Here is a 144,179-nt window from a genome sequence, read left to right on the forward strand (position 1 = left end):
TCAAATATGGTATCAAACCCTATGAATATAAATAAACACTTTTATTTATCACCATACTGATTACTCATTATTCATTGTTTCGGTTTTATCAACTTTATACTTGAATTAAAAACACTAGTTGTCCCATGCTCCAAGCATGTACACTATGTTTTTCTTAAACAATAGCTTTGTCATACACCAAGTATGCACTCTATGTTTGTCTATGATCCTTACTTTGTGAAATAAACCAATTGAACATAATTTCAATGATTCTAATTTCACACTCCCAAATCCTTATCGAAAAATGTGAGAATTTCAAATTCCTAACATTTATCGAAATCTGTTTAGATTTTAAACTTATATGCACTGACCCTCCTGTAATGAATATGTACAAAGTCACAAAGACTTGTCAACAGTCATTATAAGGTATTCCAATGGAGATCAACTCCATGGAAACTAAGTCTCATATTCAAAGTACATTGCTTTGGACATGCTTCTTGCATTAAGTTTTCTAATCTTACATAGATAACTTCCACCTATGGAGACAACTCCATATTCTCATTTTGACTATCACTTCTGAATAAGAGATGACTCTTTTCAGAATATGTCAATATGGTCCTTCCAAAATTAGCACTATACTTCCAACTGTCCCTGAGCAACCAATCTTTGGTAAACCTCACATTGTCCTCGACAATTGCTTAATCATTTTAGTCATATCCAATTCTAGACCTTTTCCCTTCTTAATACCTCTGGGCATTTGGAAAAATTTAGAAATGACAAATATTATAGCACATGCAATCGATCATGTACCCAAAGCAAATGGTACATGATTCACGATGTCTCACATAAAGACATGATTCTAGACCAGTCTTTTGCTACAATATTTTTATTTGCCATGTTTTCAAAATTTGACTATGAAGAGGGATGCTGTAATCATAATCGAATTTTGAGAACGCAATATATAGAATTTCCTTAAGTTGAACCAATCCAACATGAAATTCATATATATATATATATATATATATATATATATATATATATATATATATATATATATATATATATATATATATATATATATATATATATATTCTTGACTAAAGATGATTAAGGTCTCAATCTAAGCCTTTAGAACTGAAATGAAGTATATCCTCTCCCTTAATTATAGCAAAACAACTTTCAATCCCTGCAGCCTCACGAATTGAAACTTTTGTTTTCTATAATTAACATTGCTAACTTGCAACACTAACAAAAATTATCATGCTCCCACTAACATGATGATTATTAGCATAACACTTATGTTCCCACTAGCTTTGACATGTACTTAGAAATCAGCTGGACTTCTAGAAATCAATACTTTATTGACTTTCTTAGCAAAGTTCAGATTTCTGATACGAGATGCTTTGATAAAACTTTATCAAAATCATACACCTTTCCTTAGATAGCATGCATGTGTGTCTAAACAATTTCAGAACTATGAAAAGGGATGCCATAATCATAGTCTCAATTGTTTAGACCTTTTTCCATCTGCTTCAAATCTACTTGGTGGAAGTGTTTCCTCACCATCATTTTCATGAATTGAAGAGAAACCTTATGACCCTTAGATTTTATGGTGTATGTGTTCTTATCCATGTGAATCGTCAAAACCATAGTCACAAGACAAGGATAATGACAAATCCAAACTCATATGGACTGAACTTATGCAATCTTAACTTCTTGCCACCTGGAAATACAGGGCATGCTATTGCTTCCAAGTTGTTATGCAACCAATTGAGAACTTTCAGAACTCCTATGCAAAGCCAACTTTAACTGGAATGGGCACAGAATATGTCAACACGATAGGTTATAAACCTCAATTCGTGTGCTAGTGAAGAACCTCAGGTTTTATTCTTGATTAGTTCTTGAAATTCTTTTTAGGACCTTTAAGACTCCCACTATCCTCTTGACATATAAGACTATCTTGCCAAATATTCAAGAGATAGTGCGGATTCTTTATCAAGACAAACACTTCACACAATTGGCCTTAGTTGGTCTTTGTTTTATCCAAAACATCACAGCTTACCAATTTCAAATGTACAAGAGTAGGACACTTTTACTCTTACATTTGACAAGTGTTTTAAACATTTCTTTAAGATATGTCACTCAAGTTACAATCTTGGAGTATGACTCTAAGAATTGTTTTGGAACGAAGTATGACTCATCTTCCTGATCTAACCATTTCAACAATTCATGACTCCTCTTCTTAGTCATAAGAATGCACTAAGATGACCTTTAGAGGACTAATTGTGATATGATTTCTAAATCATTAAGATGATCACAAACATGATACTAAAGTACTCTCCCATCTTTTCAGATTTGAGAAACTTTTATCTTTCTGCCTAATTTGATTCTTCCCATTCGTTCTGCCATACATTGAGACTTTTCCAATGTTTCAGAATTATACTTAAACTTGTAAGTATAACCATATTTACTAAACTTTAGTAAATCAAATAGTCTTAACGAGCTTTGTGGTGGACATGACCAGTGCACAAGAATGTGTACTCGATCCCTTTAGTCCTTCACTTGACTCACACATCCATGTGAACAAGTAATTAGTCTTGATTTTCCAATGCTTGAAAGTTCTCATTCATCATACTATTCAACTTGCATGATTCCAAGTTTCGGTCCAATTGAAACTTGGGCGATGAGGAACTTTCCTGATTTGGTAAATTTAGACACTACCACAAATGAAAGAATCAAATCCATTTTCCAATATTGTTGTCAGTGGAATCATATAAGCAACAATTTTCCACAAATGCCATTGTAAGGATACTTCAAATAAATAAAATTAAACAATTTTCTTTTATTTTAAAACTTTACGGAAAAACTTATCCTTACAATCCACATGGAAAATTGTTGTTATCTATTCCTTAGCAATATATCAAAACTTCTTAAGCAACTGCTCAAAATTCTGATGCGATCGAAATCCACCTTCGCGATCAGAATCATCATATACTTCCTTTAAGATTTCTCTCTATTCTTTGATTCTTATAACATCAACATGTGACCCAGTCACATCATGTAATGAGGATCTCAGAATAGAACTTAACAGAGTTAGATAATGGGCTCTACCTGATGTAGAGTCAAACTTATTGACTTTAACATCCTTAGGTAAATTTGGCAGCTTTGAAATCAACGCCCCTTCCTTTGGCAAAATAAACATATGGACCCTTTGGTAATGGGACTATCTCAGACTTAGCCTTTCTCTTTACCATTTGGTCAACAAGGTTGACTATGGCCAATCCCTTTCCATTGGGAAGAGAATGCTTTTTCTGGATTTCCAGTGTCACCATTGTCACTGTCCATAAAGTTTTTTTTTTGGAAGTTGATGTTCTAATCAAATTTGCTTTACTATCGTTCCAAATCATTGTTGATTCAGAAGCACCAAGCAAATAGATATGATCATTAAGGTTCATGTCATAGTCTGTTTCTTAGTAGTCCCAAAGGAACTCACTATGTGACTTAGAAAGTGATTTAACATCCAACTTTCTCAAGACTTTGACACCCAACTCTCCCGGCTTGTCAATATGTGACTTCATCTCTAAGATGTGATCACACATAGACCTTGCTTGCCATTAGGGCTTGAGTGACCTTGAACTTGTAGGTTAGGGAGAATAATTGGAGGAGGTGGAGGAAGAGAAGTATGACTTCCATGAGCCAAACTCGGGAAGTCATATTCATTAGGAAAGCTTGGTTTGGGAAGATCATTGTTGTCTAAACCAGACATCAACAATGGGAGAAATTCACGTAAAGTTGATTTAAGTCCTTAATATAACACCCAATATGATATATTAAGGCTAGGACCCAACAAACTATTTTATAACTTGGAAGAGGGATGTCGTAATCCAAGCTATAAAATATTTGAAGGTAGGTGAATGACGATTCACCAATTTCCACCAAGATAAACGAAATGTATTATTAGGTTTTAATTGGTTTTGAAACTCCTAGATTCTTTTGAGATTCATTGAACTTTTCAGTGGCATGTTTCAATCTCGAGTGTGCCCTTCAGGTTTTGTGACTGGGATGCCGAGGATCACAAAACAAGGTGTGAAGTAACCATGCAAATATACTTGGTACCCTTAATATTTACCCCTCAATCGATGTGCCGGTTAACCACATACGCTCCAACGATACTATGATAAACATTAAGTTACCCTTTGCCTACCTTGTTAAGTCCAGGTTAGTGTGCCGGTTAACCACACACGCTCCACTAACAGCTTAAACAAAGTGCAAAGTGTAATTTCATGGATTAGCACCTTATTCACATTTTCCTAAGTAACTAAGATTGGGAATTTATAAGTGTTTAGTTACTTAGTATTTATCATTATACTTATAATGAAGGGAGAATTATAGTCCTTGTCCTACCTGTTCGGCTAACGACCCTCCACCAGTCAAGGAAGCGGTGGGTGAGAGTGGACACCCATTAAACTGCCATTTTATAGGCAGTAACCTTATACCCCCCTTATAGACCGGCTTCGTGAATGAGACCTACTAATGGTAAGACGACTTGCTCTTATACATATAATATATTAAACTTTTAATATTATAATAGTATAAGGGTGTATTTTAGACATTTAAAATACTTGGTGGTTTAATCTATTAATTAAACTATACTCTTAATTTAATTAAATTTAAACCATGTCACTATGGAATTATTAATTCTCTTTTAATTAAACACTTTAATTATCTATTAATAAAGTCCATAAGAGTTAATTGAATTATTCAATAAAAACATCATAATTCCAATTATTAAATTCAAAATTAAAACCATTTAATTAATTGTTTAAGTTATGAACCCAAGAGTTTTAGAATTCAATTCTTTTTTTTATCATAAAAAACTTTTTCCAAATTCCAGAACTTGAGGGCAAGTTTTGTAACTCTTGAAAACTTTTGGATTCCATAACTTATGGAGTTAAATACTTGTTTTATGATGAAACTTTTCATGTTCCATAACTTAAGAACAAGTTATGGAATTCTTTAAAACATTAAGACCAAGTTTTGTAACTCCATAAAAAACTTTGAATCAATTTTTTTTAAAAACCTTTTCATATCCATAACTTATGGAGGTTTCAAAAAACTCCTTAGATCAAACTTTTAAAACCAATAAAATAATCATATCATTTTATCATTTACTAAATTTGACCTAATTCAACTCATATAGAAAATGATTCAAATTTTACAAATATTTAGTTTTTCACAAAAACAAGTAATTATCTTAAAATTTGACAAACGTCATGTTTTTTTTTTCCTTTTTTTTCAACTTGAAAATAAAACATTTGCATCAATATAACAGAAAACAACCCATGGCTCTGATACCACTGTTGGGTTTTGAGCATTCTAACACTCCTATGGTGTACATGCAACCCTATAAACCTTGGATCTATGTTTTCTCTATTATACATGCAAATATTAACTATTCCAAGGTTTCATGCTAACTAGCATATTATGAAGCACCTATACTACAAAGTTCTAGTTAGATGACATACCTTTTGATGTAGCTTGATGTCTTCAAGCTTTAAGAGCTTAGCCCCAATAGTGTGGAAGCCTCAAATGGAATCACAAATCACCAAAACACCTTGGAAGAACTTGAGAGAATATGTATGCACACTAAAATCGGCCCACTCTTATTTTCACACATTTGTGCCAATTTTGTGAGCCAAGGACCCCTTTATATATTATGGAGGATTAGGGTTACATCCATGTAAACCCTAATACCCATGACCTTTCATTTACATAGGATCCATGGGTTAAAAGCTCCATGGACCATCCATGAAAGCTTAGCCCAACCTAAATGAACTTGGCCCATTCCATATATATAAGAGTCCATATTTAATTAGTTCTTTTTGATCACTTAATTAATTCTAAATTAATTCTTGATCAATACTAATTAAATAATATGATTCCATATTAATATATTAGAACTTATAATATATTAATATAAATCATAAATATACTATTCTCAAAAGACTATCCATATAAATTGTGCCGGTGAAGTGCAACCCAAATGGACCATGCCGGGTCGGGTCAAGTACATACCAAATATATTTATGGACTTAGACATTAATCCAACACATGTGGCCAACCTCGCCCCAATAGACTGGGGTGCGACATCTCCGCCCATAAAGAAGCTCGAAAGGCGGAGCACCGATGCTGGAGTGAAAATTGTTGTTGTAGGAGAACTCAGCAAGAGGTAGGTAGGAGTCCCATCTCCCACCAAAATCAATAATGCAAGCTTACAACATATCCTCAAGGGTCTGAATGGTCCGCTCAATCTGGCCGTCGGTCTGCAGATAGTAAGTTATGCTGAAATGCAGCCTCGTGCCCAGTTCCGCATGAAACTTCTGCCAGAATCGGGAGATGAACCGAACATCACGGTCTGAAACAATAGAGACTGGAACCCCATGGCGAGCAACGATCTCACGAATATACATATCGACCAACTTCTCGGCCGACGAGCTCTCCTCAATTACCAGAAAGTTGGCACTCTTGGTCAATCGGTCCATGATGACCCATATAACATCAAATCCCTTTGCCGTCTTCGACAACTTGGTGATGAAATCCATCGAAATCTGCTCCCATTTCCACATGGGAACCTCCAGAGGCTGCAGCTTTCCATGTGGCCTCTGATGCTCGGCCTTAACCATCCTGCAGGTCAAGCACCTCTCGACGTACCAGACGATCTCCCTCTTCATGCACGGCCACCAATAACTCAACCTCAGGTGCCGATACATCTTGGTGGCCCCCGGATGGATAGAAAAGTGTGACTTATGAGCCTCCTCCAGCACAATCTGCCTGACCCCACCAAACACATGAACCCATACCCGACCGCAACGGGTCAACAAACCACGACTATCCAGAACAAATCTAGTAATCTCACCGCTGATCCTCTCAATCTTCCAATTCTCCTCTCTAACACCCTCAGACTGAGCCTCCCTAATCAAACTCACAAGCGGAGAATCCACATATATCATCATACATGAAACCAAAACAAAAGATCCAGCCGACTTACGGCTCAGGGCAACCGCCACCACATTCGCTTTACTCGGATGGTAAAGGATCTCGCAGTCATAATCCTTGACTACTTCCAGCCACCTGCGTTGCCTCATGTTTAGGTTAGGCTGATCTATAATATGCCTTAAACTCTTATGGTCCATGCGGAGAGTACAACGGACCCCATAAACGTAATGTCTCCAAATCTTGAGGGCGAAATCCACCGCCCCCAACTCAAGATCATGTGTGGGATATATCATCTCATGCGACTTCAACTGCCGTGAAGCATAAGCTATCACTCGTCCTTTCTGCATGAGGACTGCTCCCAAGCTGGTGATGGATGAATCACAGAAAACCACAAAATCCTTAATTCCCTCCGGGAGGGTCAAAACTGGGGCCTCTCAAAGTCTCTGCTGAAGAGTCTCAAATGCGGACTGCTACTCAGGGCCCCATCGGAAATCCACCCCCTTCCTCGTCAGACGAGTGAGGGGTACTGCAATCTTGGAGAAATCCTGAATAAATCTATGATAGTGCCCTGCCAAACCCGTAAAACTCCTGATATCCGAGCGAAACTTTGGAACCTCCCACTGCATCACTGCCTCGATTTTAGCTGGATCGACCAAAATCTCGTCTTGGTTAACGAGGTGTCCAAGGAGCTGAACCTCTCGTAACTAAAACTCGCACTTTGAAAACTTAGCATAAAGCCGTTCTTGCCTCAAAACCCCCAAAAGCTCGCGGAGATGCTCCTTTTGCATAACCGATTCATCAAATCCATAAATATCGCAGGCACATTGGTGAGCCCGAATGGCATCACCACGAACTCGTAATGCCCATAACGAGTCTGGAAGACGGTCTTCTCCACGTCCTTCTCCCTCACCCTGACCTGATGGTACCTAGACCTCAGATCAATCTTGGAGAACCAAGATGCTCCCTGCAACTGATAAAAGAGATCATCAATCTGTGGAAGGGGATAACGGTTCTTCACCGTTGACTTGTTCAGCTACCTATAATCAATGCACATCCGGTATGAACCATCCTTCTTCCTGACAAATAGAATCGGCGATCCCCACGGAGAACTGCTCGGACGGATGAACTACTTACCTAGCAGTTCCTGCAGCTGAAATGACAGCTGCTGCATCTCAGGAGGTGCCAATCGGTACGACGCCTTGGCAATAGGGGCCGCACCTGGCACAAGGTCGATCCTGAACTCGACCTGCCTCTCAGGAGGCACACCGGGTAACTCCTCCTGGAATACATCAGTGAACTCCCTGACAACTGGAACATCAGCAACTGACACTTGATCCCCAACCTGCGTGTCCACCACATAAGCCAAGTAATATGCACACCCGTTCTGAATACACTGCCGAGTCGTGGCTGCCGAACAAAATCCTGAACCTTACCTGGTGCCCCCTGCATAAATAACTATTTCTCCCCCACTTGGGGTTCGAACTACCATGCGCTGACCCTTGCAGTCGATCATGGCATCGAAACGGGTCAGCCAATCCATACTCACAATCACGCAGACATCCCCCATGGGAATATGAATCAAATCGATCGGAAAGGATACCCCGAAGATCTCCAGCACGCAACCCTGATAAACCGAAGAAGAAGAAACCGCGTGTTCGTTGGTGATAGAAACTCACAACGGGCACTCCAACTCCCCTATGGGCAAAGAAAACTCCTTACTGAAATACCGATAAACAAAGGACCGACTTGCACCCGAGTCAAACAACACTAAAGCAGGCAGGGAGTTCACTAGAAATGTACCTACCAAAGGTAAAAACAAATAAGCATAAAACAAATATAATCAATAAGATAAGGGATAGAAACATACAAGTCACAACATTTGGTGCTGTCCTGGCCTCCTCGGCAGTGAGCTGGAAAGCACGACCTCGAGCGCTCGGGGGATCCGCCCTACCCTGACTCCTGTCAGTGATCCTCAAAGTAGCCGGTGCTAGAGCCTGCGCCAGTGCGGCAACTAACAACGGACACTGGGCCTTCATATGGCCCACCTGATCACAATGGTAACAAAGTCTGATGCCAGAAGTTGGAGTCTACTACCGACAATCCCCTGCAATGTGGCCCTGCTTGCCACATTTGTGGCAACCCAAAGAAGACTGAAAAACACCATCATGTCCCTTGACACACTTCCCATAAGTGTCACCCCTCTGACTCCCTGACCTGGAGTCAGCGGCCCAGCACCGCTTCGGCGTAGGCTGCGACTGCGTCGGGGCCGGTCTTGACTCCCGAATCTGCAACTCAATCTCAATCTCACGCCGCCTGGCGGCCTCCTACATCTCCAACAATGAACTGTAGTGTTGAGTAGAAACAAATTGTCTGATCTCTGTACTGAGCATGCTCAAGCAACGAGTCATTTGAGCCTGCTCAGATGCAACAAACTCAGGGAAAATATTGCTCTCTCCGTAAACATCTTGGTGATCTTTGTCACTGTCTCAGAACCCTGTCTCAAATCTAGATACCCCTGCGCTAACCTCTCACGCTCAACCAGCAGGACATACCGGGAGCAAAACATCTCATAAAACTGCTCCCATGACACAACAACTCTCTGCTTAACAGAATAAGAACTAGTAGCGAGCCTCCACCAATCCTTCGCTCCGAACCTCAGAAGGTTCAGAGCGCACCTGACCTTCTGATCAGCAGGGCATAAGCAAGTGAAGAAACAACCCTCCATATCATATAGCCACGCCATGGCTATAACCGGGTCCTAAACTCCGTCGTAATTCAGGGGCTTCATATTATCGAAGTCTCGATACTGAAAGACCCGCCCTATCCCAACACTTGCAGCCGCCACGGCTGCGGAGGCTGCGGCAGCAGCCGTCTCAGAGTTGGTTTCATAGAGATCATCAAATAACTCCATCACCATTGTCTTGATAGACCCGAACATCTCTGGGATCTGACCCCGGACAATAGAAACCACCTCCCCACGGATGATCTCCTGACGCGGTCCTCTGACAATGCTGGCCCACCCTGACTGCCAGCTCCCGATCCCGACCCGGATCCGATCTCAACTCTCCTAGTAGTCACCATACTAAAAATAAACCAGGAACATATCAAATAATCCACATATCATAACAGGGAACCAAATCCCATGAAGCCCTAGGGGTTGTGACTTCCTTGCTACGCGTACGGGTCCTGTGCTTTCAGTAGTACGGGCCCATACTACTTTCCACACCTAATCGTATTTGTCTCAAGGATCATCACAGCGCCCTAACAATACTCATAAGCATAGACGAAAAATTAATCCTCACTCCCTATAGGAAAAACTAAACATCTCACAACTGGCCGGCTGACCCCACACGACTCGCCCATGAAACTTCCACCAACCCTGTAGCACTCGTGCATGCTAGCCATACATAACACTGGACCCTATAGACATTTGAATATTTGAGCCTACCCTAAGCCCTTCATCAAACAAGAACAGGAAATAAGGTCAATTCAAACATTCTCAGGCTATAAGATCTTAGTTATATATAACCATGATGGATACACTAAGCAACTACAGTAATGACGTCAATTCCATAAATGAGAGGTCCTAGGCTATCAAACATCATATAATCAGGCAATTCTATCATGAAATTCCTGAAGATCCCTAGCCTATCACAAGCATGTTGTTCTAACATAACACAATATCAAACAATAGTATGGTATTTTGGGGTCTACTTACTGGCTCCGGCTGATCGTACACATTGCATCCTCCTCGAGTATTTTGAAAACCATTTGAAAATCATTTTTGAAAATCTTTTCCTTAGTTTGAGACTGGATTCACACGAGTGTTACTCCAATTCACTCAAACCAAGGCTCAGATACCAACTTGTAACATACGAAAATTATTGAAAAATTTAAACTTTTAAAACAAACGACAAACCAACATTGTTTATAAATTGTTTTCAAAATAAGTTCCATATCAGGGAAATCCTAAAATCGTAAAATAAAATACGACGAGGTGCACAATCATGCCTTCTCCTTCCTGCAATCTTCTGAAGTACCTGAAACATAATCCAAAACTGTAAGCCCAAAGCTTAGTGAGTTTCCCCCAAAATACCAATACATAAAAAATAGCACAAAATATAATAACAGCATAATATGGGCCCAATCAACCATCGGGTTGGAATACCCCAGGCCCCTCAACCATCTGGTTAGAATGCCGATATACTATGGGTCCAATCAACCATCGAGTTAGAATACCCCAAGCCCCCTCAACCATCAGGTAGGAATACCAACATATTATGGGTCCAATCACCCTCGGGATGGAATACCCTAGGACCTCAACCATTAGGTTGGATTGCCCCGGCATATTGCCTTATGCACAAAGCAGTGAAGCCTCATCCACCAATCAATCATGTCCACATAATACATATAACCATACTAATAACCAGCTAGCAAACAAATAAACAGATCTTACATATCACAAACATAGCATCATCCTAACTTCCAGAATACTGATCTACCAGATCACTATAGCATAACATGTACAACGGGATATCAATCCAAGGGCCAGCATTGGTGCCTTCGACCCGCAAGTACAGTGAGAAAAACTCACCTCACAAGTAGTGCTGAACTGATAAGATCCAACTCCCAAACTTAGCTCCGGACTCAAATGCCTACAATCACCATGTGACCATTTCTATCAAAACCCCGAATTACCAAAAAGTCCCTCAACAATCAAACTTAGTCAACCAAGGTCAAAGTCAAAGTCAACAGTCCATGTTGACCCAACTCGTCGAGTGCACATCTTGGACTTGTCGAGTTCTACAGAACTCAGAAAGTCGGGAAAACCCTAGCCAACTCACCAAGTTGTCTGGACAACTCGCCGAGTTTTCCTTAATTTAACACATACAGTTGATTCCTCGATTTCAGGGACTTTAAGGCTCAGATCTAAACACCAAATGTGTCTAAAAGGATAAAGTTTCTAACTTTATCCTTTGGGACTACTCCAAATTCTCAAAAACCCTTCCATAAGGCTTGAAAACTCAAGGGCTTAACCATTAAGCACAAAATCCTCGCAATCTAGAAGCCAACTTAATCCAGGAGAGATTCTAGCCTCAAAACATCCCAAAGGTGGGTGCTTTATATACATGCATGTCCAATGCATGTCTTGAACCAAAAAGGGGAAATATGACCTAAACTCCATGCATGGGATCAAAACTTGGAAAAGGACCAGATCTAACCCACTCCAAGGTCACCTTGACCTGGGGATTCATAAAGTTGCAAACATTATGAAGCCCATCCATTGCAACACCCAAGAATAAGGAGGAAAAAGGACCAAACTCAAGATCTATCTATATAGATAGATAAAAATTCGGATCTTGAATACTTACAATGGTCCAAAGAGTTCCAAACTACAAATATGAGTGTAGCTTGCTAGATCTTTGCCTCCTTCCTTCAATCTTCTTCTTCTTTACTCAAAAAAGGCACACAGTAACTCACACAATGAGGTGGAATGAAGATTAGGGTTTACAAGGCCGATATTAGGGTTTGGAGGCTGATAAAAGATCAACCTCAAGGACTTAAGGATGTTATATAGGGTGAAAACCCTAAAATTTAGGGTTTCTCATTCAGCCTCAAATTTGTCGAGTTTTCCTCTCCAACTCGTCGAGTTGGTCCAAAAAGATGTGCGGCCCAAAGTCGTTCAACACGTCGAGTTGAGGCCATCAACTCGACGAGTTCCAAGGGAATCTTGTCTTTTGAATAATAAATCTCATACCTGCGAATCAGGATGTTACACATGGGGAGCATAAAGGTTGTGCTCAAGACTACAAATTTGATACAGTAGGTACATGTGTAAGGGTCGAATTGTTTTAATTAGTCGAAATGTATTTTGAACTCTTCGAATGTTTTGTAATGTATTTTACTAGGGCGCTTTTATTCGAAGCTTAAGTGTCTATGCCTTAGTATATTTTTTGTACGCTTTCTGTTCCCTATAAATAGGGTTATTTACTAGAGTTAGACAAGAGTTTTTACAGACCTGTCTATTGTACTCTGTAACATTCGAAAGCGTAGTAGAGCTTAAACAAGATCATATTTATATCCGGTGTTCAATCTCACAATCTTACCTAAATTCATACTCTGGTTAATTCAATACTCGATTCTTTGATTAATCAATTGGTATCAGAGCAGGAATCACATCTGTGACCTGATTTTCATTCATTCAAAAAGTTTTTGAATCAAATTTTTGGTTCAAAAGTTTCCGCACTTTTTGATCGTGAAAAATTTGTCTAGATCTTAGTCTGTGATTTGATTCTGCATTTGAATTGTTGAATCGAGTGTTCTTCTAGCAATTTCGATTTGATTCAACTAGTTTGATTTCAAATTTCCAAATCTTCTTAAGAATTTTCAAAATCAACTTCCGTACAACAATGGCGAGTTTCAATCTCAATTCGATGACCTCGTTTTCTCATCTGTTAGGATCATCAACCAAAATTCCAATGTTAATCCCTGAATACTATGATCAGTGGGCTGATCGTATGCAAGATTATCTAAATGGTCTTGATGAAGAATTATCGTCATCTATCAATGGAAATGTCAATGTTCCAGTGAATGTTCAACCAATCTGATCTTCTTCCACAAGTTCAGATGTTGATAATCAAACTGATCGTCTGAAGAAACTGGAGAAGAGGTGTTTGAGGGAACTGCGAGGTGCTTTACCCCCAGTTGTGTACAATTACATTAGGAGTTGTACAACTGCAAAGGAGGTCTGGAACAATCTGAAAGATAAGTTTCAAGGAAGTGAGAAGACGAAAATCAATTCAGTCAAACAGTGTTTGGTTGAGCTGAAAGATTTCAGACAAAAAGAAGGTGAAACAATCAAAGTCTACTATGATCGACTGAACGAGTTAATCTATCGTCGTAATCGCTATGGAATTGCCAGGACTTCAATGGAATTCAATCTCATCTTTGTGATGGGTCTTCGAAAAGAATGGAGAAGCGTAAGTATGATGGTGAAGAATCAGCAAAGTTTTGATACATCAACTCTCAATGATTTGTACAATCAGTTGAAAACACACGAAACTGAGGTTAATGAAATTGCTGAAGAGACGAAGCTGAATTTGGGAGGTCCAATGGCACTTGTATCAAAGATATCTGAGAAAGAAGCAGAAAATGGTGATTCTGAGGAAGAAGAAGGATTCATCATGAATTCGGATGATGAGGCAATAGCTTTTTACTCGAATAATGGGGTTAAGAAGTTTTTCAAAAAGCCGTTCAATCCGAAAACTAAACTTGCTGAGGTAAAAGGAAGTGATGTGAGTAAAACTGCTGATGAGGAGAAAAAGAAAGTTGAGAAGAAAGATTCGAAAATGTCTGAAGGAAAGATTGAGAAAAAGCTGAAAGGTGATGCTGGAATAGATTGTCATTATTGCAACGGTGCGAATCATCTTGCGAATGACTGTATGCTTCGAACGAAGGATGAGAGGAAGAATAAAGTCAAGGATGAGGCGTATTATGCAGACAGACTTGAGGAGGTTCGTGTGAAAGCCAAGAATTTGTCATTGGTTGCAAAGGGTGAACATGAGGATGAAGATGGAACTTATCAAATCTGGTCATCCGGATTAGACGATGAAGAAATGCGAAATCCAACACATGGAGCGATGTATGCGAAAATAGAGTAGGATTCAGATGATGAGGAATTCGAAGTGAAAGGACGATGCTTCGTATCCAAAACGGCAGACAAATCTCCAATGACAACAAAGGTACGTAAAATTCTCGAAGCTTTTAATATTCCTACACATGTTTATGATTATGAACTAATATCTTTTGATGAGACGGTTACTTATTTTGATTCAATTGTTGTGTCTGCTAGCAATGAGGCCAACAAATTGTCCATGGAGTTATTAGAGACCAAAAAGAGATTAGACTTGAAAATAAGCAAAATTGAATGTTTGGAATTACAAATAACAAATATTATGTGTGATAGGGATACTTTATCAAATGAAGTCAAACTTTTGCTAGCACAAAGAAACATTTATTGTAATTTTGCAGAAAGACTTTATGGCAAATTAACTGATTTACATCATTCATGTGACATAAGTAAAGAGCAACATAGAAAATTACTTCCTTTTCTAGCATTCGAAAGAGCTAAGGTAGATAATATTTCGTATGATTGTGAGCAAATAATAGCTGATTTTGACAAAGTTCCTGATGATAGATATAAATATGGAATTGTCAAAATTGATGAATGTCTTGATGCAAATGAATTAGTTAACATCGTGAATGATACTTTAACTAAATCTGAACAAATTCAAATTTTGAAAAAGACTGAGAATTCAACATCTGATTCTCAATCTAATTTTGCTGATATTGAAGATAATTCTAACAATATTAGTGAAATAAGTGAACTTGAAGATGTTGATTGTTCTCAGTTGTCTGTTGTTAATGTTGCATCAACATCTAAAGGGAAAGAAAAGGTTAAGGATTTGATGGTTGAAAATAAAACTGATATACCCTCAACTTCGAAAGTTTATGATATAAACTTCGTGGATCTCAAAGACAGTCAAACTGATGATAGTGATGATGAAGATGAAGAGAAAATTTCGAAGGAAAAGAAATCTTCAAAGGAAGAAGAAACTCCTCGAATAGTGGTTGATCAAGTGTATGGTGATACACAAAAGTTCGAAAAAGTAATGAATGAAAAAGGTGAACACTATCTTGAAACGAATACAGTGGTTTATCCAAATTTCAAGTGTACAGATGATGTCATTTTTCCAAATCAAGTTTTCGTAAATACTGGAAATGTTGAGAAAATCAAACGAGAATTAAAGAAGTTAGTTGAAGAGGATAATTCAAAAACAACTGATGAAGGTTTTTTCGCAAATCAAAGCACAGTTGAAAACAACTTAACAAAGAATTCGTATGTGTTTCAACGTCAAAAACCACAAAGAAAATGGGTTGAAAAATCAAAAATTGAAAAAGAGAATTCAAAACAAGTTGAAAAGGAAAGTGAAAAAGCTGTCAAACTAAACTCCAAGGAATTTAAAGATCAAATTGACAAATTTTCGAAGGAAAACAACGTTTCAAAAAGACAAGCAAGAAAGAAAATATTTTGGCAAAATGTTGAGTCTCAAAAGGTGTATGAATCACATTCACCCAAAAATGTTTTCAAAGCTTAAAATTCCTCTTTTTCAACAAAACCTCAACATTCATCTCAATCAAATCATTCAAAGTCTGAAGTGAATAAACAACCAAGGTTTTCGAAAGTTTCAGAAACTAATATTTCAAGAAAATTTTCAAATAACTCAAATCCAAATCAAAAATTTCTTCAAAGTCAACATTTTAATTCAACAGTTGATACATCATATGCTCAATCTTTTATAACAAAACCAAAAGTTGATTTTGTTCCTCAAAAGCCAAATTTTCCAAATCACTCGAAGAAAGAAACTATGAAAATTTCACGAGAAAAAGGAATGACTTCAAGGAAAAACATTGATCATTGGCTTGAAGGCAAAGGAAAGATGTATCAGTCGAATACATTTTCAAAGGAGAAAATTCAAGAAGCTTATGAGAAGTATGTGAATACTTCATCAAACGGCAGTTCATCTTCTAAGGATTCGAACATTTCAGTCAAAGCTTGGAAACCAGTAATAAAAGCAAAGAATGTTCATTCACAAACTCAGAATTCGAAGGGTATTGTCAGTGAACAATCGAAACCATCAAAAACTTATGTTTCGGTTCCTTTAAATGAAGATGTAAACTTAATTGATAGTCTCAAAACCAAAGTTTGTGATTGGGTTAAAAGTTCTTCATTTCATTCGAAATTGAAATCTAATTTCCAAGGACCCAAAAAGCCTTGGGTACCTAAATTTTTCCATTGATTGTAGGTACTATGTGACGAGCAATATGATAATAAATGGTACATTGATAGTGGTTGCTCTCGTCATATGACTGGGAAGAAGGAGAATTTACGTGATTTTCGAAGTCTAAAAAATGTTGTAGTTGTGAAATTTGGGAACAATCAAAAATGTCAAGTCAAAGGATATGGGAAGATCACGAACGGACAATTTACAGTGAATCGTGTGGCGTATGTTGAAGGTCTTCAACATAACTTGATAAGTGTTTCCCAACTTTTTGTGGGCACTGGCAATCAAGTTCTTTTTAACGAAGAAGGAAGTGTTATTTCGAATGTCAACACAAAAGAAGTGTTACTGAAATCCAAAAGGAAAGGTGACATGTTCACTTTGGAAATCAATTCGATAGTAGGGAAACCTGCTATATGTCTTCTTTTGAAAGCAACATCAGACTTAAGTTGGCTTTGGCATTAAAGACTCTCTCAACTCAATTTTCGAAACATCAATAAACTAGTGGTACAAGATTTGGTAAGAGGTTTACCTGTACTTAAATTTGACAATGATTCTTTATGTGCAGCTTGTGAAGTTGGAAAACAACATAAACAAGGTCATCCAATTACGATTGATTCGAAAATTGTTGCACCTTTGGAGCTCTTACATATTGATTTGTTTGGTCCTTCAACCGTTTCAACTCTCAACAAGAAAAGGTACATTTTAGTTATTGTTGATGACTTTTCCAGATTTACGTGGGTTTATTTTCTCAGGCTTAAATCCGAAGTTGCACAAATCATGATTAACTTTATCAAAAAGATGGAAACAACATTAAAGAAGATTGTTCGAAAAATTAAGAGTGATCATGGAACGGAATTTAAGAACAAGGTTCTTGATTCATTTTTGGTGGACAAAGGAATTTCGCATAACTTTTCATCTCCATACACACCACAACAAAATGGTGTTGTTGAACGAAGAAATAGGTCTCTATGCGAAGCGGCAAGGACTATGTTGGTATATGCGAATCTTCCACAATACCTTTGGGCTGAAGTAGTATCCACCGCATGTTTCACTCAAAACAGATCTTTCATTCATCGTCGTTTTAACATTACTCCATATGAAATTCTCAACAATCGAAAACCTAACGTCAAATTTTTTCATGTTTTCGGATGCAGGTGCTTCATTATGAATCTCAAGGATAATCTTACGAAATTTCAAGCTAAAGCAGATGAAGGGATTTTCTTGGGATATTCGCATAATTTAGTCGCATATCGTGTGTTAAACAAAAGAACACGAAAAGTTGAAGAAACTTTTAATCTTACATTTGATGATTACTACATTAGACAAACTACAATGCAGTTTGAAAATCATCCTATTCTGAAAAACATTCAAGATGAATCTAAATCCTCACAAACATTAGATATTGATTATGATTTAATTTTTGGAATTTCAGATCATGTTGTTGATGCTGAAATAAATGCAAACGATAATCATTTCTCTGAACTAAACCTGAAAATGTTTCGATTGTCGGGTTAAAATGGATTTATAAAAATAAAACCGACAAAGATGGAAATATTGTTCGAAACAAAGCTAGACTTGTTGTTAAAGTTTATTCTCAACAAGAAGGAATCGACTATGAAGAAACTTTTGCCCCTGTCGCAAGACTCAAGGCCGTTCGTATATTTCTGGCTTATGCAGCTCACAAAGATTTTGATGTTTATCAAATGGACGTGAAGTGTGCATTTTTAAATGGAGAGCTTGAAGAAACTATTTATGTGGAACAACCCCCAGGTTTTACTAACGAAGAATTTCCAAATCATGTTTATATTTTAGATAAGGCAGTTTATGGTTTGAAACAAGCACCTCGAGCATGGTATGCAACTCTTACTTCATTTTTGAAACAATCTAAATTTAAACAACGATCTGTTGATCCCACATTGTTTCGAAAGAAAGTTGGGGATCATCTAATGCTTGTTCAAATTTATGTTGATGATATTATTTTTGGCTCAACTAACCCTGCTTTATCTAGAGAATTCGAAGATTTGATGAAAAGTAAGTTCGAAATGAGCATGATGGGAAAAATCAATAATTTTCTTGGTTTGAATATTCGTCAAAGCAGAGAAGGAATTTTTATTAATCAAGAAAAATATACAAAGAATCTGCTAGAGAAGTTTGGATTGACGAATAGCACAAAGTTACGAGTTCCAATGGCAACTGGAATAAAGTTGGCACCTTCGTTAGATAAACCTGCAGTTGACTTAACTCTTTATAGGAGCATGATTGGTTCATTACTTTATCTTACAGCAAGTAGACCTGATATCATGTTTTCTGTGTGTAATTGTGCAAGGTATCAGTCTAATCCACGAGAACCACATCTCACTGCTGTTAAGAATATATTTTGTTATCTTAAAGGAACAATTTCGTTAGGATTGTGGTATCCTTCGAAAACTGGGTTCTTTGTACAAGCATATTCGGATGCAGACTTGGGTGGGTGTAATCTTGATCGAAAAAGCACAAGTGGTGGATGTCAATTTCTAGATGGCAAATTGGTGAGCTGGCAATCGAAAAAGCAAACATGTGTATCCATTTCAACAGCTAAAGCAGAATATGTGGTTGCTGCTGCTTGCACTTCACAAATTATATGGATTCAAAGTCAATTGCATGATTATGCAATCAATATGAAAAAGATTCCATTATATTGTGATTCTCAAAGTGCAATAACAATTTGTCATAATCCTGTGCAGCATTCGAAGACTAAACATATTGCACTTCATTATCATTTCATCAAAGATCACGTGGAGGATGGAAATATTGAAGTACATTTCGTGAAAACAACTGATCAGTTAGCTGATATTTTCACGAAACCCTTAGATGAAAAATCTCTTGTGAAAATAATAGAAGGGCTTGGAATGATCGATGGAAATTCTGTTCCATGCGAAAAAGGAGAATGATGGTTGACAAGGAATGAATCAGAGGCGTTGAATAAAAGACAATACAAAGTCATTCAGCATTCAGAGGTTACTATTCATAGTCAATGCTTCAACCCCTTCGAATTCGTAAATTTATCACTAAATTTAAGGGTTGATTCAGAGGTTACTGTCCATAGTCAACACTTCGACCCTTTCGAATTCGTACATTTGTCACTTATCAGAAATGATAAAATTTCGTGTTTTTTGCAACAAGTACAGTATATTTTCATTTTCGAAAAATTAAAAATCCAAAAAAAATTTCTGTTATTTTGTCATTTCATTTTCGAAAATTCAAAAATCCAAAAAGATTTTCGTTTGTTTTGTCATTTAATTTTCGAAAATTCAAAAATCCAAAAAGATTTTCGTTTGTTTTGTCATTTAATTTTCGAAAATTCAAAAATCCAAAAAGATTTTCGTTTGTTTTGTTATTTAATTTTCGAAAATTCAAAAATCCAAAAAGATTTTCTTTTGTTTTGTCATTTAATTTTCGAAAATTCAAAAATCCAAAAAGATTTTCGTTTGTTTTGTCATTTAATTTTCGAAAATTCAAAAATCGAAAAAGATTTTCATTTGTTCTCTCTTTACTTTCGAAAACTCAAAACAACAAAAAAAATATTTTGATTCTTATTTCTTTTTAGTATTTTGTTGCAGATAATCATGAAGATACAGAGTGGATTATGCTTGCAGTTCTAGGGTCAGGTACATTTTTCGTATGAATCGATAAATTTTTCATCATTTGAACTAGTTAAGTTGTCCCTAGAAACATGCTGCTGCATGTTGTCCAAAAGCCTCCAATGACTCAATGTGTGTGTACGAAAGCCTTAATGAAATTGTTCATACGAAAATTTCTTCCCAAACAGGCTTATATTCACATTAGTCTCTGAGCTACCTGACTCTTATCAAAATGAGTTAAGAGTTTACTATTAGGTCCAAAAATAACAGAGGTACTTTTCGTGTCTTACATCAATCTTTTTCACCTATAAAGTTCTTACACGATCACACACGAAGACATATGTCCGAGAGGTCTCTGATCAAACCCATCGAGACTTAGACATATCAAAAATTTGTGTTTATGATCTGACATCATGAGACCGTGATGAAAGTGAAACCCAATTTTCACCATGCTTTTAAGGAATTGACGGGGAAAAATGTTCCAGATTTTCACGAAACATATGTTTCAGTACCAAAATTCGAAACTTCAAATCATATTTATTTCAAATGAGTGGTCTTGATCAAACATTCGAAAACCATGATGTTGTTACCCAACAAGATCCAGCACAAATTTTTTTTCTTGAAAATGATTTCTGTGTGAGTTTCATTCGAAAATCCATGTCACTTAAAATTTTCCAAATCACACTTGTCAATGACTACACTGGTTAAACAAGTAACTTCTGTTACAATTTCTCACCTTATGTTTAGGATGATATGTAACGAAATTTTTTTCCTACCCACGAAGCATTATAAAAGAAACCCTTCGATACTTATCAACAAGTATTCGATTGTAATTCACGGGAGCCCACACAAGCTATTGATCATTTCTCTTAATGATTAATGAAGTAATCTTTGCCCGGGATTTCATCTGCTTTTGTATCAATTGTTTGACATCACAATATCCCAAATTTTTCTTATCTTTGTTTCTCGTCTACATTCTTTGGAACACTGCACTCACGAAATCCTTGAGGTTCTGAGTAATACCAACTCAGGCTGATGATTTCAAACATCTGGTATATGACTTCGCTTTTCATCCCAAAAGTGAAAGAGCCTTGCTTCCATACGAAGGGCTCTGACGGTTACAATCATCATGGGGATAACAAGACAGGCTGTTTATAAATGACGTATTGTATTCTGTCTGTTTTTCAAGGCGATGTGACAGCTACTTTTTGACGCATGGCTACTTTTACGCAGTAATAGTCCGATTTTCAAGGTGCCACGTCGGATATCATTAAATACCTATCCCGCTTCAAATTCAAACTTCACAGTTACATATAAAAGGGCATTCAAGGGTTCATTATTAGTTTACGCGATCAAAAAGAACAATTCCCAAATTCTCTGATCTTCAAAATCTTCAAACCCTAACAATGGCGACTTCTGCTCATGTTGATTCTCATACCACTGAAGATGCCTCTTCATTACCAATAATGAAGATTCAAGCATCAAACTATCACTTGGAGGGTGATGTTTCTCAATACCCGGAAGAATTAAAGATGCTAATCGTTGCCTTGAAGAACTCTGTTTTATCTAAGGCAATGTTCTGTTCATTCTCTGTTCCAATGTCCTGGCTTTCTCAAGCAGGATCAACTACTGCTTACAACAAAGCTTCTGATACGATTACTTTTCATCTGGTGAACGACAAAAAGGTCAGGCTATCCAAGAAACTCTTTTGTCAAATTCATGACATTCCGAATTCACCTCCATATGTTGCTTTCACATTCCCTCAAATCGTTAACATGTTTAATGAGATGGGATATCAGCCTCCATTGTCCAAGATCAGTGATTTTAAGAAATCTGGTCTTCCATAACTATGGAATTTCTTATTTGGAATCTTTCTAAGATGTTTAACTGGGAGAACAGTTGGTCTTGATAAAGGAAGAATGGAAGTTTATGCAATGGTTGCTGGAATTTATTATGATCTTCAAGTGGATTATTCTACACAATTATGGAAGGAATTCCAAAAGGGTGTAGAACACACGAATGCTATTCATGGTATTTTGTGTGCAAGATACTGGAGCTTGATTTTGCAATACTTTTACAGCAAGGAAGGGATTTTGGTACCCAATGATGAAGAAAGAGCCGTTTTTCAATCGTATCATTATCCGAAGGATGTCACAGATAGTGCTGAAGTTTTTCCATCAGTTGCTCGTATTCCTGATGCAATGCCTAAACGAGTTGATCCTTCGAATTCTGTCTCGGTGGCATATTTGAAGACCATTGATTCTACAGTCGAAACTGGCATTTTATTGGGAAGAGATGATAAGAAATCCAAGAAGACGAAGAAGACATAAACAGATATAAAATCTTCGAAATCTCCAAAGAAGAAGCATGAAACAGTTGAAGTGTCTGTTGCTGAAACTCTAGTGACTGAGCCTATTATTGAATAAACACAAGAGAATGTAGTTATTCCTTCGAAGACTGGAATGTTTCGAAGAATAAAAATAAATTCAACCCATAGAAGCAAGTCTCCTATACATAAAGTGGTTCGAAAACCTCAAATCACTCATCAAGGTGTTTTAATTAGAGAAGTGCCAGTACCTGTTTCTCCGGTGTCCAAGAAACGAAGGGCTGAGGATATGGCAAAACATTTGTCCAAGAAGAAGAAGAAGAAGACTCGAAAACTTGTGATTTCTACTGAGTCAACAGAAGATGATGATGAAAGAATTCCAGAAACACCAGAGTTCACTCCTCACGAAGGAAGTTCAACTCCTGAGCAGACAGTTGTCATACCACCCGAAGATTCGGTTCCCAAATCAGTTTCTGAGGAGGTACGAACTTCAGGCATCCCTGCAAACGTATCTGATACGGATGCAAATGTCAATATGGGTGATGGAGATGCGAAGAATGAAGATCCAGGTCAATCTACTTATGTTTCCTTCGAAAGTCTTGTTTCTTTACCACCATTCGTTATTCCCACTACTTCAACCACTGATTCTCCTACATTCGAACACATTATCAATCAACCATTCACTTCTATTTTTTCTTCTCAATCCACTGACACACCCAAACCGACTTCAAATGTTCAAGAAACCATTTTTATGGAGACAGAAATTGATACAGAGGGGTTTGGAGGCACGTTTGAGGAATTGGAATTTCATGATGAAGAAGAGCAGTTTCCAGATCATATATTAATGACCATGAAGCAATTTAAAATTCTGAATCAGAAGTTGAATTCGATAATTCAATCTCAAGCTGATTTGGGGGGTGGCTCATCTATTTCAAGTTTGGAGGTTGATACTATGTTGAAGATGTTCGAAGCCAGAGTTGTGAGCAAAGTATCTGGAATGCTTACTGACTCTGAATCAAGAATTTTGGAGAAAGTTGATCATAATGATCAAAATAATGAACTTCGGATCAATTCTCAAAATTCAAAGTTTACAAGAAATGTGAAAGAGTTGAAGAATGTCACAAAGGAAAGGCATGTTCTTTTTGTTCAGGAAATGAAGAAAGTAAGGGAGGATGTTAATTTGCAAATTCGTGAACTTCGTGAAGACATGCAAAAAGAAGTTGCTTCTGTTCAACAAGATTATGCATCCTTGAATCAAAAGGTTGATATAATTTGTGACGCTGTCACCAAATTTGTCAAATTGTATGAAAGGTTGAGTCCTCAACTTACTCAACATTCAACATCCGAAAGTGCAAACTTTGAGGAAGTGATTACTTTGCTCAAGGAGCTAAAATAAATTTCTGACAGGCCAGTTTCTTCTTCCCTGATAACTCCTGAATTTTTATCACAAAAGTTTATCCAATTCGAAGCCATTCTCAACAAGCAACTTGCTCCTCTCTTTCGCATATCAAGTCTTCTTCCAACAACAAATGCCCCACCTGTTTTCACAAGGGTGCAAGGGGGAGAAAGAAAAACTGGAGAGTCGAAGACTAGTGGTGAAGATGCGAAAGTTGTAGGAAAAGTTTTTTCTTCGAAGATCCCAACAACAAAGCCAGTTATAGTTTCTGCTGGGATGGTTACTTCAACAGTCGTTACAACGCTACCTATTACAAGACCTATTTCGAAAGGAATTGTAATTGGTAAATCTACGGAGACTGGTGAAAGTGGTTCGAAATCAAAAGAGGCAATTGACAATCCAGCTTTGAAAGATAAAGGGAAATCGATTGTAGTGGAATTGTCAAAAGAAGAAAAGAAGGCTGCAGCAGAAGCTAAAATCGAAAAACTGAGGTTGATTCAAAGTATTATGGCTCAGCGTGCTAGTGATCCGAAGGGAATGGATAAAGGTGATCAATCCAAACACTACAATTACGAAACAATCGAAGCCAATGTAGCATATAATCACATGTATTCGTTTGAGAAGAAACCAAAACAAAGTTATTTGGTCACGAATACTGATGCAAGTCAGCTGGATTTTCCGATAAACGAAATGATGTTCATCATGCCTCAGTTCAAAGCTGAAGGAAATTTTAAAGGAAAGGATGAAGGTACACACATGAAAATTCGTTTTCATGCTGTTCTTGCAAAAGCCCCTGGGGAAGTGTGGTCATTGATTAAAATCAAGAAAGTGATCAGTATGAAAAAGGATGTGGTATTCGAAAACACAGTCCAAAATTTCAAGTATGTGGTTGCCAGGGCAAATGGAAATATTTGTGAGTTTACAGTTGTAGATTTTCCATTAATGAACTTGTATGATCTTATACAAGTTGCATTGCTTTTAAAAGACAAATCATTTTCATACCTTTAAAACACAGAACCTGATGAATTCAAGCTTGGGGTTGCTCACATCAAGATTTTCATCGAAAATTACTATGAGTGCTTGGCTCTTACAGATGTGGAGTTAGCTACGGCTAAAGGTATGGAAATTAAACTTCCGATGGCTCCTACGAAGACTCAGGCAAAATTGAAGAAGTATGCTGATGGTGAAATTTGCTTGAAGCGTTTTGGAATGGTATTCGCAGGAAAAGACAAGGCTGGAAAAGCTAAACGATTCTTATTCCAGGCATGCGAAGTGGAGAGATATTCAACATCTCAATATACGAACTTAATTGTTCGTATGAATCATTGCAAGAAGAACAATGAAGGAGATAAGAAAGAACTGAAAAAGATTATCTCCTGGTACACGTAGATTCGAAGAGTGATGCTGTATTCCATCCAACTTCTTACTAATTGAGTATTTCGACTACGATTACAAAGGGGGAGATTGTAAGGGTCGAATTGTTGTAATTATTCGAAATGTATTTTGAACTCTTCGAATGTTTTGTAATGTATTTTACTAGGGCGCTTTTATTCGAAGCTTAAGTGTCTATGCCTTAGTATATTTTTTGTACGCTTTCTGTTCCCTATAAATAGGATTATTTACTAGAGTTAGACAAGAGTTTTTACAGACCTGTCTATTGTACTCTGTAAATATTCGAAAGCGTAATAGAGCTGAAACAAGATCATATTTACATTCGGTGTTTAATCTCGCATTCTTACCTGAATTCATACTCTGGTCAATTCAATACTCGATTCTTTGATTCATCAACATGGGATCTTACAGACCGTGTAGAGCCGTTGGAAGAGTTATGTTAATCGATATTGTTTCGATCTTGAATTCCAGATTGGGGATTATGTGCTTCTGAAGGTGTAACCTGGGAAGCGTGTCATACGATTCTAGAAGCAGAGTAAGTTGGGCCCCCAGGTATATCGGTCCATTAGAATTATTTGCTCGTGTATGGAAGGTCGCCTATCAGTTGCAACTACCTGTGGAGTTTAGTCAAATCCAGAACACCATTCATACTTCTTAGCTATAGAAGTGTTTAGATGATGATTCAGTTGTAGTTCCTTTTGAATACATTAAGATTGATGAGAACCTAAATTAAGAGGAGCGACTGATTGCGATCCTTGACAAAAAGACGAAGAGCTTGCTCAACAACATGGTGGCCTTGTTTAAGGTGTAGTAGCGGCACCGGAAGGGTTTTGAATGGACTTAGGGAACCCGAGGAGGAGATGAGAGAGCATTACCCTAAGTTGTTTACAGCTATGAACTCGAGGAAGAAATCTAGTCTATGTGAGGGATAGTTATAACATCCATATTCCAGGTAGTATTGTTTTTAGTTCTCCTGTGTCTAAGATTTAGACTAGGATGTTTTTTCTCCATACGACGTGGTGTAGTGATTTTCTTGGCATGGTGGTGACACGTCACCATGGCACAGTGGTTATTTATAAATCCCACGCATCATCGCATTACACAAAAAACCATGATTTTTGGGATTTGGGCCTTATTTAAAGAATAGGGGGGATATATTTTTTACCACCATTAACCCCCATCACTCCAGAAGCACCCCATTGAAACCCTAATTCATTTTTCTCCATTTTTGAGCTTCATTTAGTGGTTTTTGACCTTTAAAGTAAGGAGGAAGGACTTATGGAGCAAAATATTAGCAAGAAAGAACCACCCCAACCTCTTTGAGCATCTCATAGACTTTTGTAAGTCTCCAGGTCTTTAGCTTCGTCGTTACTTCCTTGTAGATCTAGGTTTTGAAGCTAGTTCTTATTGCTAGGAAGATTTGAGTGATTGTTCTAAAATTCGAGTTATTAGAAAGCAAGCTTCTAGTTACAATGAAAGTGGGAGGCACGTGGAACTTAAAGCAACTCAAGAACCATAGCCTGGTGTAGCAGGAGTTGAAACTAGTTACAACAAGGAATTTTGGAACATGAATAATAGTTATTCATAAACACATAGTTGTCTCATTTATGAGTTCTACTTGATGGTTTCTAGTAAATCCATCAACTACCAAATTGTTATATCAGATCTTGAACTTGAATAATGACTTAGATTCATGAACACTCAGATGTAATCCATGTCTAATAATCATGTATGAGCTTGATTAATATTCATCTATATAGCAAGGGTAGAAGGAGTAAGTGATTCTTTTAAAAGAATACATTACATGTATATCTGTACACATTTAGCAAGACTTGTTTTAAAAGGATTTTCTCATACTGGTGTCATTAACTATGATCTATCCTTTTTACAAGTTGCTATGATTAGATCAACATGGATATTGTTTATCATAAATACATATTCTGATCATGAGATGTGACAAATATATTTCAAGAAACACTGGTTTCTTCATAGACACTTACTTGATGTCAATATAGCTTTTCATGGACGTTTTCCTAATCCTAGTTATCCTAACAAAATGTGTAGGCCTTTAGATCCAGTTGTTGATGTATAAAGTAAACATCTCAAGAGTGGAATCATCATTTTAATATAAAAATACAAGGTTTCTTTTATATCAAAATGAAGATAACATTTATGTTTACTATGAATTAATAGAACCAATAATGATATTTCTAATCTTGTATGAATGAGATATGCTTAATCATGAGAAATTACATTCTGACTATGCAAGGATCTTTCGCCTTGACTAAAACAGTGTTTCTAAGATGAAAGATTTAGGAAAAATAAGATATATTATGGGAATGTAAAATCTATAGAGATAGATAAAGATGAATGTTAAAAGTTATAAATATTTATGCATAAGTGACAATATCTTGAAAGAGATCATGATATAATATTTATTTGGAGGACTCATAGCATTGCCACATGGAAACATTTTGAGCCTGCCTTAAAATAACCTAGCATATAGGTTTGAGCTAGATAAAATGATTTGTATTCTATTTGCTTGGTAAATTAGTCCATCATTAATGGTGTATTATGCACAAGACCAAGCATATGTTCATGCTAAGAACATATCATAAGATACTAATTATATACATGGGTAAGTCAATGGATGGCTATAATGACATTCTAAGAGGACTTAATAAAAACTAAGAGATTGTATATGAGATAATCAGTTTAGAAGAAGTTTTTTTATGTAAAGAGACACACAAGATGTATACTTTAAAAACAGATAAATATAATTATGAATTATAATTGAATTATGAATTTATTATGGTATGAAGAGTAAGTTTTATATGAATGAGGCTCAAATATAATAAAATAGCACACTCTACTACATAATTAGAATACACTACTACTTCAGAAGTTGTAATCATTATGATTGGATGAATGAGTTCATTGAAAACTAAGTTAAGTACAACCTAGAAATATTTTATGACTTTAAGAGTATACTTAATCAAGCTAAGAGACTCTAAATCACATAAGAACATCAATCGTATTATCCCAAATATTTAACTATACATAGAATAAACTAAAAAATGGAGATGATAGTATTCGTATAATTCACAGTAATTAAATTCAGTCGGACTCATTAATAAAGTCTTTCCTTAATCTAAGTATGAATGGCCACACTTCATCTATAAGAGATTACTATTCTAGAAATGGGATTTGCTTTATATTTAGCATTTTTATATTGGAACATTAAAACAACAGTTGTTATACTATTTTAATATATCGGTATATGATCATCACATCAATCCTTTTTATGTTCTATTTTAACGTATTTAATCCGTGAACAATCTTATTATTTTAAAAGTTCATAGACGGTCATAATTATGGGAGAAATTATGATGTAAAACTAATATGAATTGGATTAGTTAGCTTTACCAGATGAAAGTATGCAAGTAGTCATAACGAAGATTCATAAGTACCTGTTAGAGAACTCGAAGTTAACGGGCCCACATCAGGATCACGTCATGGATCGTTTTCGTGAGTGATACTTGATAAAAGGTACTGTCTTTGTATCCTTAATACCTGAGATACGTAGTGGGACTTAAATGTATATAGTGTTATACTTTGATGTGGTTAAACGATACTCCTTAACTGGGTATTTAGAAAATCCATTTTTAGGTGTGGTGTGAACTATGCAAGAGTAGTAAGTATGCGAGTTGTTCCTCTTATGCATTGAGAACTATACATCTAACACACGTTACCCAAAGTTGAACAACAAATAAGATTGATTGTGATCCAAGTCTCGTGTTCAAAATGGTGTCTATAACAAATGGATAACTAAAACCTTATACATCAATTATATCTTTGATATTTTGGGAATTAGATGTTGACTAAAGGCATTCTTCGTAATGTGTTATTGGGGTAGTAAAATGTTGCTAGACAGTCACCACTATATATATATATATATATATATATATATATATATATATATATATATATATATATATATATATATATATATATATATATATATATATATATATCAATTTATGATGAGTCATGTGCAAGTGAGAGATTGAAAGATCTTTATGCCCAAGAGTCATTATAGAATGATATTACTAATGACATATGATCCTATAAGGACACACCTTATAGAAAGTTAATTACTACTAATTCATAATTTATTATACCAATTGAATTATTAATAAATATAATCAACACTTGTATTTACTTGGAAAAATATTATTTTATGAAAATAATATTTTACCAACATATTGGGAATTATTATTTTTAGGAAATAGTAACAAAAGAGAATAAAACTAGCTAATATTATATGTTAGAATTATTTTTATTGTGTACAAATGTTTTGGGCACTTAGAGTAACCTCTTAGTTACATACTAACTAGCTAGTTGGAGATTCAGTAAAAATCACACAAAGATCCCCTTTTTGTGTATGAAAACTATCATAATAACACATTATGTATTCATTTCTATTTAATAACATTTAAATCTAATATTAACATAACGAAACAATAAATAAAACATTAAAACATCACAATTCACAACTTAAAGAACCTAAATTCACATTATCTGAGAAAACTATCATAATAACACATTATGTATTCATTTCACAACATAACCACCGTATAACATAAGCTGTATAACATAAGCTGTAAACAACAATTTTATGCAAATAATAAAAAAAAATAGGAAAACAAACTTATATTCACAAGTTAATAGTAGTTAAAAATAAAACTAAAAAATTTAAACAAAAATTTAGAGATTAAAACATTAAATTCACGCCTTCAAATAAAATAAAAAACAATCAAAACAAAAAATCGACATATCTGGTGATGTTTTATTAAATATCGGGGAGAAATAGATAGAGGCTAGTTCGTATGGTTTCACCGGAGCGACGACGCAACAATGATGGTGGTAGTTGATGGTGGTTATAGATTTGGTCACTCAATCTCACTGTAATTCATACATGTAGAGATGTAAATAGTATATTTAAATGCAGAAATCATAAATTTGTCATCAGCAATCGTAGATCCATCACCATAGATCATAGGTCTAGACCAGAACACTTCAGATCTGAGATTCTCATTGACGACATCGAATCTCTAGCGTTTCACCAAGGAAAAATAGTGGATCTAAAGGAAAAAATCATAAATCTAGCACCGAAGATCATAGAATTTCATCATAACACTTTGCATTTGAGATTCTTGTTGATCACATTGAATGTCTAGCATTCTGCCTAGGGTAAATAATAGATCTAAAGCATAAAAGAATAGATTTGTCACCGGAGAACGTAGGTATGGAACAAAAGGAACGTAGGTATTGACTTCTTTAGATGTGTAGGGCTATGGAAGATGAGGCAGCAGAAGGAACGATGTTTAGGACATTAGCTAAAAAAGGCTAAGTCTCCGGAGAAAGTAACGAATATGGTAGATCGAGTTGTGGCCTTTGAATACTACTTTTTGTTTGATTTGTTTAAAAAGTGGTGTTATTTCATCGGTAATCGAAAGTTGTGACAGAAGAAGAGAGGTGGAGGTGGTAGGACTGTCGTCGTCTGTGGTGGAGCTGCCATAGGTAGTGGTATAGGTAATGAGAGAAGGTTTTTATTGTTAAACTAACTAGAGAGAATAACAATCACATTTGTAAATAGATATAAATACGAAATGTGTTCAAATTTTGTATTGTGTACAATCATGTCGCCCCTTTTTTAACCATTGACAGAAAAATACCTTTAACAAAACTTCATAAATGGTCCCTGTGCTTTCACAAAATCCTGAGTTTCGTCCTTAATTTTAAAAAACGTCACGAATGGTCCCTGTTGTTTCAAAACTTTTAACAAAAGGTCCTTATTGCTAACTCCGTCAAGTTTTTTCCGTTAAGTGAAGGTCATTTCTGTCATTTTACTATTACAAGGACCAGTTATGAGTTTTTGTTTTAAAAAAATAATAAATAATAAATAATTATTTTAATATTCAATAGGTCCTCTCTCTCCTCTCTCTCTCTCTCTCTCTTTGTCCCAAAAAAATCCAGGTCCTTTCTCAGTTTCTCTCTCTATACATACAAACATATAAATTTATCCATCTATGTACAGATCTCTTATGACTTACTGTTTAAAATCTGCAATTTTAGTGGTAATTTTGTAGCCTCCGATTCAAAATTTGTGGTTTTTAAGTCTTTTTATGATCTGGGTTTTCTTCCATTTTCTTTGTGATGAATTTGCAGATCTTTATCTAGGTTTCAGATCTGCAAAGAGAATTAGAACCATAAAATACACACACTGTTGATGCAGAAAAGAAGCAGTTGAAGCAGATTTAGAATAGGGCTTGTGAGTCGATTTAGCCAACACCGACACCATCATTTTATCTTATCGATTCTAATGGTTTCATTGAGTTCATCGAAGGATCGAGTTGAGACTTCCAAGACCTCAGGTGGTGCCACCTCCGGTGGTAAACCTCCATCATCAGAGAGAGCATACAGGTGTTCATCCCTAATAAAATCTATATCGAGTAGGGTTTCACCATCAATCGAACCAAAATCGATATGGGTAATCACCCAGTCCATGGTGTGGTTTTGTTCAGAAAAAAATCGGGTCTCCACCTTAGCGAGTTGTATCTCATTCGTATGATTGAAATTAGCATATTCTGCAGCGTTGACGTCAGTTTCTTGTTCGAAAGAGTCAAAAGGGTCGGGTTGAGATCCAAATTGTTTGTCTGTGGAAACCTTTATAGAAACCGGTTGTACATCCTGGAGTTGAGGGAAAGCGTGATTGAAGGAATATTGTGTAGTAGCAACGATTTATAGAGCTTCATGTTGTTATTGGTGGTGGGGGTGGGTCACCGGAGACGAGGATAGTGGGAGTTGAACCAGTTGTTCATGGATGCTCATATTGATGGTATAGATTGCAGATTTTTCCATCTTGTACTTCTTTATTGAGTAATGCATGCTTGTCGGTTGAGAGAGAGAGAGAGAGAGAGAGAGAGACAGAGACCGATTGTATATTAAAATAATTATTGTTTTTTTAAATAACAAAAACTCATAAATGGTCCCTGAAATAGTGAAATGATGGAAATGCCCTTCATTTAACGGACAAAACTTGAAGGACTTAGCAATAAGGACATTTTGTTCAAAGTTTTGAAACCACAGGGACAATCCATGAGGTTTTTTAAAATTAGGGAGGAAACTTCAAATTTTGTGAAACCATAGGAACCATTTATGAATTTTGTGAATACCTTTTATAAGGTTTTTTAAACATTTATTTGATAAATAACAAATATAACCTTAGTTTTAAGTTAAAAATAAGGGTTTCTAGAGTTATTCATCTTTTTTGGTACTTGTTTAATCTTATATATATATATATATATATATATATATATATATATATATATATATATATAAAGAGAGAGAGAGAGAGAAAGAGAGGAAAGTTCTTTTTAGAACATATATTTGTGTAAGAACCTATAAATCATAATATGAATAACATTTTTCAAAGCCAACACCACCATTGGCCTCTAAATGTTGCGTCTAAGCCAAATTGAGGAGGATAGAAAAACCACATTTTTCCCACTGAATTGAGGAGGTAAGAAAGATAACCTATGCCCCGGTAAATATCAAAAGAATCCATTTTTTGGGCCTAAACCATACCTATTCCCACTGATATATTCAGAAAATGTTAAACCAATTTAAAACCAAACAAAAGTTGATTACGTCGAATGTATAGCATTCCACCTACGGTAAATAGTAGTCAAGAGGCAAATATCGTATATCTAACTTCCTCCTATGGTAAATAGTAGATCTGAAGGCGAAAATCATAGATCTATCATAAAAGATCATAGATCCAAAACATAACAATTCAAATATGAGATCCTTATTGATGATGTAAAATGTCTAGGGTTTTTGGAATGCGATGCGGTAGAACAAATGATGCTATAGACCTTATCTAAAAAGGTGAAGTCAGCGGAAAGGTAACGAGGTCGCTTGATCAGGACAATGGTGTCCAAGTAACACCAGATCCTTGTGTCGATTTGTTTCAAAAAAGAGTTGGTATTTCATTAGTGAGCAAAGGTGGTAACAGAGGACAAGAGGTGAGGTGGGACTGTCATTGGTGGTGGTGGTGTTAATCACAAGTAGTAGAAAAAGATGAGAGAAGTTTTTTTTGTTAAACTAACTAGAGAGAATATTGATCAAAACTTAGATGTAATAAATATGAAAGGTGTTTAAAGTTTGGACTGTTCACAATCACGCCACCCCTTTTTTAACCATTCATAAAAAAAAGTGATTGGTTTTCTTTCTTACAAAAAAGAATATTTACACAACGAATTCATAATCATATTATCGGTAGGTGAAACCTAGAAGTCTATGGCTTTTTCTATAGTTATAACAACATACTTATGAAACAAAGTTTTAACCTATGTAAATTGAAAATTACAAGTTAGAATACATACCTTTTGCAAAAATTGAATATTGCAAAAAATCCTCCAGAATTCTTCCTTGAAAAGCAAGCACCAATAATGTGGATGTCTCTAACGGTTCACAACCAAAACCCTAGAATCCCTATGATCGAAATTTAAGAGAGAGGAGGGGGAGGAGGAGGAAACTGATATCTCTTTCTTGAGTATGTAGGGATTGATTTCTATAAGGGATATGGTACCTATTATAGCAGCTAGAAACCCTGATTTTAATAATAAAGTAATAGTATTTTATCCTAATTCAAATTTTTTTACTAATATGCTATTGGTGGCTTCCAGAATATATCTAGAACCTCTCAAAATTGTCCAAGCATAAGGAGGTTCGAGAATTTCCTCCCTTGCTTAATTACTGAAAAATTTCAATTCAACCCTTGCACCCTTATATAATTCTTATTAATCCGAAATTAATTTCCAATTAATTCTAATTATTTCTTAATTAATTATTAGTTATTTCTATTAATATATTAATCTTATAATATTAACAAATCATTTTATCTCTCTGTTAATCTCAATTCTAGTTATTTTTGGTTATGAGGGCAATCCAAAAAGGGTTTTTACTTTTACTCATTAAGATTATACGAATTTAGTTAAGACCTTAGACACATTAATCCAACAGTCACCCACTTGGATAAGTCGTCAACTACAATTGCAAGTATAGACTTTGAATAACTAGTAAAGATTTCTTTCCAAAGAATCTGCTAACCTCTGATTAAATCAAATGTTAGCCCTAAGATAAGTGATCAGTTATCCTTTGTTCTTCTTGATATTGTATGGACACGAGACATGGATACAAAGTAATCTCATGGTCCAAGATTTTGTTTATGGATTTTTGTTTTATGATGACATCATCATACTACAAACTGAACACATCCATTTACTCCAGGCTGGGCCTAGCACTATAATGTGAACATCAAATCATCAAGGGGCCCAAAGATATCGTTTTTCCTTAATAGAGAAAATGAATGAATAAACTTTGACTACATAATCATAACCTTTACTCATCATGCCATACAAGGAATAACATTTTATAACATCTAGTTATCGTCTTAGAATTACTCTTAATTGAATCCATGAAGTAATCTCTAAGCGTGGGTTTACTAATACTAAAAATCCCTATTTTAAGTAATCATGAATATTGCAACATTCTCTACGCTATGTCCAATCACTATGGACAATCCACAAATATTCAATGGAAGTCTTAAATCAATACTTACTCCTAAAAGTAAGACTGATTGCGGCATTTCTAATAACCAAATATTTAAGAAGTTAACATGCAAAGTGAAACACTAGAATAAACAATTGAAAATGGTAGTCAAAACTTATAAATAACACTCTATTATTTAATAGCCAAAAAAATCACATTTACTTTATTACATTGTTTCAAAACTATCAATTAACTCCTAAGACCTAACATAATCTCTTAATCCAATGCTCCTAGCATGTTCTAAGTGCTTGATCTTGCTTAACGCCTTGGTAAAAGGATCATCAGGATAATCTTCTGATGATACACAATTCACCACGAGCTTGCCCTCTTAATCTTGATGTAAGAATTAATGGTATTTTCTTTTGATGTGCCTTAATCTCCCATGATCCTTTGGTTTTTTTGCTAAAGAAACCACACCATCATTGTCATAGAAAATCTCCATGGGCTCTTGGATTGACGGATCAACTCCATGGTCTCTAATGAAATTCTTTAAACATCTTTCTTCCTTTTCGGCACCGCTCACTATGATATACTATGATTCACAAGTAGAATCATCCATCGTTTGCTGCTTGGAACTTTTCCAAGTTACTACTCGGCCATTCAATAGGAATACCCAACCTAATTGAGAATAAGTATTATCCCAGTCATTTTGAAAGTTGGTGTCAATATAACCACTTACTTTAAGTTCATATTTTCCATCGAAAACTAAGATCATATCTTCCATTTTCCGCAAATAATTAAGTATATTTTTCACTTCTGTCCAATAAGTCGTGCCAGAATTTTCTTAATACCAACTAAGAATGCTCAAAGCATAAGCCAGATCAGGGCAAGTACAAGTCATAGCATACATGATTAATCCTATAGCTGAAGCATTTAGGACTCGACTTATAGCATCTATTTCTTCATCACTACTAAAACATTGAGCCTTGCTCAACTTGACCATATGTTGTATGGGAAAATCTCCTTTCTTGGAATTCTCCATATTGAACCGTTTCAATATTTTATCCAAGTAAGTATTCTCGCTAAGCGCCGACAAAAATTTCTATATATTCCTATAATTTCTTATTCCAATACTATACATTGCCTCACCTAGATCCTTCACAGAGAAACATTTTCAAAGCCAAGACTTCACTTCTTTTGAAGTTGGAACATTGCTTCCTATAAGGAGTATGCCATCAATATACAAAACTATAAAGGTCACCACACTCCTACTAGCTTTGACATAGACAAAGGACTCATCTTCACTTCTAGAAAATCCAAACTCTTTGACCTTTTCATGGAAGAAAATATTCCAGTTATGAGATGCTTGTACACCTTATTAGGGTATTTGTCATGTTACAAACCTTCTGGTTGAGTCATGTAAACATCCTCAGTCAGCTTCATGTTAAGGATATCGGTTATAACATTCATTTTCCAAACTTCATAATATTGAAAGATACCAATGGGAAGCATTGTCCAAATAGACTTGATCTTGGCAGCTGGTGAAAAAGTCTCATCATAGTTAACCCCTTTGGTTTCAGTAAATCCCTTCGCAACCAATCTGCCCTTGGACGTCTGTACATTACCATCCATGTCAGTCTTCTTCTTGAAGATCTGTATACAACCCACTATCTTCCAACCAGGTGTATGATCAACAAAGGTCCATACTTGGTTATCGTATATAGATTAGATATTATTATCTATTTCCTCTTTCCATTTATTAGCCTCAGGTCATGTGATTGCTTCCTTGTAGTTAGTTGGCTCATCGAGATTTATCAGTGTGTTATCACTAATAAACGTGACCCCATCCCCAGTTATATTGAAACCATAAAACGTGGGTAGCATACTAACTCTACAGGATCCACGAAGTGGTAAAAAATTGCCAATAGGCTCAACATTCATTTAATCCTCGGGTTGAGTGTTAGTGTCATCTATGGTTTCCTCATTGTAGGAATCTATAATTTCTTAAAGATCAATCATACTCCCACTATCCTCTTTGGATATGACATCTCTCTTGCGAAAGAATTCTCTTCGAGCTATAAATACCATTTTATCAATGGGTTTATAGAGCCCGTATCTAAAGGACTATTATAGGTAACCAATGAAAATACACCTCTCGACTTTGGTTTCTAGTTTGTCTTGGTTCTCATGTCTAATGAGATTCTCACAACCCAAAACTTGATGTGTGCGAGTGAGGGAGGTTTCCACTCCAAAATTCATGAGGTTTTTTGGCAACCTTCTTAATAGGTACAATATTAAAGATATGAGTGACTGTCTCTAAGGCATACCCCCATAAAGATATAGGAAGTGAAGCTAAATACATAATGGAATAAACCATGTCAATCGATGTTTGATTTTGCTTCTCAGCTACAACATTAAGTTTTGGTATCCTAAGAGGGGTCAATTGTGAAAGTATTCAACATTCCTTAAGATAGTCGTTGAACTCGATACTAAGATATTCTCCACCTCTATCAGATCAAAGTATATTTACCTTCTTCCCCATTTGATTCTCTACCTCGTACTTAAACTCTTTGAACTTTTCAATGATTTCTTATTTATCCTTGATTAGATTAATATAACCAAATCTATTATAATCATCAGTAAATATCATGTAGTACCGATTAGCATCCCTTGTGCCAGACCAGAAATAGACCACATACATCAGTATGGATGAGGTCTAACAATCCTATACTTCTCTCACTAGTTCATGTGAAAGATGACTTAGTCATCTTGTTTACTAGACAAGATTCACAATCATCATCATCTAACTTTATGTCAAATGATTCCAACACTCCATCCTCTTGAAGTTGGGAGATGTGTTTCTTGTTTCTATGCCCAATACGACAATTCCATAAGTAAAAACTTTCCAAACCACTAGAAGAACCAATACAAAATACACTATTGCCAAGATTATTCACACATATAATAGTTTTGTACACGCAATTACAAGGATAAGCTTTGAAAACAAAAAAAAAACCATTTTTATAAACCAAAATTGCCCCATCATGATTTTCAAACATATAACAATAACCTTGACTAAATAAAGTGTGAAAAGAAATTATGTTTTTGAATATCGACAATTAACTAACTAATCATAACTCTACTAGTAACCTTCAGATTGAAGTCTCCAATCGTGGTAACAATTGACTTCCATCCGTTTCCTACGATTAGATCGATCTCTCCATGTTTAAGCGGCTATTCTTAATTTCCTGCAATACCAAACATATGTGAACATCCCATCCAGTATCAATAATCTATGAATTAGTAATAAGCTGAACTTTAATGTGACATCCCCTAATTTCTCGGCCAGAAAAGACCGATTTATTTTATGCTTTTTAAAATCAAATCAGAGTAATCCTTTTAAAAGATGTTGCGGAATTTTTTCCCAAAACCAAAAATGATAAAAATTTATCAAAACCATTCTTTAAGAAATATATATTTTTATTTCATATCAAAACCTCGGGATGTCATGTTCCGATACAGATCAAAAGCATAAACAAGACATTATAAGCCTTACAACAGTTATTTACAACTACTAGCCTATAATCCAAAAATCACTCATCATCATCATCTGACTATGCTCGGGGTCCACTACCTGTAATATAAAAAGATGAGTGGGTCAGGCTTGGAAGCCTGGTGAGCATATAGGGTTTTCAACCCATAATAAATAAGTTTATTATACTTAAACATCAATCAGTCAACCAAATTACCCCAACCCCATTATCTTATTTATTTCTTAAGGATTTACCCTAAGAATCAATTATCACTCATTCCTAAGGAATCATCCTAAGGAATAGGCACGAAGTCACATCATCGTCAGGGTTTATACAACAGGCACTAAATCCATAGCTGCCAGGGTTTATACAACAGGCACTAAGTCCATAGCTTCCAGGGTTTATACAACATGTGCTAAGTCCATAGCTCTTATTTATCGACAGTATTATTCACAGGAATCACCCTGGCATACATGTCAATGGGTTTTTAGAGTACGACTGATGAACATATAGTTCACACACCTACAGATTGCAAGTCTGCTAGTGTTCCACAGACCGTCTAGAATAGTCCATGGTTGTCATTCATACTCTGCTGAATGACGGGGGCCAACGTTTGGGTAAGGGCTTTTCTCATATTTCACCACTCACCCTCAACTCATGATCTCATTTCACCACTCACCCTCAACTCATGGTCCAATTTCACCACTGACCCTCAACTCATGATCTAATTTCACTGATCATCTCATTTATCCAACTTATCTTTCATCACACACCCACTATTTCATCTACCCATGTTTTACCCAACATTTTTGTAGACAAAAATACATATATAGTTTAAATTATTTAAAAACCTGTATAAATCATTCCTTCAACATCCATCTCAAATAAACAAACAATATATATTCACACAACACGTATTTTATATAAAATACTTCATATCTATGTGTAAGGTGAAAGTAACTACACACTCACCTGATTTAATGAAAATCGGGCAGCACTTCGTTTCCTAAAACGATCGTTTCTAATAAAACCGGGAGTTTTATTGAGAAACCGGGCTCTGCAAGGGTTGGGCTTCGAAACCGAACAGATAAATTTCTCGGGCTTCTCGGGCACTTCGGGACGTGTTTCGGGTGCTATAATCGATACCGGGGCTTCGGGGGATGTCGAGATAGTAAAAATATTGAAAAAGGGGTGAAAAGAGACAATTTTCCAAAATTACCCGGGAGGTCTCGCACCCTTCTATTTATAGGTGCGAGGCTCCTGATCGAACGGTTGGAAAGAAGTCACGCGGCAGCAGATGCGAAGAGGCAGCACGTGGGTTGCGCATGCGATGGTTTCGCTGGAGGCTCCTGATTGGACCGAAGTCTGGGTCCGAGGAGGGGGGGTTCGTGGCACCCTGCATGCTCGGATGGGTCATTAGAAGGCACGCGTCGGACACCCATTGGACCGCGGCTTCGGATGAGAGGGCAGGCGACACGTCTCGGATGACTCACCAGACCTCGGACACGTGGCACGTTTTGAGCGAGGGTGACGTGGCCGAAGTCCACCTTGCGAAATTTCTCGGTTTTGGCAATTTTTTTCTCGATTTTCGTGCCAAAACTTCTAAAATCCATAACTTTGGCATACGAGCTCCGGTTTTTACGTTCTTTATATGCACGCGTAGGTAAAATTACGCTCTACAACTTTCATTTAGACTTCGTCGGCTAATTTTGACTTTAATTTTTATATTATTATTTTTAACAGACCGGGACAGGAAATACGTTAAAAATTCATAACTTCTTCATCCGACGTCCGTTTTCGTCTGTCTTTTTACCGTTGTACTACTATTTACGAGACCTTAGATTCTCGTTTAGGTCGTGTCGGCTAAAAATCACTCGATCTAAAATTCGAGTTTTTAGCTGTTTGCTGCTAAGCTGAAACTTCGAAAAATCATAACTTCCTCATACGAAGTCAGATTTGGGCGTTCTTTTTATACATACTCTCGGTTTAACGAACACTACGACTTTCGTTTAGATCACTAAGGCTAAAAAGTAGTTTATCAAAAACTCACTTTTTACGACATTCGGCACCGTGCCGGTTTTGTCGCGAAACTTCAACAGGTCATAACTTCTTCGTTATAACTCGGATTTCGGCATTCTTTATATATTCGTAATCCTTGTCACGACCGCTACAACTTTCTTAATAGATATCGGCTTTATCTAATATTTATTTTCGACGCTCATTTTTACTCTTAATTAATTAAACCCTAATAATTAAGCATAAAACACATAATTTTCACATAATATTCACATAATTCCTCTTCGTTTCCTCAAAATGAGTTACAAAGGTTAACCTAGACTATTATGTCAACATTAATGCCTAGCCTAGAAACACGGGCATTACATTTAAAGACTACATGATTTAGATATAGTTGCTTTGACCATCTCGTCCTTCACGAATTTCAAGTATCTTAGGTGGCTTCATTTCCAGTCAAGTTTCTCATGACATTAATAACAATCAGATACATTTGAAACATAGTTTAGAGCAATCTCGAAGTCTGCCTTTCTCTTGAGTCCTTGATTTACAATTCAATCACCTGTTTTTTTCATTTTCTTTGAGAAGTGAAAGTACATTTTGCTCGAAGTCATTACCTTTTTTAATAGCTTTCGAATGAGATAGGGTTCCCTTTTGAATAATGTTGGCTTCAATATCTCCGAACATTTCAAAAAGCTCCACCAGGGTTACATCGAGGTTCTTCATGTGAAAGTTCGTAAAAACGGCTAGTAACAATCTGGAAACGAGTACTGAACCAAATCAATGGCTTGCTCCTTTGGAAACTGAACACCTATGTTACCTGTTCCTTCAATGTACGTATTCACTTTGTCGACAAATGCACACAATGAAGTTCCTTCTTTGTATTTACATGTAAGTAAAACTTTTGTAAGCTAAAATCTTTCTTGATTCATATGGATGGAAAGGAGTGAGGGTTACAAGTCTGGGAGATGTGATGGAAGATATTGGAAGGAAGGAGGATGGGAAGGAAAATCACCATTTCCGTACATCTATAATAAGATATAAAGATTTTATTTAGTTGATTCAATTCATAATATTTTAACCCAAATTAATATATAAGGCTAAGACCCATATTTTAATTTTGTAATAAGAAGAGAGATGACGTATTCAAATTCCAAATTTATTTTAGATAGGTAATGCACTTTACCAATTTCAATCACTATTAAATACCTAGATAAGTAGAGCTACATTGAACTATTCAATGACATGTTTAATCTTAGATTATGTTCTTCGATTTGCGACTGGGATACCAAGAATCACAAACAAGATGCGAATAACCATGCAAACGCACGTAAGACCCCGTTCTTATTTATGATCCCACATTAATGTGCTTGTTAACCACATATGCTCCATCAACAATCATAAACTCAATTTGTACCATCATTTCAACTTTGTAGTCCCAAATGTGTCTGTTAATGACGCAGGCTTGATGAATCAATGAATCGAGTATAAAATGAATCAGGGTTAAAATTGAAGTAAGAATGCGAGATTGAACAACGGATGTAAATATGATCTTGTTTCAGCTCTATTACTCTTTCGAATGTTTACAGAGTACAAATACAGGTCTGTAAAAACTCTTATCTAACTCTAGTAAATATCCCTATTTATAGGAATCAGAAAGCGTACAAAAAATATACTAAGGCATAGACACTTAAGCTTCGAATAAAAGCGCCTTAGTAAAATAGATTACAAAACATTCGAAGAGTGCAAAATATACTTCGACTAATTACAACATTTTTGACCCTTATAATCTCCCCCTTTGTAATCATAGTCGAACTTCTTAATTTGTAAGAAGCTAGATGGAATACAGCATCACTCTTCGAAGTTTGGTTTCCCAGGAAATTATCTTCTTTAGCTCTTTCTTATCTCCTTCATTGTTCTTCTTACAATGATTCATACGAACAATTAAGTTTGTATATTAAGACGTTGAATATCTCTCCACTTCGCATGCCTGGAATAAGAAACGTTTTGCTTTTCCAGCCTTGTCCTTTCCTGCGAAGACTAACCCAAAAGGCTTCAAGCAGATTTCACCATCAGCATACTTTTTCAATTCTGCTTGAGTCTTCGTATGTGCCATTGGAGCTTTTATTTCCATACCTTTAGCTGTAGCTAACTCCACATCAGTTAGAGCCAAGCACTCATAATAATTTTCAATGAAAATCTTGATGTGCGCAACCCCTAGCTTAAATTCTTCAGGTTCAGTGTTTTGAAGATATGAAAAAGATTTGTCTTTCAGAATCAATGCAACTTGTATAAGATCATACAAGTTCATTAATGGAAAATCTGCAACTGTGAAATCGCAAATACTTCCATTTGCCCTGGCCACCACGTACTTGATATTTTGGACTGTGTTTTCGAATACCACATCCTTCTTCATACTGATAACTTTCTTGATCTTCACCAAAGACCAAACTTCCTCAGGGGCTTTTGCAAGAACAGCATGAAATCTAATTTTCATGTGAGTACCATCATCCTTTTCTTTAAAATTTCCTTCTGCTTTAAATTGTGGCATGATGAACATCATCTCATTCACTGGAAAGTTAAGCTGACTTGTATCAGTATTCGTAACCATGTAACTCTGCTTTGGTTTCTTCTCAAACGAATACATATGATTATATGCAACCTTGGCTTCAATTGTTTCGTAATTGTAGTGTTTTGACGGATCACCTTTGTCCATACCCTTAGGATCACTCGCACGTTGAGTCATTATGATTTGAATCAACCTTATCCTTTCAATTTCAGCTTCTGCTTTAGCTTTCTTTTCTTCTTTCGACTTTTCCACAACTATCGTTTTCCCTTTATCTTTCAAAGCTGAATCATCTATTACCTCTTTTGTTTTCGAACCACTCCCACCAGTATCAGCAGATTTACCAATCACAATTCCTTTCGAAATTGGTCTTGTAATTGGCATAGTTGTTACAACTGTTGAAGTAACCGGCCCAGCAGATGCTACAATTGGCTTCGTTGATGGGATCTTCGAAGAAAATACCTTTCCCACAACCTTCGCATCTTCACCACCAGCCTTCGTATCTTCAACTTTTCTTTCTCCCCCTTGCACCCCTGTAAAAACAGGTGGGGCATCTGTTGTTGGTAGAAGGCTTGATATATGAGAAAGAGGGGTCAGTTGCTTGTGTAGAATGGCTTCGAAATGTGTGAACTTCTGATATAAGAATTCTGGAGTAATCAGAGAAGACGAAACTGGCTTGACAGATAGATCTTTTAACTCCTTCAGCAACGTAATCACTTCCACAAAGTTTTCACTTTCCATTGTAGAAAGTTGAGTAAGTTAAGGACTCATACTTTTGTACAATTTGACAAATTTCGTGACAACATCACAAATAATGTCAATCTTCTGACTCAAAGACGCATAATCCTGTTGGATACTAGCAATCTCTTTTTGCATGTCTTCGCGAAGTTCACGAATCTGCAAATTAACATCCTCCCTGACTTTCTTAACTTCCTGAACATAGAGAACATGTCTTTCCTTGGCAACTGTCTTCAATTATTTCAAGTCTCCTGCAAACTTCGAATTTTGAGAATTTATGCGTAGCTCATTGTTTTGATCAATATGATCAACCTTCTCCAAAATTCTCGACTCCGAGTCTCTAACCATCCCAGAGACTTTACTCACAACCTTGGCTTCGAACATTTGCAACATCGTATCAACTTCCAAACTTGAAACCGACGAACCACCCCCCCAGATCAGCTTGAGATTGAATTATGGAATTCAACTTCGTATTCAAAATTTTAAACTGTTCATCATAATCAAGATATGATCTGGAAAATATTCTTCTTCGTCATCAAACTTTAATTCATCAAACATGCCTCCAAAACCTTCATTGTTAGTGTCGGTTTCTATAAGAATGGTTTCTTGAACAGGCAAATTAAGTTTGGGTGTATCAGTAGATTGAGAAGAAAAAATGGAAGTAAAGGGTTGATTGATGATATTTTCGAATGTAGGTGAATCAGTGGTTGAAGTAATCGGAGTGATTGGTGGAGGTAAAGAAACAATATTTTCGAAGGCAATAGAAATAGGATGACCATGATCTTCTTTCTTCGAATCTCCTTCACCCATATTGACATTTGCATCCGTATTAGATACGTTTGCAGTGATGAAGTTCGTACCTCCTCAGAAACTGATTTGGTAACCGAATCTTCGGGTGGTATGACTATTGTCTGCTCAGGAGTTGAACTTTCTTTGTGAAGAGTTACTTCTGGTGTTTCAGGAATTTGTTCATCTTCATCTTCTGTAGATTCAGTGGAGAGCATAAGCTTTCGTGTCTTCTTCTTCTTCTTCTTCTGTGAAAGATGTTTGGCCATATCCTCAGCCCTTCGTTTCTTTGACAATGGAGAAACAGGTGCTGGTACTTGACGAATTAAGACACCTTGATGAGTAACCTGAGGTTTTCATACCACGTTAGGTGTTGGAGACTTGCGTATATGCTTAGACTTCATTTTGATTCTTCGAAAAATACCAGTCTTCGAAGGAATGACCACTTTCTCTTGAGTATCTTCAACAACAGGCTCAATCGATTTAGTCTCAGCAACAGACACTTCGTGTACCACAGGCTCTTCAACTGTAATTGGCTTCTTCTTTGAAGATTTCATAAATTTCAATTCCTGGACTTTCGTTTCAGAAGAACCAGGTTCATTCTTCTTCGAACGCTTGGATTTCTTCTCTTCTCTTGGCAATAATTTCCCAGTTTCTACAGTAGAATCAATGTTTTTCAAATAAGCCACCAAGACTGAATTCGTAGGATCAACTCGTTTTAGCATAGCATCAGGAATACGAGCCACAAAGGGAAAATATTCAACATTATCTGTGACATCCTTCGGACAGTGGTATGTCTGAAAAACAGCTTTTTCTTCATCATTGGGTACCAAAATCCCCTCTTTGTTGTAGAAATATTGAAGAATCAAGCTCCAGTACCTCGCACATAAAATACCATGAAGAGCATCCGTGTGTTCTACACTCTTTTGAAATTCCTTCCATAACTATGTAGAATAATCCACTTGAAGGTCATAGTATAACCCATCAACCATGGCATATACCTCCATTAGTCCTTTATCGAGACCAACAGTTCTACCAGTTAAACACCTCAAAAAAATACCAAATAGAAAATTCCAGATACTAGGAAGACCAGATTTCTTAAACTTACTGATCTTAGTTAGTTGTGGTTGATAACCCATCTCATTGAACATATGGACAATTTGAGGGAATGAGAAATCAACATACGGTGGTGAATTTGGAATTTCAAGAATTTGGCAAAAGAGTTTCTGGGACAATCTGTCCTTTTTGTCATTAACCAAATTAAAAGTAATGGCATCAAAAGCTTTGTTGTATGTAGCCGTTGATCATGCTTGAGAAAGCCATGACATCGGAACTGAAAACGAACTGAACATAGCCTTTAACAGAACAGAACTCTTTAAAGCAACAATTAACATCTTCAATTCTTCAGGGTATTGAGAAACATCGGCCTCTAATTGATAGTTAGTTCCTTGAATCTTCATAATCGGTAATGAAGTCACATCTTCAGTGGTTTGAGAAAGGTCAGCATCGACATGAACAGAAGTCACCATTGTTAGGGTTTGAAAGCTTTGAAGATCAGAGAGAATTGGGAATTTTTACTTTGAACGCGTAAACTGATAATAGACCTTTGAATCCCCTTTTATATGTAACCCTAGAATTTGAATTTGAAACGGGATATGCAATTAATGATATCCGACGTGGCACCTGAAAAGTCGCATCAGTCTGCCAAAAAATTTCCAGGTGTCAAAAAGTAACTGTCACATCTCCTTGAAACAAGGAAACGTATCCTCCCACAGTCTGTTCGTGTCTCATCAAGGAATAGTAACCGTCAGCATCCTTCGGATGGAGGAAAGGCTCTTTCACTTTTGGGATGAAAAACGAAGTCATATGCCAGATGTTTGAAATCATCAGCTTGAGTTGGTATTACTCAGAACCTCAAGGATTTCGTGAGTGCAGTGTTCCAAAGAATTTAGACAAGAAGCAATAATAAGAAAAATTTGGGATACTGTGATGTCAAAATGTCAATTTGACATGAAGACAGATAAAACCCCGGGCAAAGATTGCTTCGTTAATCACCAAGAGATATGATCAACAGCTTGTGTATGTTCCCGTGAAATACAATCGAATACTTGAAGAGAAGTATCGAAGGGCTTCTTTTATAAGGTTTCATGGGTAGCTATAAAAATTTCGTTACATATCATCCTAAACATAAGGTGATAAATTGTAACAGAAATTACTTGTTTGACCAGTGTAGTCAGTGACAAGTTTGCTTTGAAAAATTTTAAGTGACTTTTGGATTTCGAATGAAACTCACATGGAAAGCATATTCATGAAAAAAAAAATTTGTGATGGATCTTGTTGGGTAATAAACATCATGGGTTTCGAATGTTTGATCAAGACCACTCATACGAAATGAATATGATTTGGAGTTTCGAATTTGGGTACTGAAACAAAGGTTTCGTGAAAATATGGAACATAGTTCCTCGTCAATTCCTTAAAAGTTTAGAAAATTGGGTTTCACTTTCATCACGGTCTCATGATGTCAGATCATGAACACAGATTTTTGATATGTCTAAGTCTCAATTGGTGGAATCAGAGACCTCTCGGACATATGTCTTCGTGTGTGATCGTGTAAGAACTTTTTGGATGAAAAAGATAGATGAAAGACACGAAATGTACCTCTGTTATATTTGGACAAAACAGTAAACTCTTAACTCATTGTGAGAAGAGTCAGGTAGCTCAGGAGACTAATGTGAATACAAGCCTAATTGGGAAGAAATTTTCGTATGAAATATTTCATTAAGGCTTTCGTACACACACATTGAGTCAATAGAGGCTTTGGACAACATGATGCAGCATGCTTCTAGGGACAACTTAACTAGTTCAAAATATTCAAAAATTTAAAGATTCATATGATAGATTTACCTGACCCTAGAACTGGAAGCATTATCCATTGTGTAGCATCAAGAATATCTGCAACAAAGTACTAAAAAAGAAATAAAAAACAAAATATTTTTGTTGTTTTGATTTTTCGAAAATAAAGAACGAAATTAAGAGAAAATCTTTTTGATGTTTTTGATTTTTCGAAAATAAAGACAGAACCAACGAAAATAGTTTTGGAATTTTGAAATTTTCGTAAATAAAATGACAAAACAAAGGAAAATCTTTTTGGATTTTTAATTTTTCGAAAATTAAATGACAAAACAAACGAAAATCTTTTTGAAATTTTGAAATTTTCGTAAATAAAATGACAAAACAAAGGAAAATCTTTTTGGATTTTTAATTTTTCGAAAATTAAATGACAAAACAAACGAAAATCTTTTTGTATTTTTGATTTTTCGAAAATAAATGACAAACGAAATGAACTTGTTGCAAATACACGAAATTTTATCAACCCTTGAAAAGTGATAAATCTACGAATTCGAAGGGGTCGAAGCATTGACTATGAACAGTAACCTCTGAACGCTGAATGACTTTGCTTTGTCTTTTATTCAGTGCCTCTGAATCATTCCTAGTCAACCATCATTCTCCTTTTTCGCATGGAACGGAATTTCCATCGATCATTCCAAGTCCTTCTAAAATTTTTACAAAGGATTTTTCATCTAAAGGTTTCGTGAAAATATCAGCTAACTGATCAGTTGTTTTCACGAAATATACTTCAATATTTCCATCCTCCACGTGATCCTTGATGAAATGATAACGAAGAGCTATATGTTTAGTCTTCGAATGCTGCACAGGATTATGACAAATTCTTATTACACTTTGAGAATCACAATATAATGGAATCTTTTTCATATTAATTGCATAATCATGCAATTGACTTTGGATCCATATAATTTGTGATGTGCAAGCAGCAGCAGCCACAAATTCTGCTTCAGCCGTTGAAATTGATACACATGTTTGCTTTTTCGACTGCCAGCTCACCAATTTGCCATCGAGAAATTGACATCCGCCACTTGTGCTTTTTCTATCAAGATTACAACCACCCAAGTCTGCATCCGAATAAGCTTGTACAAAGAACCCAGTGTTTGAAGGATACCACAATCCTAACGAAATTGTTCCCTTAAGATAACGAAATATATTCTTCACAGCAGTGAGATGTGGTTCTCGTGGATTTGACTGATACCCAGCACAATTACACATAGAGAACATGATATCAGGTCTACTAGCTGTAAGATAAAGTAATGAACCAATCATGCTTCTGTAAAGAGTTAGGTCAACTGCAAGTTTATCTAACGAATGTGTCAACTTTATGCCAGTTGCCATAGGAACTCGTAACTTTGTGATATTCGTCAATCCAAACTTCTCTAGCAGATTCTTCGTATATTTTTCTTGATTAATAAAAATTCCTTCTCTGCTTTGACGAATATTCAGTCCAAGAAAATTATTTATTTTTCCCATCATGCTCATTTCGAACTTACTTTTCATTAGATCTTCGAATTCTCTAGACAAGGCATGGTCAGTTGAGCCAAAAATAATATCATCAACATAAATTTGAACAAGCATTAGATGATTCCCAACTTTCTTTCAAAATAATGTGGGGTCAACAGATCCTTGTTTAAATTTAGATTGCTTCAAAAATGAAGTAAGAGTTGCATACCATGCTCGTGGTGCTTGTTTTAATCCATAAACTGCCTTATCTAAAATATAAACATGATCAGGATGTTCTTCGTTAATAAAACCTGGGGGTTGTTCCACGTAAACTATTTCTTCAAGCTCTCCATTTAAAAATGCACACTTCACGTCCATTTGATAAACATCAAAGTCTTTGTGAGCTGCATAAGCCAGAAATATACGAACAGCCTCAAGTCTTGCGACGGGGGCAAAAGTTTCTTCATAGTCAATTCCTTCTTGTTGTGAATATCCTTTAACAACAAGTCTGGCTATGTTTCGAATAATATTTCCATCTTTGTCGGTTTTGTTTTTGAAAATCCATTTTAACTCGACAATCGAAACATTTTCAGGTTTAGGAATTAATCTCCAAACCTTGTTTCGTTCAAATTCAGACAATTCAGATTGCATCGCAACAAACCAATCTGAGTGTTCCATTGCAACCTTAACTGTCTTTGGTTCAATTTTAGAGATGAAAACATTAAACATGAAAATTTTTTGATAAGTATTCAATACTTCATTCTTTGCACGAATTTGAGCTCTTGTTAAAACACCCTCTTGCGGATTCCTAATTACTTGATCCTTCGGATGATCTCTTGTCCACTTTTCCATTGGCGGATAAGCTGGATCAAAGTCCAAATGTGCATCTTCATATAAATCATCATTCTCTGAACCTGCAATCGAACAAACATCATCAAAATCATTATTATTTTCATTGTTTTCTAAATGCTCCCCCTCAACATTATGCTCCCCCTCAACATCAACATTCAATCTCTAATTCTCCCCCTCGAAAGAATGCTCTCCCTCAACTAGAGTGTTCGAATCCAAGTGCTCCCCCTCTACTGGATTATTTTGCATACTTTCGCCTATTTCTTGAGAAGTTGATGTTGAATCATCAGTAAGTTTCGTTAATTCAGGGAGATGATTATCATTTATATTAATTTCAGCATCAACAGCATGATCTGAAATACCAAAAATTAAATCATAATCAATATCCAACGTTTGTGAAGGTTCAGATTCATCTTGTATTTCTTTTAGAATAGGATGATTTTCAAAATGTGTTTCAGTTTGTTTAATATAGTAATCATCAAATGTAAGATTAAAAGTTTCTTCCACTTTTCGTGTTCTTTTGTTCAACACACGATATGCGACTGAATTATGCAAATATCCCAAGAAAATCCTTTCATCTGCTTTAGCTTGAAATTTTGTAAGATTATCCTTGAGATTCATAATAAAGCACCTGCATCCGAAAACATGGAAAAATTTCACGTTAGGTTTTCAATTGTTGAGAATTCATATGGAGTGATATTAAAACGCCGATGGATGAAAGATCTGTTTTGAGTAAAACATGCGGTGGATACTGCTTCAGCCCAAAGGTATTGTGGAAGATTCGCATATGCCAGCATAGTCCTTGCTGCTTCGCATAGAGATCTACTTCTTCGTTCAACGACACCATTTTGTTGTGGTGTGTATGGAGACGAAAAATTATGCGAAATTCCTTTGTCCACCAAAAATGAATCAAGAACATTGTTCTTAAATTCAGTTCCGTGATCACTCTTAATTTTTCGAACAGTCTTCTTCAACGTTGATTCCATCTTTTTGATAAAGTCAATCATGATTTGTGCTACTTCAGATTTAATCCTGAGAAAATAAATCCACGTGAATCTTGAAAAATCATCAACAATTACTAAAATGTACTGTTTCTTGTTGAGTGTTGAAACTGTCGATGGACCACACAAATCAATATGTAAGAGCTCCAGTGGTTCGAAAATTTTCGAATCTATCGTAATCGGATGACCGTGTTTATGTTGCTTGCCAACTTCACACGCTGCAATAAAGAATCATTATCAAATTTAAGTATAGGTAAACCTCTTACCAGATCTTGTACAACAAGTTTGTTAATGTTTCGAAAGTTGAGATGTGAAAGTCTTCGATGCCAAAGCCAACTTATGTCTGATGAAGCTTTCGAAAGAAGACATACAGTAGGTTTGCCTATTATTGGATTGATGTCCAAAGTGAACATGTCACCTTTCCTTTTTGATTTTAGCAAAACTTCTTTTGTGTTGACATTCGAAATGATGCTTCCCTCTTCATTGAAAAGAACTTGATTTCCAGTGCCCACAACAAGTTGTGAAACACTTATCAAGTTATGTTGAAGACTTCAACATAAACAACACGATTCACTGTGAATTGTCCGTTCGTGATCTTCCCATATCCTTTGACTTGGAATTTTTTATTGTTACCAAATTTCACAACTCCAGCATTCTTTAGGCTTCGAAAATCTCGTAAATTCTCCTTTTTCCCAGTCATGTGACGAGAGCAACCACTATCAATATACCACTTGTTATCGTATTGCTCGTCACATAGTACCTGCAATCAATGAAAAATTTTAGGTACCCAAGATGTTTTGGGTCTTTGGAAATTAGATTTGAATCTTGAATGTAATGAAGAACTTTTAACCCAATCACAAAATTTCGTTTTGAGACTATCAATTAAGTTCACATCATCATTTAAAGGAACCGAAACATAAGATTTTGATGGTTTCGGATGTTCACTGACATTACCCTTCGTATTCTGAGTTTGTGATTGTACATTCTTTGCTTTCACTACTGGTTTCCATGCTTTGACTGATATGTTCGAATCCTTAGAAGATGAACTTCCGTTTGATGAAGTATTCACATACTTCTCATAGGCTTCGTGAATTTGCTCCTTTGAAAATGTACTCGACTGATACATTTTTCCTTTGCCTTCAAGCCAATGATCAATATTCTTCCTTGAAGTTATCCCTTTTTCATGTGAAATTTTCAAATTTTGTTTCTTCGTGTGATTAGGAAAATTTGGCTTTTGATGAATGAAATCAACTTTTGGTTTTGTTAGAAAAGATTGACCATAAGATGTATCAACAGTCAATTTAAAATGTTGACGTTGAGAGAATATTTGTGGTGGATTTGATTCATTTGAAAATTTCCTTGGAATAGTTGTTTTTGAAACTTTCGAAAACTTTGGTTGTTTATTCACTTCAGACCTTGAATGATTTGATTGAGATGAAGGTTGTTTATTTGTTGAAAAAGTTGAATTTTTAGCTTTGAAAACATTTTTGAGTGAATGAGATTCAGACATATATTTATTTGTTTGAGCGGTTTTTTTCTTTTTGTCTGAAAAAGTTGTTGAATCAGTTTTTGTCGTTTCTTCTGACATCTTTTGAGACTCAATAGTCTGCCAAAATATTTTCTTCCTAGCTTGTCTTTTTGAAATGTTATTTTCTTTCGAAAATTTGTCAATTTGATCTTTGAATTTCTTGGAGTTTAGTTTGACAACATTTTCATTGTCCACTACAACTGGTTTTGAAATCTCTTTTTCAATTTTTGATTTTTCAACCCATTTTCTTTGTGGTTTTTAACGTTGAAAAACGTACGAATTCTTTGTTAGGTTGTTTTCAATTGTGCTTTGATTTGCGAAGAAACCTTCATCAGTTGTTTTCAAATTATCTTCTTCAACTAGCTTCTTTAATTCTGGTTTGATATTCTCAACATTTCCAGTAGTTACGAATACTTGATTTGGAAAAATGACATCATCTGTACACTTGAAATTTGGATAAACCACAGTATTCATTTCAAGAAAGTGAGCACCTTGTTCATTCATCACTTTTTCGAACTTTTGTGTATCACCATGCACTTGATCAACCACAATTCGAGGAATTTCGTCTTCCTTTGAAGATTTCTTTTTCTTCGAAATTTTCTCTTCATTTTCATCATCGCTATCATCAGTTTGACTTTCTCTGATGTCCACGAAGTCCAAATCACAAACTTTCGAAGTTGAGGGTTTATCAGTTTCTATCTTAACCATCAAGTCCTTAACTTTTTCTTTCCCTTTAGATGTTGATGCAACATTAACAATAGACAACTGGGAACAATCAAAATCCTCAAGATCACTAATTTCACTAATATTGTCGGAATTATCTTCAATATCAGCAAAATTAGATAATCCTACAATTCGAAAAGGCAAGTAAATCGATCCTGAAACCCTACTCCAGCCAAAACCACGTCGTCGTAGGAGCCAGCCGTGCCACGTCCTGCGATTGACAATTTTTATTTGTTAAGGTATTAATTTCCAGTTTGATATATGCACAAATAACAGAAAACTCTAGGCTCTGATAACACTGATGGCTTTTCTAGGTTACAAACAACAATATTTAGTCAATGGATTCATAATCATATCATGGGTACAAGCAACCAAGAAGTATATGGATTTTCTCATGTTATAGCAACATACATATGAAACAAAGTTCTAACCTATGTAAATCGAAAATTACAAGTAAGAATACATATCATTTGCAAAAGCCTAGTAAAACAAACAATCCCCTTGAGTTATCTCTTGAAAAGTAAGCACTAATAATTTGGATGTCTCTAATGGTTCACACCCAAAACCGTACACACCCTCGGATCAAAACATGGGAGAGAGGAGGAGATGAAAACCAAATTCTCTTTCTTGGTTATGTAGGGATCAATTCTACTAGGGATATGATCCTTATTTATAGCTACTAGAAACCATGATTGGAATAATGAAATAATAGTATTTTATCCTAATTCAAATATGTTTCCTTATCAAATATTGGAGGCTTTCAAAATATATCTGGAACCTCTCAAATCTGTCCAATCATAGTGAGGTTCTAGAATTACCACATTTGCTCAACTATTTTACAATTGCAATTCAAGTCTTCCACCCTTCATTAATTATAAATAATATAGAATTAATTAGCGATTAATTCCAATTGATTCTTAATTCATTTTTAACTATTTCTAGTTAATATATTAATCTTATAAAATATTAAAAAAAAACTTTTTATCTTTCTCTTAATCTTCATATTATTGGTTACGAGGAAAACAAAAAAAGTCTTTACTTTTATTAATTAAGATTATACCAATTTAGTTAAGATCTTAAACACTATAATAAAAAATAAAAAAAAAACATTATACGGTTTTGTCAACTTTTTGTTTGAGAAATGACAAATATACCCTTAATTTTACATTAAAAATAATGGTTTTTAGAATTTTTAGTCTTTTTTCTTTATTTTATATATATATATATATATATATATATATATATATATATATATATATATATATATATATATATATATATATATATATATATAATAAAAAAAACATTATACGGTTTTGTCAACTTTTTGTTTGAGAAATGACAAATATACCCTTAATTTTACATTAAAAATAATGGTTTCTAGAATTTTTAGTCTTTTTTCTTTATTATATATATATATATATATATATATATATATATAGAGAGAGAGAGAGAGAGGCTTGTCAATGGAGCAAGTTTTGACCCTGATCCGATCCAAACCCTTAACAATTATACAGGTTTGGAGCACAGTTTTTGATCCGTTTACTCGTTAACGACCCATACCAGCTAACCCTTTTATTAAAAGGGTTCGGGTATAGACCATCACCGATCCGCTCCATTTATAACCCGTCCTATATAAATTTTAGAATCATACATTTATAGTTTATACTGCTTAAAGTTTACTTTAAATTCCAATCGAAAGTCCATAGAGAAAATGTCAAAAACTAGATTGTTTTTACATAGGACTCGAGGACTCAACTTCTAGACTTCCCGTATTCTCCCAAGAATTATGATGTCATTTCATTTATATTTCACCATGTAATCACCAATTTCATTTATAAATTAATAAATTCATTTATCAACCGGAAGAAAGTTTATAATTCATATTCTCTATCAATGCAACCGACGGTCAAAAACCAATCGGAAGTAACTACGATAATGATTTTAATTTCAATCGAAAGTCTATGAGTACATAATGTGTTTTCTAAATCAACATTTGTTTTATTTAATAAATGTGATTTTATGATTTAAGTAAAATGTGTTTGATTATTCAAAAAACCTACGGGTTACGGGGCGGGTTTGGATATCTGCTGATTCGGTGGATAAGGGTATGGGTTTGATTATTCAAAACCCTGCAGATTACAGAGCGGGTTTGGATCGGATTTTGGAATTTGTTAAAAGGGTTTGGATCAAGATCGATTCGCTCCAAACCCGCCCCATTGCCAGGTCTAGAGAGAGAGAGAGAGAGAGAGAGAGAGAGAGAGAGAGAGAGAAGGAAACATTCTTTTACTTTAGAACCAATATTTATATGAGAACTTAGAGAGATTAAGCCAATACTTTTTGAAGCAAACACCACCATTGTTTCCAAAATGTTGCGTCTAACTGTGTAAGCTGGATTGAGGACGTCCCAAACACCAAATATTCCCACTAAAGGGTAGCTAATAAAAATCACCTTTGATCCTTTAAATATCACAAAAATCCATTTTTCGTTCCAAAACCAACTCTATACCCACTAAAATTAAAATAAACAAAAGTGGATATTATCTCACTCACTAAAAAGAGATACTTTTGCCATCCTTTCACGAAAAAAAAAAAAAAACAACAACACCCTAATCAAAATGAAAACAAAATCAGAAGTCCCGTCTTTTGACTAAAAAACTACCCTACAAAATGAGTTCAAACCGAAAAAGTTAGAATGCCCATCATTTCATCTGCAACCAACCTAGAAAATCTCCTAAAAATAAGTTCAAACCAACCAAATCAATGATGCTCACTACGAGATGATTTTGTGGTTTATTGGAAACCTGATCTACATGACATCTACAAAACATAAATTAAAAGAAAACAAAAGTTGAATGAGAAGCAGAGTTGCAAGCGATAAAAGGAGGGGAACATCCATACTAACTTTTCAAAACATGGACAAAAACTATATATTTGTGTTAAAGTATATGGACCAAACTTGTAATTTACTCTTAATCCTATGATAAATAGCTACATATTATTTTTCCCCCAGACATATATGTCAGTTCCATAATTAATTTTCCTCCAAAATTTATTTGTTATTTCCCGCCAATGGAAATTCCGCCCCCAAATGAAATTTATATTTCCCCAAATATATATATATATATATATATATATATATATATATATATATTTGGGGAAATATAAATTTCATTTGGGGGCGGAATTTCCATTGGCGGGAAATAACAAATAAATTTTGGAGGAAAATTAATTATGGAACTGACATATATGTCTGGGGGAAAAATATATATATATATATATATATATATATATATATATATATATATATATAACTAGGTATAATTATAAACATAAAATACTGATAAATAAATGATAAAAAAACTATTTATGATTATAAAATAATAATTTTATTATTAAGTTGATATAAAACATTTTAAATATTTCATAAGCTAAAAGATATAGTAAAACTACATTATCTTAATCGTATTTATCTATGGTTTATTCGTGAAAATAGATAAACTAAAATTTTATTGTTATTACTTTTTAACTACTATTAATGTTAACTAGGAAATAAGCCCATGTTTCGCATAGACGTTGTTTTACCTTTTCACTAAAATGCAATGTTAAATCTTCATAGTTTTACAAAAATCTGATATAGCGACTAGTTATAAAGAAATGAAAGTATATTACCAAATTTGTCTATAGTTAAAAAATATGATAGTACATTGGTATAAAAAAAACATAAATGGTTACAGTAAAGAACACTTCCTATCTTCGTTACTTTATATTTAAGTGGTTTGATAAATCCTACAAATTCTTTATATCCTCCGTTACTAAGGACTTCAAATCATGTTTCATGCGAACTTTTTATGTCTTTTCTGGAGAATGAGTGTTTTTTTTATGAAATGTAAATCATTAATTTTAAGTTTCAGTGAACCGTTTCTAAATTTTGGTTATGAAGTTTATTATATTTTTTATGAGATTGTTTTTCTTGATTAAATAAGCATTTTAATAATAAAACGTAAAGGACAAACAAAAAAGATAATAACAACGTATTTATGATGAGGAACAATCACATACAACATAATTAACAAACACCCAATATACAACATATCTTTCTCCGGTCCAAGATAGATGCTTGGCATCAAAGGTTGTAATGAGCATTATATAAATGAATAAAGTAATTTTTTTCTTATACGTGTGTTGTTTTTCTTGGATTGTTAAGTTTACTACATTTAAGTTTACAAACTTGGATCCATACACCCTACTTTTGATTTGAAGTCCAAAGCTTGGGTACAACTTGCAAGATACATTTAAATTAATGAGAGCCAAAAGATATAAATACCTTCTGATTGGTTTTGTGATGTAACATTTCAGCAACTGAGGTTTCATATATCTGAAGCAATATATTTTGCAGCCTGAAAATATATAGTGATAGTTTTTAACACACGTTTCATACCAAGTTGTGCACAATATCAATACATAAAGAATCTAACTTTTATATTATTTTGATTATCAGATGCTATCAAGATTCAAGAAAAGGGAATACCTTCGATCCTTTGTACTGTGTAATCTGTGCATGTATTCTGGTATGTGGTAACAACCCCTTTGTCCTCTTATCCTCCTCTATGAAAGCATCAGCAATCAAACCTCGATTGTCAAGTGTCAGCATTATTTACCCAACCCTTGTGATAAAAAATTGGAAAATAATATGGATTAACAAATAAAATGACCTGATTCAATACTTGAAGCATAGAAATTTTATGAGACAGTTGTTTGTGTTTTATTCTTTTTTATTAATAATAATAATAATAATAATAATAATAATAATAAAAGGTAAGCTTAAGTCGTCGTTTATCAGTAAGACTGTAAACACATCAAAAAAACATTAGAACTTTGACAGAGACATACCATAGGTTCTCTAAAAGAACTTTGACGGATCCATAAAAGCCATACCTTTAAAAAAAAACATGTCCATTAGATTACCTTTTGTGTAGTCTGGTAACCAGATAAGAAATGAATCAATAGTATGTTCTTATTTATTTCGATGTAGTCCTTAACTCGTCCAAAAATCATATTTTGAAAGTTTCTGCAAGAATACATGTTCACAACAAACATAATCAGATAGCCTTGTAAATTAAAAATGAATTCATGAATCATCTTACAATTCAAAAAAGCATATATCACCAACTTATAAAATAAAATAATGAGGAATTACTACTTTGTCCTTCCCAGTCTCAATGCTGCATTTCTTTTGCGGTGTGAATAAACCTATAAGATACCAAAATAGAGCAATGAATAATAAGCAAAGTGTCGAAGATCAAAATAATAGAGCACTATATTCAAAGATTAAAGTACCAGACTCCCTGAGCCCCGGCATTCAATCGATCTCGCAGGAATTTTTTAATTTCAAACCTCTATTGTCAAGTGTCAACACCTCATTTGTTGAATTATTGTTGCTTCTTGGAGATGGACATGGTGCATTATGGTGAAGATGCCCTCTTAATTTCCTCCTCAAATTCGGATTTTTGAACTTTATTGGTGCATCAAGTTTACATGTATTTCCGGGGTAGTGGACTTGATAACTGACCATAAGCAAAAAAGAAAGAAGTCATGTGAAAGTAGGATGTCATTATTGGTGGATACTTAAACTATGTAAGCCATATTTGGTACAGCAACAAACTATTTGGAACCAGTTGTTACTTATTTATCCGATTGGTCCAAGATTAACCAAACAAAAGAAAGTTGTTTATAGTCTGAAATAGATGACATATTGACATTATTACCCTTTATTAAAAACAATGTTAACTATTTTCACAAAGATGGTCATTTTGTGGATATTACCAACAACCGAATTCTAGCTGTTGAGAGAAAGGACAAATTTGTAAATTCAGAGTTAATAATGTGAAATAGACGAAGAAAAATAACAATATTGACAAACCTGGGCATTGTTATGCATAACTCATGAAGCGACTAAATTAAAAGCTTTTAATAATGTTTGGTATGACGGAAATTGTCCCTGTGGTTCTATTTTGTCGCAAGAATCACCCCTTATTAATATAAACTTAATATTAAACCCTTAACTAATATTTCTTTCTTTTCAATTTTATAAAATTATGTATTGTGTGGGAGGCCGTGGGCCCACACAACTAATAACTCTAGAAACAGAAAGAAAAGAAAATATCAAATATGGGCAATAATGGTCAATTTACAGGCCCAAAGTTAAACATGATTAAACATACATTGTTATGTGGAAGGGTGGCGGTTGATCCTATCTCAACTTTACCTTACCCCCTCCCACCTTCCAGTACTCCTGTCTCCAAATTTTTATTTTTTTTATTTTTTTTTTAAGATTTAGCTTTGAGATTATATCTAGTAACCTATTATTCATTAGTGTGGTGTCCTACCTTTTAGAATATGAACGATTCCAATATAATAGAATAGAAACTAAATCATTTAATAAATTTGTATTTACTATTTACCTATGTTCTTCCAATGTCGGTTGTTATTGTTACTGTAATAGTTTACAGCTATAATAATAATAATAATAATAATAGTAATTACCACTATCGTCACCATTACTATTACTTTTGCAAATTTGGGCCTTATTTGAGGTCTCTGTTCCAAGAAAAATGACTATTTTTGGTCCCTAAGTATGGCTTACTTTTGCAATTTTAATCCCAAAATAATAGTCAGTTACTTGGAAGGACCAAATAATTAAATATGGACAAAAATTGTAAAAACCGACTAAACAATGGAACTAAAAATGTAATTTATTCTTATAAGTATAAGTATTATAATTATTACTATTGGTTCAAAATATTGCAAAATTAAAATAAAGTTTTTAAACTAAATTTGAGGATAAATAATTAAATAGCATTACCAAAACACCAGCAACCATATCTTATGGCTTTAGACGATATTCCCAATATTCTTCTACAATGCCCAGAGCCACGTGGCACATATCTACAGCAGTTGCACCTAATCTTCTTGTTCCCTAAAAAATCTCAATCCTTATCATAAATGATAAGAAAATGAAAATAGAAATATCAATAGTAGAATTAAATTTTTTACCCGGCTGATGTAGTAAATTCTTTGAATAAGTTCATATTGGCAGCACATGGACCATCATGTTCATATCCAAACTCAACCACCAGTAGAGATCGTTCAACCTTATCAGTGTCACCTAACATGAATTTTTTGCCCATTACAAAAGGCACCTCCACACCTAAAAATACATAAAAATATAAATAATCAATATATAGTTTATACCTAATTAATCGTAATCATAACAAAAATGCATACAATACATTCATCAAAATAATTACTTCATACCAGAAACCGCAGAAAATGTGTGTGTGTTCCAACACATGGGATCCCTAACAAACTCTACCTACCAACAAAAATGTAAAGAAGGTCGATAACAATTTTAAAAGATATTTCATACATTTGAGCCATTAAATTAAAGAAGTGAATATGATATTATATATACCACACCAGTAGTTGCAGGCTTTCCTTTGAAAAGCACTCTCACAGAGACTGCAAAGCTTGGATACCCATGACCAGAATCTATTGCCCCGTCTATATAGTTGAAAGAAATGAGTATATATTTCAGGTGAATGTGATTTTGATATAACTAAAAAGATTGTTGAATCACATACCCAAAGGGTCTACGCACCAAAGATAATTAGAAGATAAGTCTCCAATGACACCTCCTTCCTCCACTAGAATAAGATAAAATTCATATTTGAATAAGAAAAACATTTAAAATAACACCCGCTCTCCTCCACTCGTTGTCAACATTTGGCTTACAGGTTTGGATGGAAGTCGAGATAGATACAAAGAAAAAAGAAAGCGTACCTCTAAAATAACAGTTGCTAAGGCGGATGTAGGAAAATAAGCTTATCAACCCCTTTGTTGATCTAAAAAGAGTTAATTTCTTTGAGGACTTAAATCAAACAATTGGTGTGCAACCTGAATCCATATTTCAAATGAGCAAAAAACATAGGAAATTCAGAACTTTACAATCCATTTTTGAATGTTTACCTCATTGAAATTTAGGATTTGTGTATTAGATCATTGTGGTGATGGTGGTTGGCAGTTTTCTTCCCCAACGGTGACAGAAGTAATCGACTTCAAATTATGAGCTGATTTTGCTTGTCCCTACCCAATCGATTTTGTTGTAATGGAATACACAGTGGTAGAGTGTGTAAAGATCAGAATCAGAGACCATGAAGGGGATGCTTTTTATCGGAATCAAAACTGAAGAAGAACCTAGAATAGAAGCTTATCTGATTAGAGGGGTAGGGCATCAATCGATAACTTCATCAGTAATCACAAAGAATCGTTCATTGCTTGTCTCCTGATTAATCAAAGACCTTTGGATACAGAATAAATGAGGGAGGGTCGTTACAGGCCGTCGATGAAAGTTGAGAAGCCACAACCGCACGACGACGGCGTTAGCGATTTCTTCGTTTTCCTCTCCGATCTATTTTTGCCCCACCGATTACGAATGGAATGGTCAAATGGAGGAGTCATTCAACTGGAGATGGTAAGTAGAGAGAGATAAGCAATGACGATGGAGGCAAAGTAAGAAAGGGTATTACGGGGAAAAAAGGTGGGGGAAAATTTACCTGCTTGCCATAAACGAAGAACATACAAGAAGAAGAAAGAAGAAACAGAGTAAAGAGACGAAGTAAGGATCAGTGGGCCCGAAAGAAAACCCAAACAAAGCACGTGTACACAACGGCACAGGAACCAAAGCCAGTAGGTGTCACAGAAACCCAGTCACTAAGGAAAGGACCCAAAAGAAAAAAAAAAAAACCCAATAATACTGTGGCAAAAGTCAATAAAAGAAAATACCAGGTAACAAAAACAAAGAATGGATATTTTTTGTGACCAAATTGAAAGAATGAAAAACTTTAAGCTCCCCACAATTAAGTGTATATATAATTATAAATATATAAAAATATTAAAGACAAAATTTCAAAAATGGTCCCTGTGGTTTTCGAAAATATCAAGTTTAATCCCTAAGTTCAAAAAACCTCACAGATGGTCCCTGTGGTTTCAAAACTTTTAACATTTGGTCCTTCCGGCTCACTCCGTTAGCATTTCACCGTTAAGTAAGGGGCATTTTTGTCATTTCACTACCCAGGGACCATTTATGAGGTTTTGTATTACTTTTGTTTAAATAAATAAAATTTAATATGGAAGGGGTCCCACCCTCTCTCTCTCTCTCTCTCTCTCTCTCTCTCTCTCTCTTCTTCTTCTTCTTCTTCTTCCTCCTCCTCCTCCTCCAGAAAAAAAATCCCCCCCGCTTCCCTTTTACTGATCACGATTTTTTTAGACCTAATCTAACTCAAATCTTCATCTACGTTGCAACAACAACCATCGTAACTATTGGGGGTTTTCTTTGCTTATTTTTGAAAGAGTGAAAACCAGTTAATAACACTTCTACAGGATCGGAATGAAAAATTCCTTCTTCCCAACAAAACAAAAACCAGCTAGCAACAACGCTAGGTCGAGATTGAGAAAAACAGTGAGGTATTAATTCCATGGTGGCAGATCGTCGGAAAAGATGATTTGGGTTCAGTTGTTTCAAAATGAATAAATTCACATGATTGTAATGAGAATCATCTTCTTCCAAGATCAAATCTAGAAAAGATGGTCAATCCATAAAAGATGAACATTCATATGATATCTTATTACCATGGTGAACCAACGCAGGAAGCAAAAACAATAAAACTTGACAAATTACTCGGAATAAATTCAAAGGCGAACATGAATTCAAAGACAACAACACATCATAGTGTGCAAACGACCACTGAATCGATTTACTGGGTTCACCAGGGCCCAAGCTCGTCTTCATTGTTATCGAATCAAAAGCAAATACTAGAATCGTATGCACAACGATCAAACCCCAATGTGATGGACCCTGGTGAAAAGCGATACCATAGCCTTCGCTTTCAATCATCTTCTAATGGTCTTCGAATCCCAGGATTCTGTTGGGTTCGATGATCAACCATCTACTGTTTATGGTTATCAGATCAAGTCTTACATGAATCAAATGGAGTCATTAACCCCAAAATCACCATCATTTGGTTCTTTAGAAAAGTATAAATGGTCTGTATTCTTTAACGAAAGGCCTGCAAAACCAAACCCTGTGAGTGAACCAAACAAGGGAATGATATTGGAAGCTCTAAGACATCCTCAAACACGAGGAGGAAAATCAGAAAACGCATCAAAGGAAGCGTATGTAGAGAAAGAGAATTTGTTGAAGGTCGTTTTGAGACAGGCATCAGAGTTGCAGTTGTTTGCTTGCAGACAACAGGGAAGCAGGGGGATTTTTTCTGGAGGAAGAAGAAGAATGGGGAAGAAGAGAGAAAGGGGAGGAGACGAACTAAGAGAGAGAGAGAGAGGGTGGGACCCCTTGCATATTAAATTTTATTTATTTAAAAAAAAAGTAATACAAAACCTCATAAATGGTCCCTGGGTAGTGAAATGACAAAAATGCCCCTTACTTAACGGTGAAATGCTAACGGAGTGAGCCGGAAGGACCAAATGTTAAAAGTTTTGAAACCACAGGGACCATTTGTGAGGTTTTTTGAACTTAAGGATTAAACTTGATATTTTCGAAAACCACATGGACCATTTTTAAAGTTTTGTCAATTTTAAATTTTCTTTTGTGTCTACAATTACTGAAGCTAGTAATATAGGTTATGATGCATGTTGTACAAGCCATACAAGCTACTCAATTACTATTTAAATATAGATTTCTCTATTGTGCCTTGCGCCTCACTACCATCTTTCAATTGCTTTGAATATAAGTTACACAAATAGCCCTTACAGTTTTACTTTCTATTTATAAACCATCCAACTTACATTGAATTTGTTGAATATTGAGTATAAGTTTATAGAAATAGCCCATGAATTCCTTTCTTTTATTCATAATCTACACAAATTACAAAAACAGTCTCTTCGACTCTTAATAAAAAATAAAAAAATAAAAAATAAAAAAAACTATACTTATTTCTTTTAAATTTATGATGTTAAGCTCATTATCATACAACAAAATAATTTTAAAACTTGGATTTTTCGAGAAAAAAATTACTATTTATTGTTTTACGGACTAATTCTGAACCAGATCAAAATCCGACAAACCATTTTGTTTTATTTACAATTTTTAATAATATGATTTTCTTCTTTTTTTTTTTCCAAACATTCATATTTTTTTCCTAATTTTAAATTTTTTACTGTTTTTGTCCAACATTTAATAATTTTTTTTTCTAACTTAGTTTTTTTAATACTTTTACATCTTATATATGATTTGATATACTAGTTTAATCAATTGTCATTCCTAATGCGGAAAAAACACGCAAGAATCTACGGCAAAGCGCGAACACAAATACTAGTAAATATATATAATTAAGGGCTACAAAATTATAATAATAAATCCAACTCCTATTCTTTTTTCTACTTAACTCACTTTACCAATGATCAATTCACATTCACTTTATAACAAAACACATACACCGATACATACCTTGCAAACCAATGTGGCTCTACATGAGGTTTTAAATGGCGTACCTACATCATAATTTATGAAAAAACTCATATTTTTAAAACCCATAATTAACATCAATAAATAATGGAATTCTTATTTTTTTAGTTTTACTAACCTCGTTATAAATATTAATAATTGATAGTAAATTAGATCGAATGATCTCCTTGATAACAGAGGAGACTATAAATAGATACAATAAATACAACAAAGGAATGAAGAAATAGAAAAATACAGGAACAGCCCCTACACATATTAACTATGACAAGTTGCATAGCTGTTATCCCCCCTCAAGCTGAGGGGCGGAGGGCCGAGCCAAAGCTTGTCTCTGAAGAACTCAAACTGACGTCGAGGAAGGCTTTTAGTGAAAATATCAGCAACTTGAAGCTTTGATGGTATGAACTTGGTGTGAAGTTTCCCGGAAGCAACGAGTTCTCGGACAAAGTGGTAATCTAAATCAATGTGCTTCATTCGCTTGTGATCAATTGGATTTTGAGTGAGGAAGAGAGCACTTTGATTGTCACATAGGAGTGTAGGTCGAACCGCTGGAAGAGTGTGAAGCTCGTGAAGCAAATGAGTGATCCAGATGATCTCAGCAGCGGCATTGGCCATGGCACGATATTCAGATTCACAGCTGGATCGAGAAACGGTGGGTTGTTTCTTGGCACTCCAAGAAACAAGGTTGCCGCCCAAAAAAATCGAGTAGCCATAGGTTGAACGTCGTGTCTCAACACACCGAGCCCAATCCGCATCAGAATATCCAAGAAGGGAAGTGTTGGTGGGCTTAGAGAACGTCAAACCAAACGTGAGCGTGCCTTTAATGTAGCGGAGGATTCGTTTGACCTCTTGAAAGTGTTGATTGGTTGGAGCATGGAGGAATTGACTGACTTGATTGACCACATAGGAGATATCAGGTCGCATTATGGTGAGATATTGTAGTGCCCCTACAATAGAGCGGTACTGAGTCGGATCCGAATATGGGTCACCCGTCGAGGAGAGGGTAGCAGTTGGTGACAAGGGAGTAGGTGCCGGTTTGGCATCAAGCATCTTAGCGCGTTCAAGCACATCTTTGGCATATTTTGTTTGGCTTAGGAACAAACCATCATGTAGATGGGAGACCTCAAGACCAAGAAAGTAGTTAAGCTTTCCCAAGTCTTTGATAGCAAAGTGATTGTGAAGCTGAGTGATAAACTCTTTGAGCATCCCATCTTGATTTCCAGTTAAAATTAAATCATCGACATACACCAAAAGATACATGATGCACCCGCCACGTGTAAAGATAAATAGAGAAGTATCGGCCCTACTACAAGAAAACCCGTTAGAAACTAAAAAGGTGCTTAGTCGATGAAACCACGCACGTGGGGCCTGTTTAAGGCCGTAAAGTGCCTTATTCAACTTGCACACATAATTTGGGTGTTGAGGATCAACAAACCCAGGAGGTTGCTCCATGAATAAACACTCTGTGAGCTGCCCATGCAAGAATGTATTGTTAACATCCAGTTGATGTAAGGACCAGTTGTTAAGAACTGCAAGAGATAGAATGATCCGAATGGTGGAAGCTTTAACCACAGGGCTGAAAGTGTGGGAGTAGTCTAGCCCAGGAGTTTGACTGAACCCTTAAGCAACAAGGCGGGCTTTGTGTCGTTCAATGGTGCCGTCAGAATGGAACTTTGTGCGAAACAGCCATTTGGACCCCACCACCTGGCGATTTAAAGGACGTGGAACAAGGGTCCAAGTGGTATTTTTGTGAAGAGCATCAAGTTCACGTTTCATGGCGTCAACCCAGTGAGGTTGTTTAAGGGCAGATTTCACACTTTTTGGGTCACTAGTAGCGAGCAAAGCAGTGTGTAATGGTTGGCTTGTAAGAGTAAAGAAGTCGGCAAAGTGGCGAGGCTTGAAAATGCCCGCCTTGGCTCGAGTGGTCATAGGATGTGTGGGTAGTGGGGGTGGCGGAGATGATGGTAAGGGAATAGTGTTGGGTGGAGTCACAGGATGTTGAGAGGAAGGGGATGACGAGCTTGAGGAGGAGTCGATGATTGGGCTAGAGGCGTGGCTCGAAGTTGGGCTTGGGGGTGGGCTCGGATGGGGGTTTGAAGAGGTGTTATCGGAGCATAGTTTGCATGGGGAGGAGTTTTTGATAGTGGCAGGTTGTATGGGAGTGATCGGGGTGCTTGGTTTGGACAGAGAAGTATGTGGGTTGTCAAGGAAGGTGCAAATCTCAAGGGTGGTGAGTGAGCTGGGTTTAGTGTGATCCATAAAGGGGAAGACACTTTCATCAAATCTTGCGTGTCGGGAAGCATATATCCGAGATGTGATAGGATCAAGGCACCGATAGCCCTTGTACATAGGGCTATAGCCAATGAAAACACACGGTATACTCCGTGGAGCAAGTTTGTTTTCCGAGTAATCACGTAGATACGGGAAGACCTGACACCCAAATGCCCTAAATGTTGAGTAATTGGGTGGTGTGGAATGTACAATCTCAAATGGAGATTTTCCATCAAGAACTTTTGTGGGTAGTCGGTTAATTATGTAAACTGCAGATGAAAAGGCATCAATCCAATAAGTTGAAGGCAGGTGGGCATTAAACATCATTGCCAAACCCGTTTCAACAATGTGTCGGTGTTTTCGTTCGGCCCGTCCGTTTTGTTGCGGAGTATACGGGCACGAGGACCGATGTAAAGTGCCATTTGCTTCAAATATTGACTTGACTTGGTGATTAAAAAACTCAGTGCCACCGTCACTTTGAAATAGTTTGATTTTCCTTGAAAATTGGGTTTGTGCCATATTGAGGAAACCCACTAATACACGTGAGAAATCAGATTTTGCCTTTAAGGGGTACAACCAAGAGAAGCGAGAATGGTCATCAACAAATATGATATAATATCGATAGTTGTCGTTTGAAGCAATAGGGGAGGGTCCCCATAGATCACAATGAACAAGATCTAATAAATTTAAGGCACGAGTTTTATTTATATCAAATGGTAAACGTTGACTTTTAGCAAGTTGACACGGGGAACAGAAGCCCGGTTTAGGTAACAGTGCATTCACTACAAGATAACCAAGTTTTTGTAAAGAGGTAATAACGTCAAAATTTGCATGACCCAAACGGGAATGCCACACTTCAAACGATGCTTGGGGTCTTTAATGAGACACAAATGCTTGATGACTTGGGTGGAGGACATAGAGACCATTCTCACAGTTTCCTTTGGCTAGGACCTGTTTGGTGTGACGATCCTGAATAGAAAACGAAGGATAAGAAAGTAAGACATCCACCAAGTTATCTTTAGTGAGTTTACTGATAGACAAAAGGTTGTGAGTGAGATTCGGTACAACCAACATGTCTTTCAAACGAAGATTATTATTGAGTATTGAGTGCCCTTTATGAGTGACAGGGAGGGACTTGCCATTACCAAAGGTAACAAATTCGGTACCTATGGTAGTTGAAGCATCGGAGACTGAGTGAGTGGTGGAAGTCATGTGATCGGTTGCGCCGGAGTCAACGAACCAATCAGGAACCGGAGACGAAACATGGCATTGAGATAAGAAGGCAGTGGCTAGGTCATTATCCTTTACATCGATCCCAGCATCAAATTTCTTTAAATCGGGACAAGCATTGGCATAGTGACCATTGGTGCGACACAGTTGACAGTGGGGACTGCGTATGTCACCCCGATTGCCACGACCATCGCGAGACCCTCCATTGTTACCACCACGATAGGGTCCACGACCCCCATGATTTCCAGGAGCATTCGAAGCAGTCACAGGTGGTTCAAAATTGGCGCTGAATGCGACTGGGGGTGTAGCGGAGTGATGTAGTGCCCGGATGAATAACTCATGACTTTCAGCCCGAGCGAGCAAGTCTGCGAAGGGCGGAGCAGGCCTGATTGAGTGAACAGTAGTGGATAAGGTCTCAAATATGGGTCCGAGGCTGCACAAGAACCAGTGGAACTGATCATCTTCATCAACGGGAAACCCGATCGTAGCCAACTGATCACACAGGGCTTTGAAGGCGCGACCAAACTCAGCAACTGTCTTGGTTCCTTTCTGGATCAAGCGGAGCTGGTCACGAAGATTATGGACCCGTTCAATCGATAAGTTACCATAAGTTTTTTCAAGGGAAACCCAGATTTGTCTAGCGGAAGTCAGACCCACAATAACAGTGATGGCTTCTTCCGATAAAGAGGGGGTGAAGAATGATGATGCAGCGCTGATCGGCACTGACCCAAGACGTGAATTCAGGGTTCACAGCCACTTTTTCTGCAACAGTAATGGTGTTGGGTGGGCATGGGAGAGAGCCATCAACATGAGCGAATAAGTCTTGATAGGTTAATATAGGGTGCATCTGATGCTTCCACAACAGATAATTGGTGGAATTGAGTTTAACAGTTATCATGTGCATCAATGTGTTTATTGGGATTGATGCATCAGAGGAATTAGCCATGGAGGCGGAGGGAGGGAAGAACAGAAGAAGAAGAAAAGACGGAAGAGAGAAGGGCAAGGAGAGGAAACAGGAGACGATTAACGCTCTGATACCATGATAGTAAATTAGATCGAATGATCTCCTTGATAACAGGAGGAGACTATAAATAGATACAATAAATACAACAAAGGAATGAAGAAATAGAAAAATACAGGAACAGCCCCTACACATATTAACTATGACAAGTTGTATAGTTGTTAATAATGTATGAATCTAGCTTCATTATCATAACTTGTGTGGTGATTAGGCAATCGATAATGTCTTCAAATAGTTGCCCATTTGTGGATAGAAGAAGCGAAGGACAAAGGTATCGTGTTGTTGTTATACTCAGTCAAGTTTACAGAAAACACTTGGATAATGTGCAGAAGTTGAAGGTTCACATAAATTACCTTATTTTCCTTCGATGCTTCTTCAAACAACCATAAATCCTTAAATCAACAATATATGTCCAAATAATAAAGCTGATATTTTTATTATTTCTATTATTAAACAATGAATCTACAAAAAAAAATCAACTTAAGAAGGCCCATACCTTCCAAATTGAAGCATTATCTCTCTACCATCAACAATTTTTCTTGAAGCAAAGGCGTAAACATAAAAGAAAAGATAGGTTTTCTAATTCATGAAATGGATTCTTTATCGCATTGTTGACGTATTGGTTCTAAAAATTTACAATGAAGTTGGTTTTACCTTGCACAACATGATGAGAACAAAAGAATTTCCAATCAGTTTGTTGTCTTCCAAGGTGGTAGCATCTTTAACTTTAAGCATTTTGTCTTGATGGATAAGCATCTCCTTGAATTATTTATGTATTCTTCTTCATGTCAACAACCTACAAGGGTAAAACACTAAAGGACTGAATTAAATATATACTTAAAACGAAAATAAATGAAATAAGACAGCATTTTCCATAATGGTTTGCAAGCTACTGATTCGGAAAAGTTGGAAGTTATGACAACGAAAAGTACAAAATGAGTGTACTTTACCATTCAAAATATATATTACTTTTAAAAACGTATATTACTTAATAGAGAAAGTTGTAGGTAATAGCAATATAATTTAGTCTAGTTAATCGTTAGCAATATGAACAATGTACTTTATTTTTAGCGCATGATAGCAACCTACTTATGTTTCTTTACCTATAATGTACTTTGTTTTTTACCAACAGTATCAACAAACTTACATTCCATTACCGATATTGGCATTCTACTTTATTTGTGACATATTTATTTTATCAGTAAGGAGATGTAAGCACATTGCTATTATTGGTGAGAAAACATAAGTACACTGCTATTTTGGCCTGCCTATTACTATTATCAACAAAAAACAATTGATGTACATTGCTAGTATGGTGATGAAATGAATGTAGATTGTTATTTTCTGTAATAGTATAATATACATTGCTTATATTGGTAAAAACAGTAAAGTATGTTGCTATTTTTAGCAGTTTATTTGACTTTTTATTGTATAAAGACTAGTAAAAAGAAACACACATGTATATTTTCCTAGCTAAAGTACTACACCACTACTCTTCAACACCTTCAAAAGTAATTGTTATATCTTTTCCCTTTTCGGTTGCCCTTTCCATATGTGCAATGGCATCATATAAACATTTTGATATGTTAAACTAAAGCATGTTAAGGATTTAAAAAAACAGCAAATATAACGACGTAAATATCATGCATAGTCTTTCCAAGTTTAAGTACATACTTTTCTTGTCGATCTCTCCACAGTGCAACCAAACCTTCATATATCAATTAAACAAGAACTTCTAATTTCCTCAACTTAACATTATCATTATCTAGACAAAGCTTCTTTACTAAATCGTATATTTTCCACTTGTATGTTCAAAACAAATTGATTCACTCGTCAAAGCTCCAATGTCATAATCTTCAATGACATTCGCTCTCCTAATTGCCTTTACCAGTTGTCCAAATAATGATAATAATTTATTATAACATGATTCAAAGATTTTCATGATATATAAATAAGTATGTAACAAATAGCATACCTCCGTCCCTCTTAGACAACGTCTATTAAGTCAACTGTTAAATAAAATAGAAAGAAGTGACAAATAATGAATAGCATAGTCGTCCAATCATTATATGTATTGTAACTTATAAAAGTCGTTTTAGGTAATCATGAATTGAGGGTGGACAATTAAATGATCATTTAAACCAACCTTTGATTGTTCTTTTTGTATCTTTTTCCCTTAAATGACGCTCCACTTCCTCTCGTTCTATTTGGTCACACAATCTTTCTTCTTTAGACTACAAAAAAGATGGAATGAAAATAGATATCTTGATTTTTAACTTTAAAAACTACCACTAAAATCATTTTAAAATATTTCAAATACCATTGAAATTATTTTCACTCTTTTTTCTGAAGCATTTCTCATGTTTATCAACTTTTTTTGATTTAGGAGCAACATAAACTGAACCACCACAATCATTGTTATCATCATCATCATCATCATCATATGCCTACAATATCTTGTAAATACTTTGTTTACTGACTAACATTAAATCCTTGTTTTCTTGTTGCCAATAAAGCTATCTAATATGAATAACAATAAGAATCTCGGTAACAGTAGCAGACAATTTAAAATATATAAACATTAATATGTAACACCTATTTTCCAGATCGGACCAGTTAAAGATTTAAAGGATTATAAGGTCTAGTTTTTGGAGAAAAAAAAACCACATGCCATGACGTGGAGAGTTGATGACCACGACGTGGCATGGAGTTTAATGAAGACCGTATTTAGCTTGGTTGTCACAATGTGGCAAGAGGAGGGACACGACATGGTAGCTATTGCAGCCCAAACCCATGGATTTTCAGGTTTCCTCCATATTTAAGGACCTTAAATTTAGGTTTAGGTCACCCTTTTTAGCATCCACCCCTCATTTCTCGAAACCATATCCCCATTGAGTGTTCTTAAGGTGCTCTTGGTGTTCTTGCCAACTTGAACGTTGATTCCTCAATATTTTTCTTCTAGTTTGTTAGATCTATCTTATGGTCCATTTTATGCTTTTGGTACCTTTTTGGTAGTGTGCTTAGATTTGAGATGACTCCAACCACTTCTAAGTACTAAGGATTATCTTATAGATTTCTTCTTGTTTGAAAGTTAGTTGCTTGATCTTGTCCTTGGAGTCTGTGACAACACGAACCTTTTTCCGTTTCCATTAACCGATTTCTGTTAATAAAATTTGAGTTTTATTAAGTTTCCGTCAAACTTCTTGGTTTAGAAAATCATCTAATTTTATATAATTAAATTTATATACGAGTCGGAACCAACAATCGCGCGAAAAATCCGAATCTTCTTGAAAAATCAAACGGTTCTCGGCCTGACTGAGTTTACGGCCGTAAACCCGTGTACGGCCGTACACTCGTTTACAGCCAGCGTCGGGTGGACCCTACCACCGACCACGAAAACCCCTATAAATACGAAACCCTACCGCTCATTTACACTTTTCTGGCTGAACACTCACTCCTTCTCTCTCTAAACTCGTGACCGTACACCCCTAAAACACTCTTATCCTTCCGAAAAATCATCAAGAATCGCCATTGGGAGTCATTTCGGAGCATCTAGAACACGTTTTTCAGCGATTCCAGCATCCTTGTTCTTGAGTGTACGGCCGTACACCCTTCAAGTCTGCAAATCTTCATTGACCATACACTAGTTTACGGTCGTACACGCTTCAAACCTTCAAAGGCCGTAAACCCTTCAAGAGGCTGTTAACGGCCGTACACCTATTGACGGCCGTAAACTCCCTTCACGGCCGTAAACCCCCATTCACGGCCATACACACTTCCTAAGCAGTGAATTAGACTGAAAACCCACTTTCCTCGATTCAATCAAGTCCCGGTAACATTCCTTAACCGAAAGCAAGTGTTTTCCTAACACTTTATCTAACGTAATCGCTAATTTAGATACACATATGTATTTAAATATTATTAGTATTCTGTTAAGTGCCACACGCTACAACTCGAGGGTCTTCATTCCAGTTTGTTGAGTAGACGTTTGCACACAACTAACAATGAGTTCATACCCCTACGCTTTTATGATTTTTAATGTTTTCAGGGGGGGGGGGGGGGAATACAAGCCAAATACAAATGATTTTAACAAGTTTAAAACCTATGCAATTGATTTAGTCAAACGATTTCCACGTTTTATAAGATATTTAGATATTTTATCCCTTTTGTACTATGTTGAGCATAAGGGACACTTTTATCTTGGGAACCTAATTGCATAGTTTTCAGAACAATTTACAAGACAAGTACATAACAATTCAAGCAAACTATAATGGGTATAGTTTGGGGATCTCAATACACAACTTTTCCCGTTTCAGATTAATATATGGGTAAACATATAAACTATGAAAAAATTAGTTTATGACATTACTACAATAGTACAACATTTAATAATTATTTAAGTATAATTATTACCTTATACAGTATACAACGGATTCAAATACAAGAGAACACTACAGAAACTAGATTATACAAAGTTGTGAGACTCTACTTCAAAATTGTACCCTTAGGTGTACATAATTAAATCCTATCATAGTATAACCAGAGTCTCCTGGAGGGAGAGTGTGAGATTTGTGAATAGATCTATTCGGGACTGACAATCCCACACCTGAACTGCTAGCTACAGTTAGGCAGGCATGCTTGGGGTGACAAATGTCATTTAACCGACAGTTGAAGAACGTCGCAAAGGTCACTAGGTCATATCAAGCATGGTTATACGACTCACAATAGTATAAACTAAACATTTGTTTACGGGATTTTCATTCTTCATTAGTTTTATTTTAAGTAATGAAACTACTATACATATTGGTGGTAGCTAGGGTTTTCATACAGAACATATTATACATACTGGTGGTAGCCAGGGTTTTCATACATAACATACTGTACAAAGGTTTTTGTACAAGAACACACACATACTTCGATTGGTAGAAATCAGACATACAAATTAACATTTTTCCTATACTACAAACAAGATACTGTAACAAACATTCATAGTTGATTCTATAACTTCTTAGGTTAGGCACTAGGGCTATGTATGGAGAATATTCGATAGACTGTGGAATGTGTGGTTTCCGCCTCATTTCCTATTCCTTGTTTGGTTGTGGACTTAGGGCAGATCCACATAATTAACTGCCTGTTCGATATTGGTTTATACATGGCTAGCATGAACTGAGTAGTCATAGATAGAACTGATATTATCACACTTTTACTAAAGAAAATATTTGATTTTCTTGGAAATATGCGAACATTTTTACAGAGTCATCAACAGGTTTTCATTACAAAAACATCGCTTATGAACTCACCAGCTTTATGCTGATACTCTTTCAAAACTGTTTGTATTCTCAGGAAATCAATAGACAGGTACCTCCTAGAGTTTTGAGAAGACGGAGCGTATAGAGTCACATCTTTTTCTTTTGATTATGCTATTAATGTATAAAAACATGAATCAAACAGATGCAATACCTTTTCATTTATGTATTCAATGTAATGGTTGTGTTTACTATGATTACTATGCTGCAATTTTTGTGATACTACATATGACGTCACCCACCCCTGAACGTTTCCGCCGTTCCGGTTTGGGGGTGTGATAGATTGGTATCAGAGCTCTTGTTTATAGTGAACTAAGTATACCGAACCTTACATGGTATACAACTATAAACACTAAGGGGCCGAAGTGCTCTGAACTAAAAGTATACTTTTAAAATATAAGTATTTTATAAGAATTATACAAGTATACATAAGTATCAGAAACAATATCATGAGTAGAACAAAACAAAAGTATTTGGATGTTGGACACTGCGGTTAAACCTGTACAGTTATGTAATCATGTCCGGGATCAATATAGCTTGATCAACTATATTTATTTGAGACATGACCAACATGTGTCTAGGAGTGATCATGGTGTTGCAGCAAGCCTAAAACTTACCAAGCTACATACATCAAAATATCGATAAAACAGAGCATACAACTTAAAATACTGTAGGAGTATTTTAGCTAAAGTCGAATACAGTATAGAGATTTATTCCAAGTGTTGCTACTTATTTCTTCCTAGCGATAGTTTACTTGCATTGGTAACCATTCTCTGTTTATCGCTTAGTAGAACACTTTATCTATCAAGATGAGATATATCTTGTTTCATATCTCTTGATTTAAAAATCTGGAGGACTTACCATCCTCTTATTCCTGATTATTTTTAGAAAATGATGCCTCCCAGAAAGAGACCCAATAGGAAGAACAACGACCCTCCGCCGCCACCACCTTCTCAGTACGATCCTTCCATGTTCCAGGCAGCAGTTACAGCCGCCGTGACTGCATCAATGACACAAATAAACCCCGGTGGGGCTAGCGGATCCGGAGGTGGTCATCCCCAGAATCTCGGCGATCAAAGACATCAAAAGGAGTGTTCTTATAAGGATTTCATGAATGCGAAACCCAAATCCTTCGACGACAATGGAGGAGTCATTGCCTTAACCTGATGGTTCGAGAAGATCGAATATATCTTCGAGATTTGAGCCTATTCCGAGGCAAACAAGATGAAGTTTGCTGCCTGCACCTTCACCAATAGAGCACTGACCTGGTGGAATGGTCGAGTCAAATACCTAACCCTGCCGGTAGCGAATGCCATGGGTTGGGAAAGCTTAATAGAACTCATGCTTGCAGAATACTGCACAAGGGGCGAAATGCAGAAGTTAGAGCACGAGCTCTGGAACCTGAAGATGAAGGGTTCCGACATTTCCGCCTACACAGCTAGATTCTGCGATCTAGCTCTTCTATGTCCGGGAATGGTCACTCCGGAAAGCAAAAAGATTGAAAGATACATTTGGGGATTGACGCCCCCAACGCAAGGAAATGTTTTGGCTGCTAAGCCTTTTACTTTTAACAGCGCCAAGTGCCTGTCGCAGACCCTAATAGATCACAGGGTTGATCTGGATGAAGTGGTACCCGCTCCTGAACCACCAAAGACAAGTGGTGGGAAGAAAAAGTCCTGGAACAAACAAAAGGGACAGTCTTCGCAGCAGCCCTCCAAGAAACAACAAACAGTGGCAGTTCACGCTGCTACTACTCCTGCTGTTGTTACAACCACCCAAGCACCTGCCAGTAGGTATGCTGGTACCCTTCCGAGGTGTGACAAGTTCAACTTCCATCATGATGGGCAATGTCGGGAGTTGTTGTGCAACAGCTGTGGTAAGAAGGGGCATACAACTCGATTCTGAAAGGCACCAGTCCAACCAACCAATCAGGCTCCTGAAGCGGGCGCTGGTCAAGCCTGTTATGGCTGTGGGGAGGTTGGGCATTTCAATAGGAATTGCCCCAAGGCAACAACAGTTGGCAACACAGGGAGAGTGCTAGCGATGGGCCAAGAGGAGGCAGTTACTGATCCCACCGTTGTTACAGGTACGTTCCTCCTCGACAACTCTTATGCATGCATTCTTTTCGATTTTGGTGCGGAGAGAAATTTTGTTAGTCATGTATTTAAGCATCTACTCAAGTGTAAATCCCAACCTTTAACCGAAACATTTACCGTTGAGATGGCTAACAGAAAGAAAGAGAGCACTAACGACATATTCATAGTGTAACACCCTGATTTCCGAATACCTAGAAAGGAAAGAAAACCTCAAGATGAGGAACTGATTCGTCGAGTAGATGGGTGACTCGACGAGTAGGAGCGCGAATTTGGTCGCGGGATAAGTGACCTACTCGACGAGTCAGAAGATTGACTCGGCGAGTTGGCCAGGTTTTGGGAAAACCCTAAATGCGGGACTTGTACCCTATTCAAAGAACATTACAACCCTTCTTCAGCCCCCTTGATACTCTCTCAAGTTCAGAACGAAACCCTAGAGCCTCCCTCGAGTTTGTGAACCATTTTGTGAGTCTTGAAGCATTTTGAAGCTTGGAAGAACAAGAAGAAGGTTGAAAGGTCAAGGAGGAAGGAGTAGATCCAGAAGATTCACTCCATTTGCTGCTTATTTTGGTAATTAAGTTCTCACCTTGACTTCTAGTTTGATAGATCTCTCTATGTCCCTTTTTATGGAGTTTATGGTCCAAGAAGGATGTCTTGTGGGATTTGGACGTCCCCAAACAATATCCTTCCAGATTTAGAGATGTTCAGAGTAGTAGAGGAATAAAGGTGGAAGCTCTATGCCATTGTACCTCTCCATGCAAAGTTTAAGGAGTTGTTTTGGCCTTTTGAGCAAAAAGGGCCATGCATGGGTGCAAAGGTAGTGGCTTTGTGTGATATCACGACCCTAGGAGGCCGGATCTGGGTCTTGGATACCTTAAGCTTGTCTGAAATCGTCTGAATAGTGTTGGACATACAGAGACTCGGCGAGTCAGTTGTGGGACTCGGCGAGTCAGGCTAGTTCTTGCCCCAAAACCCTTCTGTTAAGGGTGTGAGTGAGCTTGGAAAGGGACTCAGTCGGCCCGAGTCCATAATGGTCATGAAGTTCATCATACTCGACGAGTTCATGGAAGAACTCGACGAGTCTAAGGCAATCTCCTTAGTTATGAAGATGGACTCGACGAGTTGATCATACAACTCGACGAGTCACAGACTAGACACATTCATATGTGGATGATGAACTCGACGAGTTATTGCTAGAGTCGACGAGTGGATTTGGGGTTGTATGGGGTTGGAGTAATATGGACTCGACGAGTTGGTGGACCAACTTGGCAAGTCAGGTCAACTGGATGTTGACTTTGACCATTGACTTTGACCAAGTCCGACCAGGGTTGACTTTTGGATTATTATGGTCTAAATGTTGTTTTGGGTGTTGATAGTTCGGGAAGCCGAAGGGTCAGAAGTTCAGAAGCGTCGGTTAGCAGTCAAAAGTGGTCAGCAAATCTTCTGCAGTGTGAGGTGAGTTTCCTCACTGTTTGTATGGGTCTACGACCACAATGCCTGCCCATTTAGTTTATGTATGGTAGGAAGACCCGGGGGTTAGCCCTAGGCATTATGCATGAAAGACCAGGAGGAGGCTCCTGGCACACAGTATGTTATTATGTATGGTAGGAAGACCCGGGGGTTAGCCCTAGGCATTATGCATGAAAGATCAGGAGGAGGCTCCTGGCACACAGTATGTTAATATGTTTGGTAGGAAGACCCAGGGGTTAGCCCTAGGCAACATGTATGAAAGACCAGGAGGTGGCTCCTGGCACACTGTATGCTGAGTAGCCTAGTGGAGTAGTATGTATAGTTGTCTTTGTGATGCTTGCATGGAAGACCAGGGGTAGCCCTTGGCACTTGTCTGTAAGACCTAGGGAGTGGCCCCAGGCTTGATAAGAAAGACCACGTGCGGCCCGTGGCAAAACATCAAGACTATGTTTGGCACATAACACCTTACTTGATTATGGATATGTTTGTTATGTATGGCTCATGGTTACGTATGGCATGTATGGATCAGTTGATATGTATGGTATGTGGTATCTGGGGAACTCACTAAGCTTCGTGCTTACGGTTTTCAACTATTTGTTTCAGGTGATAATGTTTTTCCAAGGAAGGAGCTCGGGGCGATTGCAACGCATCACACCATGTTTTCCGCACTAGATGATCTTTGGGATTTAAAACTCGGATAATTGTTTATTAAGAATGTTATTAATTGATTGAGCAAGATTTATTAAGCAGTTTTTGATTAATTGAAATGAAATTTTTGGCCTTGAATTTTGGGATGTTACAAGTTGGTATCAGAGCCTTGGTTTGAGGGATTCAGGCACACTCTCGGGTGTGCTGGACTCAAACTGAGGGCTTGATATGAAAATTTTCAAAAGGAACTTGAAAAGTATTTGAAAGAGAAAAAAACTTTGAAAAGAACAAGGTGTGTGATGCGTGCAATCGACCGAGCTCAAGTAAGTGGTTCCCAAAATACCAATACATGTTTGATATGTGACATGATATGATTATATGAACTGAATGCTAGAGTAGGGCTAAGGATCTAGGAGGATGCCTTTTATGCCTGATATATGATTCTGAGAACTGCATGCTAGGTTAGGGCTGAGGATCTAGGAGGATGCCTTGAATGCCTGTTGTGTGAGCTACATGCTAGGACTATCTAGTCAGCAGTAGGATAGTCTGATTATGTTATGCTTGATGTGGTTACTCAATGCACAAATGATGCTTGCTTTGTGCTATAGGGTTCCTGACTAACTTTGACTAACTAGTGAGCAGATATGTAGCAGTATTCACAAGCTAGTTAGGGAAAGGAAGTAGGGACTCTTAGTGCAGCTGATGGAGGAGAGTAGGTCGGAGGGTGCCCTAGGAAAGCCTAGGACGAGATTAGTGGAAAAGGGTATCGGCAAAGGGACTTGGTGAATTTGAAGCAATCCTTGAGGAAAGTACGGATAGATACGGAAGGTAGTATGGGCCCGTACTACTGGAAGCAGAGGATCCGTACTCGAGTCAAGGAGGGCCGAAATGGAACCAGGAAACTTGGATGGTGTGTGAGACCTCTCGGGAGTATGTATGATCCTAACGTTTATGTGTTTATTCTTAGTATGGTGACCACAGGACAAGGAGCAGGAGGATCAGGATCCGGGTCAGGATCAGGATCAGGATCAGGCTTGGGGGCAGGATCCGAGCAGGTTGATGACGGGCTATGCGAGTTCATCGCGCCTGAGATCACGAGAGGTATCCTTGAGTCGACCCCGGTCATTTTCGGGTCGATCAAGGAAGGGATTATTGAGTTGATGGAGGATCGCCTCAGAGCGTTCCGAAGTGATATGGCATCCAGCCAATCAGAATCGCACACATTGTCCTTCAAGGACTTCAGGGGGAGTGGCGCGCCAGACTTCCACGGGGTGAAGGACCTCATTGTTGCCAGGAGATGGATTGTAAGCATTGAGTCTGCACAGTTGACGAGCTTCTGTCCCGAGGGGTCGAAGGTTTGATTTGCTGTAGGATGCTTGAGGGACAGAGCTAGAGACTAGTGGGAGTCAGTTGGTGATTCCTTGGGAGCCTCAGTCATTGAGGCTATGACCTGGTCCGACTTTGTGACCAGGTTTAGGGCGGAGTTTGCGCCGGCTGTGGAGCTTCAGCAGCTGGCGAGGGAGTTCCTAGACATGAGACAGATGACGGAGTCGGTGGCGGAGATTACCGCCAAGTTTCGGGAGAGGGCCTTATTGGTACCTCAGTATGCAGGGGATGATGAGACGCAGAGGACCCGCTATCATGACATGTTGAGAGCTGATATTCGGGAGCATGTCAGCTTCTCGGCATGCTCGACCTTGGACTCTATGATTGCCAGGGCGCGGGAAAGGGAGATTGATTTGGAGCACATTGCGAAGAGGAGGTCAGATCAGATGTATACTTTGGAGGGTCCCGGGAAGAGACCCAAGACTTCAGATCAGTGATTAGTAGGTCGGCAGGGCCGAAGTCAGTGCAGCACGTGCGGGAAACTGCACGAGGGAGTTTGTCATTCCAGGGGTTCAGGCTGCTACAAGTGTGGCAGTGATGGTCACGTCAGCAGGGACTGCCCACAGGGGGCAAGCCCATTATGTTTTCACTGCAATCAGGTGAGCCACAAGAAGGCCGACTACCCGGCCATGAGGGGAGGAGCAGGGAGTGCGTCTGCCCCGACGACTTTGAGGATTGCGGATGGGCGAGAGGGTAGGGCCTTGTAGTGACGGATGAGGGAGATCTGGATTACAGCAGGGAATGTTGCAGGTATGTATCAAGGGCTATTTTCGATTTTATAAGTATTATGATTGTTCTTACCTCGATCTCAGGTGATAATATGTATGAGTTATCTCTCTGCTTGTATTCAGATTGTATTTTCGGAATTGTCATATGCCAATTGCATACCAGGAACTATTAGTAGCTAGTGTAAGGTTATCTCTCACTTCGGGTTCAAAGTGTCCAGTTTTATCTCGGTTACGGCCGAAAACGGTTCATGAGCGTTACGTGGAGGTCGGTGGGCAGGGTCCATGGAGTGGTCATCCACCATCATCAGGGTTCGGTGGTTCTAGTCTTGGTGTTTGGGGTAGCTTTTGGAAGCATCAAGGGAAGTGGTCTATCACTGAAGAGATTGCTCTGAGCATTAGTTATTCGGACCTTAGGGATGACAGTTGAGCTCATGGGATTATCAGTATCGGGGATGCAGGAAGTGTTCATCCAGTATTCGGTATTTGGAGTGGGCTAGTGACGGATCGCTAGCAATATTAAGGCGATGGTAGTTATCATGCCTTTTTGGGTAAGGGAGGAAGGAATGGAAATCCTCGGATTTTCGCGTGCCGTAAAGACTTAGCCGAAGCTAAGTGGGGGAGAAACAATCATGTTATGGGAGCAGAAGCGGTTTTGAAACTGGGATAAGTGTCGCTCTCCTGTCGGGGAGAAAGACGGCCCAGGCGGCTGTATGAATTGAGGATAGGGTGAATTGGAAGTTCGTAAAACTTGCCAATTGTGAGATTGCATTCTAGGGATGTCTAATAGCAGGTTTCATAAGAATCAGTTGGGAGTTTCAGTTAGGACATGAGTACAGCTTGGGGTACTAGATTGTGCTTATATGCTCGATTATGGGTATGTACGGATTAGTAATGAGCGAAAGACCATGGTCATCGGTCGAGTCAGTGTGGAAGGTGTTGTAAGAGTAGGGGCTAGTTGTAGCATCCACTAGCAGCCAGTCGGTGTGGAAGGTGTTGTCAGACTACCGGATAGCCGTAGCATTCACCAGTGGTCAGATAGTATGAGAAGTGTGGTAAGACTGCGGGGTGGCCCGTAGCAATGGTTAGCAGATAGCGTAGGAGTGTTGTAAGACTATGGGGTGACCCGTAGCGTTCACTAGTTAGCAGATAGAGTAAGGGAGTTGTAAGACTGCGGTGTGGCCCGTAGCAATCGTATATTAGTATAGTTAGGCTGCGGTGTGGCCCGTAGCATTAGTATTGTTAGACTGCGGTGTGGCCCGTAGCATTAGTATAGTAAGACTGCGGGGTGGCCCGTAGCAGTAGTCGGCAGATAGTGTAGAAGTAGGGTGAGACTGCGGGGTCGCCCATAGCATTAGTTGGCTAGTAGCGCAGAAGTGTTGTAAGACTATGGGGGTGGCCCGTAGCATTCACTAGTTGGCAAAACAAGTATAATAAGACTACGGGGTGGCCCATGGCATCCACTAGTGGTCAGTTAATATGGAAGCACAAGACTGCAGGGTGGCTGGTAGCATTCGTCGGTCCCTATTCGGTAGTACGAATGTATCAGATGCGTGATTCGCTGGCAGGGTTTTTCAAATACTTTAAGATAGGGCGGGGCAACTGCCCGGATGTGAGTGGGCCACAATATCTTTGGATTCGGAAGGCGGTAGGTCATTGGAGACCAGGAGTAATGTAAGACTGCGGGTAAGCTGTAGCATTCATTAGCAACTTAGTTCACGGAATGTAGGCGGGGGGGGGGGGGGGGGCGTATCTCCGAGTTAGCATGATAAGATCAGGAAAGTCTAGCTAGTTGAGAATAGAGGAGGAGTGGGTCTGCATAGCCCTGGATAGTGGAGACCTGTGGGAGAGGCCGCACCGAAGTATAGATGGGTGAGACCCGTGGGCGAGGCCCGTGTTCTTTTAGCAGCAGGTGAGACCTGGTAGAGACCTTAGGGTAAGGTAGGGGATCGGGGATCCTAGATCTTCTAGAGCCAGAGTGGCTGGGCTGGTAGAGCAATTCAGGTAGTCGCTGTATCTTCTTAAGTTGCTGAGAGCGACTGAAGGAATGTTCTTGCGTTCGGTAACTGGTGGGGGACCGGTATTTCGGGTAATAGTAGATCAGTTGGGACCAGGGCGGTCTAGGTTCATCCGGTAGGCGAATGGGAGTCAACAGGACTTCAGGCAGGAATGATGGTGAGGGATTTGTTTTAAGAAGCCGTGAGCTGATCGGGTGGTGCTGAGTTGCTCACCGCGAAATCAAATGATCTCAGAGTAAATGATTTGGCTCGGTGATGCTGTTATCGTCTGAGCCTTAATCGTAGCAGAGAGGGATCTGCTACCCGGAGGATTGTCTGAATTCTCACGCTGAGTGGAGTTTTCATTATTGGAGCATCGTTGTGGGATTGTTCCGGAACTGGTAGTGGCTGTGATTGCGGTTTTAGCAGAGGATTGGTCCTCGAAGGAGATTGGGAAGGTCTGTTGCTTGTGGAAAGTGCCTTGGAAAGTCCAGTGACAGTGCAGGGTAAGGGGGTGAACCGCTTGTGTATCAAGGTTAAGTGTAACAGGAGTATCGGTAAGGTTACCGGTTAGGTAAAAGTGTTGTCCTTGAAGGTAGCAATGATCGGGTTATTCTGAAGATGACATCTTCAAGGTTTCGATCGGATGGGTGGAGTGTGTAGCTAGTGGTAAAGTGGTAACCGGATGGTAAGGTAGTTGACCGTGGAGGACTTCGAGGACGAAGTCTAGTTTAAATGGGGGAGAGTTGTAACACCCTGATTTCCGAAGACCTAGAAAGGAAAGAAAACCTCAAGACGAGGAAGTGACTCGTCGAGTAGATGGGTGACTCGACGAGTAGGAGCGCGAATTTGGTCGCGGGATAAGTGACCTAATCGACGAGTCAGAAGACTGACTCGGCGAGTTGGCCAGGTTTTGGGAAAACCCTAAATGCGGGACTTGTACCCTATTTAAAGAACATTACAACCCTTCTTCAGCCCCCTTGATACTCTCTCAAGTTCAGAACGAAACCCTAGAGCCTCCTTCGAGTTTGTGAACCATTTTGTGAGTCTTGAAGCATTTTGAAGCTTGGAAGAACAAGAAGAAGGTTGGAAGGTCAAGGAGGAAGGAGTAGATCCAGAAGATTCACTCCATTTGCTGCTCATTTTGGTAATCAAGTTCTCACCTTGACTTCTAGTTTGATAGATCTCTCTATGTCCCTTTTTATGGAGTTTATGGTCCAAGAAGGATGTCTTGTGGGATTTGGACGTCCCCAAACAATATCCTTCCAGATTTAGAGATGTTCAGAGTAGTAGAGGCATAAAAGTGGAAGCTTTATGCGATTGTACCTCTCCATGCAAAGTTTAAGGAGTTGTTTTGGCCTTTTGAGCAAAAAGGGCCATGCATGGGTGCAAAGGTAGTGGCTGTGTGTGATATCACGACCCTAGGAGGCCGGATCTGGGTCTTGGATACCTTAAGCTTGTCTGAAATCGTCTGAATAGTGTTGGACATAGAGAGACTCGGCGAGTCAGTTGTGGGACTCAGCGAGTCAGGCCAGTTCTTGCCCCAAAACCCTTCTGTTAAGGGTGTGAGTGAGCTTGGAAAGGGACTCAGTCGGCCCGAGTCCATAATGGTCATGAAGTTCATCGTACTCGACGAGTTCATGGAAGAACTCGACGAGTCTAAGGCAATCTCCTTAGTTATGAAAATGGACTCGACGAGTTGATCATATAACTCGACGAGTCACAAACTAGACACATTCATATGTGGATGATGAACTCGACGAGTTATTGCTAGACTCGACGAGTGGATTCGGGGTTGTATGGGGTTGGAGTAATATGGACTCGACGAGTTGGTGGACCAACTCGGCGAGTCAGGTCAACTGGATGTTGACTTTGACCAAGTCTGACCAGGGTTGAATTTTGGATTTTTATGGTCTAAATGTTGTTTTAGGTATTGATAGTTCGGGAAGCCGAAGGTTCATCAGTTCAGAAGTGCCGGTTAGCAGTCAGAAGTGTTCAACGAATCTTCTGCAGTGTGAGGTGAGTCTCCTGGCACACAGTATGTTATTATGTACGGTAGGAAGACCCGGGGGTTAGCCCTAGGCATTATGCATGAAAGACCAGGAGGAGGCTGCTGGCACACAGTATGTTAATATGTTTGGTAGGAAGACCCGAGGGTTAGCCCTAGGCAACATGTATGAAAGACTAGGAGGTGGCTCCTGGCACACTGTATGCTAAGTAGCTTAATGGAGTAGTATGTATAGTTGTCTTTTTGATGCTTGCATGGAAGACCAGGGGGTGGCCCTTGGCACTTGTCTGTAAGACCCAGGGAGTGGCCCCAGGCTTGACAAGAAAGACCACGTGCGGCCCGTGGCAAAACAACAAGACTATGTTTGGCACATAGCACCTTACTTGATTATGGATATGTTTGTTATGTATGGCTCATGGTTACGTATGGCATGTATGGATCAGTTGATATGTATGGTATGTGGTATCTGGGGAACTCACTAAGCTTCGTGCTTACGGTTTTCAGCTATTTGTTTCAGGGGCTAATGTTTTTCCAACGAAGGAGTTCGGGGCGATCGCAGCGCATCACACCATGTTTTCCGCACTAGATGATCTTTGGGATTTAAAACTCTGATAATTGTTTATTAAGAATGTGATTAATTGATTAAGCAAGATTTATTAAGCGGTTTTTGATTAATTGAAATGAAATTTTTGGCCTTGAATTTTGGGATGTTACACATATAGGCTGTACCCTTACCCTAAATGACCATTCCTTCCCCATCGACCTTATGCCGGTTTCCATAAAAAGCTTCGATGTCATCATTGGTATGGATTGGTTGAGCCCCAATCGTGCCGATATCCTTTGTTATGAAAAATCAATTCGCCTCAACCTGCCCTCGGGTGAAGCTCTCATAGTTACGACGATAAACTCAGCTCGAACCTTCGTATCATTTCATGCATCAAGGCTCAGAAATATCTGTGAAAGGAATGTCATGCATTCATAGCTCATGTTGTTAACGAAAAGCAGGAAGTTAAATACCTCGAGAGCATCCCCGAAGTCTGCAACTTTCCTGATGTTTTTCCCGATTATCTTCCAGGAATTCCTCCCGAGCGCCAAGTCGAGTTCTGTATCGACTTAATCCCCGGAGCTATTCCTGTAGCTAAATCCCCATATCGTCTAGCACCGACACAAATGCAAGAGTTATCAAGCCAGCTTAATGAGCTGCTCAGCAAGGGATTCATCAGACCAAGTTCCTCACCCTGGGGAGCTCCGATCTTATTCGTGAAAAAGAAGGATGGATCCTTTCGGATGTGCATTGATTATCGAGAACTGAACAAGCTTACCATCAATAACCGTTATCCCTTACCCAGAATCGACGAACTCTTCGATCAACTTCAGGGAGCCAGTTACTTCTCGAAAATATACCTAAGATCAGGGTACCATCAATTCCGAGTTCATGAGAATTATGTCCCCAAGACAGCATTCCGAACTCGTTATGGACACTACGAGTTTGTAGTAATGCCCTTTGGTCTAACCAACGCACCCGCTGTATTCATGGATCTGATGAATCGGGTGTGCCGCCCTTTCCTAGACAAGTTTGTAATCATGTTCATCGATGATATACTTGTCTATTCCCGAAGCGAAGAAGATCATAGTCAGCACTTGAGGCTAGTACTGGAAACCTTAAGGGCGGAGAAGCTATATGCGAAATTCTCTAAGTGCGAATTCTGGATCCGAAAGTAACCTTCCTTGGTCACGTGGTTAGCAAGGAAGGCATACACGTGGACCCTTCCAATATCAAAGCGATTGAGAATTGGTCAGCACCGAAGACGCCCACAGAAATCCGTCAATTCTTGGGTCTCGCTGGCTACTATCGCAGATTTATCCAGAACTTCTCCAGAATTGCTAAGCCCTTAACCACCCTAACTCAGAAAGGTGTACCCTTTTGTTGGGGAGAAAAGCAAGACACTGCATTTCAAACATTGAAGCAGGCCCTATGCAGTGCACCTATCTTGTCCCTTCCCGAAGGGATGGAGGACTTCGTTGTCTACTGTGATGCATTCAATTAGGGCCTAGGCTGTGTGCTCATGCAGCGAGGAAAGATTATTGCCTATGCCTCGAGACAGCTGAAAACACACGAAGCCAATTACACAACTCACGATCTGGAGTTGGGAGCATTGGTCTTTGCGTTAAAGATATGGAGACATTATCTCTACGGAACCAAATGCACTGTCTTCACCGACCATAAGAGCCTACAACATATTTTCGATCAAAAAGAGTTGAATATGAGACAACGGCGATGGGTAGAGCTACTTAGTGATTACGAGTGCAAAATACATTACCATCCCGGCAAGACCAATGTGGTAGCGGATGCCCTCAGCCGAAAAGAGTATTCAGGTCGTACAGTGAAGGCACTGACAATGACCATCCGTTCACATCTATCCGCTCGAATCAAAAAGGCTCAGTTGGAAGCCTTAAAACCAGAAAATGTGTCGGATGAAGCCTTGAGGGGAATGGAAAAGAACTTAGAGGTCAAGGGAGACGGAGTTTACTACCCTTAAAAGAGGCTGTTCACGGCCGTACACCAGTTCACGGCCGTACACCAGTTCACGGCCGTAAACTCCCTTCACGGCCGTAAAACCCCATTCAAGGCTGTACACACTTCCTAAGCAGTGAATTAGACTGAAAACCCACTTTCCTCGATTCAATCAAGTCCCGGTAACATTCCTTAACCGAAAGCAAGTGTTTTCCTAACACTTTATCTAACGAAATCGCTAATTTAGATACATATATGTATTTAAATGTTATTACGATTCCGTTAAGTGCCACACACTACAACTCGAGGGTCTTCATTCTAGTTCGTTGAGTCGACGTTTGCACACAACTAACAGTGAGTTCATACCCCTACGCTTTTATGATTTTTAATGTTTTCAGGGCGGGGGGGGGGGCATACAAACCAAATACAAATGATTTTAACAAGTTTAAAACCTATGCAATTGATACAGTCAAACGATTTCCACATTTTATAAGATATTTAGATATTTTATCCCTTTTGTACTATGTTGAGCATAAGGGACACTTTTATCTCGGGAACCTAATTGCATAGTTTTCAGAACAATTTACAAAACAAGTACATAACAATTAAAGCAAACTATAATGAGTCTAGTTTGGGGAATTCAATACACAACTTTTACCGATTCAGATTCATACATGGGTAAACATATAAACTATGACAGATCTAGTTTATGATATACATTACTAAATTAGTACAACATTTAATAATTATTTAAGTATAATTATTACCTTATACAGTATACAACGGATTCAAATACAAGAGAACACTACAGAAACTAGATTATACAAAGTTGTGAGACTCTACTTCAAAACTGTACCCTTAGGTGTACATAATTAAATCCTATCATAGTATAACCAGAGTCTCCTGGAGGGAGAGCGTGAGATTTGTGAATAGATCTATTCGGGACTGACAATCCCACACCTGAATTGCTAGCTACAGTTAGGCAGGCATGCCTGGGGTGACAAATGTCATTTAACCGACACTTGAAGAACGTCGCAAAGGTCACTAGGTCATATCAAGCATGGTTATACGACTCACAATAGTATAAACTAAACATTTGTTTACATGATTTTCATTCTTCATTAGTTTTATTTTAGGTAAATGAAACTACTATACATACAGGTGGTAGTTAGAGTTTTCATACAGAACATATTATACATACTGGTGGTAGCCAAGATTTTCATACAGAACATACTATACAAAGGTTTTTTACAAGAATACACACATACTTCGATTGGTATAAATCAGACATACAAACTAACATTTTTCCTATACTACAAACAGGATACAGTAACAAACATTTAAAGTTAATTCTATAACTTCTTAGTTTAGGCACCAGGGCTACGTATGGAGAATATTCGATAGACTGTGGAATGTGTGGTTTCCGCCTCATTTCCTGTTCCTTGTTTGGTTGTGGACTTAGGGCAAATCCACATAATCAACTGCCTGTTCGATATTGGTTTATACATGGCTAGCATGAATTGAGTAGTCATAGATAGAACTGATATTATCACACTTTTACTAAAGAAAATATTGGATTTTCTTGGAAACATGCGAACATTTTTACAGAGTCATAAACAGGTTTTCATTGCAAAAACATCGCTTATGAACTCACCAGCTTTATGCTGATACTCTTTCAAAACTACTTGTATTCTCAGGAAATCAGTAGAGAGGTACCTCCTGGATTTTTGAGAAGACGGAGCGTATAGAGTCACGTCTTTTTCTTTTGATTATGCTAGTAATATATAAAAACATGAATCAAACAGATGTAATAGCTTTTCATTTATGTATTCAATGTAATGGTTGTGTTTACTATGATTACTATGATGCAATTGTTGTGATACTACATATGACGTCACCCACCCCCGAACGTTTCCGCCATTTTGGTTTGGGGGTGTGACAGAGTCATGCATGTATTGTGAAAGATTTTATGCCATTTTGGACTTGGGGTTATAGATCTTACTTTAGGGTGTGGTCCTAATGGATAAAGTTAGAAACTTTATACATTAAGCCATTGAAAAGGACTAGATCTAAAGTTCTGAGCTTTGTTTGAAAGGATTAAGTGCTTAATGGAGGTTTTCGCTTCTGAAAAGAATCCACGACGTGGTCAAGAGCTTGCTACGACGTGATGGTATCCTTCACGTCTATTGTTTTGTTTGGACATGCCCACGTCGTGGCGAAGAGATCTCCACATCGTGGTGGCTATTGTTTTGGTTGACCATTGGCCATTAAATATTGAGCAATTTGACTTATGGTCAAACTTGGAGGATTTAGGATTCATCTGTTTTAGTGATGAGTCGGTTCGTTGGATTAAGCAGTGCAAGGTGTGAGAGTGTTACTGTACTTCTTCAGTTCTTCAGTTCTGGTGAGTTTTTCACTATGAGACGTATCCCGTTGTGTATCCTTTCCATGGTAGGATAGAGGTACTGTTAGAGTACAAGTATGCTAGTTGGCTAGGATAACTCTGTGTAATGTACGAGCAGTTTAAGACATTCAGTGTCTTGGTGAGCTAGACTGGGAGTGTTTTGCATGTTGATCATAAGATACCGTTATGAGTTATGTTTAGTTAGGGTAACTGGGGTAGGTCAGTGTTGGGTTTTGAGCATTCTAACACTCCTATGGTGTACATGCAACCCTATAAACCTTGGATCTATGTTTTCTCTATTATACATGAAAATATTAACTATTCCAAGGTTTCATCCTAACTAGCATATTATGAAGCACCTATACTACAAAGTTCTAGTTAGATGACATACCTTTTGATGTAGCTTGATGTCTTCAAGCTTTAAGAGCTTAGCCCCAGTAGTGTGGAAGCCTCAAATGGAATCACAAATCACCAAAACACCTTGGAAGAACTTGAGAGAATATGTATGCACACTAAAATCGTCCCATTTTTATTTTCACACACTTGTGCCAATTTTGTGAGCCAAGGACCCCTTTATATATTATGGAGGATTAGGGTTACATCCATGTAAACCCTAATACCCATGACCTTTCATTTACATAGGATCCATGGGTTAAAAGCTCCATGGACCATCCATGAAAGCTTAGCCCAACCTAAATGAACTTGGCCCATTCCATATATATAAGAGTCCATATTTAATTAGTTCTTTTTGATCACTTAATTAATTCTAAATTAATTCTTGATCAATACTAATTAAATAATATGATTCCATATTAATATATTAGAACTTATAATATATTAATATAAATCATAAATATACTATTCTCAAAAGACTATCCATATAAATTGTGCCGGTGAAGTGCAACCCAACTGGACCATGCCGGGTCGGTTCAAGTACATACCAAATATAGTTATGGACTTAGACATTAATCCAACAGTCAGTTATTAGGGTTATGTATGATTGACCAACGAAGCACTTAATTGAGAAGTGGTCAACAGAAGGGTAATTAGGGAAGGTTAGTAACTAAGGGTATGGATATGTTAGTATCTGTTAAGTGTTTATGTATGAACGCTTAGATGGTAATGATATATTGGGTTCTATGTAGCTTAAGTTGGATAGCCTAAGAACTTTTGATTTAATGCCTGGTTGTGATGTTCTTGTTTGATTTTTTGCTCTCGAGTGGCACATCTGCTCAATTGTCTATCCGATGCTTGAGTACATATGACTTTATGTATTATATGGAAAACTAGGATGTGGCTCCTAGAGTTTATATGAAAGACCAGGGTCTGGCCCCTGGAAGTTGTATGAGACTAGGATCTAGCCCCCGAAAGTTGTATATAGAAGACCAGGATCTGGCTCCTGGTTGTTGTATGTAGGACCGAAAAGGAAAGACCATAATTTGGCCAATGACAATATGTAAGACTATGATTTGGCCCATAACTTTCACTCAGGGTGGGAGAAGACCCCTTATTTCATGTATGATTGTTACGTATGTTTATGAGTAAATGATATTTGGTTGTTTGGCACTAGAGGTGGGAATTTTTTTGGATGCATTGTATGTATGATGAAATATGTGGTATATTGGGGAACTCACTAAGCTTTATGCTTACAGTTATGGATTAAACATTTTACAAGTTGTTCGTGAGAAGAGCTCGGTAGGACTGTATACACGCATCGAAGATGTTCGTTTCCGCGCTTTTGTAATCTTAACTCTGATTTCAATCTATCTAATGTTACTCAATGATTTTTGAAGTAAAGGTTTAATTGGTAGTTATATTTTTAGAATTCAAAACTCTTTGTAATTATTGGGAAGTTACATAAGAATTATAAACCATCAATTACCCACTAAAAGAATTCCAAAATTAAAGCCTATGCATTCAATCTATGTTCTAAAAAAGACAAAAGCTAGAATCTCAATTGAAGGAAGATATATATTTAGCATGTTGAGTAGATAAGGTAAATTTTAGTTTTTAACTGATTACCATCATGTATGGTTTCCTTTGGTATTTCGTTTATCAAATTTATCATATACACTCAAATAGATACATAGGCATATACATATATGTTTGTTTTTCATGTAATCCATTAGATCATAAAAATGCAGTATGTGAGAATCATCAATAAACATGAATAGTTAAGTTCTTTATAGAAGCAACATGGAAGACGTGAAATGATTTGAGCCAATATTGGAGTGCAATATTAGGTTACTTGTTGAATAGAGCATGAAAGCGATTTAGGTATGGTAATTATTGATTCAAAATGGGTTTAGGAGACCTAGTCACTCTAACTTTTCGACGACAGTGCTCTTGGTGGTAGATTAATCCACTACTAGAAAAATACCCTTTAATGACGCGCAAACCATGACACGCGCTGTTTTACGATACGCAAAAGTGTGTGCCCTAAAAATAATGTCAGTTCTTCCAAAATGTGAAGGATTTAGGACACGCATTTTTGCATGCCCTAAAATTTGTGTCAAAAAAAAACGCGGAGGGCACCTATCTTAAAAGGCGTATCATGATCATGTTACTTTATATTTTTTTTAATGAAACGCGCATCTTCCTCAGCGGGAAAAGGAATTCCCAAAAAAATTAGAAAAGCTAAAAACCCCGCCATGGCGATTTAGGGTTTCCGTTTCCATCTCTTGTTCACTTCCATATCAACTTTCTCTTCCATCTACAATCTTTCTTTCCGGCGATGAAGGTTTCTCATGATTTTTTGTTGTACCTACAAGCCCTAGGTCCTGATGCGTGATGCGTGCGTATGTTGCACATAATGTGTTCTTTGGATTTTTTAAGCAATCGTGATGTCGAACAGATGTCCCCTCTCCCACCGATCAAGCTTCAGAATGATTGTTATCCCTCCACCTTCCCCTGCGAATACGCTCCCACCTCCCATAATGTCAAACTCCTAAAACGGCCTCCTTCTAATCCTACCGACAGTCCGACACCATTAAATTGGATCCCTAGATGCTGTTGTCATCAAAATAGCCAAATCAGAGATTCATCTCATCATCTTATTCTTATTCTTATTGCTTGAATCTTTTCATTGCTCACGTGATCAACGATCTTTCCTCTGTACCTAAAGCAAAACTGATACCAATCTTTCTCTAAGATTTATTCTCCTTCTTGTAGTTCTAATGCAAATCCACCATTTTGGATTCCAATACATATTGTGATCTCTGAACGACCTATGGAGTCAATCGTATTCAATGTCATAGCAGGTACTCTGTGTGAAATTCTTTTAGTATCTTTAAATTGTTCCTTGTGGTATATCTTTATTCTAAGTCATGAATTTTTTTTATTGAATAACTATGCTAGATTCTCCATGTGATTCAGTTCAATTTATTGAATGGTCACCTTCATGGGAGAATTACTATCTGGACTCAGCCTTCCCATGTAATCTTTGCCTGCTTTACTTCTAGTATCTTCTTTCACTATTTGTGTACATCTTACCTCCTGCTTACCTCATTCTTTTGGGAGTTGTTGTTTTTGTATGCAAGTAAGACTATTGGTTTAATGTTAGTTTTTCTTTACTGGAAAAAGTATTTGTAGAAGGTGACTCCTGGATTTGGGAATGGATTTCAAGCTACTCCAAAGACTAGCACCACCAAAGGGATCCTTCCTTCACTTACTCCACCTTCTTGGGATGGTTTTGCTTCATTGGCTTCTTATTTGTTTAGCTGGAAGGAATACTTTGATTCAGAAAGTAAACAAGGGAAGAAAGTTACAGAACAAGATTACAGTGACATGGTTTCCCTTCATTATTCTCCCGTTTCAAATTTTTCTGCATATGTGAGTCCTGAAGCTTCAACGCAATTAGCATCAACAACTACATGGGGTTCTGGAGTTACTGTAGTTTCCTTTGACCCTACCTGTGGTGGCTCTGTCATTGCTATTGTAATTGTTGAAGGTGCTTAACCTTTCAAGCTTCCAACCTTCTCCATTTGTGAAACATACATTTACTTGTTAACTGTTGACATTGTTTATGTAGGTCAATACATGTCTGCTTATGACCCAGATGAAGATCCTTCAATTACTGGATGGAGAGTTCAAAGATGGGAATGCTCTTTAGAGCCTGTTGTTCTGCATCCGATATTTGGGAATCCTACATCAACTTTTGGTGGACAACCTCCTATGCAGACAGTGTGGGACACAAAAGTGAACTGATTACTTTAGAAACAATCCAACACCTACACGAAGATCGACTTCTGAGGGTATAAACATGTCAGATTCTGACATAGAGAAGGCAAAAAGGGTTGTTTTTGATCCTTTTGATTTTCCAAGTGATGTTTTTGATCCTTGTAATCCAAAAAAACTTTAGGCCTAAAAAATTAGCTAGTGAAGGGCAGTTTTGTCATTTCAAGAACATGTGTTGATGTTGTGGCTGTTATGTTGTTACTCAGTTTCACTAAACAATGTGATTGCGGTTCTGGATGCGAATTTTCATTCTCTTCCTTTCACTCAGCACAGACAACAATATGGCCCTGTATGTTTGTTTAAGCTATTTCTCTAATTTATGGATGGTTCTTTTTCTTTTGGATTTAATTAAAAAATAAAAAAAATGTAGGGATTAGACAGGATAAAATGCAGGCTATTAGAAGGAACAAATGCTCAAGAGGTGAGAGCAATGGTGTTAAATATGCAAGCGCGATTATTACTTGATATGTTGAGGAAAGGAATAGAATCAGCTCTGATTAATCCTTCAGCTCTAGTTGACCATGAAGCAATGGTTGTTGACCCTGCACTTGTATTAACCATCCAGGTTGGAAGTTGTCACTGAATTGAATCATGATTTTATTGATGATATTGTTAGTTGTTTGGTTATTTTAAGGATTAAGTGACAAATATGTAGGCATATGTTGATGCTGTTCTTGATCTGGCATCACATTTCATCACACGATTGCGACGTTATGCCAACTTCTGTCGTACGCTAGCAAGTCATGATGTAACTGCAGGGACAAGTGGCCCTGCTACTGGCACTCCTGCCTCTGGAGCTTCACAGGGTTACTTTTTACTTTTTACTACACTTGTTATTTACTGTTAAATGCAAGAAACAACTGTTGGATTAGATGTCTAAGCCCATAACTATTATTGGTATGTACTTGACCCGAGAGTAGCATGGTCCATTTGGGTTGCATATCATATGGTTGTGCTTACAAGTATAAGTGTAATTCTCAAACATTGGAAAAGTTTCAATGTGTGGCAGGACGAATGAGAAGAATCAAATTAGGCAGAAAGATAAAAGTTTCTCCAATCTGAAAAGATGGGAGAGTACTTTAGTATCATGTTTTATGATTATCCTAATGATTATGAAAAACCATATCACAATTGATCCTCTAAGGACATCTTAGTGCATTTGTTTGACTAAGAAGAGGAATCATGAATTATTGAAATGGTTAAATCAAAAGATGAATCATACTTTGTTCCAAAATTGAGTCTTAGAGTAATACTCTAAGATTGTAACTCGAGTGACATAATCTTAAGAAAGGTTTAAAACACTTGTCAAATGTAGAGTAAAATGTTTTCTACTCTTGTACATTTGAAATTGGTAAGTTGTGATGTCTTGGATAAGACAAAGACCAACTAAGACCAATTGTGTGAAGTGTTTTTCTTGATAAGAATCAACACTAACTCTTGATTATTTGTTTTTTCAAGGAATGGTTCTTGACATGAGAAACATATATGTCAAGAGGTCAGTAGGAGTTTTAAAGATCTTGAAAATTTTCAAGAACTAATCAAGAATAAAACCTGTTGTTTATCACTAGCACGCGACTTGAGGTTTGTAACCTATCGTGTTTACATATTATTGTTTCTGTTCCCATTCCAGTTAAAATTGACTATGCATATGAGTTCTATGAGTTCTCAATTGTTTGCATAACAACCTGGAAGCAATGGTAGGCCCTTGTGCTGCTGGGTGGCAAGAAAACTAAGATTAAACAAGTTCAGTCCATATGAGTTTGGATTTGTTACTAACCTTGTCTTGTGATTATGGTTATGACAAATTCACATGGATAGGAACACATACACCATAAAAGCTAAGTGTCATAAGGTTTCTCTTCGATTCATGAAAATGATGGTGAGGAAACGCTTTCACTAAGTAGATTTTAAGTAGATAGCAATTGTGATATTTGCATTCTCAAAGTCGTTAGTGGAGCGTGTATGGTTAACCAACACAGTAACATGGACTAGTCAGAATGGCAAAAGGTCTAAACATTATGATTACGACATCCCTCTTTGTAATTGTTTAGACACACATGTGAGCTATCTAAGGAAAGGTGTATGATTTTGATAAATTCTTATCAAAGCATCTCGTATCAGAAATTTGAACTTTGGTAAGAAAGTCAATAAGTATTGATTTCTAGAAGTCCAGCTGATTTCTGGATACATGTCAAAGTTAGTGGGAGCATAAGTGTTATGCTAATAATTATCAGGTTAGTGGGAGCATGATTATTATGTTAGGTGTTGCAAGCTAGCAATGTTAATTATAGAAAACAAAAGTGTCAATTTGCAAAGTTGCAGGGTTTGGAAAGTTGTTTTGCTATAATTAAGGGAGAGGAAATTATACTTCATTCCAATTCTAAAAGCTTAGATTGTGAGTCTTTAATCAAATAGAAATAGAAATATTATAGCAAAAGACGTGTCTAGTATCATGTTTTTGTGTGAGACATCATGAATCGTGTCCCATATGCTTTGGATATAGGATCGATTACATCTGCTATAATATTCATCCGTTCTAAATTTTCAAAATGCCTAGGGCATTAAGAGGGAAAAGGACTAGAACTGGATATGACTAAAATCATTAAGCAATTGTCGAGGACAATCTGAGGTTTACCAAATATTGGTTGCTCATGGACAGTTGGAAGTATAGTGTTACGTTTTGGAAAGACCATATTGACATATTCTGAAAAGAGGCAACTCTTGTTCGGAAGTGATAGTCGAAAATGGGAATATGGAAATGTTTCCATAGGTGGAAGTTGATCTTCAAATCTGTGTAAGAAAACTTAATGCAAGAAGGATGTTCAAAGGAATGTACTTTGAATGTGAGACTTCGTTTCCATGGAATTGCTCTCCATTGGAATACTTTGTAATGTCTGTTGCCAAGTCTTTGTGAATTTTGTGCATAGTCATTACAAAAAGGATCATTGCATATAAGTTTAGAATCTAACATATTTCAGTAAATGGCAAAGAATCTTGTATTCTTACATTTATCATAAGGATTTGGAATTGTGAAATGAGTATCATTGAAATGTTTTTCAATTGATCTATTTCACAAAGTAAAGACCATAGACAAGCATAGTGTGCATGCTTGGAGCATGACATAACTGTTTTTTTAATTCAAGTATTAAGTTGATAAATCGAAACATTATACAATGAGTAATGAGTAATCAATATGACTCAAAAGTGTTTCGGGCATATAGGATTAGTATTGTTCTTGTGTTTCACTTTGCATGTTTTGACTTGCCGAATAACTAGGTTATTCAAACCGTCCACAGTCGATCATACTTTGGAAGTAGGTATTGAGGCAAGACTGTCATGAATGTGTCTGTAGTATGTCTAGATGTTTTAGACATAGCTGCAGTATTCATGAGTGCTCCTTGACTAAGATTCGAGTATTGGATTAAACCCACGCTCATTTGAATCACTTCATGGATTTTATCACGAGTGATCATGAGACGATAATATCTTATATTCTTCAAACTGAGAGATATGAGTTGCAGTCTACAAGTTGGTTACACATTGATAATGTGAAAACGCACCAGTAACTTGGTGTTATAAAACACATTGTTGTGTGTGATTTGATGAGTAAATAGATCAAGCATATGAGTAGAAGTTTATCCATTCCTTTTACCCTTGGTGGGATAAAAGCGATATCTGAGGGCCCCTCGATGATTTAGTGATGACAAACGTAAGTGCTCGGCCGAGCCTGAACTGATTTGATTTGTTCAATTAGTCGGTCGTCATAAATCAGAAATCGGAAAACAATAGATGGACAGAGAGAATGATTATAGTCCATGTCTCAGTCCATATGGTATCTAGAATGGAAGAATATATGATCCCTTATCTAATGGACACGTCATTGACTAGGTCAGAGTTCGACAGCGGCTTTTAAGAGCTACGATTGCTAGTCGAGGTTTTGGTGTCGTACTTGCAATAATAGTTTTAGACTTATCCAAGTGGTAGACTGTTGGATTAGATGTCTAAGCCCATAACTATTATTGGTATGTACTTGACCCGAGAGTAGCATGGTCCATTTGGGTTGCATATCATCAGGATAATTTGTTAGGATAGACTCTTGAGAGAAGGTTATATATGATTTATTAATATATTATAAGTTATAATATACTAATATGAAATCATATGTTTTAATTAGTATTGATCAAGAATTAATTTGGATTTAATTTAGTGATCAAAAGAGACTAATTAAATCTATGGGGACTAATTATGGTAATTAGTTATATTTATATGTGTTGGGCTTATGATCCATGTTGGACTAAGTTTATGTATGGATACATAAAGAGTTGGGCCACATGAACCATGGATCATAAAACCCATGGGTATGGATTTGGGTTATACCCATGACCCTTGGAATCCTACATATAAATATGTGCTCTATAGCTAAAAAAACGCCTACATTCATGTTCTTGGAGTTCATGGGTGTTTTTGGGTGCATGAAGATTCTCTCTCAAGAGCCACCTTTGTCCATGATGTGTTATGATTCCATTTGAGGCTTCCACACTATTGGGGCTAACCTTTTAAAGGCCAAATACATCAAGGATAGCAAGCTACATAAAGAGGTAAAGTTCTAACTAGTATCTCATGTTGTTTATATCATTTGTATGCTAGTTGTATGCTTAAAGCTTTGGAAACAATATTGCATGTATAATTAGAGAAAACATAGATCCAAAGCTTTTAGGGTTGTATGTGCACCATAGGATGTTGTAGTGTACTAAAACCCAACAACAACAACATACTTTCTTTTACACGTGTATTATAGCATCCTATTTCATCTCTTTCTATTAAATCCCTGTACTTTGTATTGTTTAGCCCTAGAATTAGTTATTTATACTATGGGAAAATGGTGAGATATTCATTTACTTTGTTTCATTTTTCAGCTGCTCAAGATGGCGGTGCAAGTTCTACAACAAGCACTCCAATCCAAGCATGGGTACAAGGAGCCATTGCTAAGATCAGCAACACATCTGATGGTGCTCCTAACAGCAACAACAGTAACAACAACAACACTAACACTAACATGACTCCCAATCCCATAACTGGTCCACCTTCCTTTATGTCAGATATAAACACCAGAACTTTCCCAGGGACGCCAGCCGTCAATAAATAAAACCGAAAATTGATGGTGAAGCTTATGAAATTGAAGATGCTTCCAGTTTCCACATGGTTCTTGTTCAGATCCCCATGCTAAATGTTATTGCACCAAAACATTGCAGCCTAACCACATTGAATACCAAGGATCTAGTATCCTCTTTCTTTGAGTTGTATTTGGTTTGGTTTATATCAAGTTAAATTCTAAAACCTGCTAATAGAGAAAACAATTATAATGTGAAACTGCTTTTGTGACATGTTGGCAACATCATAAGGCAGAATGAATTTCTTTCTTGTTATCTAAATCAATATATTTGACCAAATTTCATTTAATACAAATAGTGACAGCAAAATTTTCCTGAGACAGCAGTAGATAATTTCTGCATTTGTAGTGCTGCCTGCAGGTTGATGTTGTAGATGATTTAATTTTAATGATGCAAAAGCATATTGGCTCAGACTACCATCATCAGAAGCTATATATATATATATATATATATATATATATATATATATATATATATATATATATATATATATATATATATATATATATATATATATATATAGGGTGAGGTTCAATAGAGAACCATAATTAACCAAGGAACCAATGAACCAATCGTGAACGTCGGAAATCATCACGATCAACGGCCAAGGAAATAGATGTACATTTTTTACATTGGACGCACACATACCGGATTATACCAAAAAATCCACCATTTACAAGAAAACCCGCTATTTTTTTTCGTTTAAATTTTTAGGCCATGTTTTTTATCAAAAAAAAAACCCGAATATACCGTTGTTCACGATTTTTCGTCCTCTTTCCATAGAGATCCATGATGATATATAAAAAACGAACTTTTTTTTTGAAAAAAACCCACTTCATTTTCTTAAATGAAAAAAGTTAAGGTCTATTTTTTATAGAGAAAAATTAATAAATATATCAAAATTCATATTTTTTGTACTTTTTAAACATAGATTCATATTCATGTTAAAAAAAACGATATTTTAGTTCAGATTCACATTGTGAACCTGTGCAGATTCATATTGTAAATCTGTTCAGATTCACATTGTGAACCTCCTCAGATTCACAGTGTGCATAATAATAAGTCAGATTCACAGTGTGAATCTGAACTGACCGGAGCTTTTTCACATTGTGAATGTTAAAATTTGAAATATTTACAGTTTAGATTCACAACGTGAATCTACACAGATCGAGGTTTTTTTTTTTTTTTTTTTTTTTTTTTTTTTTGTGAACCTTCTCAGATTCACAGTGTGCATAATAGTAATTAAGATTCACAATGTGAATCTGAACTGTTCGAGATTTTTCATATTGTGAATGTTAAAAATTGAAATATTTACAGTTTAGATTCACAGTGTGAATCTACACTGTTCGAGGTTTTTTTTTTTTTTTTTTTTTTTTTTTTTTTTTTTAAATCGGTGTTGATGTTTATTAATAGAGTATAAAAAATTAATATTTTTGGTATAATTAGTTTTTTTTTGATAAAAATAATCTTAAATATTGAAAAAACTAAGAAAATTAAGTGAGTTTTTTTCGAAAAAAAAGTTCGTTTTTTATATATCATCATGGATCTCTATGGAAAAAGGACGAAAAATCGTGAATAACGGTATATTCGGTTTTTTTTTTCTCAATAAAAAACTTGGCCTAAAAAAAATTTTAAATGAAAAAAAAGGAAGTGAGTTTGTTATAATCCGGTACATGTGCGTCAATTATAAAATTTTACAACCTTCATTTTGCCGTTGATCGCTTTAAATTCCGAAGCTTTGGATTGGTTCCTTGGTTCATTGATTAATAATGGTTCTCTATTGGACTTTTCCCTATATATATATATATATATATATATATATATATATATATATATATATATATATATATATAGGCCTAGGTTATTCTATTCTAACTAATTATTGTGTTATATATATATATATATATATATATATATATATATATATATATATATATATATATATATATATATATATATATATATATATATATATATATATATATATATATATATAGGCCGAGGTTATTCTATTCTAACTAATTATTGTGTTATTGTATGAATGATTGTGGGCCAATCATTTTATTTATTTTAATACAGTGATTATTACATATTATTGAATTAAATATAATTGAAAAATACCATGTAATTTAACTAGAAGAGTATTTTAGTCAGTTAATATAAATTTTAATAAAGGAAATTTGCATATTTTAAGGAAAATTGCATATTTTAAGGGAAAATAGATTCTATTATTTTAAAAATCTGATTGTATGGATGATAATTCTCCTAATTCGGAAATTCTGACGGAATATGTTTATCAATATATAGAAAAATAGCAAAATTTATTGAACCATACAAGAAAACACATTCTGACATAATATATATTTTGATTTAATGAACTTCTTGAAGAATAACAAAATTTTGGATACAAATTAAAAAAAATTTCATTACATTCTTAGAGAAGAAAAAAATTTATATACTATTCTATGAGAATGGTACACTTATTAATAACAAAGAAATACAAATATATAAATCATTCTACCAGAATATACTATTACATATATTTCTTTTTATTATATTGTATATTATTCTGCTAGAATAATCCATTCTTTTTGGAATATTGGTGGTCATTGTTCATCTTCATCCCGTAGAATGTTCATCTTCAAGATTCTATTCTGACATAATCGGAATTCAAGATTCCATTTCAGTAGAATGTTGTAAGTCTCATATGTACCCTTCCTAGCCAAGAAAACAAGAACATTCTTGTTCTTGAGTTCATGTATACCTACAAATGAGAAATACAACCACTCATTGTTATTGCTTAATCTTCTTTCCATGGCAATTTCAAGCAATAAACACCACATCGAATTCTGTTAACAAAACAAACAATTTCCTGTAAAACATTAACCCCAAAAATCCATTCCATTTATCCATTTCTATCAAGAACAATCAAACCCAAAACAAATGAGATTAATACGACTTATAATCAGCAATTCAGAAAATAATTTGTAGAAATCATCGCTCATTAAAAACAGAAAAAAAAATCAACTCAGTTAGAAACAACCTCAATATTATGCTGAGAAATCTTTGCCTCTGGATAATAAAAAATTAAGAAAACAAGAGAAGTTGTAATCAGAAAACGCATACATCAGATAATCAAAAAAAGTTATATAAGCCCTAAAACCAATGAATTGATAATGATTGAAGCTCGAGAATCAAATCAAAATTGGTGAGAGAGCGATAGTCGACAGAAGTGGAGATTTCAGAAGGAGAATAGAGAAATTAGGAAAATCATTGAATCGATAATCAAGACTAATTAATCGTTTCAGAATGAAAAGAAGAAAGAAAAAAAGAATCGAGAAGTTTTACCTGCTGTAGCCGATCCCACAACCAAATCCTTCTTCTTGCTTGACCTTTCCTGCCTCGTCTTCCTCCTTGGATCGACACCACAACTTCTACTCTTTTCTCCATATCACAATCTCCTCTTTCTTTCTCCGCTTAAGCAAATACACGCCACAAAAGGATTTAAGGCTAGGTTGGTCTGTTAAGCCCGACATTGCTGAATTGATTGTATTTTTTGGGGAGGATTGAGTTGAAAAGTACAGAGTAACCACGATGGTCCTAGGTCAGAGAAACAAAATCGAGAAGAAGGAAGATAGAAGGAAGGTGTTTGGGGCGGTCGACAGTGGCGACGGCTTTGTATCATCGGCTAGGGCTTGTAATCGGTGGAGATTGAGTGACTCTAGATATAAACCTGGAGAAATTAGGTTAAAAGTCAATACCATGATTATAGGGATTATTATTGGAAGTTACTAATCAAATTACTAAATTACCCTTATTTATTTATTTAATTATTTAATTTTTTATTTAATTTTGATTGGCCCACATTTATGCATACAATAACACAATAATTAGTTTATACAAATGAACCTAGCTCTTTCTATATATATATATATATATATATATATATATATATATATATATATATATATATATATATATATATATAATATTCTTTTCAAAATATCATTATATAACTAATGTCAATCCCTTTTTTGTGTTTTAATACACATTTTCATGATTGCACCTTAACCAAGGGCATGAGCTTGTAATGCATGTGCTATACCACCTCCATGCGGTCAGGGTGTCAGATTCAACCTAAGACTCTTCAGGGGTCGTTGTATATGAGAAGTTCCTTCTGGGAGTGGTAAGAACTAGCTATTTAATTGATCCACATAAAACTTTTAAACTTTTTTTTTTAAAAAGAAGTGGTTTGGTTCAACATCTGCATCTAGGGTTCAATTAGAGAGGAAGTTTTGGGAAATAGTTGAAGGATATGTTGGTGAAGTTGAAGTTATTTATGGTAGTGATCTTGATACTTCTGTTTATGGTAGTGAGTTTCCATGTGCAGCTGATGAAAGACCATCACCACTGGTATGTATAACTTAAGTGTATCTGTGGCTTAATCATAATAATAATTCAGTTTTATATTATCTTGAAATGTGATCCTAATTATTTTTCATATACTTTCAAGGGAGAGCCTAAATGTTGGTACAATGTCCCTGGTAGTGAAGTAAGTGCATTTGAGTAAGTAGGCCATTGGCATTTCCTGTTAAATAAGTGTTACTGGATGATCTTTTATTTAGCAGGTGCTGGATATTCGATTTCTTATTGTCAAGTTTGGTCAGTAAGAAGAGTAAACCACAAGCTTCTAGGGCCAATTCAGTTGTTGCGACCTTTTCTGAATTCAAACACCTTCTTTTTCCAATAACAGATAGGAATCCTTATCTCTCTTAAGGAACTAGATAGGTTATTGCTATCTTTATTGCTTCAAGAATACATGGTACTTTTTTTTATTTTCTGTAAGAAAATAACAATGTATGTCTATTGCTATCTTCACTACTATATTTGGATAGAATTTATTAAGTAGTATATCCTTACAAGGAAAAAGTCTATAAATGGATAGATGTTATAATACATAAATAAATGAAAGTACATTGCCATTTCTTCCATTTAGCTTTAAAGATTTATCCCATTCCATCTTGTGGTGCTACTGTTGGTGTGGACATGCTCAATATGTTGACTTCAGATGAAATTGATCTTAATGGTTTCATAATCAAGATTTTTATTATACTTTTATTCATTGATAATTTGAAATTTGATATGATAGACAAAGTAGTGCCTTGCTCCTGGATGTGATTGTGCTATTGAGTTTGATCTTGGAAGTGGAAGCTATGATGTAACTTGCTATTGCTCATACAACTTTTGTTCGAATGTGAGTATCATAATTGATGCATTTTTATAAAAGTTTAAAAGATTAGTTTATGTTTTTTCTATATAAAAGATAAAATCTTTTTGTTGCTATTGTTATAGTGTACAGAAGAAGCTCATCGCCTTGTGGACTGTGAAACTGTGTCCAAGTGGATTATGTAGAACAGTGCAGAGTCTGAAAATATGAATTGGTAAATGTCTAAACTTGTCACAACTAGGAATTTTGATGCTTTGTAACAACAACAATGATAACATTTGTGAACCAAAAATGTGAAAGCATGTATGATGCTTATTCAATAACAATAAACTTCCATCAAACACTTTATACAAGCATTGCAAATAGTCAACAAAGAATTGGAAACCCTAGAAACCCCGGTTTAAGTCCATTTTGGATTAGGATTTTCTTATTTGGGCCTAATAGACCAATAAGCTTCCAATTTGACTATTTTGGGCTTAGAACTCCTATATGGACTCTAATTGGACCCACTTTCATTTATTTTAACATTTTGGGCCATAATGGGCCCATAATGAAATAAAATACCCTAAGGGGGCCATAACAAATCTAAATAACTTAAAAAGGCCATAAGACTCATACTTTGATGTAAATTGGGCCCATATCTTGGACTTAAGCACAAAAAGCCCAATTTCTTTTCTTCCTTCCCCTTCTCTCGGCCCAACTACACAAATGGGGGGGAAGAGTTGACTTTTTACTTGCCACCTCACAATTGTACATGGGGTATCCATGCACCCTTCCCATATTTCCAAGCATCCATCACTTCACACTCTCTTCTCCTCTCTCTTTTCTTCTTCGGCCGAGAAACACAAAGGGAAAGACACACACACACAATTCACTCAAACACTCTCAAAGAACACTCTTCCTTCTTCTTCATCAAAAATTTCGAGATCTAGGAGCTTTCAAGTAGGATTCTCCCTAAGAGTCATCATCTAAGGTAAGTTGATGCTTAAATTCATGATCTAGCTACTTCATTTCATCAAAAATCTCTTCTAAATCTATTCAAACTCGTGATCTTGCATCTTAGAACACATCTAAGCCAAAGATCCACCAAGAAGCTTGTTAGGCCGAGATTTGCATCAAACTTCTTCCATTTTTCTTCTAAACCGAATCCACAAACTCAAGGTGAGTTCATACCCCTCTCTTTTCGGTTTTTATAAGTTTTATGGGGGAGAATACAAGTAAAATGTGTAGATCTATGTGTATGTGTATTCTATGTATGATTTTATGCATGTATGTGCGATTTTATGTGCTTATGTGTTGAATATGTAAACAAAGAGGGAAGAAAACTCGAGATCTATGGCATGAGTAAGAAAACAAACAAGAACTAAGGTATATTACACTAAACATGTCAAGAAAATTACCCTCCAAGATTATGATAAACATATTGTAACACAAAACTAATTTTTGGGCTTAAATTGTCAAATAAACAAAAGTAGAGTTAAAAATTGCCATTCACGGTTTTCTTCAGGGTCAAAAGAGTCAAATAAGTTAAAACAAATGTTTTTATGAATATTATACTCTTCAAAGGACTTGAAATGTAAATATTAGCTTAATGGGCTAATTTTTGGGCTTTTCGGCCCATTAAGCCCAAAGTTGCGAAAATCATGACTTTCAAAGGGCTGAAATGGTAAATTATTCAAAACAGGGGATAAAAAGTTAAACAAACTATTTCAAGGGTTAAAATGCTTTTCTTTTCCAAAAAGGATCAAAAATGTAAAGTTTTTGGATTTTGGGCCAAAGTTGTAAAAATTGCGAAAAGTTTGGACTTTAACCGAAAAACACTTTGCTGGAAGGTCTGAAACTGCCAAAGAATAAGTTTTGAGCTAAAAGTATCATTTGAACAAGTCTATGATTCAAAAGTGTCAAGAAAATGGTCTAAGGGTTTAAAATGTCTTTTCTTTTGTATAAAGGACTAAAATTGTTATTTTTATTAAAGAAGGGCTGAAAAGGTCAAACCAATATTTTGAACCAATTATTTTATTTTAAGATATTTGAGTCAAAAGAATACAAATTTACAACTTACGAAAATAGAATGAAGAATATACCTATATTTTTAAAAACATCATTATAAACAACCGAACGGTCTCGTGCCGATCCAAAAATAACAATCGTTCAATCAAACCTTCCAACAATTATGTAATACCTAAAACAAGTAAACATTCAAACTTTGGGCTTGAAAGTTCCAATCATGCTAGTTGGACCTTTGTGATCCATTAACATGACCGTTGGGCCCAAGGGATAATGGTAACCAATGTTATTGGGCCTTCTATGACCCAATTCCATGTTAAAGGGACCTTCAATGGCTTTTAAGTGCCATTGGGCCTTAGTGGCCCATTAGCATTGCTAGTAAGGTCCAAGTAATCAAATGCGAAATGGGCCATCGTGTCCTTCGTATACCCAACAGCCTAAAATAACTCACGGAAGTAGCTGGACTTTGTATTCCTCTTCTCCTCGTTTGCTAGGCTTATGTGTAATCAAAGTAAACAAATTCAGGTCGTTAATCAATAGTAATCAAGGTGGTTTGGATTAAGTGAGTAATAACGGACGACACCTCTATGGGTCGTTCGTAGTTGGTAGTTATAACCAGTCATTACCATGCATGGTTACAATGACTCACAAAAATTTGATAATATCCGACACCACCCGAGTAATCAAGGAAGAGTAATCAAAAATCATTTGTTGTGGCGGTGTAGCAATTCGTAAACAAGTATATTTCGCGTTATCGGAAAACATCGGGTTTTTCGAGGAAATCAACACCACTCGCTTGTAATTTCTGTAACTATAATACAAAACTCCCTTTTATATACACGTTTTGAAATCATTCATGCATCAACTTATGGATCTTCACACTTTGATAAACTATTGCCTTTCAGAAAATATCGGATTTTCTGGGTTTTACAAACTACACAAATCATTTTTATCACAACCTTGCTTATGAACTCACCAACATTTCATATGTTGACGTTTTTCAAAATAACTTGTATTCTTAGGTAACAGGTAAGCTGAAGGGTAATATCAAGTATGTTAGGATATTATGTTTTGAAAACTCTCAAACAATTTAGGGTTGTGGATGTGTAATATTTAAAACAATGTACTGGATGTGAACAATATCAGTTGTAATGTATTGATGCATGGTGATGTTTATGTTATGATTCATGTATATTCATTGTGATGATATTCAATTTAAGTCACGCGAGCCCTCGGACGTTTCCACCGTCTGGTTTCGGGGGTGTGACAGGTTGGTATCAGAGCTCTGTTTATAGTGAACTGGCATATCTAACCACACATTGATATGCAACTATAAACCAAAGAGGGACTAAAACAACTCTGAACAAAACAAAATAAAACACAACGATAAAACATCTTTACTTGTGCGATATAGGAAAAAGTACATAATACCAAATCAAATAAAATAATGCTGACATCTTGGTTAAGTCGGGACTGTTCTTAGTTGTAGTAAGGGGTGGATGTAGCCTGATCAACTACATTTTCTCCGAAGTACAACTATTACATACCCCGGTGAAAACCTCGATGGTTGGTAGACCTAAAAACATACCCCTTTGTTACCAAGAAAAGAACATCAACTCGAATTGCATAATAACTAAAACATATTAGTAGTAATAATAGTTTACTCATACACCTCCTCTCAGCCACCATGGAAGGAGAACACCAGGGCATTCAGTTTCATCAGGTCTTAGTGGCCCACGGGATGATCGAGGATGAGCCTGAGGGAGATCAGGGAGGGGCACACGGCGTGGGTCCCGACGAGTACACAGACACAGACTACGAGTTTGATGGGACCAACGACGACATGGACGAAAAACAAGACTCAGACAAGGATTCTGCCACATCACCTACCAGTGAGATGCAGCAGAACCACCCCGCCCCCCAGGAAACCCCTCGAGGGAGAATCGCTCTCCGGAAGCTGAGATTGCTGCTCTGCGGCAACAGCTATTTGCCATGGAAGCACGAGCGGTGCAAGCGGGACAGGAGATAGATGAAGTCATTTAGAAATAACTGAGATGGCCCAGTTGTTGGCACAACACTTCGGTATATGACCTCACTACCGTCGTCGAGCGCTCCTTAGAGTGTTAGGACTAGTCATATCTATCCATAGTATTATGCTTATGTGACCTATGCTATGTACCATCGAATCTATGTTTAAGTGATTACACTACTCATAGAGCCGTTACGTTGCTGAACTTGCACCACTAATGTGTGCTCCTTCGAGCAAATTTTCATGTAACAAAAATTCGGATAATATTAATGGAAAAATTTTATGTGTTCTATTGTGATGTTGTTATCTGTTATGATTGTATGTTAACATGCGGAACCACTTAAGTATACACAATACACCTAGTTTTTAGGACCACAATCTCACAAAAATCATAGGCGCTCAACATCTTTCCGTTCCATGACAGAAAGATGCCCCAACGACCAACCCGTGGAAACCCTGGACCAACCCCACCCGAAGTCAACTCAGCTGCATTCCAAGCAGTTGTATCTGCTGCGGTTACTGCAGCCATGGCGCAAATCCACCAAGGGAAAAATGGTGGAGTCAATGGACAAGGGGCTGGAAGTTCGAACAACGGAATAAATCAAGGACCTACCAAGACATGCTCCTACAAGGACTTCACCAACGCCAAGCCACGAACCTTTAATGGCACGGGTGGAATGATAACCCTAAAGAGATGGATGGAAAAGGTGGAATCAGTATTTGAGATATGTGAATGCCCCGAGGAGGTGAAAGTGAAGTTCGCCGCATGCACATTCGTTGACCAAGCTCTCACTTGGTGGAATGGACATGTAGAGGCCATGACTCTCCCCGTAGCCAACGCTATGCCGTGGGCGGAGTTGAAAGAAATGCTGATGGCTGAGTACTGCCCGCGAGGCGAAATTCAGAAAATGGAGCAAGAGTTATGGAATCTCACCGTCCGAAACTCCGACATAGATGCATACATATCAAGGTTTAGCGAGCTGTCATTGTTGTGCCCTGGGATGATTACTTCAGAGGGAAAGAAAATCGAACGATTCATCTGGGGATTAACCTCCCCAATTCAAGGAAATGTAGTAGCTGCAAACCCTGAAACATTCGACAGTGCCAAGAGGTTGGCCAAGAAACTATACGATCACAACAACAAGAAGGGCGAGAAGCCAGTAGAAACTGAGAGCAAGAAGGAGAGTGACAACAAGAAAGGAAAGAACAACAAAAGAAAAGGGCGACAAGGCTCAGAGTCGTCAAAGAAGCAACAGACAGTGACAGTCAATGCTGCAACCACCCAAGTACCCTCCACACCACATGCTCCAGCTTCAGCTAATCCAAGTGCCCCTAGGCAGTATTCTGGGAATCTCCCAAAGTGCAACAAGTGCAGTCTCCATCATAATGGTGAATGCAGGGAGATGCATTGTACCAGTTGCAATCGGAAGGGTCACACGGCAAGGTATTGCAGGACCTATCCTCCCCAGAGCCAACAACAAGGAAACAACAACAATAACAACCGCAACAACAGCAACACCAACAACAGCGGCAATAATGCAGGATCAAGCCCCACCTGCTATGGATGTGGAAAGACTGGGCATATCCGTCGAAACTACCCCAACATCAACAACCCTGGGAACGGAGGAACAGGAAGGGTGCTAGCTATGGGTCAAGGAGAAGCGGTTCAGGATCCCGCTGTTGTTACCGGTACGTTTCTCCTAAACCACACTTATGCATGCATCCTATTTGATACTAGGGCAGAACGAAGTTTTGTGAGTAATAAATTCAAACACTTGTTAAAACAACAACCCTAGAAGCTTAATGAAACCTTTACGGTGGAAATGGCTAATGGGAAAACAAAATCCACTGGGGAAATCTACATCGGATGTACCCTGACCTTGAACCATCACGTCTTTCAAATAAACTTAATGCCTGTTTCCATTAGGAGTTTTGATGTGATTATCGGCATGGATTGGTTAAGCCCCCACCATGCTGAAATTATGTGTCACGAGAAGGCCGTTCGCCTTCGCCTCCCAAATCACGAAACCCTAATTATATACGGAGACAAACCCAGCACGAACCTTCGTCTTATCTCGTGCATTAAGGCACAGAAGTATCTACGAAAGAAGGACTTGACGTTTCTAGCTCATATAGTGGATAAGTCCAAAGAAGAGATCAATATTCGAAACATCCCTGTGGCTTGCGATTTCCCGGATGTCTTTCCGGAGGATCTTCCAGGGATACCCCCAGAAAGACAAGTCGAGTTCTGAATCGATCTAGTGCCAGGAGCTACTTCCATCGCCAAATCGCCCTACAGATTGGCTCCTGCGGAGATGCAAGAGTTGTCCAGTCAACTCAGCGAGCTTTTAGACAAAGGATTCATCCGACCCAGCTTCTCACCTTGGGGAGCTCCGGTTCTCTTTATTAAGAAGAAAGACAATACCTTTAGGATGTGTATTGACTATAGGGAACTTAACAAGCTCACTATCAAAAACCGCTATCCACTTCCACGAATCGACGATCTATTCGACCAGCTCCAAGGAGCAAGTTACTTCTCTAAGATAGATCTGCGATCTGGATACCACCAACTCAAAGTCCGGGAGGAGGATATCCCCAAAACTGCCTTCCGAACTCGTTATGGACATTATGAATTTGTCGTAATGCCCTTCGGTCTAACGAATGCCCCTACCGCATTCATGGACCTAATGAATCGAATCTGCCGACCATTCCTTGACAACTTTGTCATCGTTTTCATCGACGATATCCTCGTCTATTCTCGAAGCGAAGAAGAACACGGCCGACATCTCCGACAAATCTTGGAAACCCTGCGAACCGAAAAGTTATACGCAAAACTCTCTAAGTGTAAGTTTTGGCTCCGTAGTGTGAACTTTTTAGGTCATGTTGTTAGTCAAGAAGGGATACATGTGGATCCTTCTAAGGTCAAAGCCATTGAAGGATGGGCGATCCCAACAACACCCACAAAAATTCGCCAATTTTTAGGCCTCGCAGGCTACTACAGGAGATTCATTCAGAACTTTTCCAAAACAGCCAAGCCACTTACCTCGCTTACACAAAAGGGCGTACCTTTTGAATGGACAGATAAACAAGAAGCTGCATTCCGAACTCTGAAGCAAGCACTCTGCAGTGCGCCGGTGCTATCACTACCGGAAGGAACAGAAGACTTTGTAGTTTACTGTGATGCGTCGAATCAGGGTTTGGGCTGTGTACTCATGCAGCGTGGAAAGGTGATAGCTTATGCGTCCCGACAACTAAAGACACATGAAGTGAATTATACCACCCATGACCTGGAATTAGGAGTTGTGGTCTTCGCCCTGAAAATTTGGAGTAACTACCTTTATGGTACCAAGTGCACCATTTTCACCGACCACAAGAGTCTCCAGCACATCTTAAATCAAAAGGAGTTAAACATGAGGCAACGAAGATGGGTTGAATTGCTGAACGATTACGAGTGCGAAATCAAGTACCACCCAGGTAAAGCTAACGTAGTAGCTGATGCCTTGAGGCGGAAGGATTACTCGAATCGTCGTTTGAAGACTCTCTCAATAACCATCCAATCCCACCTGACCTCGCAAATCAGAGCAGCCCAGTCGGATGCCATGAAGGCAGAAAACAGGACGAGCGAAGCGCTACGTGGAATGGAAAAGAATTTCGAAGTGAAGGAGGACGGAGCATATTACTTCATGAACCGCATTTGGGTCCCTAAACTTGGGGGATTCAGAGAAGTAGTCATGAATGAAGCCCACAAGACGCGATAATCCATCCATCTGGGTTCAGATAAAATGTACTTGGATGTCAAGCAACATTATTGGTGGCCTAACATGAAGGCAGAGATTGCCACTTACGTTAGCAAGTGCCTCACATGTGCTAAAGTAAAAGTGGAATATCAAAAGCCCTCGGGATTACTACAGCAACCAGTAATTCCCGAGTGGAAATGGGAAAGGATTATTATGGACTTTGTGACCAAGCTACCCAAGACGACTGATGGTTTAGATACCATATGGGTAATAGTTGATAGATTGACAAAATCCGCTCATTTCCTGCCAATAAAAGAATCATACAAGATGGAACGTCTGACAAGGACCTATATCAAGGAAATCGTGAGACTCCACAGAGTGCCAATATCTATCATCTCAGATAGAGATAGTAGGTTTACTTCACGCTTTTGGCAATCCCTTCAGAAAGCTATGTGAACACAACTTGACATGAGCACTGCCTACCACCCTCAAACGGATGGTCAAAGCGAATGAACCATTCAAACCCTTGAAGATATGCTTCACGCATGTGTGATAGACTTTGGAAAGTCGTGGGATATCCACTTGCCTTAGATCGAATTCTCGTACAATAACAGTTATCACTCAAGCATCAAAGTCGCTCCTTTCGAGGCATTGTATGGGCGTAAATGTAGATCACCGTTGTGTTGGGCAGAGGTAGGGGACACTCAGTTAGCAAAAGGACAAACATCAGACAATGCACTAACGGGACCAGAAATCATACGCGAGACGACCGAGAAGATAATTCAAATCAGAGCCCGACTGCAATCATCACGAGACACTACGCCGATAAGCGGCGAAAGCCCTTGGAATTCAGAGTCGGGGATAGGGTGTTATTAAAGGCCTCTCCTTGGAAAGGGGTGATTCGTTTTGGGAAACGGGGAAAGCTAAACCCTCGATACATTGGACCCTTCGAGATTCTTGCCCAAATCGGTCCAGTGGCTTATAGACTGCAGCTACCCGCTGAGCTCAGCAGTGTACACCCCGTGTTCCATGTTTCCAATTTAAATAAATGCTTATCTGATGAAACTCTCGTCATTCCATTAGAAGAAATCGAAATTAACGAGAATCTCCTGTTCATCGAAGAACCAGTCGAAATCATGGACAGGGAGGTGAAGCGTACTAAGCAAAGTCGCATTCCGATTGTGAAAGTTCGATGGAACGCGAGACGTGGACCAGAATTCACATGGGAACGTGAAGACCAAATGAAGCAGAAGTAGCCACACCTATTCTCGCATTCTCAAATCTAGCTTTCAAAAGAATTTCGGGACGAAATTCCCTCTAACGGGGGGATGATGTCACAACTAGGAATTTTGATGCTTTGTAACAACAACAATGATAACATTTGTGAACCAAAAATGTGAAAGCATGTATGATGCTTATTCAATAACAACAAACTTCCATCAAACACTTTATACAAGCACTGCAAATAGTCAACAAAGAATTGGAAACCCTAGAAACCCCGATTTAAGTCCATTTTGGATTAGGATTTTCTTATTTGGGCCTAATGGACCAATAAGCTTCCACTTTGACTATTTTGGGCTTAGAACTCCTATATTGACTCTAAATGGACCCACTTTCATTTATTTTAACATTTTGGGCCATAATGGGCCCATAATGAAATAAAATACCCTAAGGGGGCCATAACAAATCTAAATAACTTAAAAAGGCCATAAGACTCATACTTTGATGTAAATTGGGCCCATATCTTGGACTTAAGCACAAAAAGCCCAATTTCTTTTCTTCCTTCCCCTTCTCTCGGCCCAACTACACAAATGGGGGGAAGAGTTGACTTTTTACTTGCCACCTCATAATTGTACATGGGGTATCCATGCACCCTTCCCATATTTCCAAGCATCCATCACTTCACACTCTCTTCTCCTCTCTCTTTTCTTTTTCGGCCGAGAACCACAAAGGGAAAGACACACACACAAACAATTCACTCAAATACTCTCAAAGAACACTCTTCCTTCTTCTTCATCAAAAATTTCGAGATCTAGGAGCTTTCAAGTAGGATTCTCCCTAAGAGTCATCATCTAAGGTAAGTTGATGCTTAAATTCATGATCTAGCTACTTCATTTCATCAAAAATCTCTTCTAAATCTATTCAAACTCGTGATCTTGCATCTTAGAACACATCTAAGCCAAAGATCAACCAAGAAGCTTGTTAGGCCGAGATTTGCATCAAACTTCTTCCATTTTTCTTCTAAACCGAATCCACAAACTCAAGGTGAGTTCATACCCCTCTCTTTTCGGTTTTCATAAGTTTTATGGGGGAGAATACAAGTAAAATGTGTAGATCTATGTGTATGTGTATGCTATGTATGATTTTATGCATGTATGTGTGATTTTATGTGCTTATGTGTTGAATATGTAAACAAAAAGGGAAGAAAACTCGAGATCTATGGCATGAGTAAGAAAACAAACAAGAACTAAGGTATATTACACTAAACAAGTCAAGAAAATTACCCTCCAAGATTATGATAAACATATTGTAACACAAAACTAATTTTTGGGCTTAAATTGTCAAATAAACAAAAGTAGAGTTAAAAATTGCCATTCACGGTTTTCTTCAGGGTCAAAAGAGTCAAATCAGTTAAAACAAATGTTTTTATGAATATTATACTCTTCAAAGGACTTGAAATGTAAATATTAGCTTAATGGGCTAATTTTTGGGCTTTTTGGCCCATTAAGCCCAAAGTTGCGAAAATCATGACTTTCAAAGGGCTGAAATGGTAAATTCTTCAAAACAGGGGATAAAAAGTTAAACAAAACTATTTCAAGGGTTAAAATGCTTTTCTTTTCCAAAAAGGATCAAAAATGTAAAGTTTTTGGATTTTGGGCCAAAGTTGTAAAAATTGCGAAAAGTTTGGACTTTAACCGAAAAACACTTTGCTGGAAGGTCTGAAACTGCCAAAGAATAAGTTTTGAGCTAAAAATATCATTTGAACAAGTCTATGATTCAAAAGTGTCAAGAAAATGGTCTAAGGGTTTAAAATGTCTTTTCTTTTGTATAAAGGACTAAAATTGTTATTTTTATTAAAGAAGGGCTGAAAAGGTCAAACCAATATTTTGAACCAATTATTTTATTTTAAGATATTTGAGTCAAAAGAATACAAATTTACAACTTACAAAAACATAATGAAGAATCTACCTATATTTTTAAAAACATCATTATAAACAACCGAACGGTCTCGTGCCGATCCAAAAATAACAATCGTTCAATCAAACATTCCAACAATTATGCAATACCTAAAACAAGTAAACATTCAAACTTTGGGCTTGAAAGTTCCAATCATGCTAGTTGGACCTTTGTGATCCATTAACATGACCGTTGGGCCCAAGGGATAATGTTAACCAATGTTATTGGGCCTTCTATGACCCAATTCCATATTAAAGGGACCTTCAATGGCTTTTAAGTGCCATTGGGCCTTAGTGGCCCATTAGCATTGCTAGTAAGGTCCAAGTAATCAAATGCGAAATGGGCCATCGTGTCCTTCGTATACCCAACAGCCTAAAATAACTCACGGAAGTAGCTGGACTTTGTATTCCTCTTCTCCTCGTTTGCTAGGCTTATGTGTAATCAAAGTAAACAAATTCAGGTCGTTAATCAATAGTAATCAAGGTGGTTTGGATTAAGTGAGTAATAACGGACGACACCTCTATGGGTCGTTCGTAGTTGGTAGTTATAACCAGGCATTACCATGCATGGTTACAACGACTCACAAAAATTTGATAATATCCGACACCACCCGAGTAATCAAGGAAGAGTAATCAAAAATCATTTGTTGTGGCGGTGTAGCAATTCGTAAACAAGTATATTTCGCGTTATCGGTAAACATCGGGTTTTTCGAGGAAATCAACACCACTCGCTTGTAATTTCTATAACTATAATACAAAACTCCCTTTTATATACACGTTTTGAAATCATTCATGCATCAACTTATGGATCTTCACACTTTGATAAACTATTGCCTTTCAGAAAATATCGAATTTTCTGGGTTTTACAAACTACACAAATCATTTTTATCACAACCTTGCTTATGAACTCACCAACATTTCATATGTTGACGTTTTTCAAAATAACTTGTATTCTCAGGTAACAGGTAAGCTGAAGGGTAATATCAAGTATGTTAGGATATTATGTTTTGAAAACTCTCAACCAATTTAGGGTTGTGGATGTGTAATATTTAAAACAATGTACTGGATGTGAACAATATCAGTTGTAATATATTGATGCATGGTGATGTTTATGTTATGATTCATGTATATTCATTGTGATGATATTCAATTTAAGTCACGCGAGCCCTCAGACGTTTCCAACGTCTGGTTTCGGGGGTGTGACAAAACTGCCCCTTGGCAGGTATGCTGATCGAATTGCTAATGCTAATGGGAAGTTAAAGAACATGGAATGGAACACAACATGTGATTATTTTTAATTTTAGCACCAAATATTTAAAAATATCATTTTTTTATGTTAAATCCTAACCATAACTAAGGTGCTATATCTTTTATCTACTATTTGTAATGTTGATCTGATAATTTTAGTTAATAACATATTTATATAACAACTCTATCAGTTAGCTAAAATTGATTATGTGATTAATAAAAGCTCTTTTTGTTTCAGCTAATGTTCAAGTCATTACTTGCCATTCACGCCCGGTGGACAACAACCCAGTATACCAGGTGGCAAACCAATAAAATAGAGGATTTTTTGACATGATATCTGAAACAAGAAGGTGCCCTTAAATAGCAATGTAGTATTAGGTTATGTAGTTAGAGAAAACCTCTTAATAACAATGTACAATCCGATCCCCTTAATATCAATGTATTACAATTTTTTGACATTATGTTATTGGATGAAATTGATTGTTTTGGTATATATTTGTTTCCATATTTTGTATTATGCGTAAATGAATATCGTAAAGGCACGTCGTAAATGCATATCGTAAATGGTTGCTGAAGTTTATGACACGCAAATGCGTGTCATCTTCATTTATGACAGGGGCTTTAATGATACACAATGCGTGTCATAAATGCGCGTCGTAAGGTTACGACACGCAAATGCGTGTCGTCTTCCTTTATGACAGGGCCTTCCTTGATACGCATTGCGTGTCGTAAATGAGCGTCGTAAATGTGTGTCATAAATGCGCGTCGTAAATGAGAGTGGTCTATAGATGACGCGCAAAAGCGTGTCGTCTCTCATTATGACAGGGCCTTCCTTGACACACATTTGCGCGTCGTCTGAGCGTTTTAAGACACGCATTGCGCGTCGTAAAAGGCTGTTTTTCTAGTAATGATCATCCTTTGTCTCGCCGCGGCAACTCTATCTCTCAGCGTCCCTTCCTTTCTTTTTTCTGCGATTAGAAAATGGAGAATCTAGAGATGGATTGGAAGCTTTAATGGAGATAAACCAAATTGATAAAAGAAGTTATAGACAAACGACACAGGAGGAACCATCAAACCTTGAGAAATAAAAAAAAATCAACACAAGAGGTTGAATGACCGGATGTCAATGTAGTAGATGAAAAACCCCTTTTACGCTTCCCCAAATCTAGCACCTTAAAAAGACAATGAACAAACAAATAACAAAAACATATCTCACATACAATAATCAGACTGCATAAATAAAATACAAAAACAAACAATAAAGAGCAAAAATTACTGAAACCCTATAAAACCAAACACAATACAAAGCAATGACAACATATCATAATTGGATATACAAATAATGAAAAACGACGTAGGAAAAGTGACGAAAATCACACCCAGAGAATTTGGAAGCAAACAAGATGAATAACAGGAAACTGGAATAATTGGAAAAGGGTCGCAATAACCCGAAACACATCTAGACGAAAGTGCTTGAAACAAATGGCCAGGATGTAACAAAAGTCGAAAACATCAGCTCAAAACCGGCCGCAAAACCAAAAAGGCCAACCAGCATAAGAAAAACTGAAAACCACCAACTAAAATTTAGTAATTGTTCAATAACGCTACAACTTTTAATATGTATATAATTAGTTGAAATACATCTTTAATACTCTTATTATCGCAATAGTATATCTTCGGGTTATACGCAAAAAAAAAAAAAAACTAAATATATGTTCTGAATATATTTTATTTTTAACTATTGTTATTGTTAATAAATTTAAAAATAAATTATTTGATTACTTTTTGGTTTCGACCATGATTATCATTCAATGTTCGAAATTGTTTTAAAATAATATAAAATAGTTTTAATTTTTTTTAAAACAAAAATTATATTTAATGTTCTATTAAATTTTTACCTTTAGTTAAATTGACATTTCGATTTATGTTTTATATTTAACCTTATATTAATTTTTTTTTCTAAAGATATAAGAATCAGTCTTTTGAACATAATTGAATTTTATTTGAAATAAGTCAATAAGTTTTGAATATATTATATGTTGAAAATTGAAGAGTTATCTCTAAATTTAAAATTATGAAAGATTTTAGTATTTTAAAATTAAGTTAATGGTGATTAATAATTAGGTGAAAATTGAAGAGTTGTGTAGGTTTTGAATCAACATGTGACTTCAGATTCTCTCTCACTCACTCTCTCTCTCTCTCTATCCCTCTCTCTCTCTCTCTCTCTCTCTCTTGGTTTTCTTAGATAGGAACACACTGAAAACTATCTTGGACCATTCATTTTTTTATAACTTAAACTTAAAAAAGAACTCCTAGTTCAATACAAACATTGAGCTATCTATATATTTGGTTATGTATAGATCCAACCATAAATTTGGTTTTTATATATAAATAATTTGATTGATGTAAATGGAAAATATTTTACATTACCTTTGATTTGATCTCCATAAACAATGCTTATTCGATTTTAGCTTGAATGATTAATCAAAATTGTCTTAAAAAATTTTATAATTTTGATTATATGAAATCCGCCAAGAAAAACATGAACAAAAAATATTAGCATAATTTCATACACACATTGCATAAACACCTTGGTCAAAAAGACTTTTAAAAAACAAAGAAATAAAGAGAGAAAGAGAGAATCTAAAGTTATGTGTAATATTTTATATAATATAATAGAAATAAAATAAAACCCCTTGTCTGGTGATTTTGGTGATTTTGGTGATCACTACGGTGAACATCTCCTTACTTCCCCTTCCCTGACGATATCAAATGTTTGTAGGGTGTAATTGCTTCCTTCCTGGTAATAATTCATCGCCCTTATGATTTCCGGATGGATCTAGTTTAATTCTCTAGGGCTGACTTTTCCTCAAGATAGCACTTTGTTTCATTGATTAAGAAAAAAATCTTATATTGTATATATTTCAAACTTTCCCTCTTACTTCACAAAATGAGAATTATGGAAGATCTGCGAATGATTTAGAATAGTGATTGATGTTTCATTACTCCTGTATTATTAAAGATGGGGAAAGCTTATGCTTTCATTAAATTCTCTAAGTCATGTAACGTGGAGAATTTGGTTTCAAATTTATGTACTATTTTGGATTTGTAAACTAAAAGTTGTTGCTAATCTGGAATAATTTCAAAGAAGTAATCATCAAAATTTGGCTATATAAAAAAGACATATTGAGGATCATGTTAGATCAAATAAAAATTACATGGATCAATAATCATATGCTACGATCTTATGTGGAGATCATCAAACATGCATGCTAATACAAGTGATGTACCTTCTTTTGTTTTTATGAGGATTGTTTAATCAAGAATAAAAGTAATATTTCTCTTAGGGATATCAAGGAGTTCCAATTTCTTAACAACCTTCATGTTATTTGTAACAATGAAGGCTTTGATGAAATCAAGTTTAGCTACTTGGGAGGTAAATGGGTGTCTTTGTAGTTTATGTTCATGAAGGCGAATGAGTATTTTGCTCAACATTTTTGTATTTATTATTGGTTGTCTTCCCTAGAAGCATGGCATGATGATTTTTTTCTTAATGAACGAGTTGTATGGATTGATGTGATATTAAATATTTTGAAGATAATTTCTATAGTAAAAGATTATGTATCTCCATGACTATTAAAAACATAATCATTGTAGTGGTTTGGGGAAAGGTGTTTCATGCAAGAGCTAAAGAGATTACAATGTGGATCCTAGACTTTATTGAAGTTCATTCGAAAGTGGTAAAAAATAATCATGAAAACTTTGACAATGGAAATACAGACATTGAGTAATTGAAAGAGGAAATACAGATTGTGTGTAAACCGTAAATGAAGAAGATGATTCAGACGGTATACCCGATACTTGTGATCAAAATGTTAAAGCAAAAAAACATTCGGAAAATCATTTTGGGGTATATGAATTGCTTCAAAAAGAATCTAAAGATTAATAAATTAGGATATGATGGTCCACTTTATCCTCCTAGTTTTTCCCTACCTGCATCTGAGGTTAATGGTTCTAGTCCCCTAAATCAGCAACCCTTTTTTCCATCCTATTGTTGCCACTGTTATAGCTGCTCATGCTGTTATGAAGCAACATTCTCCTAAAGTATGTAAGATTCCCATTGCATATCAGTTTGCTCTTTCTAGATAGCCTTCAAGTAATTCTCAATAGCAATTAGGCCCCTCTAAGAGTGATTCCATTCAGTAAGTTTTCAATTTAGGGTATCATTTGAAGGTAATTGTTAGCCTCAAGCTTTACAAGAGATTTGGTGTCCAAAAACTTTAACTCTATGAATTCTTTTTCTATTTAGTGGGACAATCATGAAGTTCATTTGTCATCTACTAAGACCATAAAAAGAAGGTTTTGGAGACTCCCATTCATCTTTAGGAGAATCTGTAAAAGTTATAAGCAGACATCAAGGTTTTTCTCTTATTGATGAATGGATATATATTTTATTGAATCTGGGCGAGTTATGGGTTATTCAATAGATTGATGTACTGAGAACATTCATGATCTTATTAATAACCATGAAAGGGTGAATAGATTCTCATGACTTTCCTTTTTCTTAATTTTCAAGGATTAGGGAAGTGTAGAGGACAAAATTTTGTGAAGATAATCATTGTCGGAGTCTTATGGTCTTAATATCGAATAACATCTTATAGTCTATATCGAAGGTTATGCACCTTTGACACATTTATGTATTTAGAAAGCACATGTATTGAAACACTTTGAGTGTCAATGTCTCTCTATACTTTTTGTGTCTATTGAGGGTACTATATATAGTACTATAGCATAGGTTAAGAGTAGCGTTTTCCCAGAACATTTCGTGTACTCTTGTAACTTTACTACCTTCCAAAAAATTAAGAGCTTAACCATATGTTATTTACATACCGTGTTCATTTCTTTTCCAAAATCATTAATTGATTGAATTCTTAACTCATCAAGTGGTATCAGAGTAAGAATCATCAAATCTTTTGTGGAATTTCTTTTTCAATTTCAATTATTAATTCAATCTTTCTGAATTCAACAATTTCCATGTTTGATAATCGTTTTTCTTCAAATGGTGTTTAAGATTGAATGATTCTAAAATCGAGATTCAATCAATTTGAGTTTATTTGATTTCATTCCAATTAAATTTCTCATTTCTTCTAATCCAATCAATGGCAAACATGAATATGAACATGATGATGAACTACACAAACCTTCTTGGATCTTCTACAAAAACCCTAACGTTGCTTCATGAATATTATGATCAATACGTTAGTCATATGGAAGATTATCTGAATGGAGTCGATGAAGATATATGTTGTCCAATTAGAGATGGTCCATTTCGTGCGTCTGTAATTGAAGTAGTAGAACGAAAGCTCAAAATGAAAATATGATTGTAAGATGAATGACGAAAGAAGCGAATGACAAAAGGCGTGTTCGAGAACTTAAGGCTACATTACCTCTAGTGGTCTACAACTATATTCATGGTTGTAAGACAAAACTAGAAATCATGAACACCCTGAAGGAAAATTTTCAAGGAAATGAGAAAACAAAGAAGATTTTAGTAACTCAATGTTGATATGAGTTATCTAAATTTAAGCAAAAAGTTTTAGAGTCAATCGAAGCCGAAGATGAATTATTCAACGATCTGATTTACAAACGTTCAAGGTATAATGTTACTCGATTATTTATGGTGTTCAACATTACATTTATTCAAGGTTTAAGGAACGATTGGAAAAAGATTTTCCTGATGATCACGACTCAAGAAAATTTTGATTTATACTCTTTGTCAAAATTGTACAACGTCTTGAAAGCACATGAAGTTGAAGTTAAAGAAATCCCAGATGAAAAGGATAAAACAAGTTTTGGTGTTCTTTTAGCTTTTGTTCTAAAACGAATGTCAATGAAACATGTTATGATGTCGAAGATAGTGACAGTGAAGAAGGGATTATTGTGAACTATGAAGAAGAAGTTGTGGCTTACTATTCCAATAACAATGTCAAGAAGTTTTATTAGAATCCAATGAAGGGAAACTTTAAAAGTCATGCATTCAAGAAAAATACTTTGACATCCAATCTTATTATTCAAAACAAGAGAGATGAAAGTTAAAATGAGAAGAAGTTAGAAAAGAAGTTAAATTGTGACTCTGGTTATGATTGCAAATATTGTAATTGTATAAACCATTTGGCAAGGGATTGCCTGTTAAAAAAAAGGAAGAGAAGCGGGAGAAAGTAAAGCATGAAGCATATTATGCCTTGAAGATCAAAGAACTAAGGGCTAAGTCAAATAATCTATTACTAATGGGGAAGGGCAAGGATGAGAATGATGGTACATATCAGATTTGGTCATGTCGATCTGATGATGAGGAGACGTGTCATCCGACGCATGGTGCTTTGTTCGCTTAGCATATGGGTGATAAGAGAGATAAGGAGATGTTGAGTGAAGACGTTGTGTATGATGACGAAGATTGGATTGCTGAGGAAGAGACTATTGAACGACAATGTTTCATGGAAGCTACTTCGAAATCTCTAATGATGGAGAAGTTTCGTGCTCTCTTAATCTCACTTAATATTTCTTCAAGTTCGTATGATTGAATTTCATATTATATTGATGATGCTTGTGCTTAAATGAATGATTTGTTAATTTCTATGAGTAGTGATGTGGAAAAATTCATGGTTGAATTTCACGATGATAGGAATAAAACCAAAGAGAAAACTCTAGGATAGAGAGTATAAATCTGAAGCATAACAATGTCACAATAGAAACGGACTCTGTTAGGATTAAAAACATTTTGTTAACCAAACAGAGAAACATCTATTGTAATATAGTAAAAGATTGTATGGAGAATTAACACTCCTATATCATTCTTATGATATCTATAAAGAACAACATAAAAAAGTTTTGCTTTTTATCACATTAAAAAAGGAGATGGTTGATGAAGTGTCATACGATTATGAAAGTAGGGTTTCTAGGTTTGATAAGTTCCAAGTGATTCATATCTTATGGTGTTGTGAATATTAATGAATATTTTGATGTTTATGATTTGGTGAATATATTTAATGACACTTTGAGTAAAAACGAACAAATGAAAATTTTGAAAAAAACTGAATCTTTGACACGATGTTTTCAACAAAATTATGCTGATATCGAAGATGATTCTGACAATATCAGTGAAACATAAGAATAGGAATGTGTTGATTATTCAATTTTTTCGGCCATAAAAATTAGTTCACTAGCTAAAGGCGAAGAAAATGTTGATTTAGTGTCGAAGCATAACACTGATTCTTCTTCGACAATTGATAATAATGTTTCTCAAGAGTCAATTCACATCGGACACATAACAAATAATGAAAGTGAAAATGATGATGTCTCTAATGACGAGGAAATTCCTCGAGTTTTCGAGACACGGTTTTTTGAGTATAAAAGGAAAACATTATCTAGAACAAAATATAGTTTTCTATCTAAAATTCATGGATTTTCCAAATCAAGTTTTTGTGACGTCTGGAAATGGAGAGAATGTAAATTCAAAGTTGAAAGATTTGTTTGAAGAGGATTATTTGAAATTTAATGATGAAGGTTTTTACTCCAATCAAAATGTAGAGAAGAACAATTTGATTCAAATATCAAAGACTTTTCAAAGAAAGAAAAATCAAAAGTTAAGTTTTAAACAAAACAAGAATGTCAAAACAGGTGTTTGGGTTGTGAAAGGAACTTAAACTTCTATTTAAGACATTTCGAAATGTCTCTATTCCATAAGAGTCAAAGGCTCAAAATTCAAAACAAAATTCACAAAAACCACCTTTAAAAATAAATCAAACCAATAGGAATGTTCGATATAACTCTTGTTGTAAGATTAAGTGTAATCGTAAAAAACAAAGTGATTTTGCACAAGAACCACAAACAGTTTTTCAAAATAACTCTCAAAACCAATTTCTAAACTATATTCAAAATCATTCTCAAAACTATTCTCAAAATCGCTTTTCATACAATTCAAGAAATCATGTTCAAAAAGTAGTGATATTGCCATATTTATACATATTTTTAGGCAATATTTATCGACATTTTTATGAATAATTTGTTTATTTATATAGAATAATTGTACTTATAAAGATTAATTGTTATTTGCAGCCAAAGTGAACCATTTTCGAAGAAAGGGACCAAAATGGACAAAGCATGGAACTATGAAGGCTTGAAAGAAGAAAGATAGAAATCCAACAATAATTCGCACTCACGACGTGAGAGTTGAAGGCTCACGACGTGAGTTGGAGTTTTCTAGAAGATTAGTATCAGATGGAAGAGTCCTTGTATAACACGGATAGATGCGTGCTCACGACGTGAGACGTTATTTCTCACGACGTGAGCCTAGAAAAATCAGATTATAAATATCCTTAGTCCAATACGATTTTGGGGACTTTTGGGAGATAGAAGGCAGACCTAGAGACGATTTGGAGAGGAGAAGAAGTTCTGGAAGAGGCTTTTACCACCAAGGAAGAGAAGAGTACATCAATAGTTTAATTGTTTGGTACATTCATTATGACTTCTATTATGATTTGTGTTTGTTTATCTGTTGCTATGAGCAGCTGAATCTAGCTACTCTTGTTTAGCTAGATGAAGCTTCTGACTTATGGTTTAGCTTATTGATAATGGATTTGCTTAGTTGGTAATTTGCTTGTGTTGATTATTATTACCTAGCATGTTAATATTTGTTTCTTTAGTTGCTTGAATTCATGTTCTGTGTAGCTTAGTGATTATTAAATTACATGAACTTGAAACCTAGTGATTTAGTGAACATTGAATTGCTAGAGCTAGGATTGACCAATCTTAGACAGTAATTAAAGTAATTAAAGTTAGTTGTGCTAGAGAACATAAATTATGACCATAATTGTGTTTTGCATAATCTTATATAGCATATTCATAATCTATAACTGGTTTTGTGTTTGATTGTGTGTGACCATACATAGTTTTACATGAATTCGTTTAATATTGGTAAGTTTAGACTTAAATTACTAATACAATAATAACCAACTTGATAATCCATAATTGTTAGCTAACCATAAAGAAGAAGTGAATTCGAACTAAATAAGAGTGTTTTTAATTATTGATTGAATTTGACTTAAGTTAGTCTAATATTGCAAAATTAGATAAAATCCTTTCCCTTGTTGATAATTAGGTTAGTCTAATAGTAAGTAGATTAATCAGTCAAAACCGTTCCCTGTGACCGACACCCGACTTACCCAAAGCTATACTATAGTCTGACTAGGTACACTGCCTAGGTGCAAGTAGTTAGTTAAGGTAGTTAGGTTATAAATTTAAAATTAGGTGTAGCTATTTGCATGCATCAAGTTTTTGGCGCCTTTGCCGGGGAACGGCTTGTTTGATAGTTTATTTATTTACTTTAGATTAATCGACCCTTTTTGTGGGGTAAAAACTGCAAAAAGTTATTTTTTTAGCTTATTTTCTTTTCAGTGCCTAACTCACGACGTGAGCCTTAAGTTCACGACATGAGTCTATTGTTTTCTCATTTTTTTTCGTCTTTTTTTTTTCTGCTAATTTATGTGCGACAATACGAGGTGGTAGCATTTACCACGTCGTGGTGGACAGTCAGTAGGAAATTTTTATTCAGTTTTTGTTCAGTTTTACGTTTTTATTTCGTTCATTTCGCACGAGTTCATGACCAGAGGGTCTAATACACCTTTGGTGCCACCTCTTGAAGATCCAGAGTCAGCCCTTCTCAAAAAGAAGGATAAGAACGTGAAAGACGATCAAACACCAAAGAAGACACCTTTACAAGAGTTCAAGTCAGTGTTCTCAATGAAGTCGGGGATGAAAACGGGAGAATCGAGTTCATCTACAAAGGACAAGAGCAAGGTTGCAAGTTTAGATCAAATACCTTTCCCAAACGAGTACGAGAACGAGTTTGGGCTATATACGAGCGAACCCGAAGACGAGCCAAGAAACGAAATGGCGAACATTGAAGAAATATCAATGGGAGCTTACAAGAAGCGTATTCGAGAAGATATTGGTCCGGGATTAGTACAACCCGCGGTTCCTGCCACTGCCACATTTGAGCTAAAGGGACACATCCTGACAACACTTAAGGATATCCCATTTTATGGGAAGGATCATGAGGATGCATTTAAACATCTAGATGAGGTCAATGACATTGCTGACTACTTCAATGTCCCGAATGTCAATAGAGATACCATCTTACTAAGGATGCTACCAGTCACTTTCAAGGGAGCTGCAAAAGACTGGTTAAAAGCACTTCCTCCTGGTACAATCACTACTTGGGCTCAAATACGTGAGAAAATTCTAGATCAGTTTTTCCCACCTTCCAAGATAGCTAAACTCAAGAAGGCAATAACCAGCTTTGACCAACAACTGGGGGAGTCACTATACGAAGCTTGGGAGCGTTACAAAGGGTTGTTAAGGAATTGTCCTCAACATGATCTAAATATTCAACATGAGATGTCTATTTTCTATGATTGGGTCAATGTTATGAAAAGACAACTCCTTGATTCTCAAGGGCCATTGACAAAGAAAAATCCAAGGGAGGTCAAGGAGTTAGTTGAAGAATTCGCAAGACACTCTCGTGAGTACCACAACCTAAGACAAGATGGAGCAAAAGGCAGTGGGGGTGTACATTCTGAAGAGATGGCTGCTATGATGGCGATGCTCAATACTATGGACCAGAGATTGACCCAAATGGACCAATCAATTCATGCAATAAGAGTTGGATGTGAGAAATGCAGTGGGTCACACTTGACTAAGGATTGTCATTTGGAAGATTATGGGAACAAGAAGGCTCAAGTTTGCTACTCAAGTGGAGACAAGTATGATGATGATTGGAGGAAGCCAAAGAAGGAGTGGCTGCCTTATGATGAGTACAAGAAACAGAACGAGGAGAGATACAGGCAGACTGGCCGAGGTTTTTACCAAAAAGAGCAACCGCCAGCTGAGAAGAAAGCTGATTTGGAGACTATGTTGGTTCGTTTCATGGAAGCATCGGAGAAGAGACATGATGATACTGATGCAACATTGAAGGATCAAAGAACAAGGATGAAAGAACAGCAGACCTTGATGAAAAATCATCAAGCCATGATGATTGACCAGCAAAACTCACTACGAAATCAGCAAGCCTCCATCAATAACCTTGAAGCTCAACTTGGCCAACTTACAACTTTGGTGAATGAGAAGCTATTTCCTCAAATTCCTGAAAAGAATACTCAATCCCATGTTCTGGCAATTGATACTGAAGAAGAGGCAATCTATGAGTTTTTAGAAGCCCAAGAAGTAGAGCCAAAGCCATCCGAACCAAAGCCAAAGAAGATGAAGCTCGAAAATGAAAATGTTGCTGAATTACCAGACTCACGTCGTAAGCCCGCCATGCTCACGTCGTGGGCTCGGTCTGAACAGAAAAATTCAGATTCCGTCCCGGCTTACCGACCACCTTTGTTGTTTCCATCTCGAGCACATCTCAGTCCACTGGAAAGGGAACATCTGGAATTTATTCAGAAAATAAAGGGTATTCCTATTAATACCCCTTTTATCGATTCACTTTCAAAAATTCCAGAATACGCAAAGTTCCTACAAGATCTTATGGACACTCTTCAACAATTAAAGAAGAACTCTAAAGTAATTCTTAGTGAGCAAAGTTCAAGAGTGGTATTGGGAGACATAACTAAGAAGATGGGAGATCCTGGACGCCTCACTCTTCCATGTGGGTTTGGTAACAACTTGAAAACTTATGCTTTAGCTGATTCTGGGGCTAGCATAAATTTGATGCCATATTCATTTTACCAAAAGCTGAACATTCAGAAAATGAAGGGTACAAAGATGACCATCCACATGGCTAATCGTTCGGTGACTCACCCGAGGGGAATTGTAGAAGACATCCTAGTTAAAATTATGAAATTTGTTTTCCCAGTTGATTTTGTAATTATGGATATGAAGGAGGATGTGAATGTCCCAATTATTCTTGGTCGCGCTCTACTTAATACTGCTAGAGCTTTAGTTGATGTAAATGAATCGAAGCTTACATTGAGGGTTGGTGATGATGAGGATACATTTGGAATACAAGAAGGTTTTCAAGGAGATGATGTAAAAGGTGAGGTGTTCAATATGGATAAAGATAATGATCTTGAAGAATTGGAGAAGCTAATGGAGGAAAAAATCAAGACAATTCATCAAGTAAAACACACCAAACCAAGAGCATCCGTCCCATTCTTCGTTAAAGTCATTACCTACAAAAGACCAATAACTTTGATAAGTAAGGAAAGAGATGATTTTTCGAGTGATGAAGACGAGATTATATCAAAGGAAACGATTCCAGTGGTGAAAGAAGAGAAGGTTCCTATTAAGCTACAGAAGAATGAAGAAAGATTAGAAACAAAAGGGACCAAAAGGAAACTTGACATAGTCGAGGCAAAGGCTAAAAAGGAAAATTCGAAAAAGGCGTACATTCGACGTGTTCAAGCATACAAAAGGCGATGGAGGGAGCAGAAGATCCAGCTGGTGATGGGGTCATCTGAAGATTCAACGTAGAGAGGCATGGAGTCCGGCTCACGACTCCATAAAAAAGAAGCGCTCCTCAGGAGGCAACCCGAGTTTGGTTTGAATTTTCTTTCTTTCTTTTTAGTTTTTGTGTTTTTAGTAATCGATCGTATCATTTAATTCACTTTGTGCAAAATAGGTTATTAAGTGTGGGGTTAGTAGAATTAAGTGGTAATAAATTAGGGGTCTAATTAATTAAAATTTAAAGTTTTTAAACGAACTCATGACGTGGATCATTATGGTTCACGACGTGAGTCTAGTGTGACTTACGAACATCTTTCTGATTAGGCCATTATATTCCCTAATAAAAGTCCAGCCCACTAAATGTTTAATTTGAATGGCCCATTTCTATTAGCCTAAAAAAAAACAAGCTCACGACGTGAGGAGTACTTTCTCACGACGTGAGACTGGATGAATCGGGACCACAGAAATAAGAAAGCAGATTAAGTTGACCTACCATTATCTTATTCTTCAACCGCCGACAGATCTTGGTCCCCCCCACTCACGTTGGATTTCAACGATATTTACCATATTTTACTCTTGTGCTCACGTTTGCATCACTTTAAGGTAACCATTCCTATTGTTTATGCTTAATTTTGACTTAGTTGGTTAATTTAAGGTTTAAGGTTTTGAGTTTATTTGAATGAAAAATTTATTGCCCTAAATGTTAGAAATTTGTGTTGCATATGGGGTGTATATGTTTAGGATTAGGTTAGAATGAAACACCAGCAAGAAAATAGCCCAGATTTTGTCACTGTCATGACCGATTTCCGTTGAAGGGACGAACTCACGACGTGAGTCTTATTGCTCACGACGTGAGACCTGGTCTGTGAGTTTTATGTTTGCTGTTAATCAGTTTAACAAGCGGAACTTTGTGTTTCGTTTTTCTTGTTTGTTTGTCTTTCAGAAAATGGCTTCAAGAGGTTCTAATGAGCAATTCCAAGGGCATGTATCATCACGCCACATTTTATACCGTCTTCTAGTTGACATGTCAACCAATGTTCTAACCAACTTCACAAATAAATTAGGATGGCTACACAACTGGGAGTTTGCCATTTCCCCTACTATTGATTGGGTGCGTTTTGAAGAAGTTGGGTTGATGGAAAGGATGGCTCCCTTATTGACCAAGCATTTTGCGGTAGATGATTTTTCTTTTACCTGTAACGGGTGGAGGAACTTATTTTCTATAAGTGAGCCCGTCTACCAGGAGCTTTGCGTGGAATTTTTCGCATCTGTGTCTTTTGAAGCCACCACTATTGGTCCATTTTATCCAAGGGCACTGGTATTCCGTCTTGGTTGTCAGTTCCGGGAGTGCAGTTTGATTGAGTTTGCTTGGAGAATGGGAATTTATGAGCAGAGTGAAACACAATTGCCTGAATTTAGGCTTTTTATGAGAACGACAGCACGAGAATATTTACCGGGCACTTCGGGACAGGGATTTTGGGTATCCATTGCCAATGGGGCGTTTCATTCGGGGGTCTCCCACGAGAGTCAAATAAGATCCCCAATTCACCGTTTGCTTCATAGGTTAATCGGTTGTTCCATCAACCACAAAAGACGTGGGGATAAGGTCACTAGCCTTAATTTGTTCTTTCTGTGGACGATAGTTACACCGGGGATATTCTGTAATATTCCATATCACTTGGCTAACTATTTGGGAAGCATGGCTGCTATTTCTAGAGCTGGGAGTCCCATCAGTGGGGGACATTTTGTTACGCGCCTTGCAAGATCCTATGGTCTTCTTGTCCCACGTTTGACCCAGACTCTGACACTAAAACTCGGTGATGATTTGACTATGGGATATTTAGAGTCCATGCGGGTGGTGACAAATGAAGGGTCACATTGGAGTATTCTAAGGGATGATTATGTGGTCGTTCAAGACCAACCTACGCCCCAACCAAGGCCAAGAGGGCAGAGGAATGTGTGAGGACGAGGGGAAAGAGGACAACCGGTGCATCAACCTGCACCAACGGGAGGACCCAATTTTGGAAGAGATATGGCGGGTTATTTTGATCAGCTGTCTTTCAGCACTAATTGTATTGGGGGTACAATGGAGAATATGGTCCGACATTTCCAGATTGAGCAACCACCACATTTGGGTAACTACCCCATTTGCCCAACGTGGAGTTCTTATCAACATTCGAGGGGCGATGGGGTTGGTACGAGTGGAGCACGGGATGATGAAGATGACGATTGATTTCTTATCTATTTAGTTTTTATTTTTAATTTTATTTGGTTTAGTTTTTTGTGGTTTTGAACTTGTATTATGGTTTGTAAGACTTATATTTAGTCCTTTTATGGCTTTATTTTGGAATTAATATGGAGTCTCGGAAAAGAGGGTCGAGTCAAGAGCATATGTGTCTAGCCGAGGGTTGTCTAGAGTCTAGAGTCGCGAGTCGAGACCCAAAATTGGAAATACGTGTGGGGTGAATCAAGAGAGAGGATGAATTTAGCCAAACATCATAGAAATTCTGCTTTTAGAAGTGTCTTTATCCATTAAGATATTGGGGTGGACTGCTAAAATCATTAAGAAGATTGGGCAGTTTTAATTTTCAGTCGCCCAGTTCTCACGTCGTGAGGCTATATTCCTCACGTCGTGAGATGGGTTACAAGGTATTTCAGTATACGCAGTTCAGCGAACTCACGTCGTGGGACATATTACTCACGTCGTGAGTTTTCTGTTTTCACCATATTGAAGTCCTTTCGTTCCTATTCACTACATGGATCACCACCATTTTATTTGGAGTTCTTATGATGATTATTATGGATCCTTTCCTCTACTATTAATGTGGTGTATGCTTTCCCACATTATTCTACACGTTTTGAAGATTTGCATCCACCTTTCTTGAAGATTGAAGTTTCGATTCGTCGCTTGTTGGCTCATTTTCATATTTAGCGAGTTCAAGTCCGAGTTCTTATTTAGAAGAGGTTCATATTCGTGATGCACATTTTATCCACACTTTCATTTTCATGGAGTTTGATCACGCCACTATCCCAGGGGAGTCTGTTCCTTTTTCTCATTTTATTGCTTTTCAATTATTTTATGCATACAATGAGGGCATTGTATGTAATAAGTGTGGGGTAGGGGGTCGAAAAAAAAGGAAATTTCTAGAAAATTTGGTAAAATTTAAAAATTTAGAAATAAATTTTAATAGATTTGAAATAATAATCTAATAATTAGTCTAGTAATAATAATTTAAACTTAAGTTGCTAATGTTGTATAGGGTGATCCGATGAGAGCTCAAATGTTTAGTTGAGCCGATACACGTTATAGTGCCTTTGTGGCCTCCTTTATTCTAGTGAAATCATGAGACAAAACCACAACCTCGCTTAGTTTGAGGGATGCAATATGTTTAGCAGCCTGTACTTGAAATTTTCCAGGAAGACTAATATCTCTAACCAATAAGGGTTGAAGTTAAGCGCCTCTGCTTAAGCATGTAGGTTTTTAAGTGAAAAAAAGTGAGTACATGTAAAAAAAAAGAGAGAAATTACCAAAAAGTGAAAAATTGAAGAATTTTTGGAGCTATAGAAGTATCAAAGTTTGAAGATCAAAGATCAAAAATTCTGAAAAAAAATCAAAAGTTGAAGATACCAAAAATCACATAAAAAGGTGATGAATTCAAAGTATAAATTGAAGATCAAATGTCAAAGAAAGAAGAATTCAAGAGCTCCATTGTGGTATCTTAAAGTTGTCATTCTCTAGTTTATGTATGCTTGGGTGGCTTTACAAAAATACCTTGAGGATGGGAAGTTTTCTGCAGATGGATTCAGAGGGATGCATAAAATGAGCATTGTTCAAAAGAAGTGGGCGAGTGTTTATGAGAATTGTGAGTATTTAGAATTGAGGGGGGTTATTTAGGAAAATTTTAGACACAAATGCACGCGTTGAGGTCTTGGCATAATGGCTGAGTTTGAGTTGGATCGTTCTATGTGGTGTAGGTGATAAAGGTTTAATTTAAAAATAATCAGATTTGCTTGAGGGCAAGCAAAGTGATAAGTGTGGGGTATTTTGATATTGCCATATTTATACATATTTTTAGGCAATATTTATGTACATTTTTATGAATAATTTGGTTATTTATATAGAATAATGGTACTTATAAAGATTAATTGTTATTTGCAGCCAAAGTGAAGCATTTTCGAAGAAAGGGACCAAAATGGAAAAACCATGGAACTATGAAGGCTTGAAAGAAGAAAGATAGAAATCCAGCAATAATTCGCACTCACGACGTGAGAGTTGAAGGCTCACAACGTGAGTTGGAGTTTTCTAGAAGATTAGTATCGGATGGAAGAGTCCTTGTATAACACGGATAGATGCGTGCTCACGACGTGAGACGTTATTTCTTACGACGTGAGCCTGGAAAAATCAAATTATAAATATCCTTAGTCCATTACGATTTTGGGGACTTTTGGGAGATAGAAGGCAGACCTAGAGACGATTTGGAGAGGAGAAGAAGTTCTGGAAGAGGCTTTTACCACCAAGGAAGAGAAGAGTACATCAATAGTTTAATTGTTTGGTACATTCATTATGACTTCTATTATGATTTGTGTTTGTTTATCTGTTGCTATGAGTAGCTTAGCTTATTGATAATGGATTTGCTTAGTTGGTAATTTGCTTGTGTTGATTATTATTACCTAGCATGTTAATATTTGTTTCTTTAGTTGCTTGAATTCATGTTCAGTGTAGCTTAGTGATTATTAAATTACATGAACTTGAAACCTAGTGATTTAGTGAACATTGAATTGCTAGAGCTAGGACTGACCAATCTTAGACAGTAATTAAAGTAATTAAAGTTAGCTGTGCTAGAGAACATAAATTATGACCATAATTGTGTTTGCATAATCTTACATAGCATATTCATAATCTATAATTGGTTCTGTGTTTGATTGTGTGTGACCATACATAGTTTTACATGAATTAGTTTAATATTGGTAAGTTTAGACTTAAATTACTAATACAATAATAACCAACTTGATAATCCATAATTGTTAGCTAACCATAAAGAAGAAGTGGATTCGAACTAAACAAGAGTGTTTTTAATTATTGATTGAATTTGACTTAAGTTAGTCTAATCTTGCAAAATTACATAAAATACTTTCCCTTGTTGATAATTAGGTTAGTTTAATAGTAAGTAGATTAATCAGTCAAAACCGTTCCATGTGACCGACACCCGACTTACCCAAAGCTATACTATAGTCTGACTAGGTACACTGCCTAGGTGCAAGTAGTTAGTTAAGGTAGTTAGGTTATAAATTTAAAATTAGGTGTAGCTATTTGCATGCATCAAATAGTTCAAGAACATTTTCAAAATAACCAAAATCATGTTCGACATGGATCTCAATATGGTTTTCATTTCCATAATAACCAAAATCATGTTCGACATGGATCTACATCTGGTTTCCAACAATGTTATTAAAACCGTTTTAAAAAAAGCCACAAAAGTCTTACCCAAAACTAAATCATGCAAAAATGTCAACCAATGCTGTTAAGAAAAATGTGCCATTTAAACCAAATGATCAAATTTTTCGAAATCCAAAATCAAGAAAAGGTCGAAAGTTACATTTTCTAATGGTAAAAGTGATGTTGATAATTTCAATCATTGGTTTGAAAATTATTGACAAATCTATCAGTCCAAGAATTTTTCCAAGATCAAGTAAAAGATGCTTATGAAAGTTATTTGTGTGAATCAACAAAAGAGAGTACGTCTTCACAAGAAACATTATCGAAGCCATAAAAAATGGAGCGAAGTAAAAACAAAATAAAAAATTCAGTTTAGAGAGTGTAAAGTTGACAAAGAGAAAGTCAATGTTGATTCTTCAATATTGAATAAATATGTTTCTTTGCCACAAACTAATGAAGTTTATTTGATATATCGAGTTAACTTCAAAGTTCGAAAGTGGATATGTAATTCCAGCTTTCACACTACATTCCAATCTAGTGTTCAAGGGCCTAAAAAGTTTAGGTACCTATCTCGAAGATCTAAAGCATAATCTAATAAGTGTATTGTAGTTGGTTTTAGGAAAAGAAAATCTAGTGCTATTTGCTGAGGAAGGAAATGCCATCTCCAACAAAGTAACAAACAAATTGTTTTTCAAATCCAAAAGAAAATGTGATATGTTTAAGCTAGATATGAAGCATATTGTTGATTTACCTTTAATTTTCCTACTATCGAAAGCTTCCTCATATTTAAGCTCGCTTTGACATCGAAGGCTTTCTCACTTGAATTTCAAAAATCTTAATAACCTTGTTCTAAATTATTCTGTTTAAGGTTTACCTATTCTAAATTTTGATAATGATTCTTTATGTGCAGGTTGTGAACAAGGAAAGAAGCATCAACAAGAACATCCAATTTTCATCAACTTCAAGATAGTTGAAATCCTGGAACATCTACATATTGATTTATATGGACCTTCGACAATTGAGTCAATTAGTAGTAAGAAGTATATCTTGGTCATTGTAGACGAGTTCTCACATTTTACTTGGGTTCATTTTCTTCGAAATAAGTCAAAAATGGCTCAAGTCATGATTAATTCCATCAAAAGCACTGTAATAAGCTTGAAGAAGACAGTTCGTAGAATCAGAAGTGATAATGGAACTGAAATCAGAAATCATATTCTTTATTCATTATTAATAAGTCATGGCATTTTAAATAATCTTTTAGCTACATATATACCTCAATATAATATAGTTGTGGAAAGGCGAAATCGATTCTTATATGAAGCGACAAGAACAATGTTAACATAAGAGAATCATCCTCAATACTATTAGGCTGAAGCAATTTCTACTGCTTGTTTCATTCAAAATCATTCTTTCATAAATCAAATATTCAATATCACCCTATATAAAATCATCAACAAAAGGAAATATCATGTCAAAATTTTCCATGTTTTTTTTGTAGTTGTTTCATCATGAATTTGAAAGATCGTCTTTCAAAATTTCAACTAAAAGCTGATGAAGGAATAAATCATGGATATTAACAAAATTCAGTTGCATATCGAGTGATTAAAAAAAGAACATGGAGGATCGAAGAGATGTTCAATTTAACGTTTGATGAATATTATGTCAAAATAGTCAAGACTGTTTTTCCTCGGAATCCAATTTTTTCTACTTGTAAAGATGATTATGATCCAATGCTTACCGTTGATGTTGATTTGGGTTTGATTTTTTGTATTCCTCATAGGGCGATAAATGTTGAAGTGAATATCAAAGATAATCAAGTTCTCGAGACATCTAAATATTTACATGATTACACAATCATTGATGAAAGAAATGATAACGTATTACTTCGATACCCTATGCTCGAGTTGAGGGAAACCATTCAACAATACATGTTCATGTAGAGGGGAGCAGATATCTACACGTACTCGAGTTGAGGGAGAGCAACTGATGTCGAATGCTTATGTTGAGGGGGCAACATACTTTGAATGCACATGCTCAGGGGGTTAATGGTCAACGCATGTCGAATAAGAACACTAAACACATGTTGAAGATGAATAGGGAACACATATCAAAGATGAACATCGAACACATGTCGAAGATGAATATCAGACAGATGTCGAAGATTGTCACACCCCTAAACCAAGGATGGCGGAAACGTTCGGGGGTGGAGGACTTCATGTAAAGTATCACAACAACGAGTATAATAGTGCTCAAATTAAATACAACCATCATAAATATAATTGAAAAGGTTACACCATAGAATAAGTTTACATGTTTCAAAATCAATTACATTATGATGACAAAATGAACTGTTTGACGATTTATCGTCCCATCCTCAAAATGCTGTTGGTTTTCCTGTTTCACTGATTTCCTGAGAATACAAGTAGTTTTGAAAAGAGTGTCAACAATTAAGTTGGTGAGTTCATAAGAGTTTTGTTTGAGAAAGAAACCGTTTTCCTTGTAAAAGCGATAGAGTATGATTTCCAGAAAATCCAATATTTTCTTAGTTAAGTGTGAAATGAATGCTCCTACGTTATGCGATAATGAACCCTAGAAGGACCCATAGATTCCTTCTATAATCGCCCAGCGTATATAAGTTATATAAAAGTTAAGTCAAATAAACCGTTGAATATAATGGGTCTGCCCTAGGTCCACAACCAAACAAGGAACAGAAGATAAGGCGGGCCCACCAATTCAGTCGATTGTGACTAGATTCTTATATAACTCTAGCATATACACTTAGCAATTATAGCTGAAGTCTAACAATTCTAGATGAAATGTAGTTTTAATAGAAATATTTTTCCAAAGAAAATCCAATATTTTCCTTATAAAAGTTATGTAGTCCTAAATCCCAGGACCGAGAATAAACAAGTATTTTTCCATACTTAAAGTAATTCATGCAAGATTAAATCGACATAAACTCGTTTATTTTAGAAGTAAACCCCTTTTCAAAGTGGAATTTTCCATGTAAACTTGAAAGATTGTTAACTACCTATGTGAGTCGCTATAACCATACTATGACGAGAATATAACCTGCACAACGTTTTTCAGACGTTAAGATACTATGACTCTTGTCACCCGCAGACCTGCCGGTCCGGCTGTAGCTAGCAGCGAGGTGTGGGGTGTCAATCCCAATATAGATCTATACACAATTATCACGCTCTCCCTACAAGAGACTATGGTTATAACTTACAGGAATTAGGATCCTGTACTCGAACGCACGGGGAGAGAATTGCCTCACAACCTAAGTTAACTAGTTTACACATAGTTTGATATTAAAACCTCTTCCATGGAGGAAGTAAAATCACCTTTTATGAATAAATTAGTGATATAAAATCCTTAAACTATTACTATTATAGTTTATCATGTAGTATATAAAAACCCATTTGTTTTGAGAGTAAAACCTTTTTCACGTAGTAAAAATCCATAAACTATGCTTATTGTAGTTTATTATATGTGTTCAAAATGAATGAGTAAACCTTATCATGAATGACTAAATTTCATTTGATGATGATAAACTAACACGAGAATACATTCAATATTTAGAATTTACTGTTATACACTTTGCTCAACACAATACAAAGTGTTATGAAAGTTATAGGTTGTTAACAAGTTTTTAACCTTTCTGCACTGTTTTAGAAAAGTCATAGAAAAATCATACGAAGTCGAAAACTGAATCCGTAAATTCTGAGTGTTCACAAAATGTGTCTAGTTTATTCATAATTTTTATTATGATTTTTAGAAGTCTTTAACTTGTGTTAAAATGTTCATATTCACGGACTGGTCCGAATTCGTTTCTGAAATGATAGGCAGTTTTGTAAAAATCACCATAAATCGTAGAAAAATCGGATGGAGATGTGCAAGTAGTCATTTTAAAGTTATGAACCTGAAATAATTGCGTATTAAACAGTTTTGAAAGATATTAAGTTTAAGATAGTCAAAACAGTCAGTGAATAAGACTCAACATTTCTGATGAAAGCTGTTGTTTGAGTTTAGTTAAGTTTTTGGTGTTTTAACTTGTATTCCCCCCCTAAAACTTGAAGAAAACATGAAAATGTAGGGGTATGAACTCACCTTGAGTGATTTCAGTAGATGGATGATGAAGAAAAGAAGTGTTCAACTCAAGAACACTTGGGAGATGCTTGAAGATTTGAAGATCTAACACAAATATGACTATATTCGTGTAAGCAATCTATGATTTGGATGAAGGATAGCAGAATATCTAAGTGTAGGAGGAAGATATTTACCAAATGTGGAAGAAAAGTCTAGAGAATAGCCTTGAATCTTGAAATTTAGAGAGAGAAAGTGAGAGAAAATGAAGTTTGTTCTTTGGTGGAAAATGAGGGGAATGAGGGAAATGTGAGGAGAGGGGAGGGCTTTCCAGCTCTTGACCAAGTGTGTGGCTGAAAAATGGTGGGAAAAGTACTATGGAATGACTAGGTATGGTGGAAGGACAAGGGTGGTTCATGGAGTGGGCATGGGGTGGTTGCTTGTGTCATACAGTAAAGCAAAGTCAACACTCCACCACAAGTATCTCACCCACTATATTTTTATTCTTAAGTAAGGATTTTCTTAAAAATATAATTAAATATGAATATTTAAGGTTTATTATGTTAAAATACGAGTTTGGGTGAAAATCCCGTGTTAAAATCTTGAAAAACGGGCTCAAAACGCTAAAAATATTGGAAACCGGGCAAAAACTGCCAATTTCCGAAGTTCAGGGCCGGAGGTTCGGTCCTAGCCCTTAGAACCGAAAGTAGAAGAGGAACCGAGAGTAGGGTTCGGCTGCGCAGGGTCGCCTCTCGGACCGAAGGTGCAGTCCTCTCGGACCGAAGGTGGGAAGGGGGAGAGCCGAAGGTCAGGTCTCGGTTCGGAATGGTCAGGGGACCGAAATAGACCGAACCCTCGGTCCATTTCGGCTGAGAGGGTTTCGGTTCTGATGCAAGGTTTCGGCTCCTAAGAAGGTTCGGTTCTCAGGAGGTTTCGGTTCCTTAAGGGAGGTTCGGCTCCTTAAGAGGGTTCGGCTCCTTAAGGCTGTTTTTCGCGTAGACTTCCGTTTTCAAACGGTTTTCGACTAAATCGAGGGTCGGGATGCCCCAAGTGATTATAACAAGTTGAGAGAGATTTCGAGAGAGATTTGGGAGAGATTTGACATACTTGGAGAGATTTGACATACTTGAAGAGATTTGGGAGAGATTTCACATACTTGGAGAGATTTCTCATACAGAGAGAGATTTGGGAGAGATTTCACATACTTGGAGAGGTTTGGGAGAGATTTCACACACTTGGAGAGATTTCTCATTCAGAGAGAGATTTAGGAGAGATTTCACACACTTGGAGAGATTTCTCATTCAGAGAGAGATTTGGGAGAGATTTCACATTCTTGGAGAGATTTGGGAGAGATTTCACACACTTGGAGAGATTTCTCATTCAGAGAGAGATTTGGGAGAGATTTCACATACTTGGAGAGATTTCTCCTACTTAGAGAGTTTTGGGAGAGTTAGAGTGAAAGAGATTGGGAGAGACTTCTTTTGTGACCTTTTTGAGTGTTTGGCTTCGCAACGCAAGGTTTTTACACTATGTTAAGCCTTGTTATGAATGTTATATGCTCTCGAGGGGTATGGAATAATGTTTTATCAAGTAGATTCATCACTTACCCTGATTAGGGTTTAGAATTTCCGAACACGTGAAAACTCTAAGTGATACTTTATATTAAGATTGCGAGTAGTACAATAAGAATCATAATGGAAACCCTAATATACAAGGGTTAGATGAGTTGACCGGTTTGACTTGTTGACTTTAGTTGACTTTGACTTGGCCAAAAATTGACGGTTGTCACAAAGATGAACATTGAACACATGCTGAAGATGAATATCAAGTCGGGGCGGACACAGGATTTCACAGTAGGGGGTGCACGAGAAAATCAGGGGTTGCACGATAGTAGAAAAAATAAAAATTTAAAAAACTTTAAAAAAAATTTCCACTGCGGCCGAAAAAGTTAGGGGTTGCCGGTGACACCCCCTAAATCTGCCCCTGATATCAAGCACATGATGTGTCAGGAAATACAAACTGCAATGATGATGTGTATGATTCTTGTTCTGTTACAGAAGAGTTTTTTGATGGTCAAAAAATCTTTGAGGATGCAAATATGAAGTTTGATCCATCTGATCCTCCAATGGATAAGTAGACAAGAGTTCATCCAAAAGAACAAATTCTTGATAATCGTAACTCTGGTGTGTTTACAAGAGCAAAAATTAGACCTCGAAATGAAATTCTTATTGTTTTTCAATAATTTTGTATCTTTAATTTTTTTATATCAAAAATCAAATCAAATAAAGTTAAGGTTGCATTAGAAAATCTTGATTGGGTTGTTGCTATGCAAGTTGAACTAACTTCGTTTGAAAGAAACAAAGTGTGGATGTTAATTCCTAAACCTGCAACTGTTTCTTTTGTTGGATTAAAATGGGTTTTCAGAAACATAGTTGATAAAGAAGGGAATGTTGTTTGTAACAAAGCAAGACTTTTGGTTAAAAGGTTATAGTCAACAAGAAGTTATTAACTATGATGAATCTTCCGCTCCTTCCACAAGACTCGAAGTTGTTAGATTTTTTCTTGCTTATCCAGCTCATAAGAACTTTGATGTCTGCCAATTGGATGTTAAATGTGCTTTTCTTCATGGTGTACTCAAAGAGAACGTTTATGTCAAACAACCACCTGCAATTCTAAATGATAAGTTTCTTGATCATTTTTATATTCTTGATAAAGTTGTTTATGTCTTAAAACAAGCACCAAGGGCTTGGTATGGAATTTTAACCATTTTTTTGAAAATATCTAAATTTAAGCAAGGATCTATTGATCTTACTCTATTTCAAAAGAATGTAGGCGATCATCTTATGTTTGTTCAAATATTATGTAGATGATATAATTTTTGATTCTATTGAGCCTGCTTTATCGAAGGAATTTGAGGATTTTTTGGGCGATCAGTTTGAGAGGACCACGATAGGAAAAATTAATTATTTATTGGGGTTCAATATTTGACAAATCAAAGAAGGCTTCTTTATCAGTCAAGCGTATTATACAAAGAGCTTTGTTGAAAGGTTTGGAATAAGAAACTGATCAGATGCTAAAGTACCGATGGCTTGTGGTACAAGATTGAGTTCACTTTTGGGTAAAGTCGTTGTTGATATCAAGACATATCAAAGAATCATAGGTTCTTTATTGTATTTGACAACAAGAAGACCCGATACCATGTTTATCGTGTGTAATTGTGCCTACTTTCAAGCTAGCCGAAGGTAGCTATATCTTACTTCAGTGAATAATATCTTTCAAGTTATTCATCGAACAACTACACTTGGCATTTGGTATCCTGAAAATACTAGATTTTTCATCCAAGCTTATTCATATGTTGATTTGGATGGTTTTGATCTGGATCTAAAAAGTACAACTTGTGGTTGTCAATTTGTTGATGGGAAGTTAGTGAGTTGGTAGTCTAAGAAGAAGACGAGTGTATCGATATCCACATCTGAGGTAGACTATGTTGTTGCTACCGCATGTACTTCGCAAGTAATATGGATACAAAGTCAAGTACGCGACTATGTGATCAACATGAAGAAAATTCATTTTTTTAGTGACTCTCAAGGTACAATACGCATTTGTCACAATCCAGTTCAACATTCCAATACCGAACATATTTCTCTTCGATACCATTTTATCAAAGATCATGTCGAAGATGGCAATAGCGGGGTTCATTTTGACAATACAATAGATCAACTTGCTGACATTTTCACTAAGGTTATTGTTGAGAAAGCATTTTAAGGATTCTAAATAGATTGGGGTGATGGAATTATGTTATGTTCCAAAATAAACTGATTTTCATGTCGACGACACTATTCACTGATGAAGACTTCGATACATATGCAACTTTGATGTTGCGTTTCTAGAAAAACCAAAAATTCCAAAAAGATTTTTTTTTATTTCTGTCTTTACTTAAAAAATCAAAAGCATCAAAAATATTTTCTTCACTTTTTGTATTTTGTTTAAAAATCAAAAATACCAAAAAGATTTTCGTTATTTTTCTCTTTTACTAAAAAATGAAGAAATCTCAGATTTTTTAGGAATGCCTTGTATTATAGCCTGGAACAAATGAATTGATGGATATCTTAACAATGATTTTTGATTAACCCTTAACATTCTGAGTCTATACCAACTTAGAATTATGGTTATTCGAAAATTGTCTTTATGAGCAAGTTTGATGTATCAATAAATTTGTGAAAGAATCGTTATTAGTCTTCTTACCTCAATTTCTTTCACTAAGCACACATATAGATGCATAACCCATTAGATCTTTAGTCGAAACCAACTATAATCATGGTTTGAGAAAACTATGTTTTTATGATCTTGAGGTTAATATCACCATGATTTTAGTGAAACCCACAAAGCAATACCTTTAGGGAATTGACTAAACAATTTATTATTCTAGATTTTTACAAATGAATTGACGGAAGAAAATTTTCATGTTTCGCTATGCCTTTATCTGATGTTCAAAATCTCATTTTCATTCCTTTGCGTGATATTTATTAAATTGACCATTACCAAGTCATTTCTTCCCAAAAAGATCTTGGTTTTCTTTTCATGAAAAGAGATATCAGTCAAAACATATTAAAACCATTTTTACTTTAAAATCATACCAATATTTGCTTGTAGTTGATTATACTGATCACTCAAGGATTTCCATTCATATCTGTGCTCTTATGTTAAGTTGCAAATATATGTTTGAAAATACAGCCTACCTTTGATAGTAATCAATAAATACCCTTTGATAGTTCTCTATAAGTATTTGATTGTACTTCATGGGAAACCACACATGCACTTCAATATTTTTCTTTATGTCACGGGAAGAGAATCTTTAATGAGGATCATATTGCTTTTATATCAAAGTGTCTTTGAGATCATGAATTTTCAAAGATTTTTTTAATCTTGATTCTATCTTTTCTTTGGAACACAATTGCATTAGAATCCTCATGGTTTCAAATAATACCTAATTGTACCAGGATTCAACAAAGTTTGATTTATGATTCCATTTATTGTGCTCGTAAGTGGATGATACCCAACCTTATCTATTCTCAATACCGAAGTTTGGTAATTGTTCGATTATTTAACAATGGAGGTTCGATGTTTGTTAATTGTGAGTTGTGTAGCTGATGTCACATATTGTTGCTTTATCTTCATTCGAGAGAAACTTCTTATTATTCTTCTACATGGCAAATCTTGTTGATGACGCTTCAGTTACCTACTTTCCGCGTGGAGTCTCTTACCTTGACTTTGATTTTGAGGATTCAAAAACACCCAAATATCTCATTATTTTCGTAGGTTGAAGGCTGAGTTTTGGTGGAAAAAGTTAAGAAAAGTAGAGAGTGTATTTAGAGAGTGTAACATCCCGTTTAAAATAGAATAATTAAATAATAAACCCAGAACCCCGAGAAGTAATTATTATTAT

General features: G+C 36.5%; 1 long non-coding RNA gene, 1 other non-coding gene and 1 pseudogene across 12 annotated transcripts; 1 reads left to right on the forward strand and 2 right to left on the reverse strand.

Annotated features, from left to right (window-relative positions):
* Positions 1-57,379: 57,379 nt before the first annotated feature.
* LOC145115827 (uncharacterized) lies at positions 57,380-62,000 on the reverse strand. Of its 11 annotated transcripts, none has more exons than XR_013711722.1 (12): positions 61,875-62,000; positions 61,288-61,783; positions 61,102-61,215; positions 60,903-60,965; positions 60,734-60,822; positions 60,577-60,634; positions 60,316-60,469; positions 60,125-60,238; positions 58,600-58,826; positions 58,153-58,512; positions 57,791-57,926; positions 57,380-57,659 (listed from the first exon to the last, which is right to left on the reverse strand). It is a non-coding gene; the product is annotated as an uncharacterized LOC145115827 (long non-coding RNA). The 11 variants fall into 11 exon arrangements; XR_013711731.1 differs by lacking the exon at positions 61,875-62,000 and having other exon boundaries at positions 58,228-58,330; positions 58,463-58,512; positions 61,288-61,868; XR_013711724.1 differs by lacking the exon at positions 61,875-62,000 and having other exon boundaries at positions 58,153-58,330; positions 58,463-58,512; positions 61,288-61,868.
* A 14,669-nt stretch (positions 62,001-76,669) lies between these two features.
* Positions 76,670-99,254, forward strand: LOC145112053 (mediator of RNA polymerase II transcription subunit 16-like; annotated as a pseudogene).
* A 27,781-nt stretch (positions 99,255-127,035) lies between these two features.
* On the reverse strand, positions 127,036-127,142 carry LOC145118354 (small nucleolar RNA R71). The gene has a single exon (XR_013713309.1). It is a non-coding gene; the product is annotated as a small nucleolar RNA R71 (small nucleolar RNA).
* Between the last annotated feature and the right edge of the window lie 17,037 nt (positions 127,143-144,179).

Source organism: Lactuca virosa, chromosome 5 (genome assembly GCF_052849685.1).
Source record: "Lactuca virosa cultivar CGN04683 chromosome 5, Lactuca_virosa_CGN04683_v6, whole genome shotgun sequence".
NCBI lineage: Eukaryota > Viridiplantae > Streptophyta > Magnoliopsida > Asterales > Asteraceae > Lactuca > Lactuca virosa.